General features: G+C 41.1%; 17 protein-coding genes and 2 long non-coding RNA genes across 28 annotated transcripts; 10 read left to right on the forward strand and 9 right to left on the reverse strand.

Annotated features, from left to right (window-relative positions):
- Positions 1–2,748: 2,748 nt before the first annotated feature.
- Positions 2,749–10,051, reverse strand: nAChRbeta2 (nicotinic acetylcholine receptor beta2). 2 transcript variants are annotated; one of them, XM_089475983.1, is made up of 11 exons: positions 9,833–10,051; positions 9,411–9,604; positions 9,221–9,349; positions 8,975–9,160; positions 8,611–8,743; positions 8,390–8,517; positions 6,157–6,332; positions 5,886–6,038; positions 5,682–5,755; positions 3,958–4,064; positions 2,749–3,306 (listed from the first exon to the last, which is right to left on the reverse strand). In XM_089475983.1, exons 1-11 carry the CDS (start codon positions 9,888–9,890, stop codon positions 3,091–3,093), a joined length of 1,554 nt encoding a protein of 517 aa, XP_089332109.1. In that variant the 5' UTR covers positions 9,891–10,051; the 3' UTR covers positions 2,749–3,090. The 2 variants fall into 2 exon arrangements, with proteins under 2 accessions (XP_089332109.1, XP_089332108.1); XM_089475982.1 differs by having other exon boundaries at positions 5,682–5,761; positions 9,833–10,050.
- Positions 10,052–10,233: 182 nt separating this feature from the next.
- DZIP1 (DAZ interacting zinc finger protein 1) lies at positions 10,234–14,214 on the forward strand. Of its 3 annotated transcripts, none has more exons than XM_089475959.1 (5): positions 10,234–10,391; positions 11,113–11,223; positions 11,284–12,790; positions 12,847–13,003; positions 13,096–14,214. In XM_089475959.1, the coding sequence occupies exons 2-5, from the start codon at positions 11,130–11,132 to the stop codon at positions 13,531–13,533; spliced, it is 2,196 nt and encodes a 731-aa protein (XP_089332085.1). In that variant the 5' UTR covers positions 10,234–10,391; positions 11,113–11,129; the 3' UTR covers positions 13,534–14,214. The 3 variants fall into 3 exon arrangements, with proteins under 3 accessions (XP_089332085.1, XP_089332089.1, XP_089332100.1); XM_089475963.1 differs by having other exon boundaries at positions 10,251–10,391; positions 10,856–11,223; XM_089475974.1 differs by having other exon boundaries at positions 10,308–10,336.
- On the forward strand, positions 13,705–18,876 carry Pp1alpha-96A (Protein phosphatase 1alpha at 96A). Its single transcript, XM_018019322.2, has 5 exons — positions 13,705–14,267; positions 14,330–14,678; positions 15,213–15,498; positions 15,559–15,706; positions 16,691–18,876. The coding sequence occupies exons 1-5, from the start codon at positions 14,216–14,218 to the stop codon at positions 16,840–16,842; spliced, it is 987 nt and encodes a 328-aa protein (XP_017874811.1). The 5' UTR covers positions 13,705–14,215; the 3' UTR covers positions 16,843–18,876.
- On the reverse strand, positions 17,171–20,089 carry LOC149270343 (uncharacterized). Its single transcript, XM_089476020.1, has one exon. It carries the CDS (start codon positions 19,953–19,955, stop codon positions 19,068–19,070), a length of 888 nt encoding a protein of 295 aa, XP_089332146.1. The 5' UTR covers positions 19,956–20,089; the 3' UTR covers positions 17,171–19,067.
- A 425-nt stretch (positions 20,090–20,514) lies between these two features.
- On the forward strand, positions 20,515–23,328 carry Jhbp12 (Juvenile hormone binding protein 12). Of its 2 annotated transcripts, none has more exons than XM_018019323.2 (4): positions 20,515–21,614; positions 22,396–22,485; positions 22,577–22,727; positions 22,810–23,328. In XM_018019323.2, exons 1-4 carry the CDS (start codon positions 21,524–21,526, stop codon positions 23,240–23,242), a joined length of 765 nt encoding a protein of 254 aa, XP_017874812.1. In that variant the 5' UTR covers positions 20,515–21,523; the 3' UTR covers positions 23,243–23,328. The 2 variants fall into 2 exon arrangements, with proteins under 2 accessions (XP_017874812.1, XP_017874813.1); XM_018019324.2 differs by lacking the exon at positions 20,515–21,614 and adding an exon at positions 21,663–22,093.
- Positions 23,329–23,516: 188 nt separating this feature from the next.
- LOC108621797 (uncharacterized) lies at positions 23,517–25,642 on the forward strand. The gene is made up of 5 exons (XM_018019321.2): positions 23,517–23,801; positions 23,876–24,229; positions 24,311–24,490; positions 24,549–25,124; positions 25,185–25,642. Exons 1-5 carry the CDS (start codon positions 23,724–23,726, stop codon positions 25,272–25,274), a joined length of 1,278 nt encoding a protein of 425 aa, XP_017874810.1. The 5' UTR covers positions 23,517–23,723; the 3' UTR covers positions 25,275–25,642.
- Positions 25,607–26,340, reverse strand: LOC108621800 (iron-sulfur cluster assembly 2 homolog, mitochondrial). The gene is made up of 2 exons (XM_018019325.2): positions 26,159–26,340; positions 25,607–26,100 (listed from the first exon to the last, which is right to left on the reverse strand). The coding sequence occupies exons 1-2, from the start codon at positions 26,200–26,202 to the stop codon at positions 25,689–25,691; spliced, it is 456 nt and encodes a 151-aa protein (XP_017874814.1). The 5' UTR covers positions 26,203–26,340; the 3' UTR covers positions 25,607–25,688.
- Positions 26,341–26,346: 6 nt separating this feature from the next.
- Positions 26,347–35,887, forward strand: ana1 (anastral spindle 1). Its single transcript, XM_089475919.1, has 4 exons — positions 26,347–26,612; positions 26,671–28,394; positions 28,455–28,578; positions 28,640–35,887. The coding sequence occupies exons 1-4, from the start codon at positions 26,487–26,489 to the stop codon at positions 32,042–32,044; spliced, it is 5,379 nt and encodes a 1,792-aa protein (XP_089332045.1). The 5' UTR covers positions 26,347–26,486; the 3' UTR covers positions 32,045–35,887.
- Positions 32,160–40,540, reverse strand: Cftr (CF transmembrane conductance regulator). The gene is made up of 8 exons (XM_089475927.1): positions 40,279–40,540; positions 37,295–37,505; positions 37,107–37,238; positions 36,877–37,040; positions 34,989–36,814; positions 34,043–34,928; positions 33,281–33,977; positions 32,160–33,219 (listed from the first exon to the last, which is right to left on the reverse strand). The coding sequence occupies exons 2-8, from the start codon at positions 37,477–37,479 to the stop codon at positions 32,919–32,921; spliced, it is 4,191 nt and encodes a 1,396-aa protein (XP_089332053.1). The 5' UTR covers positions 37,480–37,505; positions 40,279–40,540; the 3' UTR covers positions 32,160–32,918.
- A 726-nt stretch (positions 40,541–41,266) lies between these two features.
- On the forward strand, positions 41,267–43,735 carry sad (Cytochrome P450 family protein sad). Its single transcript, XM_089475993.1, has 6 exons — positions 41,267–41,944; positions 42,004–42,213; positions 42,283–42,488; positions 42,545–42,906; positions 42,969–43,175; positions 43,240–43,735. Exons 1-6 carry the CDS (start codon positions 41,721–41,723, stop codon positions 43,570–43,572), a joined length of 1,542 nt encoding a protein of 513 aa, XP_089332119.1. The 5' UTR covers positions 41,267–41,720; the 3' UTR covers positions 43,573–43,735.
- LOC108621359 (ATP-binding cassette sub-family C member 4-like) lies at positions 43,678–49,059 on the reverse strand. The gene is made up of 7 exons (XM_089475938.1): positions 48,065–49,059; positions 47,871–48,002; positions 47,661–47,815; positions 45,862–47,600; positions 44,918–45,803; positions 44,154–44,856; positions 43,678–44,097 (listed from the first exon to the last, which is right to left on the reverse strand). The coding sequence occupies exons 1-7, from the start codon at positions 48,247–48,249 to the stop codon at positions 43,746–43,748; spliced, it is 4,152 nt and encodes a 1,383-aa protein (XP_089332064.1). The 5' UTR covers positions 48,250–49,059; the 3' UTR covers positions 43,678–43,745.
- A 143-nt stretch (positions 49,060–49,202) lies between these two features.
- On the reverse strand, positions 49,203–52,053 carry LOC108620749 (sphingomyelin phosphodiesterase 4). The gene is made up of 7 exons (XM_089475945.1): positions 51,904–52,053; positions 51,544–51,843; positions 50,670–51,469; positions 50,328–50,597; positions 49,941–50,262; positions 49,624–49,881; positions 49,203–49,552 (listed from the first exon to the last, which is right to left on the reverse strand). The coding sequence occupies exons 1-7, from the start codon at positions 51,934–51,936 to the stop codon at positions 49,250–49,252; spliced, it is 2,286 nt and encodes a 761-aa protein (XP_089332071.1). The 5' UTR covers positions 51,937–52,053; the 3' UTR covers positions 49,203–49,249.
- Positions 52,054–52,122: 69 nt separating this feature from the next.
- LOC108621358 (RNA helicase aquarius) lies at positions 52,123–63,942 on the forward strand. Its single transcript, XM_018018625.2, has 8 exons — positions 52,123–52,460; positions 52,522–52,999; positions 53,061–53,407; positions 60,101–61,135; positions 61,187–61,638; positions 61,695–62,910; positions 62,970–63,338; positions 63,395–63,942. Exons 1-8 carry the CDS (start codon positions 52,347–52,349, stop codon positions 63,860–63,862), a joined length of 4,479 nt encoding a protein of 1,492 aa, XP_017874114.2. The 5' UTR covers positions 52,123–52,346; the 3' UTR covers positions 63,863–63,942.
- Positions 53,409–58,735, reverse strand: mthl5 (G-protein coupled receptor Mth-like 5). Of its 2 annotated transcripts, none has more exons than XM_018018627.2 (6): positions 58,050–58,735; positions 54,964–55,091; positions 54,732–54,902; positions 54,484–54,662; positions 53,910–54,413; positions 53,409–53,850 (listed from the first exon to the last, which is right to left on the reverse strand). In XM_018018627.2, exons 1-6 carry the CDS (start codon positions 58,288–58,290, stop codon positions 53,592–53,594), a joined length of 1,482 nt encoding a protein of 493 aa, XP_017874116.1. In that variant the 5' UTR covers positions 58,291–58,735; the 3' UTR covers positions 53,409–53,591. The 2 variants fall into 2 exon arrangements, with proteins under 2 accessions (XP_017874116.1, XP_017874117.1); XM_018018628.2 differs by having other exon boundaries at positions 53,910–54,410; positions 58,050–58,734.
- On the forward strand, positions 55,087–57,257 carry LOC149270345 (uncharacterized). Its single transcript, XR_016271393.1, has 3 exons — positions 55,087–56,108; positions 56,427–56,956; positions 57,081–57,257. It is a non-coding gene; the product is annotated as an uncharacterized LOC149270345 (long non-coding RNA).
- On the reverse strand, positions 63,856–64,901 carry Dnali1 (Putative inner dynein arm light chain, axonemal Dnali1). Its single transcript, XM_018018629.2, has 2 exons — positions 64,387–64,901; positions 63,856–64,327 (listed from the first exon to the last, which is right to left on the reverse strand). The coding sequence occupies exons 1-2, from the start codon at positions 64,754–64,756 to the stop codon at positions 63,948–63,950; spliced, it is 750 nt and encodes a 249-aa protein (XP_017874118.1). The 5' UTR covers positions 64,757–64,901; the 3' UTR covers positions 63,856–63,947.
- A 150-nt stretch (positions 64,902–65,051) lies between these two features.
- Cad87A (cadherin 87A) lies at positions 65,052–121,552 on the reverse strand. 5 transcript variants are annotated; one of them, XM_089475899.1, is made up of 17 exons: positions 121,394–121,552; positions 120,073–120,341; positions 110,486–110,621; positions 90,210–90,246; positions 73,983–74,045; positions 73,565–73,911; positions 73,350–73,495; positions 72,983–73,290; positions 71,822–72,897; positions 70,314–71,381; positions 68,699–69,298; positions 67,933–68,531; positions 67,083–67,866; positions 66,747–67,022; positions 66,423–66,685; positions 66,009–66,360; positions 65,052–65,938 (listed from the first exon to the last, which is right to left on the reverse strand). In XM_089475899.1, the coding sequence occupies exons 3-17, from the start codon at positions 110,489–110,491 to the stop codon at positions 65,864–65,866; spliced, it is 6,000 nt and encodes a 1,999-aa protein (XP_089332025.1). In that variant the 5' UTR covers positions 110,492–110,621; positions 120,073–120,341; positions 121,394–121,552; the 3' UTR covers positions 65,052–65,863. The 5 variants fall into 5 exon arrangements, with proteins under 5 accessions (XP_089332025.1, XP_089332031.1, XP_089332035.1 ...); XM_089475905.1 differs by having other exon boundaries at positions 120,073–120,366; XM_089475909.1 differs by lacking the exon at positions 110,486–110,621.
- On the forward strand, positions 69,338–70,308 carry LOC149270346 (uncharacterized). Its single transcript, XM_089476047.1, has 3 exons — positions 69,338–69,638; positions 69,827–70,027; positions 70,141–70,308. Exons 1-3 carry the CDS (start codon positions 69,394–69,396, stop codon positions 70,271–70,273), a joined length of 579 nt encoding a protein of 192 aa, XP_089332173.1. The 5' UTR covers positions 69,338–69,393; the 3' UTR covers positions 70,274–70,308.
- On the forward strand, positions 116,972–118,814 carry LOC149270347 (uncharacterized). The gene is made up of 2 exons (XR_016271394.1): positions 116,972–117,031; positions 117,107–118,814. It is a non-coding gene; the product is annotated as an uncharacterized LOC149270347 (long non-coding RNA).
- Positions 121,553–122,025: the final 473 nt, after the last annotated feature.

Consider the following 122,025-nt stretch of genomic DNA (forward strand, 5'->3'; position numbering starts at 1 on the left):
GCAACAAAATTTAACCAAGTTTATGTTATATTATTTCTGCACACTTCTATATTAATTAACAAAGTAATATTAAACGAAAAATATATGTTGGTTTATTTTAAAAATTTTTAAAGGGTCCTAATTGCTTTTCTTGTATATTTCCCTTATTGGCTTTTGCAAGGGCCTATACAAACCTCTGGGCACACATGTGGGTTAACTGACTGAACTGAATACAGCCGAAAATAACAACAACTTAAGTTTGGAAAAACAAAAATGTAACACAATCGCCTGCAGCGTAGTACAAAGCAGATACAAAGAGCCGCAACAAAAACACAAACAAAACATTGCTTTGAAATTAAATAAATAACTGGCTCAAATGGCCTGGCAGGAGGCCGTTGGCTGTTGGCAATTGGTAAATGGCAGTGGGTGAGTGGAGCGACACGTCAAAGTCAAGTCTTTCACACTCTCATGCCCACACTTCCTGTCAAGCCCTTAGTTTGTCCTCAGCTTTATAATGCATTGAAATGGAATCCCGTTCTAATTGACGTGTCTTTGGTCAAATGTAGCAATTTTCGGATTTCTTTCCTATCATGCCAGTGGGCCAGAGGACATGCGACAGCAGCGCACGACTGCACTGCGAATAGATGGATGTGTGTGTGTGCGATTATGTGCTGTATGTGTAAGTGTGTGTGCGCGTGTGCGTGTGTCTATTGGTGTGTGAGCTAACGGACCAAACTTTCCGTCGCACGTGCTTTGTTGCTCTCGAATGAGCACTTGAACCAACTTGGTCAAGTTGACCCGAATCGTTCTTGGCCAGCTTCACTCCATCCTCGTCCGATTTGCCTTTGCTGCATTTCCTGTCCAGCGGCCCAAGCATTTCCGTACTTTCTTACTTCTCTTTTCTATACTTTTTTAGCTTTCGTATTTTATGGCTTTGATTTCCGCTGCGCTGCCTGTCGTTGTCTAATTAGCTGTTCAAGACAATTGCTGTAGCTTATAATTGTCCGTGCTGGACAAGTTAAGTCTCTTAACAGATGCTTAACACAGCTCGGCCAGCTGTCCTCGAGTGGGGCTTATGAAAAAGCGCTTAGGCCGACCCGAAAATGGTCTTCATGCGGCGCATTAGCATATTGTTTTGTGCTGGCTGAACTTTAACTTGTGCCCAAAGTGAAATGTGTTGCATACTTTGCAATACTTATGCAACTTATGCAAATGCCATTATCGGCCAGCAGGAGGACACGTCCAGAGCGGTGAGCGGGATCAGAGCAGACGCCATGTTTAGCCACAAATAGAAATAAACATGACATCCCTCGCATTTTTTTCAACACAGCTCAGCTCAGCTCTCAGCTTGCAAATGTGGATGGAGTTGAGGATGGGACAGAGACTGGAAAGGGACAGGGGCAGGGACGCGAGCAGTGGCAAGGAGAGGGAGGTGGCATCATTTTGGGGCACGCATATGACGCGCTGACACCAAAAACGACAAGGACAACAAACATGCAGGGCATGTCCCGTAGAAAATATGAAAAATGTAAAACAAAAATCTGGCGAAAACTTTTCTAATTTAAAACTGCCAACAAAAAAAGAGGAGCTAAAGTGAAAATAAAATAAGGACAGGAAAACGCAGCAAAGGGCAAAGAATATGAACGAGGCAGTTGTGCAAGACTATACGCAAATCTTTATAACATTTACTATACCCTGTTCATAATGTGTATACAAAGAATGTCGTTGCTTAAATTAGCACTGGCAAAAAATAGGACTCCAAAAATACACTGCAATACTTAAACAATACTTAAAAAAACACCAGAAGATAATGAAGAACATGAAAAATATATATAAGAAAAGAAATATAAGAAATAAAATATATATAAGAAATATTAGCAGAGCAAGCGAGTAGGTGGAAATGTTCTTTCAAACTATGTTGAATTGCAATTCATAATTTATGTTTCAGATCTCTCGCCAAAAACTTTTTAATGATAAATGATATGTGTGTGCAGAGTGCAAAGGGTATTTAGGGCTTTAGGTACAGCAATATGCTTGGTTATCAGTGTAGCTGACATCTGGAAGAGTATTCAGTCAAGAAACTCGCAAATGATGTCTGTTGACAGTGGAGAAGTGAAAGTCTTTTGTTTTTTTGCTCAAGCTGGATGGCTGGATGGCTGGATAGGGTGGCTTACTTGCTGCACATGTTGATGAATGCGAGGCCAAAGAGATTTCAACTTTCTAATTTAATGCGGCAGCCAGACGGATAACTTCAATGACAGAGACAAAGGCGACTGGCGAATGGTAAACGAAGCGAGAGTTCAGCCAAGGAGCTCCCAACCAAAATAAATTATATTGCAAATTACTGAGAAAGGCAATGTGGCGTATGCGTAATAACTGCCTGGCATCAAACTCGCACAATTTGTACTGTATTGTGCCCGAACGCTTTATATGCATACTGAGTTTTTAATTGAAAATAAACAGAGAGAAACGCGTAGGAAAACATTGCAGACTGTAGATATATGAATGCTTGTGAGATGGGGCGTATGCGTGATAATTATTGATAAGCTGAATAAAACTAAAGTGAATGTGGTAGCACATACATATATTGTAGAGTCTGAAATAAATGGCAAGCTCTACGATTTCCATGTAAAGGCATTCAAACGAACATCAAAGGCAAATTCAATTAGAATAGCCAAAATATAATAATTCAAGTATTTCCAAAAAGTAATAATTTCCTATTAACAAAATATTTAAACACACGAACAACAATAAAAAGACCTTTAAGTGTTTAATTTTTAATAACAAATTGTTTTGTTTATTTAAAAATTGATTCGTTTATTAATATGAATACTTGTGCTATGCTTTCCACTTGACAGATAATTCATGAATTGATTAATTTATTATTAATAATTTATTGTAATTATTTTAGATTTATAATATTGCTGCAATACTTGAAAGCCGACATAATTGTTCGTTAGATTTCAAGGGTTCTGTGCTAATTTTTTTCAATTTTCAATTCAATTGGCTGTAAGTTCTTTTCTTTATTGTTGACTTTATCAGATTACTTAATTTTTTTTTCGAATAGGACCCATGACACGAGTTATGCTCCTTTTGAAGACCTTTCCCCACCTAATTAACCACCTGCCTGACAATGTCCGGCGGCAGCATGAAATTGCTTTTACGCAGTGGTATCTCGCTGTAGAGACGGTCCACGGGTGCGCGTGTGTCGTAGAGTGAGGGCGACTGGCAGATGATGGCGAAAGTGCCGAACACACAGGAGCACGTAAACAGCCAGAGAAAGAAGCGATCCAATACCATGGAAAAGAATTTCCAGTCCTCGACAATCTGTGAAATGAAATAAATCAATCATTTACGCAATGGCAAGCACTCAAAACTAGGTCAGAAGTAAAACTGAACTGTTATTCGATCAACCAGAAGAAATTCCTTTTTTAATAATTTTGGGATTACTTCAGTGCTCGTAAAGCATAGACGAGAGCGAGAAATGCTCGTATTGCGCTGATAAATAAATTGGTTTCAATTGAAGCCATAAAATCTCGTTTGCGTCTGTCTTTCAATAAACTTCAAGTGTAATAAAAATCTAAAGTTATGATTTAATATTTTACAATTCCATGTTGCACATTTCACAGCCTTGCCGCTCCACACTCCGCACTCGGTATGGGTCTGTGCGGTGCTCAAAGCAAAGTTTTTTGGCAATAAACCATAATGGGAACGAGGGAGAATCGCAGGCGGATAATGTGCACGGAGGAAAGCAAAGTTCTGCCAGACGCCAAAAAAATGACAGCCCAGCCTAAACAATAACAACAATAACAGCCATAATAATTCGAATTCGAATAGCAATACGAATAGGAATCCAAATACGTAAACGAATTCAACACTCGGCTTCAATCTGCGATGGTCCTTGGTGTTGCCCAATAAAAGTGGGCAAGGCAAAGTTGGGCTGGAGTAAGTAAGTGCTCTGTGCACCCGTCTACCCACCTCGTTATCCTTGTCGGCGTCCTTGATATGCTGCGCAATAAATCTGACCGCACGAAATGCCTGCAGCACTTCGGGTGTTAAGTTGCGTGGTATCACATTGTCGGAATCTGTCAAGACCCGTGGCGAGCGCATGGAATTGCAAAAAATTGAAATAAAATATTGGAATAATAAATAAATGGAGATGCCTCCTGCATGGCCCCCAGGCGGATGGCAACTCCAAATCTGCAATTGAATATGTGCACGCGCGTGTGTGTATAAGTGCGCCCGTGTGTCATATGTACATGCATAGAAAAATACAATATTATGGCCTAAGCGAAAAGCAAACCCCGCAGGCAACTGTAGCACGCTCAACTTTAAGACCAACATCAACAACAACAACAATCAACAACAGTCGAACTGAATTATGGCTGCCAGTTTATTTTCATTCTCAGCTTCCTTCTGGTCGAGCATTCCAGCACCTAAGTGAATTTTGCAACATTCACTGGCCACAGCAATCAATTGAATGTCTAATTTGCAATCGAATATTCTTTTCTGCGTTGACATAAGCTGTTGAAAAGCTTCATCTGAGTCCATAGCGAAAAGGAATGGAAAACGACTTTTTTTAATAAAAAATAAATAAATATAAATAATAAATTAAATTTAAACAGATTTTCGTTGATAATAGTTAAACAGCTAAAGTCCAAATAAAACTTTACTAATATTAAACATTTTTTAAACAAAAACAAAATAATAATAAGATAAAATAATAAAAGAATATAAATGTATTTATTGAAATTTGTATAGTATTAATGTAAATACAAATTTTTAATTTTTCAAAGACATTTATCAAATTTTGAACGGTTTAAAAATTCTAGAAAATGGAAATATTTTAATTTGATTACTTAAATAAATAAATGATATATTTTATTTATGGTTATTATTAATTTTATATTATACTATAAATACAATCAGTTTAGTCCAAATTAAGCTTCTTCAAATATATTTCTCATATATTTTAATTTCTAAAATAATAGTTTTCCCAACAAATATTGCCACGAAATATTTTAAATAATTAACAAAAATATTTTTTTAGTAAATTTATAATTAGAATTAATTAAAAAATGTACTCCTTTTGTGACTGTAATATATAAGTATGAAATACTAACTGATTTTTTTAAAGATATTTCAACTTGAAAATCGTTTGCTGCGTTTGCTAAGAGTTTATTTTTAAAGATAACGTGCCTGGGCCTCGATTAGTTTTTACTGTGCGCTTAGGTCATAAGAAATTCGTTCTTTTCACTTAAGCCGTTTTCACACATGGTTTGTTTTATTATCCCCCACACATACACTCACTCATTCCATCCACATTCGTTTTCTCTGTGGAACCACATAGGCGTTTTATATACATATACTTATTTTGTTTTTTGCCATCAAAACATCACATCATCATCGTCATCGTCGCAGCCATCAGGAGTGTCCGGCGACGGCAAAGCGACGCTATCAGCCTTGAGAATGCCCGGCAGCATATTCGCTTCCATTTTATTGCATTATTTGCTTATTTTTATTTGATTTCAATTTCGACTTTTGGGTCGCGGTTAGCCGCGAGTGTTGCAAAAATATTTGTGTTTTTTATGGCCAGACAATTTCCCTCCACACAGTCGGCCGGCTATGTTCTCTGCTAGCAATCATGCCCCGGCCCCCAGCTAACCCCTATCTCCGGCACTTCTACTCAAATTCAAACTCACCCACTGAGTGCTGCATGCCATTATCGTAAGCGCCATCCTGGCTGTCTTTAAACTCGCTGGGAAAATCGCTGATGCTGTCGCTGAAAAGAACACACACACACACACAAAGAAGCACAAAGAGAAACATAGACACGCAGACACAGTCAATGCGAAACAAAGGTTAATAAAAGCCGAACTGTGCATACAGGACTGGCGTTCACCTACCGCACATCGATCTCGTTGGTGTAGCCATTGCTGGGCGTGGAGTCGTCGTAGTCGGGCAGAGTGTACTGAGTGCGTCGCATCATCATCAGCTTAGGCATGAGGTGCAGGAACAATTTGCGACACAGCGGCGACATGTTGTGCGTCGAAGGGGATCTGTTGTCAGTTAATTTAGTTGATTTAGATTAATGCATTAATTTGTGAATGCAGCAGGAGGCATAGACATTAGTGGAGTGTGCAATTTAGCTGCAGATCTCTGAATCGCTGCACTCACCTGAAGTGTATGTTGAGCACACAGACCGTTGTCCAAACGGACAGCGAGACGAGTATCATGGTAAAGAGCAGATACTTGCCCAGCAGGGGCACCGCCAACGATGTGGGCGGAATGATTTCGGCCAACAGCAAGAAGAACACGGTCAACGACACGAGTATTGAAATGCATAACGTAACCTGTCAACGAAATGTTTACACAGTTTCTCTCTCTCTCGCTCTCCCACTATCTGGCTCTTTCTGACTCAGAATGCCTTTGGAAAGCCTTCTGCTTTTATAACAATAACGACCACAACAATGACAATAAAAAATAATAAAAAACCAAACTCAGACGCAAACGAACACATGGACAAACGCTTTACCAATCATTATCAATTATAGCCAATTACATATCAATTACGTATACGCCATGTGAAACAATAAAAGAATTTCAACATATATATTATTTTCATATGTTCTTCATTTTAAATTAAAATCATCAAGTGTAAATTAATTACAACAGTTTTTCTTCAATGACAAACGTGAAATCAGGCAAAGCACTCAGCCAATCTCTTTTTACTCACGCACTCAATGGCTTCACTTCCCAACAAATGAATCATACTGTAAACAATAACAATCAACACAACAAACAGCAAAGCGTTCTACTTATGTGTATGCCTGGGAGCTCCTCACAAATATTATATTATGTTTCCATAATAATGAAATGAAAATACTCATCAAGCTATTTTGTCCAACGTTTTGTTTGGTTTATAAAAATAAATTTATAAGTGGTAAAACTTATTGTAATTAATTTAGCTGCAGACCAATTATATTTGTTTTTATTTTTCCAAATTTTTAATATTTTCAACTGAAGCAATAAGCAGAACTGCTTTAAAATAATAGATTGGCAGCCTATACGTATATCCTGTTCTTTAAATTATGTAATATAAACAATATCAAAATGCTGAGCAACATGGATTACCTGCTGGCTTATATTAATAATTACCTAATCCATAATTTTAACAACTCGACAAAAGATAAAATTAGATAATTCTTATTATTTTCTGTCTAGATCATTTTAGATCATAATTTAGAGTTCGATTACTACCCAAGACGTCGTTAATCTGTTCATTTAATCTTCCGCAAAGCTTCATAAATTTATTCTCGGACTTTGCTTAAATTTAGAAAATACTATTGCTACTTTATTACTCCAAGCAAATGATTGATTCAAACGAGGCAAGTAACAAATATAACAACAACCAAAAAACATCACTCTTTACTCTGTGTGTATGTGTGTGCGTGTATGTGTATGTGTATCTGTGTTTACGTCGGTGCGTGTGCGTGTTATTGGGTGCGTTTTACATGTATGTATGCATGTAGGTGTTCGATGTTTTACGTGTCAGGTGAGTGAGGTGTGAGATATTTAATGCTGCGCTTAATTGCAGGCCACCCGAATGCAGGAAAGAAAACTTTGGAGTGGTGGAAACTTTCGCTTTTAAATTGAAATCAATTTAAAGTATATTGATTCAATTTAATCATCTTATGTATGCATTCGATGAAATTTACGTTATGAGATTTCACTACTCTGGAACAGCACAAATGATATTCAGCGCGAAATGAATGTGAGTTTATAGCGCGTGAATATATGTGTGCTGCATGACTGAAGGCTGGATAGGTCAGCTTGGAGTGCCTGAAACTCTGTGACTTGAATATGGATACAGTACTTAGTAAATGTAAGTATATATTGCAATTGCCATTAGTTAGTTTATTCTATAGTAAATTAGATTGAAATGTAGAGCGATAGCAAAGAAGTAGATAGTTCTTGGGGAAATTATGTAAGTTGAGCTCTTATGGTGTATTTTCAAACTTTTCGTTTAAGAATGTTTTTCTCTTAGAGCCAATTGGTATTAGCGAAATAACTAAAGAGCTCAGCTTTCAACAGTTAAATGTAGCCGAAGTGGAAGTTGAGTAAATGATAGATTCTTGAAAGTGCATAGAGAAACTTAAGGATATATATATTGAGAGATGTTTAAGTGTTCTTAGTAGATTGTTTGTAGATAGTTGTAGGTGAAATCAAATATGTATATGTTAACTAAATAAAACAGACAATAAACTACCATAATTTACCATAATTTATAGCTACTATAAATTTACTGAAAAATAACAACATGCCACATGCTGGGATCTCAATCAACGTCAAAGGTCAAGGTATATCTCTTGCAGTGGCCTATTTGCATACTTAATAGCTGTGCTCTTACCTTTTCGCCCGAATCGCTTGGTAGGTAAAAGACCAAAACGGTAAGAAAAGTTAATGCCACGCAGGGCACAATCAAATTCACCGTATAAAACAACGTTTTGCGCCGCATGGTCAACTTGAACGTAATATCTGCAGAAGACGTCAAATTTACATATTACAATGGCTCACCAGTAAAAAGAAAGAGAGAGAAAAAGAAATGCAACAAACTTTTGTGCAGCTCACCTGAAAATGGCTCCAATGTGTCCGGATAGTATTCCTCGTTTTTGGTGGCCGGCACCTCGAGTATGTCCCACTCCACAGACAAGTAGAATTCACTTAAATCGATGCCAACCTGCACGAGATTGCTGCCTGGCACCTGTACATGAAAAGCACACACAGACACACACACATACATATGACTCTTAGCCAGCCAGGTGCCCAAGCCAGACTCGGCAATTTGTTACGTAGCATGTATTTTCGCTACCCCAGCCCCCCTCCGACACAGCCCCCTCCGCTTATGTCCGCATAAATTGCATTTTGTGCATTGGAGCGCAAAGCAAATTTGCATCCTTCGGTTGTGGCCTAATCGAAATGCGGTTTGGCTTACCTGATCCAAATGTTTTAGATCCACTTGGGCGCCGTTGTAGGTCCATGAGCCGAATTTCATGAAGCAAATTTGCTCATCGTAAGGAAAATACTCAACGTTCATTTCACAGGATGATTTGTAAATAGCTGGCGGCTCCCAAAACACCTCCCCTGTGTATTTCAGCGTGGCCTTCGTCATGAGGGTGACCTAACGAGGAAGTCGGATTGAGTTAGGACTGGATTACGAGCTGCTTCAATGTTGTAATACTTCGTAGTTGCCATCCCAGTTATTGTAGAGCACAATGTCAGGCACCCATATGTGCTCGGAGGGCACATACAATTGCTCTACGCCGCCGTATTCCTCCGGATCCCAACGCAGCTTGTAATCGAACCAGCGCTGAGAGCCAATCATAATAATGAATCTCTTGAAATTTAGTTTAGGTTAAGTGTTCACCCACCTGCTTGACCCACAAATTGGTGGTCATCACCTGATTCTTCAGATTGACCTCGATTAGCTGCGACAGCTTGAGACCCAGCCAGACGGTAAGTGTCTCCGTATTATTTACCACAGGCCGAATCAGGCGATTGTAATTGCTCAATAAATCATCATAGAGACGTTTCGTGTCCGGGTTCGCCTCGAAGCTAACAGGTGCTGCTCAATAGAAAATGCCCAAACAAAAGAAAATATCCCAAACATAGTTAGAAATTTCCCAAAACAAGGGAATGCGCAGACGCCGAGCTTTCGCTCTCGCATGCTCTCTCGCTCTTTCGCTGGGCGCAGCCTCTTTGACAGCTGGCCAGCTCGGAGATACAGCATCCGATTCACACATAGTATCGGAATTTCCATGGATTTTTCCAAACCGAATTTGGAGCAACTTACGTGTTGTATTTGCCAATGGCAGCAGCAGGAAAAGGGCCAACCAAAGCCAACGACTCATTTTAACTCTCCCTTAATTGCAGAGCAATTCGGAGAGTATTGCACTTTATATATACTTTTCTTGTAGTGGTTAATTAAAACACTTGCATTTTGCTATGCGTGCTTTATTTGATGTAAACCTCACTCGGCCAGGGTCCAATCGTAACTGAGCAGATCTATCCGAATGCTGCTGCCCAGACGCAGCTCCTGTCAACCAAGTTGTGCGCGGCCAAAGGGCGCCAAATTTAATTTGCTTTAAATTTTTCGGATTTTTTATATATTTAAGAATATTGTATTCAAGTTATTTAGACATTACGCTAAGTATTTGCTGTTATTATTTTATTAGTGAATGGTATTTATATATTATTTTTCATATATCCCTCTTTAACTGCGAATACATCCGGCAGTAGGCGTTGTAGATTATAAATTCATTGTTTTAAATATACATATATGATAAATTTTATTTCGGTTAGTATTGCATTCTGTAAAACGTTTAACACGTGCGTGAAGTAATCACGTGTCGGTGAGTTCGAATAGAAACAAGTGCTATTAATAGAGTATGAATTAGCTATGAATAAAAAAAAATAGTGTTGCAGAGCTAAACCCTTCATGGGAAAGCTAATCATATTTTTGCATACAGTGAATAACAACCCCAAATTATAATTATCCATTATCTACAATATTTTAAAAATTATCATTGATTATATCCTAAATTGAATGATTCCTGACCCTATTAAAAAAACAAACAAAAAACAAAACCTATTCTAGAAAAACATAAATGATATAACTGATATCTATTATTTTATAAATAAAATAACAAATATTTTCTTTCTAAATTTCTAAAGAATACTAATTTACTTGAAAGGTACTTTATCACAGGTATTTATTTCACAAATAAATACAACAAATAGTAAATATTAATTGTTAAAGGGAAAACAATTTTAGAATACTTTTACTTACTTAACTTTTACTTTTACAATATATTAGTCAGCCAAGGGTAGTCAAGTTCTCTCAAATTGAGCTACGATCATAGTTAATTAATAGGGCTGGGCTATTGGGTAATCCAACCCTCAATATTCAAGCCAAGTTCCTAGCCAGCTGACAGCGTCAACAACAATAGTGGAGCAAACTGTCAGCGGTTACCAAGCAACCACTGACAAAAACAAATAAATAACGAAAAGCGAAAGCGATTGCAGCAAGCAATTGAATCAAGTCGAAAAATATATAAGAACTTTCATTTTCAGCTGTCGATGAGTCAGAAATGGGCCACAAAAACAATTTTCCACAGGTGATGCGAGAGGCGGGCTTCAAGCTGCGCCAGTATCGAGATGGACCACTGGACTGGCGTCAGATGGGTAAATATGGCTAGTTGTAGTGCCTAAGGAGTGTAAAATGTTAATTTTAATGCTCGCCAGGTTCCTATGAGACGGAACGAATTCTGCGTGAGCAAAACTTGGAGGTCGTGGACGATGCACTGAAACATTTATCGGAGGCGCCGCTGGGCACCATGCTGGAGACGCACATACTCGATGGCGGCATAGCCAAGTACTTTGTCATGTCGCAATATGCGATCCAGTACCTGCTCTGCTGCCGCACATACCTGGACGAGACCGTCGACGAGCTGCGCGAGGCGCACGAAATATCGCAGCAGGAGATTGCGAAGCTGCGCAAATCTCTGAGCGAATCGAACAACGAGGTGGTGCAGCTTCACAAGAAGATCACGCAAATCGAGACCATACGCGAGGTGGTCTTTCCCTGTCATATGTGCACCAAAAATTTCATCAGCAACGAGGCGCTGAACGTGCACATCGGGCGCAAGCATCGCGTGGGTACGCCCTCCTCCAATTTGGCAGCTGGCGGGACTGTCCGAGAAAAGGAGAACGATATGCAGCTCATCAACACCATCAAAATGGAGCTGGAAATCAAGCAGTTGAAGGAGCGTCTCAATGCCGCCGAGCGCAACATAAAGGAGCGCAGTGGGCAGCCACTTCAGGTGCAACTTCAGGATCAGACAACATCAACTATGAACATGCGTCATGTGGGCATACAAAGCAATTTGGGAGAATACAAGGAAAAGGATGAGGTTAGCATCGAGGCGGCCGAGAGTGAGGCGAGCGAACGTAAGGAGCAGCTCCACGGCCTGGCGGAACGCCTGAGCAGCTTTGAAGCTTGGCAAGCACAGCTCAAGCAGAGCAATGAAGATTTCATCCGGGGCATCAACCAAAAACTAGAAGACCTAACGTTGGCTCTGGAGCAGACCAAACGGAACGCGGAGACGAAGGCTACTGCACCAGCAACTCCCGAGGAGCGCGTGGCCACACCTTGCCTTGAGGACTTGGAGCGCATACTCACAGAAAAAGTGGCCGAAATCGGAAAGGTCAGCGCCAATAAGCTGGAGGAGGTAGTGCACCAATTGGAAACGGGCTACAAGGAAAAACTAGAAGCACTGGAACGGGATCTTAAGCGGCTCAGCCTGCGTAAGCAACCCGTAGCTGAGGTGCAACAAGCAGCATCCGCATCTAAGATACCCAAGCCTCTTCCCAAAAAGGAGGAAAGCATGGAGCGCATTAAGCGTCTGGTGGAGACGGAGTTCCTGAAAGCCAAACGTGATGATGACACCTATTCCATAGAAAAGCCGCCACCGCAGCCGGAACAAGAAGCACAAAAGCAAGAGCAGGCAAGTGGCAATAGCTCAAGCAGTCATCCGACTTATACGAAGCCAGGGCCGGCGTCGGCGCCCGCTAGGGATGAACCAAAGCCGAAAGCCGCCATAAATCAGCCAGAGCAGCCGGAAGCCACGGATATTAGCGAAAGCCTTAGCGGTGAAGAGAGCATCAGCGATGAAGGCAGTGAAGTCTTGACCTCTGAGCCGGAGCGACAGGTATTCATGTCGCCAAAAATCAAATCCGTCCTAAAGAATAGGTAAGTAGCAAATATACTTAACAGGAAGTGATGTAAGAACCTTCGAATGTTTTCAGACTCCCACCAAAGCCAATGACACGCAAAGATGCGCGCAAGTTGATCAACCAAAGACTGAATCCGCATGGCTTCAATATGAAGTCCAAGGCCATCTCCAACACATCCGCCAAACGTGTGAGCGCTGAACTGGCGCAGCAAAGAGCCAGACTGAAATTGGTAAGGAATATTGAATTAAATATATTTTACATATGTACATATATACATATCTACTTCTAATTCTATATGTATTTTAATTTGTATTCTTACAGGACTATCCAAATTTCTATACAACACGCAATCGCATACGTAAATTTGTGGAGAATCTTTGCTCGGTCAAGATGCCGGAACGTGCTCAGATTTTGTTGAAAAATAAGACACCTTTGCAGCCAATGGAGGTGCCGAAGCGTAGAAATCCCTTGCTAACAACCACGGACGACGATGACGATCTTAATGAAGGTAGTGATGTATCATCGGCTTCACAGGAGATGGACAATGAGAAGGTTGATAATGCGTCAACAAGTTCAAAGGCTCAACAGCCAAATTTCAAAGCCCAATTGGAGCAACTGCTGGCCAAACCGGCGACTCATGTAGTTTCCAAACCCAATATGGTGCAGTTACAACAAGCAAAGCCTGTGCCGTTGCCGCGCAAGCGTGTTATGTTTAATACGGGGAGCAGCAGAAGGAGCAGTGAAGATAACGTCGAATAAATTAAATAAAAAAAAAATAATAATAATAATAATAATAATATAAGATTAAATTTTTTTTAAATACAGCTGTCATCCACCCGCAATTTGCGGTGTGGCAACGCTATACAGGTGGCCATCAGCCCCCGATATATCGATATTTGTCCATGTCATCGATACGCGTTCACGGCGAATTTAGATTGCGATGCGGCGAAGTGTGGTTGCGCGAAAAAATTTCTTGACGTCGCAAAAATCTACAATAGCTTGCAATAAATGCACTAAAACGCAGTCGAACAATACGCAAACCAGTGACAAACGCTGAACGTACATGGCGTAACAGCTAAAACATTGAAAATCCGCACCCGCAGCTCAACGCAGCTCTGTTTAAAGTGTATTACCTGACGACAACTACACAAACACTCCTACACACAGATATATTATACACACACACATATACACATATATACAGAAGTGGCCCTCCGCCCCCTGTTGTCCGCGCACACATCGATGAAATAACATACATAACGTATACCGAAAATACATAAGCTTAAGCTAAAACAACGGAGCCAGCAGTAGCAATCAGAGCGGACGCAGGTAAACAGATAAGAAAACAGACGGAGACAGAGAAATAGGCGCAGGTGTTAGCGAAGCAGCAGCAACATCATCAACAACTACAACAATATCAGGAGCAGTTACAGTGTAAAACATGTCCGAAATCATCATGAACATTGACAGCATTATCTCGCGTCTGTTGGAAGGTAAATAAACTTAATACACTTTGCACCTCAGATCAGCTATATGCAAATTTTCTTTTCTCCAGTACGTGGTGCCCGTCCAGGCAAAAATGTGCAATTATCGGAGAGTGAAATACGGAACTTATGCTTAAAGTCGCGTGAAATATTCCTATCGCAACCGATACTATTGGAACTGGAGGCTCCGCTCAAGATATGCGGTGACATACACGGACAATATTACGATCTGTTGCGTCTGTTCGAGTACGGCGGTTTCCCGCCAGAATCGAACTATCTATTCCTTGGCGACTATGTGGACCGTGGCAAGCAATCCCTAGAGACGATTTGCCTTCTATTGGCATACAAAATAAAATATTCAGAGAATTTCTTTTTGCTGCGCGGGAACCACGAATGCGCAAGCATCAATCGCATCTACGGGTAAGTGAAGATAAATGAATAAATATAAAAAAGCTAATATCTAGATCATCTATAAAATGTATAGTCAGCCAAGTATTTGCATTAATATGTGATATTGAATATTGCAATTCTTGTGAATACTGCATATTGAATGTTATTATTCGAATGAAGAAGCTAAAACTGCTATCGATTAATGTTATTGGAATCCAAGTTAGAACGTTGTTGCTATACGTTCTTATTGGATTACACATTGCGCACACAAAGAATACGTGTCTCATATAAAGTTTGTCACTTAAGTTTCACATAACTTGAAATCAATTTTAATTGAAAATCGAAAATCTAGAATACTTACATTAACCACATTATTCTCGATACTTAATTGTCCAATTGCATACAGGCGACAGCTATTCTTATGTAGATACGTACTTTGTGATATAATCTAATTGGAAATGGCCTTTCGTGAGAAACGCTCGAGCGTTTATCACGCATTATTTGTTTAAATTTCATGTCTGTGCCTGATGTGACTTTTTACTGATGCATCTCTCCCGTTGACAGGTTCTACGATGAATGCAAGCGACGTTATACCATAAAGCTGTGGAAAACATTCACAGATTGCTTCAACTGTCTGCCCGTGGCTGCGATTGTTGATGAGAAAATCTTTTGCTGTCACGGCGGCCTGAGTCCCGATTTGTCCTCAATGGAGCAAATACGCCGCATTATGCGACCCACGGATGTGCCCGATCAGGGTCTGTTATGCGATCTCTTGTGGTCTGATCCCGACAAGGATACCATGGGTTGGGGCGAAAATGATCGTGGCGTAAGCTTCACATTTGGAGCAGAGGTACGTATAGAGCTACGTGTCCTAATTAAATTATACTAAGCTCTATTCCTATTTACTAAGGTTGTCGGCAAATTTCTACAGAAGCACGAATTCGATCTTATATGTCGTGCACATCAGGTTGTCGAGGATGGCTATGAGTTCTTTGCCAAGCGCCAGCTGGTTACGCTCTTTTCGGCGCCCAACTATTGCGGTGAATTCGACAATGCAGGTGAGTGATCACGAAATATGTATATATATACAAATATACATATTTATACAACTCATGCATATATGTATATGTATAGTGCATGTATATACTCATCGATCCCGGACTTTAAACAACAAACGACGTGGGTGTTATCTCATTGAAAGAGAATTGTTAATGCGAGCAAATACTGTTGTCATATACTGTATAATTTGTGTAGATAATTTTTAGATTAGCACAGATTTTGAAGATAACCTTGCGGGCGAAGCACAGCAATTACGAAGTTGCAAGTAAATAAATAGGCTCAGAGTTCAGTGTTATGATAGAGGCAGTTTAGCGGAAAACTCAGCGTATAGCGCTTTTATAGAAAATAGAAAATAAATGTAAACAGCGCGCGCTCAAATATGGAAATTTACGTGTAAAAATGTTGGCATGCGTCAGATGTCTAATGTTTTGATAAGGAATCATATTTTCTTAAGGCTTAAGGTATATGATCCTATGCTCTATATATATTTTATATATGTTTGCATATGATATCAAATCTTAAAGTTGGCGTATGTTAGTCTTATAATGCAATATTAGAAAGCTTCATAAAAGAAATTACATAATCGTTCTTGTATCGTTGAAAATTTCATTTACGGCACTAACAGCAGTATAGTTATTCAAAGTTGATGAGGTATTATCATATATTTGACGTAATCTCATTACATTAAGGGGGCGCTCGCAGAAATTTTCCACATATGACTCAGACTTGTAGCATTTGATCGCTGTCATCGAACATAAACAAAGTCTTTAGTGAGAATCGCAGGCTCAGATATCAGTAAACTATGATGTCGCGGTTTACGTTTGTTGAGACAATTAATGCAAACGAAAAACAGAAATTGTGATTGGCACAGGCAATACAAACAGAAAAACAGATTATACGCCTGCGACTCTAGTTACAGTATGTATATTTAAGAATAATATGATAACGTACTTATATATATTTTTGTTCTGTTTACTTCAAAGGTGCCATGATGTCCGTGGACGACACATTAATGTGCTCCTTTCAGATTTTGAAACCCGCCGACAAGCGACGATTTGTTTATCCAAACTTTGGCAGCTCAGGGCGTCCGTTAACACCGCCACGCGGCGCAAACAATAAGAATAAGAAAAAATAAGCGGCAAACAAAAAACAGCAACAATAATTTACAACAAAGCACACACAGAATCAATTCAATGCGCAGAAATGTTTGTTTTTAATCGAATATGTGTAATCGAATCGTGAGCAACGTTTTTAAGGTAATGAAACTTAGCCTATTATCATTTGAAAAGCGCAAAAGCGAAATACTAAAAAGCCAATTCATACATACACACGCAATTACATACACATACACATACACAAATTGAGACACTTTAGTTCAAACTACTTGCAGTGTTAAACACTGCATAAGCAAGAATATCTCTTAATGTATTAATTTTATTTTGTTATAGTTTTTCCTTTGCGCAATGCAAACACAAACACAAACACATACAGACATACACACAAACACGCACACACACATACATGCAGAAAGCTAAAGCTAAAGTAGGTACGAAAAGTGTACGCACACTCCAATTGTATTTTTTGCATTTTCAAATATTGCACAGCATTTGTTTTTTCTTTCGGTTCTTTGCATAGCACAACAGCCAGGGAAGGGATTATCCCCTTTGAGTATATATTAATGTGTTTTAATATAGCAAATGGTAAAATGTTATTTTTATAATTATTTGTGAATTTTAATCAATGCTTTTGATATGTGTGTGAGTTGAATGCATATGCCCTGTATAAGTATGTACGTATTCTTAGCGCGATTATATATATATATTTTTTTAACTATTATTCATCATTAAAACTCTACTACATGTTTACTTAGTTTTAAAGCAAATGCAAATTTAGCTCGAAGGTACATAAGTTTGAATTGTTTAAACCAAAAATATTGAAATAAACAAAAAGTTGTGTATATTTTTAAATTGTATGCGTTGACGATTAAATATAGAGTTTGTGTAACACAAACGCAGCATATGATCGAAAATTACAAGAAAAAAAAAAAAACAAAATATGAAATCTACAAAAAATAAAGAACAAAGTAAAACAAACAATAAATATAATTAAATCCATAATGAAAACAATTACAAACATATTTGTTTAACAAAATATACATATAAACCATGAAATGCTTAATAAGGCAAGAAACACATACAAAACACATAGAATTAAATAAAAAAGGTTAAACAGCGCTTAAAAAAGCAGCATACTTTTGAGTGGCACTGTGTGCCCTCTGCTGACGTCATCGACGCAGTAGATAAGGTTACAAACAACAACTACAAATTACAGCAAAATAAAAAATAAAAAACAATATATACGTATACAAATATATATATAAAGAAACATCAAATTGTAAAACATCTGAGACGTTCACACACACACACACATATATATTATATATATACATGCACACAAATGCATGCACTGTGTGGATACATTCGTGTGTGTGTGTGTGTGTGTGTGTGTGCTCTATTTGTATTTGCCACAAGAGTCGGTACATTCTAGTGCAAAAGGCCGCCACATTCAAGTATTATACCTATTATGCATGTACGTACGTCCCGACGTGAATAGTCCCCAAAAAGGTTTCGTTCGTATAATCCCCCCGCCCCACAAACAAACTAAAAAATAATGAATATAACAAATACAACCCGAGTTTTCAACTTGAATGTCCAGCTGCAGCCTAAACCCTTACCGAATTCACTCTAGTACTCTGTTTAATGTTGTATTGAATTCTACGTGCATAATTATATGTAAACAAAACAAAACAAACAAAAAAAAACTTATTTAATATTATAGTTGATATTGGCTGTTTTAAAAACAAACAAGAAATTATAATGTAATATCAAAAATTGCGTCAAACAGCTAAAAACAAAAAAGAAAACAAACAAAAAAAATATATATATATATATATAAAAGTCTCTCGGAATGAACGTAATAAAAACTTGTAATTTTTTGAAAATTTGAAAAGACAACTAAGAAAAACCAAACGCATTCAAAGCTAAAAAATGGCAAAAGCAAAAAAAAAAAAAAAAAGATACAAAAAAATAAAATCAACATGAAGCACTTGTAACAAAATAGCACTGTTTTATTAAAATGAAAAATGAAATACATATAGCAATAAAAATTATTGGCATCACGTAGTTTTAACTGAAAGTCGAATTAGGTGTGAGTTAAATAATATGGCATTTAATTAATTGATTAGACTCTTGATTATACAATGTCAATGCTTATATTTATTATTATTTGAGAACTGCTCTCTGGAATACTTTAAAAGGCTTTCTTATGGCAACTGCTATTTTCCGACTATATAATACTAATTTAATCTACGCGATTATATTTGAGAGCACAGCTTTTCTCCAAGGGCGCGCACATTGCTCCCGAGCCTCGGCCAGTGGCTTGCTCCTCGCGTAGGCGCAGCTGCAGCAGCTTCTGACGCAGCGCATAGGGCGTGGTACCCGTCGCAGTTGTTATTGTTGTTGCCATCATGTTCTGTTGCCTGCACTCATTTGCTTTGTTCTTCTCACGCTTGGCATTGTGGGCCACGCCCAACTTGTCATAGGCCTGCTGCAGACGCAACTCATCCTGCCGCTGGTCACTGAAGCACTCGCTGGCATTGAGCAGCCGGAACTGCTGCAGCTGTAGCAGGCGCTGCAGCTCAGTATTGCCGCTCGATGTGCTGTTGGGTGTTGGCGAGGGAGTCGTAGACATACTACTGTGAACCTGACCCTGACCTTCAGTTGCCAAGCGGCTAACGGCGCAGGCGCGTTGCTCATAGAGACGTCGATTGTAAGTGTACTCGCAGTGGGTATTGTTGCTGTTGTTGTTGTGACCGCTGCTGTTGTTGCCTTGGTGATCTCCGGTGTCCCAGCTCAGTACCTTGACACGATTCTCGCGCTGCTTTTGCTGTGGAGCACAGCCGCAACTGCTGCACCAGCTGGAGCAGTGACTCAACGTGGTTGCTGCCGAATTGCGTCTGCTGAAGTTGTGCGCGAGCTCGCTCTTGGAATGACCCAAGCCCAGCGGTACCACGCCTCTCTTCAGGCTGGGTCGCTTTACAAACTGCGTGGGATATGCGCTCTGCCTGGACGATGACGTCACCGATAAGAGATCGCTGCGCAGTGGCTGGCGCTGCTGCAGTTTGTTGGCGTGGCTTGTCGGCTTTAAGATGCTGCTTCCACCACTGTAGCCACAATAGCATCTCTTCATGACGATGCCGCGCTGTAACACGTATTCGGTAATGATGCCTTGATGGCCAAAAATTGTCTGTCTACTCAAAGAATGCTCAGCGACGACTGCTCAGCGTTTGGGGCAACCGGTTTGCACGCACAACTAACGCCCAGACACTAGCTGTAGCGGCGGCGGCAGCGACCTGCATTCCCGTTAGCTGGCTTAGCTGCCGGCTCGCAGCATTTGTTTATGTTTGAACAACAATTGCGCCAGTTTCCATAGACACATGCCGAACGGGAGGCCGGAGGTCCTCAGGCTGTATTTTTCTTTTTTGGCTTGAAACAAATGACTTAGGCAACAAACTTCAATTATGGTTTTTTAGTGGTCTCTTGCGACAGCGATTAGAACTAATTGGTTGAGCTCCATCGCCATGGGAACTGACTGGCATTTGAAGTGTCGAAATAAAACGGGAATCTAATGCTGTAGGATTGCAGCTAAATCCATACATTATTTTTAACTGGTTTCTACATAGCTAGGAGAAATATGCAAACTGCGCAATAAAGTACTATTAATTAAATAAAGTTAATGAGGGGATTATTTTTAAAAATAATTTATAGCTATGCTAATATTATTCTATTCATTTTATTATTCGTAATGGTTTCCAAATTAAAAACCCAAAATGTTTAACGAACTAAGTGTACTTTCAATTCGACTACAGAATTTTAAACTAAATATGAAAATAAGTCCTCTTCTGTATGATTGTACAAAAATGTGTTTGTAAAATATGCATATTATATATTTGATTTCTATGATACAATACAAAAGACCTTTGTTCTTTGAAAACTCCCCCTTGAGCTCATATATGAAAACCCTATGGCCTTTCGATGCTCGTAAGCGGCTTTAATCAAACATATAACTAACATTTGCTTACTACCGGCTACCCTGTAATAACACCCCAATTAAGACGTAACTCAACCTGTGCGTACCACATTGCGTATATATACATGAATATGTATGTACATGGCTAGTTCAATGAACCACCCCACGGCATTGGAAAGGGCATCTGAGGGTTGCTGCATCGCCTGACAACGTTCGACACTCGTTTCCACCGAATTTAACTGCAACGAGAGCGAAGTCGGCTCTGCAGCAACTTCACGATCACGAATGGACATGGATATTGGTTGCATTTTCCAAAGCGGTCAGGCGGAAAGCTAAAGTTGTTACACACAATATACACCCATACGCACATACATACACACTTATTAACATATATGCAGGTTTATGGGCTAAAGCTCGGCTTCGACATGAATGTTTTTTTTCTGATATATTTCGTATGAAGGAAGCTTTTGCCGAAGCTCGGTATATAAATCGGCCGCTTAAAGCATCCCGCCTCCATTGCGTAGTGATAAGTCGTCGTGAAGAGCAGAACCACTCAAAACAAAGCCCGCAGCAGACGCAACAGCAGTCGAAACATTTGTCGTGCGCTTGTGCGTGTGTGTTCGTGTTTGTGTATCGGCGACTGTGCGTGCTGGAATTAAAATCTGCAATTGGGCACAGTCCATATTGGCAATAGATTTCGCATATAGCATCCGATTTCGAGCGTCATCATGTCAAAGCAATCGTCACTTATATTGCTACTGCTAATCGCTCTGGTTGCGCAGGAGACCGCTAAATGTGTAACGGTCGCGCAAGATTTGCGTAAGTAATTTTATTGCAGCTCTCACAGCAGCAGCAAGTGCAAATTGCTCGCAGCTTTGTGATTTCGCTAGCTATATTTTTATTATTTACATATTGAGCATTTGCTTCGGTTGCTTTTGGCTGTGGCCTCTGGGCCACCAACGCTGTTTATGGCCAAAACGTGATCAATATTGTTTATAGGTGGTAAGTTTATTTGTGGCAACATTTTGGCTAACGGCCCGAAGGTCGCTGTAATATTTTCTAATGGCTCACTATGGGAGGACAAGCTGAGCTTCCAAGCTCAGAGAGCCATCGACTTACAGTGCACTGCAACTGCATCGATAAGCGCCAGTGGAAATGTTATGTAATCGAAACTGGTTAGCATATCGATATCAGCAAACGGGTTTGCACTCAGTCAGTGGACCACTTCCGCTTGCGATGACACATATTTTCCAAAATGATTATGCACAAGCAGTGGTGGTGGCTATGGCTATGTTGCCGTAGGTCATGAGTGGCTTTGTTATTTAGCCACATCTCGAAGATAAATACATTGCCTTGCGCTGCGACTTGACCTTGAGACCCACGAATATAAGTCTCATTTGTTATTTTGTTGCTTCGCTTAAGGCTTTGTGTGGAACTCGTTTTGTGGCCAACGAACTCTAGCTGAAGTACTTACTGATCTTCGATTTAATGTTGGCACAATTACACATTTTGACGCGGGACTTCCTCGAGTTGTTTTCAATGTCATGATCAAACCTATTAATTTTAATATGTATTTATGTATTTTATATTTTTATTGTAGCCGAAAACTTCCTGAAATGTAAGCGCGATGCAAACTTCGACAAGTGTCTTGTGGATGCTGTGAATCATGCGATTCAATTGCTTAAAAGTGGTAAGTATTAACTCCAAACAGAAAGTACATTACAATACAATGAAACTATTTTTATGCTACTTGGATACTTAATTAATTAAACTATCTACAGGCAACAAAGAATTCGGCATTCCGCCACTAGAGCCGCTGTCCGTGAAGAAACTTGTTATAGACGCCGGTAACGCACCCATAAATCTTCGTCAAACCTTGAAAAATGTGAAGGTGCATGATATGATTTCGACTAGTAAGATTCAACGATATAGGTAATTAACGGAATCGCGATAAAATTCCAAACAAATTATGAAATATGTTGTAAATCATATTCTTCTTCTTCTGTCTTAACAGAACCGATTTGGATAAGCATCTAATAATCTGTGATAGCAAAACAGACCGCATTGAAATGATAGGTGATTACGAAATGTCTGGTCGCATTTTGTTACTGCCTATTACAGGGCATGGTAACTCCAACATAACTCTTGTGAATACAAAGATTGAACATCGTCTGATTGGAGAACCCTTCGAAAAGGATGGTGTGAAATATATGCGACTTAAGGAGTACCGCGTTAACATGGAACCCAAACGTGTATACTTGCAATTTGAGAACCTTTTCAATGATAAAACTCTGTCTGAAGGCATGAATCGTTTCCTAAACGAGAACTGGGAGACGGTATTTACTGAACTGAAGGTTGGCTACTCCAAAAGTTTTGGTCTGGTTTTTAAAGAGCTGTCAAACAAAATTTTCGAAAAAGTTCCATTCGATCATATATTTTTAAGTTAATGCTAATGTTCGATGTTGAAGTATATAAGTTATGTATTTTATGAATTAGTTAATAAATTATAGAAAACGGTTTATTGATTTCGAAATATATTGTTTGAATTAATGGCGGTAAGCTTCGATAGGATTTTTCTTATAAGAATGCCAAGGGCTATCGATAACAAACAATACAAATATATATTTGTTTTTAAAATTAATAAAGGGAAAATATCCAGGTATTTTAAAATATTAATTGAACAATTTTAGTCTCCTACAGATCTACTTTTGATATAGACTCACTTTAAAAATTCGAAGTTACAAAATTTCTTGGCGCCTCTTTTTAATCGATATATTTAGGAAATCACTGCAATTCGATGAATAGGTCGCTTTGCCATAACTAAAATTGCAGTTTTGGCACTTTCTAAGCGCAAAAATAGTTCTATTTGTTTAAACAATTAAATCTTTATTTGTGCAGAGTGCACAAGTTGGCGTTTCACCTGCCTACATGGCAGAAAAAATGACCAGCATGGATGCCACAGTGCCGGAGGCCAAGTATCAAAAACTGGCGAGTGAATACTCAAAGGTAACTAGCAACAGTTTACGCCCCATTCGCAAGCGCTTTAATCTAATTTAATCCACATCCGCCCATGCTCAAAGCTGCGTGCACAAGCGCAAGTATTGAAGAAGGCGGTGCTAGATGAGCAGGCAAAGGAGGCAAGTCTTCGTGAGCAACTGCAACAGAGCGCCACAGCGCTGAGGCGGACAGAGCAAGAAGTCGACTCACTAGGGTTTCGCAACAAGCAGTTAGAGTCGCGTGTCTCCCAACTACAGCAGGAACTAACGGTGCATGAGCAGGCTCGGAAGAAAAAGGAGACAAACAAACGCGGGCTTTTAGGGGGCAGTAAACATGAGCCTCCCAGTGAGGCGCCAAATATAAATGCAGCTCAGGAAGCTCTTATCTTCGAGGAGCTTCAAAAGAAAATAATGGAAAACGCACAGCTGACGTCATTGGTAAATGGGAGCAGCATAATTCCAAATACAATACATACACCATACACGAATACTCATGATAGAACAAATTCTCACCCGTAGATAGATGACAAGCAACGCGACTTGTTGCTGCACACGGAACGCATATCGGAGCTGGAACAGAAGCTAGAAAAACGAATTGGCGACCAGAATGAACTGGAAAAGCGGTTGCGCAAAGAAATGGAAGCGCTGCAGCTGAGAAACTGTGAACTCGAAACAAAACTGGTCGATGCCGCGAGCATGGCAAGTGCTTAACAAAGAACTTCCTAATGAAATATTAACCTCCTACTTATGCCTACAGCTTGGCAGTGAGGATGCTTTGAGCGCCACTGGCAGCGACAGCACGCCGCTCCACAATCAACAGCAGCACCAGCTTAACACCAATATAGCCTTAACACTAACTGCCGAAGAACGCATCGCGCTACTCGAAAAGGAGTCGGCCCATTGGCGAGCCCAGTACGAGGTGTCAAAACTTAACCAGAGCTTAAACACGAGCTCGAACTCCAACTCGAACACAAATGTGGATCTCAGCAAAACGTTGATGGATGCCAGCAGTATTTGCAGCTGTAGTACGGCTGCAGCTGGCATCACCGTTAAGCCATGCTGCCTGGAGAACAAGAGCGGCCAGCGCGCGCGTGATTCGCTGCAGGAACCGCACGAGCCGCCCACCAAAGAGCAGCTTATATATAGCGCATTTAGCAAAAAATATGAAGAACTACTACGTCTCAAAGCGCTGGCCGAGTCGCGTGTACGGTCATTTGAGCAGGAAATATTGCATTTGCAGATCTGCCTAGAAAATGCCACGCAAGAACTGAAAGCCAAGGACGATCAACTGTCCAGCGTGGGAAGTGCCCTGCAAATGCTCGAGGAGGAGTTGGTAATCCAAATACAATTACATGTAATAAAGAAATTCTAATAACTGACTCTATTCTTACAGTCCACGACTCGATATAACTACGAGGAGCAGATCAGCGTACTGACAGAGCAAGTGATAAGCTTAAGCGAACAGTTGGCTGCGTGCAAATGAATTTCGGCCTGTCGCTTTGCTTTATATTACAAATTATAGAAAAGGGCCCGGCCACTGTCCAAATGCCTATACACGGGCTGCGTTCTAAGCTCTGCCCTGTTTGTAAGCTGATTGGTTATTGCATAAACGAACCTTTCATACAATCAGGAATTAACAGAGACGGAGTTGATAAGTTGATAAACTTGACATTAAGATAAAGCCTTTGAAAAGCAATTCATTTCGATAGGTCGACGACTTACCTAATAAGTAAGCCAAATACCCAAAAACCAACTAACTGCTCTGCGGCAACAATACCATATTTTTTTAAATTTACAATCGATGCAGTGTGTATATAGCTGATTAAATAAATTTATATCTGTGTGTTTAAATATTTCACTAAAGTTTAACAATCAATGTACATTATTTAACTATTAACTACAATTTAATCGAGAAGGATGAACCACATGAGCAGCCTTGTTCTGCGAGCGGATTGGCAATCATCCTAAATCCAGCTCGAATTAGCTCGCTATGATAATCAACGGTAGCGCCTGTACAATAGTCCAGGGACACTGTGTCAATTACCACTTTAGCTTTGTCCTCGCCAAACTGTAAATCATCTTCGTTTAGCTTGCTGTCCAAATCAAATTTGTACTGAAATCCAGAGCAGCCTCCGCCCTCAACTGTGATGCGCAAAAAGCTGCCATCGGTACAGATCTCGCGCAAACGTTTCAAGCAATTTTCGCTCACCAACAACTGTTGTTGTGGAGTTGTATTTGTTGCTGGAGCGCTTGCAGTTACATCTTTAGCGGCTAGGCGCATTGAAGTTGGACTCCCATTGAGTAGAGTTCTGGAAGTAAATCCATCAACTAATTATTGTCTTATAGTTTCCTGATCACTATTCCTACCTTAGCAGAACAGGTTTCGATACCTGACGCAACATGAAAGCCATTTTAGTAATGCGATTCCCAAATATCAAGCAACTTAAATGTCTACAATCTCGTAACCAAAACAAAAGTGACAACAGCTGGGTTTTCTTTAATTTATCGATGATACGTCGATATATTTATAGCTGCACTATCGATAGAGTTATAAATACATCACTGTATCTGCGCTTGCGCTTCTGTTTGTTCGCTTGTGGAATTTTGTACGTTGACTTTTGATTTTATAGTCAAAAAGTGTTTTTGTTAAGTGTTAGTAAATGTTTCAAGTATTTAGTAGAAATTTTATTTGACAATGACTATGCAGATGACAGTAAGCGGTAAACTTGATACAAATTGTAAGCAACGGTATAGATTTGCTGACCCCGAACGCGTTAAAAAAGATCTCGAAAACGAGCGTCGCATAACTCGTTTACAACAGGTAAGACGCAGTTACGTTTCTTCTTTGTATTTACACTATAATATTACGAAATTGAAAGGTACGCGAGAAATCCAACACTTTGGCTCGCCACATACGCCAAGAAGTGGCGACGGAACAATCGCGTCAATTAAGAGCCCTGGAACAAGTGAAACAGCAAGAGTTAGATACATGGCGAGAGCATGTTGTGGCCAAAAAATGTCAGGACTACCGTACTTCCATGTTTCAGGTAGGGGCCGCCCATCGAGCCGCCCAGGTTGAAACCGAAAACGCCGAAAGGCAAAAGCAGCTGCGAGCCGAGAAGATACAACAATGTCGCCAACTCGCAGCGAAACGTGCAACACAGCACAAACCAGCAAATGTCCTGCGCTCAACAGCAACACGGGGCCTTAATGTGGCGGGTCGCGCCACTGCAGGCACACAAACACCAGTACAAGTAGACAGGCAGAGAGAAACCGGCGGCAAAGAGAACAGATTGTGCAATAACCGTACCTGCAAAGGAGGGAAAAGACATCATTCCTGTAAATGCAGTCATGACAAAAGACGTTCGTCAAGTAACGATCGCAACGAAAGCAACGAGGAGGAAGAAATATTCGAAATAACATCCGATAGCAACAGCAGCGACGATGACGGCTCGCAACCAGCTGCCAATGATGCGAGCAGTGGCTCAACTCAGCTACAAAAGACGCCGCCAGTTATTCTAGATGTGGATGCCGAAAGTGAGGATTCACTGGAAATCTGCACACGCAATGGGATTGAAATTAACGATCGACACATGCAGAGCAATCGCAAATTTAGTCGCGTCGTTCGTCCCACTCCTGTCAAATCGTCAGGATTGCAGCCACCACCAGCATCGACCGCTGCTGCTGTGCCTGGTCGACCACGCTTCACTCAAATCAGCGACTTGGTGCGGCGTACAAGTACAAACTTGGAGGGCGCACAGAAACAAACAGCTGAAGAGGGAGAAGAACGCACAAAAAGTCCAACGAGATCGTCGTCACGGTCCCCTAGAAAGCCAACAAAAGAAGCTTCTCAAGCTGACTCATCCAATGTTTCGCCTACTCGAACAGCAAAGGAACCTAATCAAAAATCTAAGATGTTACCAACAGACAATCGTCAGCAAATTCCAAAACGTTCCTCGTTGCGAACCAATAAGCCGCCCGTTCCTCCGGTTAAGGTCATAGATGCAGGATTGAGACGCAGCGCAGCACCGATGAAACCAGCCAGTGTAGCGCCAGCCAATGCTGCTGGCACGGAAAATCCGGAGAAGGAAGCAGCGGCCGAACAGCAAGCCCGTACGAATCCCATGCAAGAACCACCCGTACAACTGTTTCACATGCAGCAGCCACCACTCGATCCGATGCAAGTGCAACAGATGAGTGTGCACCCACTGCCACCTTACATTCCTCCGCATCCAATGTACGTACCACAGATGATGCCACCTTATAATATGGTACCCTATCCTATGCCACCTTATCCCACGATGCCAACCATGGGCCAGTGTCCCGGAAAAACCCTGCCAGTTCCAACCTCGGCATCTAGTGTTCCTTCTAACACGATGACCAATCCATCGGCAGGTACCTCGAAAGGACAGATTGGTGCAGCCAGTAACCTTGGGCACGTCCAGTTCTATGATCACAATAACAAGTATCGTCGCAACTATAAGGCGCCCGAGAAAAGCGTGCAAGTGGATCAGCACGATTGCACAAATATGAATGCCATGGAGAATGCACGCATTGAGAATCAGCTGCGGCAGCTACGCGAACTGGAACTAAATAATCTACGGTATTGCTAAATTGCTATTAATAATTATCAGACAGTGGAATTTAATATGATTTCTTGTAGCCAAGTCACCGATGAACGTGGTCAGAAGGCACTGCAACGCGAGCAGGTGCGTCGCGATTGCGCCGAACTGGAGCAGAAATTGGAGGCATTAGCACAGCAGCAGCCACAACTGTTGCCGAGTGATGTTAGCTATATACTTTTCTTACCTTGTTCACTTAATCAATTTTAAATCCTTTTCCGAACAGGCAAATTTCGTGCCGAGTCACCGCTACGCGGATCTAGCATTGCGACGTGAGCAGAAAATGAACGCAGCTATGGAGGAGATGCTCTTGCGTCCGGCCATTGTTACCTGCCCGGAAGTGGGCGTAACCAAGCATGTTTCACCTCGCAAAGGAAGCGTCCGTGGCAAAGCGAGCGTACCGGAGGCAATCAATGTGGGTGACCCACCGAGCAAGATAGATGATGCTGTTAGCACGGCCAGCTGCTGTTCTATTTTGCTAGAATACGTTGATGATCAGAGTAAGCAGCTGCGTACAGAGCTCAAAGGAATGCAGAGCAGTTCGTCCAAGTCAATGAAGCTAAGGAGTTTGCTGCAGCGCATCGAAAAAATTCGCACACAACTGCTGGCCGAGTTGCAGGCGGGAGATATGACGGACGATAATGCCCAGAAAGTGATCGACTCGATACGCAAAGAGCGCGCCAATATATTCACGGGCAGTGCAAGCAATATAAGCCAGCGAGAGATGGAATTGCGGCAGAAGGAGGAGTTGTTGGAGCAACGCATACGCGTGCTATACAAGCGGCAGAAGCAAAGCGATGGTCAGAAGGAGCGCAAGAAAAAGGATGATGGCCCTGTCGAGATCATAATCAAGGTGACGAGCGACGGTAGTGTTAAGCAGTGTATTCCCAAACATAAATCTATGGACAAACTGCAGAGCAAGTCGAAACCAACCACATCTTCATCCTCCCAGCCCAGTGACAAATCACCCATAGTTACAACTGCTCAAGTCCATCGACAGAACTCAATAGATTCCAATTCAACGTCGTATCGCGAATTGCCGCCGGTCAGCTATAAAAACACAAATCCTGTAGAGGCAGTCAGCGCTACGCTGCCTGGTCAACCCGCTGCTGAGCCTCTGCATCCAATGCTCGTTCGTTATGTGGATCGCTTGCTAGGCATGTCGCGCGCCTCCATAGATCAGTTAGGTGCCCCCGGCTCTGAAGTGGCAACCCCAACGGAATCGATCATCAATAATCCTAGCAATCTGCCACTTGATTCCTTAGGAAATGACACTTTACTTGACAATCAGCGTATGGAGCGTGTGCAAGCCTTTATCCAAGAAAATCGTTGTTTTGTATCTGAGCTTGAGGACACGTTGCGCAGTCAACACAAAGATCAAGACAGAACGGGACAGGAGCAGGGAGAGCAAATAGATAGGGAACGCAACATGGATGACGATCATCTGAAATGGAATACACTCTTGTCCAGGCAACAGTACCAGCCGCAGCAACAGCGAAGGCAGCAGCAGCAGGGTCGGCAGCAACAGGATCAAAGGCAGCAGCAGCAGAGTCAGCTGCAGCAGAGTCAGCTGCAGCAGAGTCAGCTGCAGCAGGGTCAGCTGCAGCAGAGGCAGCAGCAGAGTCAGCAGCAGAGGCAGCAGCAGCAGCAACCGCGGCCGAACCAACCACAGCAGAGACAGCCGCAGCAATCACAACAGCCGCAGCAGTCGCAGCAATCACAACAGCAGCACCGGCAGCAGCGACAACAATTTGAGAGACCGACGACCACAAACCGTGCGGTAGTAGAGGCGGATATGGCATCTCGTCAGTCGACACAGAATCAAGTAGCTACGACTACGACTGCGCAGAGAAACCAAGCCGCGGAGGCAACCAAGAGCAAATCTCCGACCACGGAAAAATGTTCAGTACAGCAGATCGAACGATATGCTAAACTCACGGAGAACTGCACCCAGCGTATTGCAGAGCTAACGGAACTAATAACCAAGGTGCGAGAGGAAAAGCAGCGACTGGTCGAAGTCACACTAACTTCGGCCAGTGAAGGGGATCGCCACTCCACAGAGTATTACGATTTGCCGCCGTTGCCAGGGCAACAACGCTCTCGCTCCGCATCAGAGCGCAGTGACAGCCATAATACGACGACATCCCAGTCTGAAGCTCTGCCGTTGCAGAAGAACAAGCCAACGGGTGCCAGTTTGGACAGCGGTATATCTATTTCACGACCGCTAACAGCGCTGGGCCAGGTAGATCTCCAAGAGCCCGAGCCACAGTCGTTGCCCCCCTCCACACCGAGCAGTGGAGCGCGTCGCTGCAAGGGGCCACCAGCCACAATACGTCGTTATAGCCCACAGCTAACCGCAGAGGAGCTGGCTCACGAGCTGTCCACCATTACCGAGGTGGATACGCCAGCGCAGTCGCATATTGTGCCTGCAGCACCGACAGCTGTTTCGTTTCCCAGTTTCCTCCAGTATGCACGGGAGCTACAGCTTGACCTGGTGAACATGGATACGAATCAAACCAGTCGGCTGCAGCACGAATTTGAAGAGCTCATTCAAGCCATCAAGAAACGAAGCCATGATGTTGACTATCGCGAGTTTCCCAGTATCAGTGCTTACTTACATAACATTACCGCAACAGCAATCCATATGGACAGTACGAAGGATCAGCAATCCTTGCAAGCCGATGAGCTCCTGCACCGCCTGCACGTACAGAATATCAGTATACGTGAATTTCCTAACAGACGCGACTACATACAACAGCTGCTGGAGAGGGAGCCCCCCGAGCAACGGGAGCTAATTGACAGCGCCAGCCTGGACAGCAGCGATTCCTTGAATGTTGAAGCAGAGCTGCGCCAGAGGCGCATACTCAGGTCATCTTTTAAACGGGATGCACGACCGTGCGAGATGCCTGACCAGGAAATAGCCAGCAGCACACGTCGCGATAGCGCACCTCCGGATGTCACTTCATATTCGCCAAATGAGAGTGGCATAGCACCATTGTCCAGGTCGCCGTTGACTATCGAAGTGCAGGTGGATATAGAGCGCATGGCTGCCCTCACTCTCAATCAGAGGGAGCAGCCGCAAACTGCTGAGCCAATGAACACTAGCGCCGGCAGTGCTTCATCAGGGCTCCATCAACGATTTTGTGGCGGCACTGTAGAAAAACCTTCATTCAGAGAGTCAGCTACGGAGGCACCGCAAGATGTTAGTCAGATGGGGCGGTCACTTAATTTGCGTGAATTTCTTACCAAAGAGCTGCTGAAACACCGTGTGGTCGGTAGAGGCAGCAACTCCGAGAGTACCGACGAATCGATAAAAAGCAACTTTCTGCAATCTGTGATTGATTCTCTGTCTCCAAGTTCAGCAAACTCTCCAGCGCTCGGACATGCCACCAATGGCACCAACGATAGACAAAAGACTTCGACACCCGTTGGCTCGTTTCACACCACGCAAGACAAAACGGGCTCGGTGCACAGCGGAGACACCCAACTATTCTCAGTCGAAAGTCGCATCTCAGCGGTCAACTACGCCGATGGCACACCGCCAGTGGCTTACGAGCAGCAAACCACTTCTGCGGCGAAATCGTCAGCAGGACGTAGCTCGAAGACTGCAGATCGACTATCGAGAAAATGATGTATAGCTTTACCAAGTTTTCCATGTAATTCCATTTTACTTGTATGTGTTGTTGCTCATTGTTTATCATCCTTACTGTGACATTCAACCTGCTATAATCGTCAAAACGCAATCATTATGAGAATTATATATATATATATATATATTTTAATAAATTTATTAATTTCCACCGTTCTTAACTTATGTTTCAAGTACAAGATTTCACAATGCAACTGCTTGCTCTTTATTGGTCAGATTATATCCAACCTTGAGTTATAAGTAGATGGTTTATAATTAGTGCATATTATAACCATTCCTAATTTTCTTATTAACACCTAAATTAGGTTAAGTGAAAAATTCTTCATTTACAAAAAATATCTGGACTATCAAAAGGTAAACGTTGCCAAATATATATATCCAAAACAATAACCGATTCTTCCTTTCATCATTGTATAAGATTAGTATGAAATAGGAACTTTTCACTTAGCCCTTGAATGCATTTTATTCTTACATTTAGATATTGCTAAGTACAATGCATTCGTTCAACTAATCTATAAGGCAGTGTACTTAAACTTTGCTTAAGTAATAACCCGTACGTAGAAAATTTACTGATGATATAAAAACAAACACAAATAATATGAATCAAGTACAAATGGACGCTGGGAAAACATTAACTAATTTTAGATCATTTTGCATTTGAGTAGACCTTATACATCTAACTAAAGAATGGACATATTTAACAAGTTTAAGTAGAATGTTCAATTTAAAAAGATTATGATAATGATTATTATTCACATTACAGCGAACGTGTTAACTGGGACTGTGCTGATTGTCCAAGTCTTGATGGTGTTTAAGTAACTTAAGTTAAACGCCAAGTCTGGAGTTAAATGCGAGCTTAATTATCATGCTCCTCGCTTGATCTTCTCTCTTCACGCTCCTGCTGCATACGTTTGAACGAGTTGTAGGCCACACTCTTAAGCGTGTCGGCCTCTCCTCCGGTGGCCTCGACCATTTGTCTGAGTATTCCGTGCGGCTTCTTCAACAGCAGGTGTGGTACATCGAATTCCACTGCGCTGCCAGCATCCATCACAATAATACGATCCGAGTCCATGACTGTATGCAGTCTGTGTGCTACAGTCAATACTGTACAGTGCTGGAACTTGACACGAATTGTCCGCTGGATCAGTGAATCCGTTCTGTAGAGATAAATATTCCTGTTTGATAAGTCATTCAAGAGTAGCTTAATTATCAACTCACTGTGGATCTACATTGGCAGTTGCTTCGTCCAGCACTAGCACCTTGTTGTTGCGCAGAATCGCGCGAGCTAAACAAAGGAGCTGTCGTTGACCCACACTGAAATTGCTGCCACGTTCGGTGACCAGAAAGTCGAGACCGGGAATCGCAGCTCGCAGTTCGACATCTTCGAGAGCGCGCCACAGCTCTGCATCACTGTAACGCTCAAAGGGATCCAAGTTATAACGGATGGTGGCCGAGAAGAGCACAGGATCTTGCGGTATAATGGAAATGCGGGCACGCAGTGTCTCCAGCGAGATGCTACCCGTCTCGATGTCATCTATGTAGATGCCGCCCTCAATGTATGCCAGACGGAAGAGTGCGCCAATAAGCGAGGACTTTCCTGCTCCCGTGCGACCCACAATTCCCACCTTCCAGCCTGGTTCAATGATTAGGTTGAGATGCTTGAGCACAGCCGAGCCATTGGGATCGTAGCGGCAACTCATGTCACGGAATTCCACCTGCCCCAATGTGGGCCATTGCTGAGAGGGCTCCACACCCTTTGTCGTCTCCTCCTGTTCCAGCTCCGTGTACTGCAGCACACGCTCCACACTGGTCATCTGTTGCAGTGACTCCGCCACCTGACGGACACCATACTGCACCATGCCAGTTAGGATCATAGCCTGTGATATGGCCAAGCCCACATTGCCGCTATAAGTAGCTGTAAATGGTTATTAAGATTAGTTGTCAAATCGGTTGCGAATTCCTTAAAGTTACTAAACTCACATTCGTTGGCGATTATAAAGCTGAAAGTGACCGCCGTGAGGAACGCGCAACTGACGCAGTCCAACCACAGCCCCAATGCCGTATTGACCGCCATGGTCAGTTGCCAGACGCTGCTGTGCACATCTTGCAATAGATCGAATTCCTTGGCGACAACATCCTGTAGCTGACGTGAGCGTATGATCGAAAGACCCGTCAAAGTCGAGCTCAGGTGGGAGAACACTGGACTGCGGCAAATGCCTTCTAGGCGCTTTAGATCTTGGGAGGGGCGCAGGTAGAGCTTTAATATGAGCATATCTATAATAGCCACAACTATCATTGCAGCCAATAGTACAGGATTCACCACAGCGATCACAATTAATATGCCAAACATGACCAGAGCAATCTGTATACAATCCATCATGGCACGCGGCAAAAGCTCATCAATAGCACCCATATCTTTGGAGAACCGATTCAGTATACGACCAGAGGGATTAGTGTCGAAGAATCTCATGGTCGCGTGCAGTATCGAGGTGAACATGCGATCGTGTAGCACCTTGGACGCATGCATGCAGGTCTTGAAGAACAAAAATCCGCGAAACGTTGTCATAATCACGACGCCAATGATGAGAGCACCATAAATATAAATGCATTCAAAAGTGCTAACGCTGGTGGCTTCGCCTTGGGATCGCCGATGCTCCTCCTGCGTCCAGATATTGGCGAAGAAATCGGAGCAGCTGCACACCACCTGCGACATCAGCATGACGCACACCATGAAACTAAAGCCCAAGCACGTGCTGCCCGCATGGAAGTATTCATACCACACACGCGGGGAGATGCTGCCCGAGCCCTGAGTCTCAGCCAGTTCATCATCATCTAGATCGGCTTCCGTTTGGTCACTGCTGTTCAGCTGTGATTATTATTAATAATTGTTATTAAATAAATTAGTATTTTACTGATGCCCACTCACCGATTTGCTGCCATGTGTGGAGCTGCTTTGTTTCCGTAATGGATGGTAGCCATCCCGAACACCATCGATATAGGGTATATCATCGTCTTCCTCTATATTTTCCTGCCCATTTAAACTTGACGATGAGTCCAAGTTATTACCAGCATCATCCGCTTCTTTTGGACGCTCTAGTAACTTGGCAAAGTCTAGGTCACTATTGATCAGCTCCGTATAAGTTCCCTGTCTCAAAATGCGACCCTGATCCACAATGATAATCCAATCGGCTTCTGATAGAAAGTGCACCTGATGGGTGACGAGTACCCGAGTCGCCTTCTGCTGAGCCAGTCTGCCACGTGGTCCGATCACCTCGTCGAACAGATGTCGTCCAACGTGGGCATCAACCGCGCTCAAGGGATCATCCAGGAGATAAATTGATGCTGGTTTGTAGACGGCTCGCGCCAAGCTAATACGAGCCCGTTGACCTCCAGATAGTGAAGCTCCGCGCTCTCCAACGATGGTCTTGTCGCCATTGCTGAGTTGCTGAAAGTCTGTGGTTAGGGCGCAACATCTCGTTACATCCTGATATCGCTTGCGCTCGTATTGCTCGCCACATAGAATATTATTCCTGACGGTGCCAGTAAAAAGCCACGGCTCCTGTGAGGCATATGAGAGCTCACCTTGTATAATAACACCGCCATCGACTATGGGCAGCTCGCCAAGTAGCAGCTGTAGCAGCGAACTCTTTCCAGCTCCAACCGGACCAATGACCGCACAGAGCTGACCCTTTTCTATCTGCAGATTAAAGCCCTGAAGCGTGCGTTGGGGTCGCTCCTTGTCCCAGTTGGCACTGACGTCCTTTAGGACAATTGCACGTGTCTCGCCGATGTCCTGCTGTCGTTTGTGCGTCAATCCGTTGACAATCTCATCACGACCCTCCAACTGAAGAAAGTCCTGAATGCGACGCAAGGAGACCAATGCTTCGGCTCCAAAGGTTACAGCCAAAGGATACCAAATGGCCGCCACCAACTGTAGGATGTTATAATAGCTTGCGGCCGAAAATACGAAATCAGCTGTAATTGTATGTCCCATGAGAGCAGCTGCGACCAGGGTGATATACAAAGTGGAACGCTCTGTGAAGACCATAGTGCTGAGGTAAAATCCACGCAGGTACGAAGCGTAACGAATCTGTTTTATCTCGCGGCGTCTGGCCTCGGCGACCACCGCCTCAAAAGGCTTTTCCCAAGCGTACATCTTGATGACCTGAATGCCCTGCACTAGTTCGTTCATGATTCCAACGCGCGCATCCGTACGCTCAGCTATACGCATGCGAAGCACCGAGGTTAGCTTACTCAGTGCCGACTGTATGGGCACCGTCTTCAGCAGTAATCCAATGACGCCCACTAAGGCCGGGATACCAATACGCAGCCATATTAAATAGCAGGTAAGCACCGCCTGGAGTGGCATAATCCAGATCCAATGCATAAATATGAAGCCGTAATCCAGGCGGTTGACATCATTTGAGAGTAGATTGATTAGATAACCAGCTGGTGTCTGCCCCGCCGTCTTCATAGACAGCCGCAAAGTCTTTCGGTAGATCAAAGAGCAACAGGCTATGCGCATTCGAGCGCCCATCAGACGTTGGCGCAGGTCAACATGATGCACCATAAAACAACAAATCAAGGTTGAAATGACCAAACCCGCGCCAAGACTGTAAACATCGTTCCAGATATAATAAAAACCCTCCTCAAAAGCATTCATTTGGCTCGCATTGTATCCGGAATCTTCGAAGTCACTCTTCACGAGCTGCTTGACTGGATCATCGCTGTCCAATGCATTTGGCGAATGGACTGTAAACATAGATGAAATCAATTTAGGCAATAGAAATTATATATTTGTGGACTCTACATACTCGTTCCATCATCTGAGGTTAGCCCCGGTGTTGCCACAGACCGCACTGTGCGATTAAGCATACTGCGAATATTTTGTTCTTCGGCTGCCCTCATTGTCGACACGGGATTAGCATGATGCTGAAACTGCAGCAGCAGCTGTGCTAGTAAGGCTGGTATCAGCGTTCTACAAACATATTTTATTTTTATCATTGTTTTTATTACGTTCTATAATGCTAAAGCACTCTCTTACTTCATGATGATATAGAGAAGGCATATGAGTCCGTTGACTATCGTGGGTCCCAGGAAACAACGAAATAAGGCATTGCGCAGGCGAGGCTTCCTAGATTTACGATGGGCACGCCCCAGTTCCTTGTACCACTCACTGTCACAAATAGTTGGCGTAAGTTTGGGTTTGAGCTCGGAAGTCTATTTACTTACTCCTCCAGCCGATCACCCAGCTGCTCCGAATGATCCTCTTTTAGGCATTGCGTCAGATCATCTGTAGTCAGACCATTTCGTGATCCGCGATACAGCAAAGGCACCGCCCAGGCAAATATTAGTTGGGAGAAAAAATTTGCGCCTTGGCGTGGATTCTTGCGTTCCGGTTTGGCGCTACTGTCCATTCTGTCATGGAAGCGCTGTGTGTTACCTTTTGTCAAGCAAAATATAACAGTCTAATAAATTTTACTGTTGATAAGCTTGCAACACAATCTCTGGGCGCGACATACACTCAGTTGGTCACATACATTCAATCAAGCCCGGCTGTAAACTATAGGGAAATCGTGACTATACGCAATGACTCCTTATCTCTTCGCACTATCACATCCATAGTCACAGACACAGCGGACGACCTTGCACCGAAATAGCTCTAGCTCTCTGTATATGTACACATATCTGTTGGCGGCTCTGCACATTAGTGGCTAATAAGAGTATCAGACTATACTCTCACTGGGCAAAAATAATATATGAGGAACTAGAGCATTTTGAATAATCATCGTGATTAAATTTATGCGTAGGCCACATCCATATATAAATCAGATGTTGCACTATTTTTTATTGAAGGCAAATGATCTAACAGAGTATAATTAGAGAACTAAAATATTTAGTTGACTTATGAAACGCATACTATATACACATAGAATAAAAACTTAATTATATATACCTTATAATAAATCAATAGGGAAGATACAAAATAACACAGTTGCCGTTAGTACTATATGTACAATTACTATAATAAGGTAAAAGATAGAATTCCGAGGTTTACTCACATTGTGGAGTGTACAAATGTATGTTTTTTACTTATAGGTCATATTACCGATTCATTTGTGTAAGTGTAAAGCTGTTCTGTGTTACGGTTGTATGGCAAATATATATAATTACATAGACACAACTAGATAAATACAAATAATAATCAAGACTGAAGTTTCTGAAGTGGATAATGTTTGTATTTATTTAATGCATTGGCATCCGCTCGTATCGGTCGTTCACTTAATTGTTTATTTATTTGACCTGTGTATGCATTTGATAACACGAGACATTTGTGCGTAAATCAAATTGCATCTGGAGCGACGTTCTTATGACAATAATAATAATTTTTATTAATTGCTGCACATATCAGTCAGACAGAAGGCAAATGTGTGTGAGATCTAAGCCAACGCGATAAGCAGCACCCATTTTTATTCATTTTTGCGGAACATAAATGTTTAAGACTCAATTCTTGAGGAGTTCAAGATCATTTCTATTATGTAGACAAACATCTTTATAACAGACTGTAAAGATCTTTAGCTTTAGTTAATAACTAAATTACGTGACTCTAGACTGGTCTTTATGTGCATGTCTGCAGCAAGTGATTGCTCTCTCTCTCTCTCTCTCTCTGTGTCATAAATGGATTGTATGTATTATATACATACATATATACAGAGGATAAAGGGTTGACAGTGCTTCAAGTTTCAGTAGAATTCCAACGTTTTACCCACAACAATCAATTAATAAAAATGTTGTCACGACAAAACTGTAAAAATCAGCATATACATTTATGGATATATACATCTATAAGATTGTTTGTATGTATACATAATCGTATTGTACATAAGTCGGACCGAATACAAAGGAAATCAGGCATATACATATATTTACGTATATTGAATAACACTTATAATCAGACAGCTGTTAGATGTTTTCATATAGCAATCGGGTAACCAATATGAATAAAATATAACAAAAATAAAATATAATAAAAAATAGACGTACATACATAAATAATTAATGAAAAATTGTTAGACTGCTTTAATCGAATGCCATTAAAATAATTTATATATACAAATTATATACAGACGTAAAATTTAGATATTACAACCATTTTTAATCATAGGGAGTGGTCTATAAAAACAGGTAAGGTTATGAGGACTGGCCGAATAGGAGTTACCCTGAACCCAGCGCAGAGCTGTTATAGCAATCATTCTACTTTTATTTTCTACACACATATAATTATGTAATACTTCTCCGGCTATATACATATGTGTGTATTTGTATTTTGTTCTCTGGATTGTTAATGCTTATAAGATTCCTGTGTCCATACAAGCGAACAAATGACATGGATCGTTCGACTCACCCCGTTTCCTGATCTACCGCACCACCTTCAGCCTGTTACATACAGTTCACAAAAGCAACATGCACTGCATTTGTGAAGGGTATAAAAATATAATTTTACGAAATTCGGCTCTTAGATATGCCAAATGCAAATATTCCACTATACCACTCTCTTTCTCTCTCTCTCTCTTTCTCTTTGGCTGCTCTCTTTGTAGCCCATTCGCTCTGCGTCTCTATCTCTCAATTTCGTTCTTGATATCAACAGTTGTTCGAACAAATCTATTTAACTGTTGCTAGAATCATAAATAATTGCAATGAAATAACAAAAAAAAAGGCCTCAAATTGCAGAGTGTGATTAATTTTCCTTATAGAAAGTAAATTATTATACACAAGTACAAACATGCGAATGGAACCGGCTGAAGTCTAGCAGCGGGAAATATACATGCAATTATGTATGTATATACACACATATATATTTAAACACACACATGGTAGAAAATTTAATTGCACAAATCAAAATATCGTCATTGTTTAGACTTATTGCAACGAGCCGGCAAGTGGCTGTCTGGCTGCTGGCCCAGACCTGAGCAGCTACATACTATGGGCGATTCAATGCCACGCCTCTAAGGCAAGGGTTGTTGGCCATTAACCGAAAGCAAAATGCTTAAAAATATCACAGTGGGCATAGTATAAGGCAATGAGTAACTGGGTGAATATATTAACGCATCGAATTGGGTAAATTTTATGACGTAAAGCAACGAAATAATTACGCGAAACAAACATACAGAACATTCGTACATACATATGGAATATTAGGTGAATCGTTCACATACCCTGCTTTAGTTACGTAAATATATGCAATATATTGTTCTTTATCACATATATATTATATTTGATTAATTGTGAATATGTTTACACTTGTTTTGCTCTGCTTGAAAACTACTTGATGCTTTCGATGTTGGCACACGTGCATAAATTTCACCAAGCATTGGGCTCCGACAAGTGAACTGGCGAACTAATAAACCCGCAGATCCGACCAACCGCCAATTCGAGCACCGACGCGCCGCACAGCTCGATTGTGACTGAGAACTAATAACTGCAGCTGAATGGAACAAACCATTCACCTAATGCCCGCCAGTCTTTCGTTTTCATTCCCCCAGCGCGAAAGAGAGCAAGCGGCTTGGTTTGGCAAACAAACCGCTCGCTGAGCGAGAAAAAATGTGGAGAGTACACATGACTACAAAAGTGTGATATTAAAATTCAAATAATTTATATTAGGAATATATATTCTTATTTAAATTAAATTAAAAATATAAAATCGAGTGCATATATAAATATATCATATATATTTTTAGATATGTATGTCATCTTTTGCATTAATTAAATTTTAATAAAATTTAATTATATAAAATATACTTAATTACATAAAACAGATTTATGTGTGATTATTAAACAAATAAATAAATATTAATTAATTGGTGGATCTAATCTAACTAATTGACTGAATTTCTCAAATTTTCTGTCATGAATATGATTTTAAGCGATTCACATTGATTCTTGGCTATATATAGCTATATATGTACATAAGTATATTTATTTTAGTGTGCACATATTTATGTATGTATATTTATGCAAAACCAAAACAATTCTGAAAGAGAACCGAGGAACGCTTGAGCTTGGAGGAACGTGATAATCAAAAGAAGTACGAGGAAAAACAGAGCCGTATGTTTATAATGTTTGGAACTCTTCAACGCTCGCTCGCCGAAAGCCGAATCTTCGGCCGCCCTGCGCAATTTGCATGGCCAGCAATATCGGAGGCGAACGCATTTTCAGTCCACTCAGCATCTACTTTCGTTGGAGTTTCGTTTATTGGATTTGCGCATACTATTAAGGCACACTGGCCTGAGGGACGGCCAAATAGGCGGCAAGTATCTGTCTGATAATATAGGCAGGTAGTCGAGCAATTTTGCCAAGCATTACAACCAAGGTGCCGCTGATCTTATCGCGGCTTTGAATGCTCAAAAACTCGGCCTCTTCGTCTTCGTCTTTACTCTTCGCATTTTCTTTTTATTTTCGACCGTTATCGGTTATAAGGCACAAGCCGGACAGCATGTCGAGTCAGTTCTGTGACTGGCCTTGCCCTTGTCGTGCCGTGGTGAGTTGGACTCAACGTCGAGTCGTGGGAGAGAATCGTGTAGGCACTACGAGTATTTCACTGCCTGTCTGCCAGCTGGGCGTGTCGGAGTGTTCCCTGGCCTGATCTGGTTCCCAGGAGATGACCAAGCAAATGCTGTGCCGCGGCGGTCTGCTGCGTTGGGCTGTGCAACTGCTCCGGACGCTGCTGTTGCGCATTATGTCTCACTTTAAAGCTGAACTGCAAACCAGCTATTCAAGCCCCAGCCTGCAGATTGTTCCCAAATATGTGCCCATACCACGCGTCAAAGGACTGCCCATTGTGGGTACACTGTTCGACTTGATAGCAGCCGGCGGAGCACCGCAGTAAGTGTGAAGATTTCCTTGAGCTGAAAGACAGTTATCTGAAAACATTCTCGATAAAGCCTTCATAAATATGTGGATGCCCGACATCGGCAATACGGAGCTATTTTCCGCGAAAAATTGGGCGGCACCCAGGATGCAGTGTTCGTATCGTCCGCGAATCTAATGCGAAGTCTCTTTCTGCAAGAGGGTCAGTATCCACAGCATCCGCTGCCGGATGCCTGGACGTTCTATAACAAGCGACATGACTGCCAACGTGGACTCTTCTTTATGTAAGTGGCGCATAAAATGAATTGCAAATCGCACTTAAAATTCGATTCGTGAATTGTAAATTTGAGCAGGGAGGGCGCTGAGTGGCTGCACAACAGGCGTATACTTAATCGGCTGCTGCTCAACGGTAATTTGAATTGGATGGACGTGCATATTGAGAGCTGTACGCGCCAATTGGTTGACAGATGGCAAACGAATATCGAGCAGGCAGCCGCAAATGGAGAACATTACGAGCTGCCAGACCTGGAGAGGCAATTGTATCGTTGGTCCATCGAAGGTGAGGCCATAAATCAATTCAATTGAAGAACCATCAGTAACTGTTGAATCCATCAGTGCTCTGCAGCATCATGTTCGGCTCGAGAGTTTTGATGTGCCCTGAAATGCAATGCGCCCTGGATGAATTCTCACAAATCGTCCACAAGGTGTTCGAGCACAGCTCGCGGCTGATGAACTTTCCTCCCAGGTTAGCTCAACTGTTGCACCTGCGCATCTGGCGGGACTTTGAGAGCAATGTGGGAGAGGTGCTGCAGCAGGGTGCATCCATAATAGAGCTCTGCATTAGCTTGCAGCGAGCGCAGCCGCAGTCGGAGCAGGAGCAGGAGGAGGCCTTATATCACAAGCTGCAGGCAGCGGCGGTGCCCAGCGAGATGATCAAACGAATTTTCGTGGATCTGGTCATAGCAGCAGGTGACACGGTCTGCAGCTGAGCAGTTTAACCTATCTCTAGTTACAATAATTTCCTATCAATTCCCCACAGACCGCGTTCAGCAGTCAGTGGGCCCTGTATGTGCTCTCCTGCGATCAGCCGCTGCAACGTCGCATCGCTCAAGAACGAGCTGCAGCTGAATCGCAGCTGCTGCATGGCCTGATCAAGGAAGCACTACGACTGTACCCAGTTGCCCCATTCATTGGCCGCTACATGCCGCAGGACACACAAATAGGTGGCCATTACGTGGAGAAAGGCGTGAGTTGTCCGCAGTCACTTTATACCCTTCGAACCGGACTGATTATCAGCATTTCTATTGCAGACGCTTGTGCTCATCTCTCTCTACACATCCGGCAGGGATCCGGCACACTTTGAGCAACCGCTCAAAGTTCTGCCCGAGCGCTGGATTCTCGGGCAGACGGAGCAGGTGCATCAGTCGCATGGCACCCTGCCTTTTGCCATTGGCCAGCGCTCCTGCATCGGGCGACGCGTTGCCCTAAAGCAACTGCACATGCTGCTTGGCAAGTGCGCCTCGCAGTTCAGCATGCAGTGCCTCAATGAACAGCCGGTGGACTGCATCCTGCGCATGGTGACTGTGCCCAATCAGACCTTACGCCTGGCTCTGACCCTCAAACCGAAAGTGGCAGCACTCTAATATCGACTGGGGCTCATTATAACCATTCTTCATACCTAATACACTAATGCACGTGAGGGGAATTAACTAAGCTGTAGCCCATACATACGTAGTTAACACACATCATTGTAATCTTATTCTAATTTATGTTGGCTTAGTAGTAAAGTAAAGTTTCATATGCAGACTCGAGGTCTCTACGATGGCACTTGGTTGTCAATGAGAATTTCTGCAGTTCGCTCCAGCAGCATGAGCAAGTGTCTCTCGTCCGTTATTTTCTTGCCGCCTGGCTGCAGCATTTCCTCGAATGATTTGCTGGCCAGCTGCCGCAGTGCATCGGCCTCGCCGCCAGTTGCCTCCACCATCTGTGTAAGTACTCCGTGTGGTTTCTGTAGCAGCACATGTGGTACATCAAACTCCACTGCATTGCCGGCGTCCATTACTACAATGCGATCCGAGTCCATGACAGTGTGCAATCTGTGTGCGACAGTCAAAACTGTACAGGTCTGAAACTTGTCACGAATCGTACGCTGGATCAGTGAATCGGTGCTAGAAGGAAAACGGGCCTAGTAACTACGAACTGAGCATGATTGAAATATAGTTACAGTAGATCCACATTTGCAGTTGCTTCGTCCAGCACTAGGATTTTATTGTTGCGCAGGATCGCACGTGCCAAGCAAAGGAGCTGTCGTTGACCCACACTGAAATTGCTACCACGTTCGGTGACCTCGAAGTCCAGACTAGGAATCACTCCTCGCAGTTCAACAGCTTCGAGAGCAGACCACAGTTTCAAGTCGCTGTACCGTCCAAAGGGATCCAGATTATACCGAATGGTGGCCGAGAAGAGCACAGGATCTTGTGGTATAATGGAAATGCGTGTACGTAGTGTCTCCAGTGAGATGCTGCCCGTCTCGATGTCGTCTATGTAGATGCCACCATCAATGTATGCCAGACGAAAGAGTGCCCCAATAAGCGAGGACTTTCCTGCTCCCGTGCGACCCACGACTCCCACCTTCCAGCCGGGCTCGATAACTAGATTGAGGTGATTGAGCACAGCTAATCCATTTGGATCATAGCGTAAGCTCATGTCCCGAAATTCAATCTTTCCATGCTGTGGCCAATGTGGGGAAAGCTCATTGTTATCACTGTGTGGCGACTGCTCCTGCTCCAATTCCGTGTACTCCAGTACCCGTTCAACACTTGTCATTTGCTGGAGTGACTCGGCGAACTCTCGAACGCAATACTGAACCATGCCAGAGAGAAGAATGGCTTGAGAGATGGCCAAGCCAACATTGCCGCTGAAAGTGGCTGAGAATGGAAGAGTTATTTCAGGTTATTTCTTAGGTTACTCTCAGACTGACTGACAAACCTCCGCTGAGCCCAATAAAGCTAAATGTAACAACTGCGAGAAATACCGAATTGATTGTATCCACCCACAGTCCGAGCGCCGTGTTTGTGGCCTCTGCCAAGTGCCAAACGCCGCTGTGCACATCCTGCAGCAGATCGAATTCCCTGATAGCTGTGCTCTGCATCTGGCGAGAGCGAATAATCGAAATGCCAGATAAAGTTGATGTCAAATGTGAAATCACGGGACTTCGACAAATCCCCTCCATGCGCTTCAGGTCCTGCGAGGGTCGCAGATACACCTTCAGTATGAGCATATCCAGGAGAGTTACAACCACTACAGCGGGACACAGCATCGGATTTACAACGACAATCAAGGCCAATATACCGAATATAACCAAACTATGTTGTATAAACTCGAGCATATGTCGAGGCAGCCATTCGTCCATGGTGCCAATGTCCTTCGAGAAGCGATTGAGTATTCGGCCGGAGGTGTTATTGTGGAAGAACCGCATGCTCGCATGCAAAATGCAACGGAACATTCGATTGTGCAAGACTTTCGATGCATGCATGCATGCCTTGAGAAACAGGTAACCGCGAAATGTAGTCATGAAGACCACACCCAAAATGAGACCTCCATAGATGTACATGCATTCATAGGTGCTCAGACTGGTGGGCTCGCTTTGGGAGCGTAGATGCTCCTGCTGCGTCCAGAAGTTGGAAAAGTAATCGGAGCCGCTGAAAACGATTTGCGATAGCAACATGATGCACACCATGAAGCCAATGCCCAGCAATGAGCTGCCCGCCTTGAAGTATTCGAGGATGACGCGTGCGGATACCCCTCCCGTTGCCTGAGTCTCAGCTAGGCTATTGTCCTTTTCAGGCACCTTCACATCCTTACCACCTTCTGACTACAATGCTCAGTCAGTTAATAATAAGCAAGTTTAAAGAGATCGACGTAAAACTCACCAAATGGTTACTCTGACTGATATCCCTCCTAGTGCGTTTTCTCAACGGCATAGAATCATCAGGAACAGCATCAATGTCCTCTTGCTCATCGTGATCTTCAGGTTCATTGGGTGGCAGAGCGTGTGCCTGCTTTTCAGCGTTCATATCTTCAGTTCTTACAGGAGTTTCTAGCAATCTTGCTAAATCCACATCGCTATTGATGATGTCCTGATACGTGCCCTGGACAACGATTTGGCCTTGCTCCACTACGACAATCCAATCGGCTTCTGGGAGGAAGTACACCTGATGAGTGACCAGAATCCGAGTCGCCTTCTGCTGAGCCAGTCTGCCACGGGGTCCGATCACCTCGTCGAACAGATGTCGTCCAACATGCGCATCGACCGCGCTCAGCGGATCATCCATAAGGTAAATGGATGCATGCTTGTAGATGGCACGAGCCAGACTAATACGAGCTCGCTGGCCACCCGATAACGACGCTCCACGATCTGCTAAGACGGTCTCATCCCCATTGCGTAGTTGCTGGAAATCCGTAATCAGAGCACAAGCGCTGGTGACATCCACGTATCGCTTTTGATCATATTTCTCCCCAAAGAGAATATTGTTTCGCACCGTTTCACTGAACAGCCAAGGCTCCTGAGATGCATACGAGATCTCGTCGTGCACAATGAGACTGCCATCAATGATTGGCAGTTCTCTAAGCAGCAACTGGAGTAGCGAGCTCTTTCCTGATCCAACGGAACCTATGATGGCACAGAGCTGTCCCTTTTTGATGCGTAGATTAACATTGCGAAGCGTGTGCTGTGGTTTTTCCTTGTCCCAGCTGGCATTAATGTTAGTTAGAGCAAGAGAATCCGTTCCTGTGTCACCTTTCCGTGGACCTACCAAACTTTTTTCCCGCTCCTCCTGCAGAAGAAATGTCTGGACACGAGCTATAGATACCACGGCCTCGGCTCGCAAGTTAATGGCTAGGGGAAAGTAAACGGCGGCAACGAGTTGCAGTGTGTTGTAGTAAATGACCACGGAGAACACAAAATCCGCCGTAATGCTCTGACCCATGAGGACGGCTGCAGCCAGGGTCAGAAATAAAGTTGTGCGCTGTATGAAAAATCTGGTCGTGCGCTGAAATCCATATAGATAGTTTGCATAGCGCAGCTGCTTCACCTCACTGCGCCTGGCATTTGAAACCACAGTCTCAAAGGAGTTCTCCCAGGCATACATTTTGATCACTTGAATGCCCTGCATAAGTTCGTTCATTTTGGCCACCCGCACATCTGTCCGCCGTGCAATGCGCTTCCTTAGAGTGGCGGTCAACTTGCTCAGGGCCACCTGCACTGGCACCGTCTTCAGCAGCAGTCCCAAAACTCCGATCAGTGCTGGAGCCCCAACTTGCAGCCAAACAATGTAACAGGTGACCAGTGAGTGGATAGGCAAGATCCAGATGTAATGCGCAAACACTAAGGCATAGTCCAGTCGACTTACATCGTTCGAAATGAGATTAATTAGATGACCAGCTGGCGTACCGCCCACTGCGCGCATGGAGAGTCGAAGGGTCTTGCGATAGACCAGCGAGCAGCAGCCAATTCTCATGCGAGCACCCATCAAACGTTGGCGCAAATACAGATGATGCCACAGAATGCAGGAGACGAAATTGACGGCCACCAGCCATACGCCAAGACTGTAAACATTGTACCAAATGCCATCCGACGTGCCCAATGACCGAGTCTGGTTGGAGCTGTTGGCTAATACGATGTGGAAACAATCAAATGATGTAATTTGTGAATACTTTGACTTCTACTTACTGTCGACGACATTTTCGGGCGAGGATATATTGAAGGTACCCGACGAATTATTATTGAGCCATTGAGGCAGTTCATCAATTTTATATAAGACAGTTTCTGCCACTTTCTGTTGCAACTGCAGCAGGAGCTCAGCTAGAATTGCAGCGATCAGCATTCTATAAGATGCACGTATTCATAAACGATTCAGCTTTTAAAAAACGTATTACTCACTTGAGTGCAATGTATATGACGCACAGAATGCCATTGACTACAAATGGGATCCAGAAGCATCGCAGCAAAGCATTGCTAAGTTCGGGTTTTCTTGACTTTCGTTGGGCGGTCGCTAGTTCCTTAAGCCATTCACTGGAAACGAGCATATTTCAATCAATTGAAATAATTCTATCCTGATCATAATAAATACTCACTGCTCCAGTCGATTACCCAGCTGTTCGGAGTGATCTTTCTTCAGGCACTCGGTCAGATCGTCCGCATTGAGACCCTGCCGGCATCCCCGTAATAACAATGGCACAGCCCAAGCGAATGTTAGACGGGATAGAATACTGGCTTGCGCACATGGATTTTTACGCGTCGGTTTGGCACTACAATCCATTTTTAATTCGAATTATTCGAATTTTTAATTTGTGCGCGGAGTGCACAACACGTCCGATCGCTTTAATCTCGCTGAAAAAGTGTGCCGCCGTCTCACACAGCTATGCGCCCAGCCTAAAATAATCTTATCGTGCGCGCTGAATGTGTAAAATCCACAATCTCTTAACCATAAATGCAATTTAATATAATCTTATAGCATAATCTAAATGCTGAGCACTTCACGAATTATATACACTTCACTTCATATACATTTCACTTCCTTCACTTTGCATAAGTAACCTGTCAATTGACTGATGAATTCCTACGTATCAATCCACTTGCGATAAGCTCATTAGGGTTGAAACTTCTCATATGTAAACATGTTTAATTATATACATATATACTTATATATAAACGATATGAAACAAATACTTGCTTTCTGTTTTGTATTAATACTTAGATACGCGTATAAATTTATATAGCATATATATATACATCAACATTTATTCCATGAAATTTGTGTAAACATTTTATACGGTTTTTGGAATTTCGCGAGTGCAACAATTCTATTTATAGGTCTATCAACAAAATCAAATTTGCATCATGCAATACGCACCATTCAAAATAAAAAGATTGCTGTATTCAATATTTGAGAAAACCATTGTCCATCAACTAATTCAATTATTTATAATAATTGTGTGGCAGCTTTTCACTGCTAATGGAATAGTGACGATGCGTGCTTGACATAGCAAAAATACAAGATTAATCTTTATTTATTAAAAGCGATAAGACATAGTGAATACTATGAACATTTAAAAAGCCGTCGAGCAATCGGTGATGATGAGATAGTTTATTCATAAGCTTTTCACTGTGGGAAACATTCAAAATTTTTGTCATTTGTATAGTTCACTGCCTTCAAAGTCAAAATATTGGCCAAATTTAAATTAAATTAGCACATAACACAAAAAGCTCAGGTTTTATAAATATATAAATTTTTTAATCAGAAAACATATATAAATCACTTATGACAATAATGCCAATATCATGCAGTAAATAAGGAGCACTGTACAGAGAAGCAGTAGGCCAATTATTGCTTCACCGCACCACAAGTGGCCAAAACACAATGCAAATATCATCAGACATATCGAGGGTATGGAGCCGAGCGGTCGTAGGCTAACGCGCGGTGGTAGCCGCTTCTCGTAAATATCCACGTTGCCATTGCTTTTTTCAAACCACTTTTCTGTCATGGGTGCGTACAGCAATTGCCGTGAGAGCTTTCCGTAAAAGTCGTCTCGCTCATAAAAAGCTTCTATTCGGCTGCCATACTAAACGGAATTTTACGCAAATTAGCACCAATTGGATCCCAAAAAAAAAAAACAGGGTGTTGGGCACTTACTTTGTTGTTGATAGCCTCCGATATACGGTGCAGCAGTCTCACCAGCGGTTTAATCTCATTTGACTTAATTGGCAGCAGCGCAGGATCGACTGTGGGCTGCATGTTGGAGGTATTAAGTGACATTTGATGGGGAGTCAACATTGATGTATCCAGCACGTCATTCGAGTCAAAAAAGCTGAAATCCTGCAAAGAAGGGGAAGCCGGCGGACTCGGCTCTGCTGGTAGGGTTTCGTGCATAGACAATGTGCTCGGATCCACCTGATCAGATATGGAGTTTTACTTTAGAAACACTGACAACTGGGACAAGAGGGACTTACATTGAAGGTGCGACAAAATGCGTCTATACACTGACGGAGCACCTCGGGTATGCGACTCAGATCACGTAGCATTATTTCATCCTGCGTTGTCTCGCCAAGAATCTTTTTCAATAGATTTTTAATATAGCCCTCCGAACGTTGTCGGTCCATAATCTCCTTACGAAGCGTACTAATTATATTCGTCAGCACAGAATTTCGTGCCATGCTTATGCCAAACAGAAAGTTTTGAATTCTCGAATGCATATGCTCACTAAACAGCAGTGGTATATTGGAGCTGACCAAGGGATTCCATTGTGCATTGTAGGAACTGTTGTGTGATTTGCTGAAATTGAAATGAATGAAACCTGATTGCAGTTGCAGCAGACACGATTTGCATATCAAACCTACTTCAACATATTGACCTGTCGCTGAGGCGAGTCAAAGCCATAAGAATTGCCCGAGTGCAGTCGCTCGAAGCGCTGTAATCGTTCAACCAAATCCTGCTGTGCGAACGTTTTGGCCAGGCGATGCAGCATGTAAGCATTACGATATACCGAGTAATCCAGTCGCTCAAATCGAGGCAACAGCTGCATAAAGATATGTGTATAAACAATCAGATTGTCTATTATGAAGCCGTCGTAGACAGACGTAATAGGTGGCTCATAATTTATTCCCATGCTGCAAGAGAAGAAAAGAGAATATGAATATGAATATGAAGGCAATTGAGACTTCTCAAATGCTAAGACTTACGTTCGATTGGTGGCGCCCATAGTGTAGCGCCACGGTTGAATGTAGCTCAGCCAGAGCTCCAAAACGACACTCAACGAACTGTCCAGTGGCCAGCGATCGATCAGACTGCAGAGGAAGGCATAGATGCGCCCCTTAACCATGTTTAGTGAGAGTTTTCTCAGCTGACAGAGCGGACTGTGATCCATACGCGAGCCATTGGCAAAGAAATGTATCTGCTTGACAAGCGTACGAACGCCTCGCACAAACTCGCTGCTGGGCAGATGGTGCTCCGATTCGACGTCATAACGCAACCAAATATCAACGAAGAAATGCACCACAGACTCGGAGCGCCAGGTGTAGATCCGGCTAGCAGTCGCATGGCCATCCGCCGAAGACTGCGACGACGTGTTTGCCACCCCTACACTTTCAGCCTCTCCATTTTCGTTGCGATAAGAGCTGGGCAGCTTAAGATAACGCAGCTGCCGCTGCGGCTGCAGCGACGGAGCGGGCAGCTGTTGCGGCGCCTTGACACTGCTGGCATAGTTTGATGGTTCAATGTTGGCATTTGGATACTGGGGCAAGAAGTTATCCAAATACTCGGCAACCAGCAGCTGATAGACTGTCTTCGTCCTCTCGCTGTGAATCTGCATAGCAATGGGATTGATGGTGTGCAGAGGCTGCAGCGCGTGCAGCACAAAGTGGAGCATATAGAAGTCGAAGGCGTTGAGGGAGAGCGTGGTCAGCTGATGCTTTATAGGGTCGATGTTGATTAGATCGGAGTAGAACATTGGACCCCCTTGCAGCATGCTTATGAATTTACGCTGTGAATAGAGAATATAAGTTATGTTTACTACAATATTCAATGTTCAATATTCGATTTAATTTATTAACCAACCGGCAATAAATTAATATCTATATCGAATTTTGTAGTCTCGTTTAGCAGTCGATGGCAGATGTGCATCCAAATACCGTTCACAGCAAAGAATTGATGCAGCCTGTTGTAAGAATGCACCGCATTCTCCAGTGTTGTCGTCCGTAATCCCCATCCCAGCGGATTGCTATTAACTCCAAATATCGAGTGGACAATGAGCGGGTAAATGTCCTGAATTTGACGAATGGTGCAGCGATCGAATAATAACTCCAGTTGTGCCAGTTTGTCAAGCAGCGGAAGGCTGAGCACAGCCAGTATGTGGCTCTGCAAATTTACAGGTAATTTTAATTAATCCACCAGCGTTAAATGGCAAATTATACTTACATTTATATTTTCTGGCGGCATCGGCTGAGACATGCTGTCGGCGTTTGACCAATGACTCTCAAACTATGTTTGTATCAAACAAATTTAGCAAGCAGAATAGCGTTGCCATTTGAGTCTGTGTCTGTTATCGATAGTGTAATTGAGTGATAGAAAGGTGAAGGTGACATATAAAATAAAATCGTTGAACATAAAGTTACAGTCACATATTTCAAAGAAATTGCAATTTATATTTATGTGCCTCTTTACTTTAAGCGTTACTGTTAATGCTTATGAGCTTACTAGCTTGGCCAATTTTATTTAGGCAGGGCTGCAACAAAATATTTATTTTCTTTTGTGATATTTTACCGGTTGCTTCGTACGGTCATATTGTTCGCGGCCGGCATTTGTTTTGACATTTCGCTAAACTTTTTATTTGTAGTTTTGTATAATTTTCAAACGTCAAAATGAAACGCCGGAGTCAAACAAACACGCAAGCGACCAAGGAAGCCGACAAGAAGTCTAAGGAAAAGATTGGTACACTTACCCTGGATCAGTTCAGCTCTGATGTTATTTGGCAGGTGGGTGCTGCGCAAGACCTAAACGTTTACACATTATAATCCAACTTTGATGCTGTTTTAGCTGGCATCACAGTACTGGTCGCCTGAGACTAAGGACAAACATTTGCCATATAATGCTGACATCATAGAGCGCATATATGCGGACGAGATTTCGAGTGGAAAGGGCAGCGCACGTCGCATTAATATGCTAGAATTTAGCCAGTACCTGGAGCAGTATTTGTGGCCCAACTACAAGCGCAAGTCGGCTACACACGCACACTTAATGTCTATCGTGATTATGTCAAACGAAAAGTTTCGGGAGCGCGTCGAGGTTTGGAATGTGTTTGAGCAGTTGCCGGAAGAATTCCCAGGATTCTTTCGTCACGTGCTGGAGAGCTGCTTACCCGACCAAGCGACAAAGCAAAATAAGAGCACAATGCGCGAGCGGACGGCATTGCTCATGTTTCTAAATCACTGTTTCAATAGCATGGAAATCGAGCTTTGTCGCGAGCAGGCAAAACGCCTCGTCTCCCTCTCTATGTGGCACTGCCTACAGCCGCGTATGTAGAATAAATCCTCTGCATGTAAATATTTTTTAAAATTAATGTATACAATTTGTAGGTCGCCGCGAACAAGAGCTGCGGGAGGTGCCCGAATGGCGCAAATACTGGAAGCGTTTGCAGAAAAAGGAAAAGGAGAATGTAAAGCCCGATGTTATGTGGGAACGTCACTTTATGCAGAATCTAATTATAGACTTTTTGCGCATACTGGAGCGCATTCCATTGGAAGGTGAACTAAATAGTAACGTGGTTCATTACTGCGAGCGTTTCTTAGAATTTATCATTGACTTGGAGGCTCTATTGCCCACGCGTCGCTTCTTTAATACCGTGCTGGATGATTGCCACCTGATTGTGCGCGCAGTCATGAGTCCATTGGTGCAGCGGGAAGAGGGCAAACTATTTGGTCAGGTATGTATCAGACTTTTTTAATTATATCTTCTATAAATTAGCTTTAAGTACAAATCCCAATGTTTAACATTGTTAAACTACAAAAACACTTAGCATAGCTACAAGTAGATCTTACAATTAGTTGATGAAAAACTAAGGCCCAGACTCAACTATAACTTGGCTTTGGAGCAGGGGTGGAGGGCACTCAATATTCGTTGCCGTTCATGTAGTGCATTTCGTCACCCCAATCGTTCGCTGATGGCGGCTCATTGTAGCAGCAGGACTTCTTCAGCAGATAAGTCACATGACGCTGCCTCAGCACGCATATGTAGAGCAGCAGCGGCGCCTGGAACGCATTCACTATGATATGTGCATAGAGCAGACCGTCCAAGGCAAGCCATGACATGGTGAGAAACAGCCAGGAAAACGACATCACTAGCAGCATTAGTGAGAACATGATAAAGCTGCAAGACAATTAAATTTATTCAAGATCGATATGGAGAATAGATGGCATTCAACTCACTTGGCCTTCAGCTTGTGTGCGATTCGTCCGTAGACGGTGCGCCGATTGATCAGTTTCCGCGTGGTCACATAGAAGAAGATGTTCACTATAATCGTGCATGCAATGGGTGCAAAGAATATGCAAATGCCGAGCCAGCCAATCGTCTGCTGCTCGCCTCTCATGTTCTCCTTTTTGTACGAGTCCGCGTCCAGGAAGAAGTGTGCAAAGACAGCGAGCACAGCCATGGTGGCCGTGCAGCCCCAGGCATAGAACGAGTAGTAGCAATACTTACGTCCATCGGTGACACGCAGGAATACATTCCTCGACCGAAATGTTTTCCATATGTAGTAGCCGAAGCTATTCAGCCAGAAGAATGCGGCCAGAAGGCTGAAGCAGAGTATTATATCAGCCACGATAAAGCTGACGTGATTTGTGAAATCTGTGAAGATACAGACCAGGTCTGCCGCCTGACTTACCATCAGGCACATGGCTATCGTAGTCACTATATTCCCAACCAGATCTCTGCTAAACGAAACAAATGTGTCAATGAATAACATTATACATATAGTACTCCATATTCAACAACTGATCTCACCTTAGTGTGGGTAGTATGAAATAGATAATGGCGATGATCAGCAAGATAATCAGCGATATGCCGTGGAATAGGGGATTGAGTATTTTACGCAGCAAGAAGTTCGAATCATTCCAATTATTCTCCTTCCTGGCCAAACAGATGTGCGCAAAAAGGCTGTGTTTATGCTCTGGCGAAATGGCCTGAAATATACAAATTGTTGACGTGAAAGAACAAAAGGAACCACAATATCACGTATTTAAAGTGCAAACCTTATCGAGGCAGTATTGACCCTGCTCATAGTCGTAGAAACGTGGCTTTTGCGCCTCAGCCAAATCCTCGTCATAGTCCGTCTGCACGCCGCGCTGCTCGTCAGCCTCGTCCTCTGTATTCGTATAGTGCCGCAGTTTGCCATCATCCAAGAGGACCAACTTGTCGTAGCTCTGCAAGGGAAAATCATAAGTCAGAGCAGCTCCAATTGTCACTTCATTTAGATGTGCTTACCCCCACATAGTCCAGAACAGGCCACATCTGTTTGTTGCCACAGTTGGGCAGGCCTATAACGAACTTAAAATGGGCCACTGGTCTGCTCTGATCGCCACTGTAGCTGGTGAACATCGGCTCGAAATAGTCTATAAAAGGCAAATATAGATATACGCATAAGGCATTAGTGCCGGATCGCATTAATTGAATAAGAAGAAGAAGAAGAAGAAGAAGGAGAACGGAGCGCATCAATAGAGCAACGGGGCAAGCACAGGCGAACAAAGCCAATCATAAAGCACTCCATGTCTATAAATATTTACGTGCTCAGAGGCAGCACAAATCCAGATTCTCTTGGACATACACACGCACACACACACATACAGAGACACATATATATAGCTGCATTAACAGCATCAATTGACGCCAGACAATATTTCAGTTTGCAATATTTTCTGCAAGTTGCGTTAATTGCTTTAGCTTTCATTTATGTAGTTGATCATGTTGCATGATATAGCAGTCGAGTCGAATGTAAATGGAGATCTTCGTATTTCTTTGAGTAGTCTTAATTGATATGTGGGAATTTGGTGCACTCCGACTTAAAGCTAGCTCGGGGGCTATCTAGTATGAATGATACTAATAGATAAATAAATAAATATCCAACAAATGAATTCTGATTTCTGGCTATCAACAAAATTAGGCCTCAACTGTTAAATCTATATATATAAAAGAAAGTTGTGTAAAAGTGAAGACTGCTTATAACTTGATTTGGGCTGAACCAATTTTCATGGTTTTTGATTTGTTGGATTTGTCTCCGCAACGAGTTTAGTATAGGGTCTTAAAAATACTGAAAAAATTTGCCGAATACTTGAAAAACGCGGTTTTTTCCCCAAATGTTCAAATTTTTTTTATACCCAGTAGGCTTGGTAACAGTGACAGTTTTGACAATAGTGTAGAAGTAAATAAACAAATGTAGTCAGTCAGTCTACGGTCTCCTGACCTCGAGCAGACCTGACTATTCAAAAAAAAAAAAAAAAAAAAAAAAAATTTTTCAAATCAAAAGGAAAAATATTTCAAATCAAAAATCTGCAAAAAATCAAAAGATTAAAACCTGACTGTTCAAAAAATAAATAAAAAATTAAAAATTCGAAATTAAAAAAAAAAAAAAGGTAATTATTAAAAAGTGTATTTTTGGCTTTTTATATTTTCGGACTTTTAAACTTTATAAATATTTCAAATCAAAAATCTGCAAAAATTAAAAAAAAAAATCAAAAGATTAAAACCTAACAATCAAAAATAAATAAAAAATTCAAAATTCAAAATTCGAAATTAAAAAAAAAAAAGTTTATTAAAAATTGTATTTTTGGACTTTTACAAAAGCTAAATATCTCGAAAGTTCAGGTATTTGTTTGTCTCAAACATAAATTTGTGTAAATTATTTATATTTATATTTCTCGATTGTTTTATATGGTTTTGTGCGAGGGCAGTATTACTATTAATAAAAATGCCGCGTCCTAGAAGATCTAATCTTTCCCGGCGGACCCATAATGCAATTAGGCAACGGAATAGCGCGAGTCAATTATCTGACGAAGAGCGAGAAATCGCCCGAGAAAGGCTCCGCGTTAGTACCCAGGGAAGAAGGGCCTTAATTCGTGCTTCTCAAAGAGAGGCAGCCCGTGAAATGGCAATAAGAAATGGTTCAAGGATTGATTTGAATCGAGCAGCGTTTCGATATGATTGCACCATTGATTACAGCTTGAATCGTTTAGTTTGCATTGGTCCAATGGACGTTGTTTGCTAGCATTGTGGCGCATTGAAGTTTGCTGGTGAAACGCCCGGTTTGTGCTGCCTTAGTGGTAAAGTGACATTGCCATTAGCGGTCACCATAGCCATTGCGTTCCCTGCTTTATGGCGAAACACTAGAATCACGACATTTTCTAGCGAACACTCAAAAATACAATGCCTGTTTCCAAATGACATAATTTGGGGCGGAAAATATTGGAGACGGATATTTAAGGTAATTTACGTTAAAAATTTTATTTTCTATGACTGCCAAAAAAAAATTTTGAATAATGTAGTTTGTTAGATTTCTGTAAATAGTGTTTGTAAATATAACTATAACTATGGCTTTGAATTTAAAGATTCAAGGCCAGATTTGCCATCGCATTGGATCATTGCAACCTATTGAAGATGCACAGCAAAAATTCTTGCAAATATACTTCATGGGCAATATGGAAGAACAACTTGACCGGCGTCAAGAAATGAACACAGCTATGAAAAGAGCAATTCTCCATGATTTGCATGCTTAGAAATTTAAACCAACCAAAACTGTGCAATGGAACGCGTTTGGTGATAAGAAAACTGATGAGCAATGTGATTCACGCGTTGATACTCAAAGGAAAATTTAAAGATGAGGAAGTTCTTATTCCTAGGATTCCGATGAGCTCAACAGATATGCCCTTTGAATTTAAACGAATTCAATTCCCGCTTCGTCTTGCCTTCGCCATGACGATCAACAAGTCACAGGGCCAATCTTTGACTATTTGTGGCCTCAATCTAGAAAATGCGTGTTTTTCTCATGGTCAATTGTACGTGGCATGCTCACGTGTTGGCAAACGATCCGCATTATTTGTTCTTGCACCCGACCAAAAAACGAAGAATGTCGTTTACAACAAGGTGCTTGAATGAAAATCAAATCAAATCAGTGTATCCCAGCCTGAACAACATAGCTTTCAACAATTTTTTACCTAGAAATAATATAGAGGGCAATGCAACGTTTGCCGGGCCAGCTAGTAAGTTATACAAATAATAGCGGACTTCTTAAATGCTTTGCTCGAATCGAAATGCGCCCAGTAATTCATAAATCAACTGTTTATGAAAGAATAAAAAAGACTTTTGGCTAGCTGCGCCCATTCGGTCGCCCTATTGATTGCCAGCTAATGTGGTATTTATGTTTGGCCATATGTTGCATGCCAAGAGCCAAAATCCAATAGAGTTGAATGACCAAGCGGAGTTGAACTAATTGTGATTGGCGTCGCCCTTGACAACGGTCGAATGTTATGGAGTATTCCCAGCCATCCCAGATATCTGTTGAGGCTTTGGCAACTTACCCGTCTGGTTGACCTGCTGACACGTATTGTTCACGTGGATCTCGAACTTCTCACAGCATTTGTTCACCAGCACCAGATTGGGATCGTGGGCGACTGGCACTGCCGCCTGTATTGAGCTGTTATTGGCCACATGAGCGGAGACGGCAACGGCTAGTAGGGCGGAGAGCAGGGCCAGCAGAAGGCAGCTGCACTTCGCCAGGTAGGGCAGAATTTGCGCGCCAAGCGTAAATACGAGCATCATGCTCAAATACACACAGCTAACTCAGATACACCTACGGACACAGACACTGACACAGATACACGTATTCGTACTCAGAGTCGTAATCGAATGCGTCATCAAAGCTGTGGCTGATGCCGGTTTATAGCCAAGATCATGACATGCATGCCAAAAACTCAAGCCACAGCAGACGACGAGCGAGAGTTTCTTTTCCTCACTCTTATTTCTTTGTAGAGTTCAACACAAATGCAAACAAACACACATTTAGGGTTTCCGGGTGAATATGCAACTAAAGCTAAAGTCAAGCCAATCTGATCGTTTCACATAGTCTACCGAATATACACGAGATAGTATTGCTTATTTGCTAAACAACTTTTGTTTGCCCTTTACACAGCAAGCGCACAAATTCCCAAAGACAACCAACCGCTGCGAACGACAACTGACTGAGACTGCGGCTGAGAATGGGAATATGACTCTAGTGCGGCTCTCCCTCTCTCTCTCTCTCTATCTCTTGGTCTGCCTGTGGAGCGCGTCGTCTCGCGCTCTTAACTTCTAGTGACTAGCTCAAGCAGACTGAGAGAGCAGCAGCAGTTGGCACTCGCTGAGTGTAGAGTTTGCCTCCCCTCTGAGTCGTCTCTTCTGCTCACAACATTCCACAACAGTAACCACCAAGCACGACAAATCGTTGAAGCAGGGCTTTGAGTCCATCTCGTTCTCTCCCTCTCCCTCTCCACATACACAAACTCAAGCGTTTTTCGTTTGCTTTGTTTAAATTGAACAACGGAAATTATCAATTGGAGCAAAAGAGGCGATTCAAAGAACCGGCAATTCCAAATGTGTGTTTGACTGCGTGTGTGTGGGTGTGTGCATGTTTGTTGTTTGTTTGCCTGTCCGTGTGATGATGTGATAAGACGCCAAGGCACTCCATCCACAGAGTTCGTATATGGTTGGCGTCTTTGTGCATCCCAGCTCAATGCAACTGCAACAACCCCTCATAGCAATTGAAAACGCGTGCCTTGTCTTTCATTGCGTCCCACTTGTCAACACTTGGGAGCAGAGGCAGGAGCGGAGCCCCAATATGTTTGTACGCGCGTCTCCCTAAAAGAAGCCCTCCTCATATCACACCTACCACAAACATACAATCTACACCCATATATTTTCAGTTTTCACAAAAATCTCTGTGAAGAGAAGATTTTACAAAAAATGTCATTAGTGTGGGAGTTTTTGTCTTTATAATATCTTAACATAAATATATTAAAACTCCTTCACATATCTTGTTTCTCTGCCAGGCTAATAAGGACTTCCGTCAACTGGACAAACTGCTTTCTATTAACTTGTTCGTATAATTAGCGCTCTCCACTCTCCCAATGCCAAGTTAAGGTTGACATTTTGTAGACTTTACGACTCGCACAGCTCTTAGTGTATTGTCCAAAATGATGACGTAGTGGAATTAAGCGGCTGTTACAGACCGACTCCAGGTCTCTCTCTCTCTCTCTCTCTATAGCGTCATGTTACCTGTGTTAGCGACTCGAAGAGAGTTCTTTCTAGATGCTTGTGTGCGACTCTATATATGTGCTTGTAGAGTTCTGAGCACAGGTAGTGGTAATAAAAAGTACGTTCCATTCAATGCACGCGTTTGCAAAGCAACACAGGAGCGGTTCAGTTAGGGGCGCCCTAATAATGGTGACTGCATCAGATGCATGTATATGTATATATAATATTATGTTTCTGTTTTATTGCTAGTATATAATCGTTAATATTAATAATTATTGTTAATATCGATATTATATTATAATGATCCAATTGCTAACACTATCCAAAACATTCTATATAGCTCTTAGATATGCTCAAGTTTTACACCCGTTTCGAAATCAACGATGTGACGGGCAACTCGTTGACTGATCATGATATGACCCAGCTGCATTATAAAAAGATTACGTCTCTGCAGCGCGCTGTGTTTGCCAAGTTCTCTACGTTGCGCATCTTTGCATTATCCAATGTGGCGTCAGTTGACACTCGTGAATCGCTAGAGAAACATTTTGGCGCATTGGATGCAGATGGGCTAAAGCAAATAGCCACCTTTCTTAATCTTGTGCCCGAGGAAGCCGTGGAGCCATTCGAATGGCATCGCTTGGATGAACAGTTCCTGCGTGAACTTCTCATCATGCGACATGAGAAACGATGCTCGCAGCTGGAAGCGCTGAACGAGATGCCGCTCTATCCCACAGAGCAGATCATTTGGGATGAAAATGTTGTGCCATCCGAATATTATACGGGCGACACTTGCCTGGCTCTGCCCAAGCTAAATCTACAGTTCCTCACGCTCCACGATTATCTGCTTCGCAATTTTAATCTATTTCGTCTGGAGTCCACCTATGAGATCCGACAAGATGTTGAGGATGCTGTCAGTCGGATGTTGCCGTGGCAGTCGGAAGACGGTGATGTTGTCTTTGGTGGTTGGGCACGCATGGCACTGCCTATCACCAGCTTCGCTGTGGTCGAGGTAGCCAAGCCGCATCTGGGCGAGAAGAAGCCATCGCGAGTGCGTGCCGATGTGGGGGTAACGCTCTCAGTACGCCGCGAGATCAAGGAGGAATGGGAGAATCTGCGGAAGCACGACGTCTGCTTCCTTATCACGGTCAAGCCCACGATGCCGTACGGCACAAAGTATAATCCACGGGAGCCGTTCATACCTCAAGTAGGTTTGGTTAGCGTGCGGGGCTGCGAGGTGGAAGGCATGCTTGATGCTAATGGGCGTGTCATTGAGGACGGGCCAGAACCGCGGCCCATGTTGCCGGGAGAGCAGCGGAGCTATCGAGTGTGGCTGGACTCCAATCAGTATCGCATGGACATGGACGACTTGCAAGAGGTGAGCTTACAATATCATCAGTTGGTCGGTAATGCTTACTTGATTTTTTAGGGTGCCGACGACGTCTATGAGAGTTTCAACATTTTGATGCGTCGCAAGCCAAAGGAGAACAATTTCAAAGCCGTGCTGGAGACCATTCGGCATCTTATGAACACGGAGTGCGTGGTGCCTCCCTGGCTACATGACATACTGCTAGGCTATGGCGATCCGGCAGCGGCTCACTACAGTAACATGCCTAATCAGGAACGCACTCTTGAGTTCAATGACACCTTTCTTGACTACGAGCATCTAAAAGCCAGTTTCCCCGACTACGAACTCAAGTGCGAAGCGCCTGAGGAAAACAGGTCCCCGCCCTATCGTCTCACATTTGAAGATGTGGCTAAGCAGCGTGACAGTGATACGGAGGAAATGGAAACGGATCAGCCTCCCATTTCTAAATCAATTGTTGTACAGCCTTATAAATTCGAGGCGAGAGGTCCCTATCCTAGCGACAAACCCAAACAGTAAGTGTGTATGCCAAATGTATAGAAACAAAATCTTATTAAATTTGCCTCCCTAGGAATTGCATACGCTTTACGCCCACACAAATCGAGGCGATACGCGCTGGCATGCAGCCGGGTCTTACCCTGGTGGTTGGTCCTCCTGGCACGGGAAAAACAGATGTCGCCGTTCAGATTATCTCAAACATTTACCACAATCAGCCCAATCAACGCACGCTGATTGTGACACACTCAAATCAAGCTCTAAATCAGCTGTTCGAGAAGATTATGGCTCTAGATATTGATGAGCGGCATTTGCTGCGTCTGGGTCATGGTGAAGAGGCGCTAGAAACCGAAAAGGACTTCAGTCGCTATGGACGTGTTAACTATGTGCTGGCCAAGCGTATGGATTTACTTACTCAGGTTCAGCGATTGCAGGAGGCGTTGAATGTTAGCGGCGATAATGCCTACACCTGCGAGACGGCAGGATACTTTTATCTGTACAATGTGATGGCACGTTGGGAGAAGTTTCAAAGTCAAATGCTAGCTTATAGTAAGGAAACGGATATGAGTAAGCTTTGTGCGCTGTTTGAAGCTGAATTTCCGTTTTCCAAGTTCTTTGCCGATGCGCCACAGCCACTCTTTAAAGGAGACAGCTTTGATGATCTTATGAGCATAGCGCAGTCTAACTTTCGATATATCTCCGACATATTCACGGAGCTGGAGGAATTCCGCGCCTTTGAGCTGTTGCGCACAGGTTTAGATCGCTCCAAATATTTGCTTGTCAAGGAGGCCAAAATCATTGCCATGACCTGTACACATGCAGCGCTCAAACGCAAGGAGCTCGTGAATCTAGGCTTTCGTTATGACAACATATTAATGGAGGAGTCGGCGCAAATCTTGGAAATAGAGACATTTATACCGCTACTGCTGCAGAATCCGCTGGACGGTCTCAATCGCCTGAAACGCTGGATTATGATTGGTGATCATCACCAGCTGCCACCCGTCATTAAGAACATGGCGTTCCAGAAGTACTCGAACATGGAGCAGAGTTTGTTCACTCGTTTGGTTCGCCTGGGCGTACCAACTGTTGATTTAGATGGTCAGGGACGTGCTCGTTCCAGCATTTGCTCGCTGTATAAATGGCGCTACAAGAAACTGTCAGACCTGCAGCACATCTTCGAGCATGATGAATATAATCACGCAAATACTGGCTTAGCCTACGATTACCAGCTGATTAATGTGGAAGATTTCAAGGGCGTGGGCGAAAGTGAACCGAATCCTTATTTCTATCAGGTAAGTGTAAATATTATTGAATATTCATGAAAAATTTATTACCAAGCTTTCTCAATCAGAATCTTGCTGAGGCAGAGTACATCGTTGCTCTTTACATGTACATGCGTTTGGTTGGCTATCCAGCTGCGAAGATATCAATTCTAACCACCTACAATGGACAGAAGCATCTCATTCGCGATGTTATCAATGCTCGATGTGGTAACAATCCGCTTATTGGTTGGCCGCACAAGATCACCACCGTGGACAAGTACCAGGGCCAGCAGAATGACTTCATCTTAATTTCATTGGTGCGTACAAAGGCTGTTGGCCATTTGCGAGATGTGCGTCGCTTAGTTGTAGCTATGAGTCGAGCACGTCTCGGATTGTACATCTTTGGACGCGTATCGTTATTCAAGAATTGCCTGGAATTACAGCAGACCTTCAAGTTGGTAAGTGGAGCAAGTGAGAAATGCTAGACACCGAAACTAATCTAAGTATATTCCAGCTCATGCAGCGACCATTAAAGTTACGTCTGGTGCCAGCTGAAGAATATCCAACCAAGCGACTTACGAGCGAAACGCCATCTGACGATGTTTGTAAAACCATAGAAAACATGTCTGAGATGGCGCAGTTTGTCTATGAGCTTTACATGACTAAAATGGAGGAGCTCAAGAAGACGCTGCCCACTGAGGAAGAGATGCAAGCCATGCGTAGCCAGCTACCAAAGGACGATGCAGATGATTCTGATAACGATGCATCAGCGATTGCAACTGAAGCCAATGAACAGCCGCCACAGAAAAAGGTAGCAAAGGATAATACTAAAAAGACGCAAGAAGCATTTAAGCCCACGCCAATAATTAACGAGATCAACGTAGACGAGCCTGAAATGGAACAGCAGGAAACGCAAGGCCAAGAGGCTGACGCTCCCACTACAGAGCAGGAAACTGTTGAATCAAAACAGGAAGCTTCTTAGCGGATGCTCATAACATTTAATTCCAATCATTTTTAACAATTTATTAAATGCGGCAAAATGACCGCACACACATAATATAACCCTTTTACTTCTTCGGTGCTGTGATGCCCTCCAGTTGGGCCTTGAGCTGCGCATTAGTCTTCTTAAGGAATGTGATCTCCTCAGTGAACTTTTTCTCCTCGGAGGCGCGCAATTCGGCATTACGACGTTCCGCTTGCTCCTGTTTCATTTTCATGTCGGAAATGATTTCCTCCAGAGCTTCCTTATCTGACTCCAATGTCTTTACACGATCGCGCAGCATTTCCTTCTCTTCGTGTGCCTGCAGAGCTTTTCGCATGCCAAACGCCACAGAGCTACAGTAGAGAGTTTCGTAGGCTTCCATAGACATTGCAATCTCGTCACGAATGCGCAACAAGAGTAATCCGCGCTCCGAGCAATTGATTGTTACCTGACGTATAATCTCATCTGTATTGGGAAACTTATTAGAGTGTGTATGAAAGTAAATTCAGCAAGTAATAGTTCACCAAAGCACTGAGAGTAGAGCTCGCGACGAACGGGGCAGATGCCCGTCTCGCGGGCCTGTGTTTGCTGTAGGCGAGTATCTAGCATTTCCTGTAAATTGATAACATCCTGGCGAGTGGCCGGTGTGCTGGACACAGACTGCTGCCATAGTTGACCATCCTCTTCCCAGCAGCGTGGAGGTAATATAGAGTTCAATATCTCCTCTGTCTCTTTCTTGGTATCTAGAAGGGCGCCTGCTGTTTGAGGGCGCTTCATTTCCATCTCCGTCAGCGGAGCGCCCTTCTTGTCCGGATGCTTGACAACCAGCACCGGATTATTGTAGCGGACCAGGGTCTGGAAGTGGCCCACATTTGCAATTTCCATTTCATCCATCTTGCTGATTTTGGTGCTCTTCGATCAATTTCAAATCAAAACAGAAAAACAATAAGGTAATCTATGGAAAATATAATTGTGTGTATTCGATCCGACGTGTTCAACAATTTTTGTTGATTTGAAAAGCTGAAATGCCTGTATTGGGGAAACATCGAAAAGAGGCTTGACTTTGTTTATTGTTCCTAGCAACTGTTACAGTCGAGCAACGGAGAAAACTTTTGTTTACCGGCCAAATATCAACAGGTGGAATGGGTTTGTTAACCAAAAAGGATGTGGCTTACAAAAACATATGCTATTTGTTTATTTGATTGTTTATTATATCGTATTCATACTGTAAATGCAAACAAATGAGTTATGACTCTGTTCTCATGGACTCCATAGAACAGTTGATGTTGCACAAACGTCTTCTATGTATTTTTATAATAATATCTTGAACTAAATATATTTAACTTATGTGTATGAGCAAGCGCGGCTAATTAAACTATGAACTTAAGGACTAATAGTTAAAGACCGAAACTAACGTAATACGAATTGGAAGAGCAAATAATTTAGTCTTTTTCTAAATGGTATAACTTAGTAATACATAAAAGTGAGTTCGCGTTTAAACTAATATCGCGGCGTTATTCAAGTCGAGTAAATCAATTATATTAACCATAACTAACGCTTACATATTACGCTAGACATCCATATTTTCAGTAGATATATATAGGTATATATTTATATGCATGTATATATATATGTGCGGTTTGTTCATATATATTATTGTCATTATTTATGCGGGAGAAATTCCACTATGGGGTTTAGTTTGTAGCCGTTTACACACTTTAATACGTTAGTATTATAAAGTTTCATTTTGTTTCTTGATTAGTTGAGCTTGAAATATTCGTTAGCATATTACATACCACTACGCTATATATATATGTATATGAATATAATTGTGTATATGATAGTGTCTGTATATGCACTTATATAAAGTTATATTTACGCAACGGCTAACTCGGAAAATGCAAAAATTATATGAATTGAACTAAATCGTATCTACGGGTTCTCTATATAGTTAGCTACTACAACATTTACAATTCAGATTTTAGCTGCAGATTGAACTGCTTAAATAAGCTCGGCTACGGCGTCGTCACCATCCCGTATTGGTGCCTGGAATGTGGAGCCCGTGAACTCGTACATCTGCAAAATGAAGAGTTCCCAAATTATTTTCTAACTATATGCATTCTATATGCATTGGTCAATATCTTACAGAAGGAGCTCGATTATTGCGAAGCGTTGCATAGTCCGCAAAATCATTGCCATGCGGATCAATACGTGTTAGAAGCAGGCCAGCACCGCCAATCCCACCGCCACTGGCTGCACCACCGCTTCGCATGGAAATGGAGCCACCACCACCGTTGCCACCAGAGCCGGCAGTCAGGCGATTCTGATTGTTGCGTGGCTGGATGGTGGCATACGTGTTGTCCACCGACTGGCCATGATGCACCTGTTCCAGGGAACTGCGATGATCTAAATGACCTGGAGCATCTGAGTTAGATATGTGATCAGGCTCCGAAAATACTTGCATGGTCAACTCTTGCTCCTCATACAGCTTGAGTTTTCTACGAATAAATAGTAGTCAAATAAATGAATGAAATTTAAGTTAAGATTAAGGAGTACATACTGTTCAATCCAGAGCGGATTCTCCGTCGTATTCAAGTCCTCGATAATTTGCTTTTTGATCAAGGCCTCCTTGCGACGTGTCTCTACGGGCACTGAGAGATTCCAATGCTTCAGACAGCAGCAGAGTACAATGAAGCTAATTACGCCCACAAATAGCACTATGACCAGTGCGACAAGACCAGCCACGGCCAAATCAAACTCATCCTGCACAATCGCTATATAAGCAGGCACAACATTCTCTATGGCAAAGCCTGCATAGTAATCCTATAACGGGAGATGCGCGTGGATTATATCATTGATTATTGAAATTTAAAAAAATATATACCTTGAGATAATCATAGTTTCTGTCAATATCCTTCAGAATTTCATCGACGGGCGCTATTTGCTGTGACTGCGGATCCACGGCATGGAAATACAAATCGCACCAATCCATGCGAATACGCCCAATAGAGTCCAAATGGAAACGAATTTCGTCCACAATGATGCGATGCTGCGTAGCATTGCGTAACTCGGCTATGATCTCTTCCTGCTCCTGATAGACTTCCTCTGGTGGCCGGGATAGAATCACCCTGACCAATTGAGTACCATCAAATACCCAAATCTGAAAACCATAAATTATTAAATATAATCTCTCAATGTCTCTCGCAGCCTGTTAACTTACATTAACTTTGGTGTTCGCCGAGCGTTGCGGCTGCTCCAGTTCTCTAGCCACAATCTCCAACTCAAACCGATCTTGGTTGTACTCCGCCATTATTGTATTCGCTGTGATACGGCCATCTTGCGATATGGCAAACGGACTGGGCACAATGGAGCCCGTTGATTTTGTGGCACCGAATTTGTACAGATTTGAGGCAACGATCATGTACTCAATCTTGGCATTTTTACCCTGATCCGCATCCGTAGCATTTACCATCGTGATGGCCGCATTCATTTTGGCATTGGCATTGACTCCCGCATAATAAACGGGTTTCTCAAATACCGGCGCATTATCATTTACATCGAGCACGGTGATAGCTACCTTAGCGACTGTATTGTCTCGATTCAATGTCTTGATCGAAAACGAGGCGCGCTCCTCTTCAGATATATGTAAATCCGCCTTGATGCTGGCCAATATGTACAGAGTATACGCGTCAGTCTCCTCACGATCAAGACTCTTATTGGTATAAATATCTCCAGACAGCTTGTCCACATAGAAAGCGCCATCTTCATTACCTAGTAACATGTAGTAAAATATGTCCCGATTGTGTTTGCTACGCGAGGCGGCTTGAATGTGCCCAATCTTGACGTCACGACCGCTGTTCTCATTTATTGAAACCTTGTACGGATTAGAGGCGTCCGGGAACTCTGGACGATTCTCATTCGCATCTACAATGCTGACGGTCAGCAGGCGAAGGGATTCGAATGGGGGATTGCCAGCATCCCGTGCCACCAATATGATATCATAGCTGCGGAGATATTAATGAAATCTAGATAAGAATTATCCGTTTTAAATAATCTATTCTCCAACTTACTTGGCACGATTTTTGCGATTGAGCTGCTGCCTGACGCGTAGCTCCCCGCTGGCCTCATCGATCTTGAACTCAGCCGTCTGCTGCACATTTTGATTATTCACCTGCAAATGATAGCTGACCTTTCCGATACCGTCAGTGTCATTGTCCAACGCCTTGACGGTCAGCAGCAAATAGTCAGGTTGCACGATGTCGCCGGGTATTTCGATTGTGGCATTTGACAGAGCCGGAATCACAAACTCTGGACGATGGCGATTCACGCGCAGAACTGTGATGACGGCCTTTGCAGTTGTCTCCATGGTGCCTGAGCCCTGAGTGTCGCGAGCTGAGATCGTTAGCTCGTAAACACCATGCTTGCCAGCCAGACTTTGTGCTGGATAGATTATGCCGGACTGTGCATCAAGCTTGAACAATGCCAGCTCATTGCCCGCTGTTATTATATACCGCACATCTCCATATAGTCCCTCATCCAAGTCAATGGCCTGCACCTGCAGTAGTGCAGCTGGCGGCTGATATGCTGCATTTTCCGAAACCGTAGAGTTGTACACGGATCGGGTGAAGACCGGAGCATTGTCATTCACGTCCAAAATATTGATGTGTATCTGGAGAAAGAAGAAATTATTAATGATGTGAAATGCTGCATTAATATATATGAATATTTATGGGGATATTATAAATTTGTATCTGTATTTAAAATTTATACATACATATACATCTATATCTATATCCATTTCGTTATCTGAGTATATACCTATCTATTGTCACTCACCGTTGCTGTTGCCGATTTCTGTACCGTGGCTGGTGCCTTATCCTGTGCCACAACCGAAAGCGTGAGCTCTTTCAGTTGCTCGCGATCCAATATGGATGCATTGGCCACCATCACATTGCCCGTGTAGGCATCGATGCTAAAGTATTTATTATTCTCGCCTATCAGGGTGTACGTCAGCTCGCCGAAGGCCCCCACATCGCTGTCGTGGGCCTCCACTTTGCCAGCAACTGTGCCACGTGGTGAGTTCTCAGTGATGTTGAAATAGTATTCATCCTGGGTGAAGTGCGGCTCGTTGTCATTCAAATTGATAATATCGATGACAATGTCCGCCGTAGCTGTCAGTGGCGGCACACCGGTATCGCTGACCGTTGCCGTGAGTTTCACCTCCTTGACGGCCTCGTAGTCCAGGCGGGCAGTTGTATAGATGGTGCCTGTGGTATGATTGATGGCAAAGTAATCATTGGCCGTTATGTTGAATTCGCCAATGCTGGAGTCCTCGTCACTGGCCTGCAATGTGGTCAGCACGGTGCCAACTGGCTGCTCCTCGACCATTTGCAGCTTTATCACCGGCTGTTCGGGGCTCCAGGGTGCATTGAATCTCTGTGTGGATAGAAAGAATGTGGAAACGAGCATGTTGTTTATGAAAATTCAGTCACATTATTATTTGGAAATTTAGCTGTTCTCAGGCGTTTGAAATGGTGCAAGATATGTCTTATGGAAAACTAAAGCTGCTCTTTATAAATATCGTTTCTGTATTGTATAAGGCAACCTCTTTGAATGTCCACCGATTACATCTGGATTTGCGGGAAGTCAAATTGTTGGTCAATGCGGCCAAGCAGGAGATCTGGATCCAAGAGATTTTTATATTCCTCATATCCGGCTTGATCCTACTGCGCTTTCTTATGTGCTTTGTTGGACTAGCATCAAATATCGTTGCAATGTAAGTTCCTAAGATAATCTCTTGACTACGTCAACATGCCTTTTAATATGCCTTTTTGTTAATAACTTGTTTGAAAAAAATATATATAATTTATCTACAGCTATTTCCATCTTTAATACAATATTATCGTTTGCTATGGATTCATATATTGATTGCTTCATTATTTTTTTGCCCTGCATAAATCCCAGCTATCCAATCCTGACAAATTCCCAGCCCGAACTGCTGATGCCCACAATCATTGTGCAGATCCTTGACAGTGTGGCATTGAACATCTACGAGATAATTTTGGGCTATGCATGTATAAAGTATTTATACCCGCAATCCATCTCGGTTTTTGTGGTATTCTTCGCAAAAATGATTATTAAAACCATCTGCTACATATCGGTGCTGTAAGTGGCCTTTGACTAAATAATGCTGATTGTGATCATTTCTGGCAAACTATAATCAGCAACAGATCAGTAATAAATGAATCTCACACTCCTCACATTTTACCTTCCCACAGAAATATTTTCTCAGAAAAGCAGCACGAAATTATGTCACACATGACCTACGCCGAGAACGGAGCAAATCTTGAGCGCGAAAGCAGCGAAGAGTTCGAAATAGCCCATGTACAGTTTCGGCCAATCAATTCGTAATAAAGAGTGGGTATAAATTTGATAGTGAAAAGGAACTGACCGGTGGTATTTTATTCACATCGATGATCTGTATGATGAGCAGGCCGCGCCCTTGCTGCACATTGGGCGCAGTGCTGTCCGTGACGAGGACATTGATGCGCATTACCGCAAAAAGGTTGCGGTCCAATTGCCGGTTGACCAGAACCTTGCCATTGCGAGCGATGGCAAAGTATTCCTTGAACTGTTCGCTGTGAGGCAGCTCCTTGCCCTCCTTGTCGATGGCCGTGATGTCGTCGGTGGCAGCAAACTCGAGGGCATTGTGCGTGGCCACATCGGGATCTAGAGCGATTAGTGTGTAGACCAGGTGGCCAACGGGCGCGTCTGCACGCACCTCAGCATGCTGCGTGGCTGGCACGAAGTAGGGATCCTTATCGTTGCTGTTCTGCACATTGATTGTCAATGTGGCGGTGCCCGTGAGACTGGGCGTGCCCAGATCGGCCGCCTGCACCTGTAGGTGATATGTGTTGCGCCTGTCGTAGTCGAGTTTGCGGGAGACAAACACCTCGCCAGTGCGCTCATCAATGTCGAAGTCATTGAAGCTGCCCTGTTGTATGCGATAGCGTAGCTCCGCATTCTTGCCCGTATCCAGATCGGTGGCCTGCAGTTTCTCAACGCTGGTGCCGATCTCCGAGTTCTCTTCGACGACGGCACTATAGTTTTGCTGCTGGAAGTTGGGCACATGGTTGTTGACATCGCGCACTGTAATGTTGACGCCGCAGTTGGCCGTGAAGAGTCCATCGTTGGCTTCGACCACAAATATGAGCTGCTCGCTCTTCAGATTCGTTACATCCAGGCTGGCATTGGGGCGTATGCTGATCTGGCCGCTTCGCTTGTCAATGTCAAAGATGCTCTCGATCTGCGGTGAGCCAATAATCCGGTAGCTAATGCTGGACATTGTGTCCGCATCGCGCGCCTTAACAACCAGGGGCGAATCAAAGACCAGGGAGCCCTCATCCACACTTGCCCTGTAGAGGGGGCTCTCACATACGGGCGGTGAGTCATTGGCATCGCTCACTGATATCCGCAGGGAGACCACAGAGGTCTGACCTTGTCCATTGTCGTCGGTGGCCTGCATAGTAATCAAAATAAAAATCAGATTGTGTGAGAAATATATCGATAAGAGATTTTCACAAATGGGGTCACTTGAATACCCTGAAGTTGTTAATTCATCTGCTAAAAATAATTAGTTCGACGTTTTATGCGATCCCAATTAGTATATAAGTAGGTTAGGTACTAGACCTTGAGCATTATATGTTTTCACTTCTTAGAGAAACACCTAACGTTTCATATCGAGCATACATTTTACATTTTTAGCTAATAATATTTCCTTTAATACAAATTTAATTTAAATTAATAGATTTTGTTGACTTTTTGTTTTGAGTTGAAAGTAAACCAAGTGTGATACATTAGTATATACATCACATTCTGCTCTCCAATTGCATCACATAGTTAAGTGCCCCAATAAAAGCCCACGAAATTCATTGTTTGTCAACCTCTTCCCACACCCACCTTGTATGACAAGAAGTACGTGGTCTCCGTTTCATAGTCCAGACACGTCGCCGGCGCCTTGCTGCTGGCGGCTTTGTCATCATTAGCAGCTGCCGCCGCTACCGCTGATGTTGCCGCTGTTCCCGCTTCTGCTGCTTCTGCTGCTGTTGCTGCTGTCTCCGACTGCAACGGCGCCTGCGTGATTAACGTGTATTGCACGGTGGGCTCTGTGTTAATCTGTCGCTGGTCGAGGCTGTGTTCCGCCTCCATGGAAAGCATTTCGAGTGCGTGACCATCGCTGTCATTCTCATGGAGGTCACGTCGCTGGCGCCTGTTGCTTTCGCTCTGGCAATCGCCCAGGGTAATGACGCCCGTTTGCTCATTGACATGGAACAGCTCGGCGCCAGTGCCGGAGAGGCTGTAGCGTATCCCTGCATCACCGAAACTGCTCGAGTCCACATCCTTGGCGGTAATCGTAGTTATGTACTGTCCGGGTAGGGCTGCCTCGGAGACTGTGGCCGAGTAGCTCTCCTGCTCGAAGCTCGGCTTGTTGTCATTAGCATCCAGCACACTTACAGTTATGGTTGCTGTGGAGGATAGCTTGGGATTCGTTTCCGTCTCCTCCGCAATTACCAACACTATGAACTTCCGCTGATTGGGATTCTCGTAGTCCAGAGTCCCATTGGCAACACGTATGTTTACCTGCGAGTAGCCAGTGACTAGCTTAGGCTCCACGTCGAACACCCCGGACACATCCTCTAAGCGCAGCGCAAACTTCGAGTTGATGCCCACATCGGCATCACTGACACTCATGTCCAGGGCCAGTGGAGTACCCTCCGGGGTGTTTTCGAGCAGCGACACATCGTATTCCTTCTTATTAAATTTGGGTGGAGAGTCATTCACATCACGTATGGTCACTGTAGCTCTGGCTGTGGCACTGGTCAAGGGGTCATCACTAGGCACATCATTCACCACCTCGCGGGCCCGTACCACCAGTGAAATCAAACCAGTAGAATCTGTCAGTGCCTCACGATCTAAGGGCTTCGCGGTGCGAAGTTCGCCACTGTTTGCGTCCAGCAGAAAGTAATCATTGGGATCTGAATGGATTTAGAGAGACGAAATGCAATCATGAAACGATAGATTGAGTTAAGATCTCATAAAGAATGTCTTCGGTCTACTCACTGCTCAGCAAATCGTAGACAATTTTCCGTGGTTCGCCCTTGTCACCATCACGAGCCTGAACGGTGAGCACCAAAGTGTTGATGGGACTGTCCTCGTCGATGACTGTTGAAAGGGATCGCTGAAACACTGGCGGCTTATCCTGCACATCCTTGACGCGTGCCTCAAAAGTGGTTTGGGTTTTGTGCACTCCATCGCTTGCCTCGATTTGGAAATGATAGATCATGCGCTGGTTGTAGTTCAAGGTATCGTTGAGCACCACAGCAGCCGTTAGGATAGTCGGCTCCCGGGTTAGCAATTGCAAATGGAATCTGCAAGGATTAGTTAGATTTAGCTCGATAGTTATCGTTAGTGTATGTCTGTGACTTACTTGCTGCACGCTTCAGGACTTTGCTGCTGTGGAACACATTTGAGATCAAGGCTGTCACCGATTGTGTCGCGATCCTTGACCAATATTTTGTCAAATATTGTGGTGCCAACAGCCGCATCTTCATTAACGTCCGCTTCATAGGGGGTCTATCGGGTAGTAAAACAAAAATAATGTTAAGTCTCACTATAAATCTCTGTGCTCCCATTCCAACTCACATTTTGAAACTCTGGCGGATTATCATTCTCATCCAGTATGATGAATGTAATAGGTTGTTCCACCACATTGTCCTGTTCGGATTCGCCGTTTGGGTCCACACGATCTCTGATCGATACCAAAAATGTCAAGCTATCCGTTTCCTCGCGATCCAATGGCTTAATCAGTGTTATATTTCCAGAAATTGGATCCACGCTGAAATGATCGGAGCCAATGGAGCCAAATGTGACATTGCTCTCCTCAGGATCGTAGCCCTTTAATCGAAAGACCACTGAGCCCACTGGCTTATTCTCGTACAGCACAATATTGTTGAGTGTTTGTGTAAAGACAGGTGGCAAATTTGTCTCAGCTGCAGGAATATTAAAGGCTTTGTTATAGCTTAGTCCATTTGGTAAAATTTTTTGTACAAAAAATACATACAGCTGACTAGGTCCGATGCCAGACAGATTATTAACAGCGTCAGCGTCCACTTCATTTTGTCGACTGAAAATGAAAACAAATGTGTGTGTTTTTTTTATTTAGGGGAGGTAGCATATAAACAAACTAAGCCAACAGATTTGCCAAATTACAAAATAAGAGAAAGAGAGAAAAGGAATGCTGTTTGCTTGTTTCCACTTTTGGATTTGCATTTTTTCGGCCATTTGTTGCGCAAACAAACAACAAAGATAAATTAAATTTCATGCTGAAAATTCAATTAGCTGACAACACACAACAGGAAGGCGCGTGCTATGCTATAGTAGGGCGAGCAGGGCGGGGCGTCGAAGGGGATAAGCGAGTGGCGTCAACAACAATGGCCATAACAATATAACGATGCTGATGACAAGCAACAAGACAACAACAACAACAATAACAACAACAAAGGCCAGCAAACAGCAAGCAGCAACCAGCAACATTGTTCCAAATTGTGCACTTTAACTGGAGCTGAAGTCCGGGAGTTCGGGACTCGGGCATTGGGCATTGGGCATCTGCCGGTAGTTGGCCGCTTAAAGGCGCCAACGTTTTTAATGTCCCCGGCACGCACGACCGGAGCTTTGTGCATGAGGACCCAGCCTTAAAGCGTATCTTCCAACAGCAGCAGCAGCAGCCATGGCTGTGCTGCTGCCTGTAATCTGCCGGTCAGAAGCAGAGCTTGCCCACAGGGAGGCTATGGCATGGTCCAGATGCAGGGCCCGCTCCTGAACAGACAGACAGCCAATTAGTTTTGCATAAAAACTCCACTGGAAATGTTACAGTAAAGCCTCGCATTTTCTGTGTGTTTTATTAGCACAGACTACACTACACGGCCGGGCCACGCCGGGCCGGACCTCAGGCCAAATGTCCGCAGGCTTATGTGGTCCATAAATAACCTATTTACCTTTCCGTTACCATTGACCATAAACCGAACATTTTAAGGTTTTGCGAAAGCTGCGGATTGTTTGGCATTTCAAGCTCCGCATTAGCACCACTCCAATGTGATAAATGCTGCACTTTAAATTCTATTTTTTGACTCGAAATTAAAGTAAGTATAATGCATCTAAAGTAATATTTTCACTCGTTTATATATCTATTAATATAAATAAGTTTTAAGTATTTTCGTATTTTCTTTTTTTTTTTCAATACTAATCGAAAGTGTAATTTTTGCATTAACAGAGCATTTTACACTTTGAAATTCACATTCTATGATTACCATAAATATTTCGTTGGAATCCTATATATTTCTGCACAGAGGAAAATGGAAGCTTTAATGCAACTGGTTGTTGCTGCTGTGAATGCAATATTTAGTCTCATGACTTGGCTTATTGCTGTGGCAGTTGCAGTTGCAGCAGCAGTTGCAGTTGCCGTTTTGCCGACTTTACATTTATGTCCTGCTAAATGGTATTTAGTGCTGACATGCATAGTTTCATGTTTTGAGAGAGGACAGTTGATTACGTGTGTAATTTAGGGTTATTTGAATTATGTAGCCAAATACTGAGCAGACACATGTCTATTGATTGCAATCTGACCACAGATATCCTTGCAGCTCCCATGACTCTTAATGCCCACAGTCCAGTTTGTCAAGTAACATACACTAATTACTAGATTGCAATGGTTTTTCAATGTAATTGCCATACTTTGCATACGAGCTCTCCTAATTGTACTAAATTCTCTCATAAACAACTAAGATACGAATTAATTGAGAATATAATATGAAACGACTTTCCTAAACGGAATTCTAATTAATAGACACACTCCACTTCTAAAACATACTTGTGGAATTTTCATCAAAAAAGTTAAGAATTTAATACGCTTTCGATAATACGTTACAGCTCATTCTGATGCACTTACAAATCATGTGCTCAATCTAAATATTCGATCCCATCCATCAAAATCATCAAATTTCAATCATATAGTAAAATTTATGTGGTTTATATGTGTGAGTGAATTTTTCGTTTCATGTTTGTCAATACTCAAACCTGTTGATGGATATTTGCCGTTGCCCCAGCCCTTACCTCTGCCTCAGCCTTTTCCTTTTCCTATGCCTTTACGCATTCCCTGAGATTTAAGCCTTCGATGGCAATGTTATACCTTTTATATATATATATATATATATATATATATATATATTTTTTTTTTTTTTTTTTTCTGACTTTTCTTCATCCTTCTGAGTCATCATCATAAAACGCAAAATCTACCTTAAGTCAAATTTGCTTTATGCAAGGGTAAGGTTGCCATAAAAGGTGAGAGCCGGGGCAGCAGCTCGGGCAATCTCATATTCCTATTGCGTATCGTCGTCGTCGTCGTCGTCGTCGTTGAGTGCTATGTAAACTTGGCGTTCATGTTCCGTAATCCTTCATGCAGATTGCCTTTCATATGGCGGCAAGGAGCAAGGCATGCCAAACGTAATAAATCATATTTATTTAAAATAAATTGTATTTCTTCTGTTCTGCTCCAAACGCAGACAGCCAAACAGCCCGGCAACCTCAGCCAGCCACCGGGCTAGCCAAATCGCTTTTCTTGGGGCTAAGGGCAATAATAATTGAATTATGTGCGCATCAAAAACTTCTTAGCCTCAGCATTGCCGCCAGTTGCGACTAGTTGCAAATCCATTTTGCGCTTTTCTTGCCCACTTTTTGAAGGCAAGCAGTAGCTAATCCCAAAGCTGATGCAGCAAGCAGATTGCAACTGAAATCTGGATGCACTAATAACTTTTTGCTTCTCCTTCTCCTTCTCCATCCCATACACTCTCACACTTTCGTGTTCAGTGCCTCCCTCTCCCTCTCTTTCTCTCTCTCTCCCAGCGTGCCGCTGGCGGCAACATAATAAAAATGTCAAACTCCTTATGCTGTCGTTTGTAATACATCTTAGTCAAAATATGTTCTTTATGTCTACAACGTCCTTGCCGAGCTTATTTCCTTACTCTGCTTTTGAGTTGCTCTGCTGTCTGGCAGTTTTTTTTTTTTTTTTTTTTTTTTTTGTCTTCGGTTTTTTATTTTGTGCAACATTTGTTATGCAGCACGATGATGATGATGATGATGATGATCATGATCATGATAATGTTGATGGCGACAGCGATGGCGATGACGACGACCATGATGACGATGATGATATCGTGTCGCGTCGTATGCGAGTTCACAAAGTGCTCCACTTAAATATGCTATGTAAATCACCTGTGCGAGCTACAGCTCTACGCCGATTGCTCATCCAAACAACCCCAACTCTGCTTTACCCTCAGTCCCCATCTCCCACTCCGGCACCATTCATATAGCTTGAGCAGCTTGCCAGTGCTGACATTTTCTTTATGTCCTGCACTTTGTTTGGCCCGAGGCTGCATCCAGCCGTCACCAGATTCTATTTAAACGGCATTATCTTCAGTTGCCTTCTTATCTCGCTCTGCTGTTGCCTCCATGCAACGTCCCATGGCTATATCTAATACATGCAATCAATTCTCACTAAGGGGTATATTGCCACCGTATATCAAACACAATTATTTCAATTTCTAAATGAATATATGACGATTTTAACAATTATTTCAATTACTCTTCTAGTATTTAGAGTCTGCACACGAGATCCACAAGCTTAAATAAAATGTCACCCACACTCATTTTATATCTGTTGTCATTATGGGCAGCACTTACAGGATATATGGCAGGGCAGTCATTCTCATGCCACTCTTGAATCGCATTTAAATTGCCTTTTTTTATATACGTCGCCTGTTTTATTTTCGAGACGCTTTCGCACTGCTGCCATATCTACGCGCTGCGCCTCTCGTTGGCCCGGTTTGCAAAGCGGCCTTTTCTTAATTTATTCATAAGCCTGGTGGCACCGGCACACATCTTGAGTGGAGGCAACAACATTACTATTACTCATGTGGGTGGCAGCAGCACACTCCACTTAGACACACACACACAAGCACACACACTGACACTGACAGCCCACCTGCATCAACAACATCAACAACAACAACAACAAGAGCAGCAGCAAGCTGTGGCAACCACGTGCGTGCGGCATCGTAATTCAACGCCGCTTGTTTGTTTAGCTCCGGCAAAGGCAGTTTGAAGCAATTTCCTTGGCTTGCGCCACCTGCAGCCAACTCCAGCCAGTCAGCCCGTCAGCCACCCAGTTAGAGCGGTGTTCTCTACCTATTTTTAGCGTCCTCATATAATTATGCTTCGCATGTTGTGAGCCTTGTGCTCATTTCGCATTCACAGCGTTTGTGACAGTTTAACAAATTTGGAATTCAAATTGCACCGTGCACCGCGCATCGCGCATTGGGCCTAGAGCCTAGGGACAGGCTAAGAAGGAGACGGGTCGGGACCTGAGAACCCCTTGCCCACACCTGTTGTTACTCAAGCTGTGCATAAATCTGTGCGAGCGTTAATCGCTATCGCAGTGGCTTCATACTCAAACTTGTCTGCCAGTGGCTCACTTAATTTCCAAAATCCACATAATTATGAGTGCTACGTGCCGCATCGGTAAAGTTGCTTTCCCGAGGCTTAAGGAAAAGCCAAAAAGCAGCGCCAGCGTAGGTCTTATCAAGTTTTCTCTCGCGGCACCATTGTTGCTTTTCCCACGCGTATTAAGTCGGAGCCACCCCGACGCGGAAACAGGGCAACCCACAAATCTTCACCCGAGACCCACTCAGGTGAGTTGAGAACGAACTTTAAAATACTGCACAAAAATGAAATTAAAATTGTTGATTTTCGCTTCTTTTTTTTTGCTTTTTGCTTTTTTTTTTTTTTTGCTATCACTTTCCGTAGGGTAGTTTGTTGAGTGTCTGCATATCGGGAGAACGTTCAGCGGCGAAGCCGCGTGTCGATTGTTCACCAGAAGCGTCTCCCTCAAGCAGCAGAAGTTTAAATTGGTTTTATGTTAAAGCCAAATAAGTGACTCGAGTTGTGCCTGGTATGAGTTTTTTCAGCTGGCTTGGACTGGGCTGGGTTGGGCTGGGTTGGGTTGGGCCAGGGTGTCCTGTTGCCAGTTGAGTGCCAGGAAATGAAATTTCTTGCGCATTCCTTTTTTATTTCATGTTTCTTTGCTTCACATTGCACAGCTTAATGGAATGGTAACTGCCATTGGGGCTCCGAGACTGAATCTTGTAACTGTGGAGCCGCTGGGGCACTGTTTGCTCCCGGGACCCCTGTCAGTTGACGAGTGGCCGCTTAAGTTTGACTGCTTGTCAAATACAGAAAATGTTTTGAAATATTTCATGTACTTGACAATATGGTAGCCATCTCCCTGAATAGTGACCCGCTGTGCAGCTGCTTTACCCGCACCACCCCAACACGGCGCCAGCAGCTCCTATAATGCGCTCAAAATAAATCACAGTAATGTATTGGCTGAGTTTGCTTTGACAAAGACATTTCAAGGCTTTAACCTTTACAAGAGCCGGTCATTACGGAATTTAGCTACAAGCATTTTGGTTTGAATACGATATTTCAATATATTTATTGACTATTGTCAATCCTTGAGGAGAGGCTATATTTTAAACAATATTTATTATAAGAAGCTGCGGATAATTTACCCAAGTATATTTAAACAGCAAGGACAAGCCTTAAACTGAGGGACAAATCTGCCAGATTTTAAGATCGAGTCCCTAGTAAAGCTAACAAGAATATTCTTGTATTTTATTGCCTCATTTCAAAATTTTATTTAATATTTTTCGCCGCTTTACAACAACCCAGGCACCACATTGGTGTTAAATGTTTTTTTATGGCTGACTCTAATGCGACGCAATATATAAAGTTAAACGTTTAATTTTTTTTCTCATTTCTTTACGCCTATGAAGAAGAAGAACAGAAGTTTTTATGCGCTTATTGCGCTAACGTTGGAGTAACTTTTCCTTTCAGCTGGCGCAAGGACTTTCGCAGCTTTGTTCAAGTTTGGGCACGCAGACAAATACCGACTGCACTTATCATCACATTGTCACAGCCGCAGTCGTTGTTGCAGCCGCTGTTACCGTCACTGCTGCTGCCACTGTCATATCAGCAACAACAGAGTACAAAGCAGCGGTAGCAATAACAATAATCATCAGTTTAGCTCTAGCCGCTTCACCACTCTCGCTTGGGTGTTGCCACTGGGTTGGATGCCTCCTAGGCCTAATGCACTGGCACGGGCCGGGGGGTGCATGCAGCACAATATATGTATTTTGCATGTGTGTACATGCACAAATGTTTCTAGTTGCATATATACATATTTGTATTGAACAAAGCTTGTGGGTTGCAGGGCCATTATCAGTAGTTTGCAAGCTGCAGAAGCAACACGATATTCAGCTAAATACATGTTGCCAATACTAATTAACACGGCATTAGTTTGTATATGAGTTAGGCAAATTTGAATTGAAATAATTTAGATGTGTAACGAAATACAGAAAGAGATACAAATACATAGATGAAATTGACATTTGAATGCCATTATTGAATCAATTGTCTAATTGACGTTCGAAATGGAATTGCTTTTTAATGAAAAGTTTATTATACTCGTTTTAAATATTTCAGATTCGAAGTTCGCACACAATATGTGCAATTATAATAACTCAGTTTGTTATTGAAATAATCCACCTTATTTACAAAGTGCTCCTAGCTATTTGTATTTACTTATTCGCAGCAGAAAAGCACAAGTGATTGGCAGTTGCAAATGCAATTGCAAAGCCGTATTGATAATATAATATGGCAAATGCAGGCAATGAAGAAAGAGCAAAAGCAAGAGCAAGCATCGAGTAGTCAAGTATCGAGTATCTATGCCGTCAATTTGGCCCTACGGCACGCACCTGACGTCGAATATCGAATTGCATTCCGATATCCTTTCGAATTGCTCTCAGTGTATATTGCTGTATCTGTATCTCAGTAGCAGTATCTGGCAGACATATCAGCAGCGAAGCAAACAGGCAAGCAGCCAGCTAGGCAGGCAGGCGGCACGTTTCAGGAAGCACTTAAAATATTTGCGTACGCATGACTGATGATGGCTGCGGCCATGCCCACGCAACCAAGTTTCCACATAGAAACACCAACGAGCTTCAACTGCACCTGTATCAAGAGTATTAACAGCAATATTTCAGGCACTTGTTTGCCAGAGCCGTACGCAGTCTAAGTACTCCCCACAATATTATCGAGCCTACGTTGTCTTCAGTGCGTTCGTCTGTCGATTTATTGAACATTGAGTGCCAAAGATGATTGCACAAATGACTGAAATAACATGGCAAAAGCTCAAGATTAACTGGGTCTATTATACGACTTAAATGGCGGTGCAAATGAGTTCAGCAATGTGTTTACAAGCCGGAGCATTAGATACAGTTTCTAATATGTATATGTAACGGGGAGAACTGTAGATAATCGACACTAGAAAACACATGTTTGTGCTCTTGAAAAGATAATTTATTTAATCAAACAAATGACAATCAAAGCAATATTTGGCTTTAATTTATTCTAAGCACGCCATCCTATATACTGCTCTGAGTTTTTGTTATATTCTTATGAAATATAAAAAAAATGAATATAAGTTAAGAAAAAGTATATCAATCATTCAGATAAAATTTTCCGCTCTTTAATCAATCAAAATTTTTAAATTAATTTTTAAGATTAATCTGCAATAAGGTATATTATCTGAAATAAAACATAGCTAATATCCTCAAGGTACTCAAAAAATATGACTAACAAAGTTAAGAATTTGTATCTGTGCTAAAAGTACATCTTCACTTCACTTATAGTGGCAATAAATAAAGTTCGGGGTTAATGGTGATGCATATAGTACAACATAAATAGTGGTTAAGTCAGGTCATATTCATAAGGTTCGTGTTGTCTTCATTTAAACCAAAAGAACACGTAAATCGCTTCGTAATTTTTTGGCTTGAATAAGCAAATATACATTATAAAAAAAATAAATAAAAGAAGACCATGATATCGCACACGTTTAAATCTGATGCCATGATACAAATAAGCGATGATAATGATATTAAAATGCAGACTAATATTCCACTTTGTCGAAAATTATGACTTGTGATTTATGGGCTTTGCTTATCAGAAAATCAGTTAAGCGCATTTGATGTCACAGAGAAAAATTAACGATAAAGAATAATAGAAAATAACAACAATATTATGACAGTAAGGGAATTATATCATGACAGCCACAAAAACAAGTTGAGAAGACCAAACTGTGCCTCGTCTAGTAACCAAGTACTCTGTTATGTGTATCTCAGAGTTTCGGAGAGTTGAGGCGGGCCAAGACAGAGAAGTGCGGAACTGGTTTAGATATAAATACATATATATATATATATATATATATATATATATATATATATATATATATATATATATATAAAGAAATGAAAGAAATAAGGGCTATTATCGTTATTACGTGAGCGAAATAGCCAACAAAATCAGCAACAACAAGCTTAAGAACAAGAAGAAGAACAACAACATGAAGAGCAAGTGGAACTATAGCACATATTAACAAACAATAACAACAGCAACAACTACCGGAAAACTGAAAAGAATGAGAGAGAGAGAGAGAGAGAGAAGGAGACAGAGTCGAAGACGATGACGATGACGACAAAGTCACCAAGTACGCAGTGAATGATGTAGGGTAGGGCACCAGGCGCCGTAGCGGAAGTTAAAGGATGTGGCAGGAGCAGCAGGAGAAGCAGCCTGGAAGTGATTTCAGTAAGCACTTATGACACAAGTACTTTGCTGCTTATAGCTTTATATACGAATATATATATGCATATACATACATACACACACACATAATATACACATATATACACAGGCGGAAACGTATTCACGTATTTTGCAACCGGACTGGATGTCCACTTATCGAATAACGAAATTACATATGTTGAATGTTATGCAGATGTTTAATAAATAAAAAAAAATATGTATATATATATGAATATTTGCCATACAACGGATATTTCAAACAGCATAAAACAGCAAATGAATAGCTTCATTATACATATTTGTTGCAACAATATCCTAGAGGAAGCGTATAAACAATAACAGAGAAACAAACAAACTAATTGAAACTTTCGATTAGTGCCGACAAAATACACTTGATTAATGGATATAAATTTCTATAAATTTAATTGTTGACGTAAGTGAAAAATAAATTTAATTAAATGTATACATTTTTTATATAAAAATAAATTAAAAATTTTTTAAAATAAATAAAATAAAAAATATAAGAAACAATTTCCAATCAGCTCAAAGCATAATGTTTACAATTTTCCTGAAATGTAAAGACTCCTTAGTTTTAAAGGGCATATAATGCTTCCATTAAGAGGATTTGAACAAATCGCGAGTCTGGCACATGTGAAACACGCTTTAATTTTATTTGCCTTGCAGATTCTATTCAAATTACGAGGGATTTGGTGGCATTCAACATATGGTCGTATGCCATTGGAATGGGCGGCGGGGCAAATGCCAGCGAATTTAAACTGCTTATTCTGGGATTTAGATATAAATATGCTCAATGGCGCAGGCCATTCCAAACAAGCACAACAAAAGTAATCATGTAAAAAAAAAACATATTCGAATTGAAATTTAATGCAAATGGAAGTGTGTGTGGGTGAAATGTATTGCATACTTGTGGGCGCACATAAGAGGTGGCATATTGCGAATAGGCGTGGCATTAGCATTAAATATCACTTTTTTTTTTGCCTCTTGCAGCTGTTTGTAATTTTGTTTTATTTTTTCGGTATGATTCAATTTACACATTCAATTGTAGGCGGCACCCCATAATATTGTTGCAAAGTTACCGATGGGTTCTGGCAAACCTTAAAACATTTCTGTTGTTGATTTTTACACGTTAACACCAAACAAACAAACAAAAAATACATAAATAATGACACATGCCGTCACTGCCGTCTCAATACAAAAAAAATATATATATATAAAATAAAAAAAATGGTTACAATATTGAAATATTTTATAAAGGGCGAAATATCATTGAAATGTCCCCACTAACAATCTTCTCTCTCCACTCTATTTTCGCAGAACATGCCACTCCCGTTCCATATAGTGGGATTGTCGACTGATGCGTGAGTTTCGGCCTTTTCCTGATTTTTTTGCCAGCCCACTGATTGTTTTCCTTCTTTTTTTTCGAGAGGCGTTCCGGCACTGTCGTTCTACTCCCTACTGCTGTTGTCAATTGCGCTGCAAAAAGTCAAAATCTATGCGTGGCTTTTCGATTCTTTTTTTTTTTTTTTTTTTTTGACTGGCATGTTATGCTATAAAATGATTTTACCATCGACTATAAATTGATAAATATGATAAATAAAATTAAATTAAAGAAAACAATGTAACAGCATCGTTAAAAATATCGATTTAATTGGAAAGCAAAAATAAACAAGATCCTAACTGCCAAGCTGTGCATTAAGTCACGTGAGTTTAAAATTTGTTGATATTAAAAGTGTGGCTGATGTTCGATTCATTAAACTGAATACTCTTCATAATCCTTGTTCTATATTTTTACAAAAATGATGTACGGTTAATAATACTAATATTTTAATGTTTATCTGATTTCAATGATTATGCATATATTTTAATAATCAGCCATAAGTAGTCAATATTAAAATATTATTCTTATTATTACCAAATAACTCTAGGTCTATATGTGTGTTAATACATTCGAAGTCCATAATGCCAGGGTATTGAGAGAGAGAACCCTCGGCACCTAAAGCATGATTTAAAACAAATTTATCTGTCATTTTCTTAAACGCCTGTCCAACAAAGGCATCCGCCTAAGGCTGAAGCTGTCATCTTGACTGCCAGAGCTCCGTTTTATAGACAATTGCATTCGGGGCCTTAACCCGCCAGGCACTCAAATATTGATTTATTGAGTTGCTCATATGAGCGAGCATGTGGTTCTGTGTCCTTGCAGTTGTCGCTGCTGATGCATTTTTTATATTTGGCCACAAAGTGCAGAGCAAATAGTGCATCGAGTCGCAGGGATGCGACTGTTGCCAGGAGACACAGAAGCGGCTGCAGTGGTATGTTTTAAATTACTTTAGGTTAACCTCAAGCTCTCCCTGGCACTTTAACACAGTAAACTTAAAGTTTAATGTCTTTTATGGATGCTTCAGAAATTCTGTGTGTGTGTGTGTGTGTGTGTGTGTGGGCGTGGAGTGGGGCGTGTAGCTGGATGGAAGCTGTAGAGCTGCTTAGGAGCTTGGAGCATTGAACTTGACAGCGGCGAGACTGGGGTAAAGAATGTCAGAGCTAAAGCAGAAAAGTAGCTGTATGTCTCGTACTATAATAGAGTGTAATCCAGGAGCACAAAAGCCAAAAGCTTATGATGTAAGGACGCATAGAGCAATTTAGTAAAAGATAATATTTAAATGCTTCGTAAATGCCATATGGTTCAGTGCATCCTTTTGCCATAGAAACTTGTATTAAAGCTCATATTTGGTTATTTGGAGCTCAAATTAGCTACTTTAGTTTGCATAAAATATACTCTCTAGCAACACTCTATTCACCATCGTCAGCTATCGCTGTTCACTCCCGAACACAATCCTATTCAGAGGTGCCCCAAGGCAGACGATGCAGCCAAGCCACAAAACGGCCATTCCCCGATTTTCAGGCAGTGCCATAACAAACTAAGCCGAGGCGAACGCACTGATCACCCTTGAAGCATATATCATCTGTGCTTTATACCACACTCTATGGCTGCCTGGATTTTCACACAATAGGTGCCAGCCAGCTCGGAGTTGCTTGCGGGACGAGCGATAAAATTGCCGCAAGGCGTGCGATTACAAATTGTCAAAAGAAGCGAAAGAGGAGAGAAAAACAACTGGATGAGTTTTATAGTCGCATAAGTGCAGTGCAGAAGTTTAATTTAAAACCAGTAAGATGGGAATTTTCTTTTTACGGCCCAGCGCTCTTAAAGGACTTCAGGCGGGCGCCATATATGAGATAGGGGAACCATAAGAATATGCACTCTTAATGTAGTTAAGCAGGTTGTAAATGCCAAAGAGAAACAATTGACAGCTTTTAATGAGCGGCAAACACAAATAACGAGCACAGCAGCACCAAGCAGCAAGCAGCAGGCAGTCGACAGTCGGCAGGAAACAGCCAACAGCCAGCCAACAGGCAGCAGCCAGCAGAAAGCAAATTGAAATTGCAAAGTGCGCGTATTCGACTTTTATTGCATTGCACAGGACAGCCAGGATAATGCCTGGCAAAAAGCTGCTAGCTTACTTGCAGAAATTGATGGGCTACAGACATCGACGCTTAATGGCAAAATGTAAGCGAATGCGAAATTCGCCGCCATCGCCGGCTAACACTTTTAATGGCAATCGTAAGCCCAACACAGTTAGACAGCCGTTTGCCATTGCAAACAGAATTTTTAATTAACATTAGCATCCGGATCTGGCCACATGAAACGAGAAGCAAAGTTGAACTTCTTGAATGAAAAATGTAAACTAAGCTAATTGATTATTTTCGTGACATTGCTTAAAGCTAGAAATGCTAAAAAATAGTCACACTAGAATAAAGTAGAATATAAAGTTCATAAAATTATATACAGTAGATATTTAATAGTTAGTTAATTAACATGAATAACATAAATGATTTTAGCGTTTAACAATTCTTTTAAAACTAAATGTTGCATTTAAAGCAAATGTTTGGATCTTATGAACTGTTTGAACTAAGGATTATAAAATCGAAAATCATTTGTATGCTATTTATGGTAAGCCACAGTATAACTTTATGATTTCAATACATTTAAAATACCTTACTTCCCGACTCAATTCACTTGATTAAAATGACCCGCATGTTTCACGGCATGTCTTCTTCTTCTTCAACCCAACCCAAAATTATTATCCAAAATATTTATTTTTGTATAACCATTTTTTAGTGACGTCTTTTATCCAAAAAGCAATGTTCTCAGCTAACTTTAGTCATCTAATCTTTAATCATCTACCTTTCACTGATTCAACTGTGTATTATTCAGTAATCAAACCAAATTAAATCTTCAACCTATAATACTGCAGCATATATATTGTAGTCCAAATAATAATAGACTAACCTTTTTATACATTATTAGCCTACTTCTAATACCAAGTCGTTTCGATTAACACTCTCGATTTTGTTCATGACAAATTGTTTGCATTTGTTTACTTAAAGGCTAATCTTTGTTAAACTTTGCTTAACTTGTACTCGCTGTTTATGTATAGTTCAATACCGTTGCATTAAAAGTTAATGTTACAACTTTCTACAAGCTGCACTGATAGGAGATGCAAACAAATGTTGGCAACCTTTTTTATTGTGTTTGTCCCTCAAGTTAAACTCAATTGCATTCCGTTTTTTTCCGAAAGTTATGCAGCGAATTGTGCGAAAACTGCAGCAAGCTGACAAAAGTGCATAATTCCATAAAAGGCATACAAATTGAAACACAAACAGAAAAGCTCCCTTCCCCCTGATGGCATCCGCTGCGCTTCCTTCTATAATGTCGCCCAGAATGGGGACTGAGATTGGGTCTGAGCCTGGGTCTGTGTCTGGGAGTGGCACTATGGCTGGGACAATGCAGCAGTGGCTGCAAATTTGCGAAAAGCAAAGTTTTTCGGGCGTGGAGAGATTCTATTAAAAATATTGTCAACTCAATACAAGGCTACAGGGCCAACAGGCAGGCAGCAGGGGGGCAGCTTGAGGCAGGCATGAGTTGATTGTCGTAAACAAAGTTTTCATAAAGAATTTTTGCAATGCCACCAAAAAGTGCCAGCTGACAAATTGGCATCCTCGAAACCAGCAGCACAAACTGCAGCCTCTGCCTGCTTATGTTGTTGTTCTTTTATTTCTATTTTTATTTTCTGGAAAACGAAAATCGCAGTAAATTTCAAGAAGGCATAAAAAATAAATTGACAATTTTGCTGCACGTTTTTGCGAGGCCACAAAGCTCAGGCACAGATACACACATACGCTTATTTGTGTGAAACCACAGCCAGAGACACTCATTTTTCGTATTCAGCCCTCAAAGTTCCCGCTCTCAGTTCGCGTTCTGCAATTTGAGGAATGCAACGCGGCGGTTTCTCCTCGGTTTGCCTTCTGGGTTACCAGCAACGATGAATTTTGTGGTTAGTCCCATGCCAGAGCCTAGGTGTTAAGGCTGGCTGATGGTGGCTTCTCGTTCTGGGTGCGCTCCTGCTGCTGCTTCGGGTTTCTCCGCTGAACCACAAATTAAAATGTGGCCAAATTTTCACAAAATTTATTGTTTGTCCCAGCTTGGCAAAAGGACAACGACAAGGCTCAACAGCAGCAAATAAGTTAAATGACTTTTATGGCCAAATATTTAAATGCCAAAATAGATGTGAAATAAGCAAAAGGCGGACACTCTACACGCTTTCTGTATGTGCACAAAACGAAATGAAAAATATGCTTCTATACATCTTCACACCAAAATCTTTGGAAATGAATAAACAAATATATAATATATATTTAAATGGATTTCAATTCCATTTCAAGTTATATGTATACAAAATGTTATATGCATGTAGTTCTCAATCAATAACTACTTTAGGTCAACCAAGATATTTTTGTTCTATTAAAGATCATTTTTCTTGAAGTCTAAAAAGACTCGTATAACCGATATTGCAAAACCACGAGTCCAGTCAATATTTTTTGTTTAACTGCAAACTCATAACCAAAAATATACTTTGTTTCTTTTTGTCATATTCTAAGCTAACTCATTTTATTTATTTATATTTATTTACTCTATAAACTATGAAAAACATGCGCCATGAGTAAAATGTTTATGAATCGCAAACAAACTAAAAAATTTTGCGGGTTTACAAGTTATATGAGTAAGCAACTGAGTGGGATTGTGGATAACCAAAATCAATTTACAGGAATAACTTTTCTGTGGTTCAAGTCCAAGCACCATCAATACATTTTCGTTAAAGCAAATCTGAAATCGTCTTAGCTTTGTTGGCCACTTAATAATGTAAATGTAATTCAACTGCTGGAGTTTGTATTCATTAAATTTGCTTAAGCATTGTAAATAGAATATTTAATATCATTTATAAAAGTAGTGTTTCAACTTTTCATTAATTTGGCCTTGTTTTGCCTTTCTCTAGCGTAAACATTGCGAACTTTATTGGAAGTTACGAAAAAACTTGGCGAAAGGAATTGAAAGGAGAAACAAATGTCCGTGGATAATGTGCTGCAACGCCGGCAACAATAAAAAGGATAATGCGACAAGTTGAAAACAAGCCAAGGCGACCGAATGACCGCCATTTTTGGGCGAGCCCGCAAAAGTTCGTGCGGCACAAAAATATATGGCAAAAACTTGGGCGCATTTAATGAGTTTATTGAACCAATTGCAGAACTTGCAAACTGGCGTCATTTGCCAGCTTTCGGTGGAGTTGGCAACCGTTTGCTTTGGCATTGTCCAGTGCCCGCTGGCATGTCCTGTTTATACACCGGACACAATGCTCGCAACGGCTACCGTTGCACTCGCAGCTTGCAAGTGGCAACAGAAAGTAAGTCGGTGTTGCAAGCGGCTGTGACTTTTGGCAACGGGACAACGGGAAATATTCTTATCTTCCGGCAAGAAGAAAAATGAAATTTTATTTACGACAAAGGATTTGGTGATTTTCCCTAATAGTTAATTCAGCCTCTGCTTCAGCTGCAGCGCCGGCTTCACTTACAGCTCTAGATTCAGCTTTGCCGTAATTCTTTGCCTTTTCTTGGACTTTCTTAGACGTGGCAACAAAATTGCGGCAGACAGAAGTCATTTAAGGAGAATTTATGGGATTTTAACTGACATTTAAACAGTCAGAGCCAGAGACCGTGCCAGACACAGCCAGAGCCAGAGCTAGAGCCACGGAGCAGGAGACGCAAATGCCAACGGGGACGAGAAGGCCAACTTGTCGGCCAAGATTAGCAACGACTGTGCAACAAAATGTTATGGACAGCCCGAGATAATGGATGCTACTTGGAGAAAAATGAATTGTAATTACATTTGCAAGCTGCAGAAATGTTTGCACTAACGGCTGAGCTAATGGCCAGCTTAGTTAGCTGAACTCACAACTGCAATGTAATTGACTGAAAAAACCTATTGAGACTTGAACATGAATGCAAAAACCAACCTTGTACTTGTTACTGAAGTGCATCTTTAAGATCTTAATTTAATGGGCAAGACATACTTGAAACTAGAATTTCACAGAACTCTGGCAATTACTTGTCTATTTGAGTTACATACCTTCAAAGCGCATTGTGCTGATAATTTTATATAGTTTCTGAAAGAAACAGAAATAATATAGATTAGAGCAATGTTCATAAAACAAATTAATACAGTCTAACACCCTTAAAAGAAATTGAATCTTGTAAGTAATAATCCAAACAAGCTCTTAATCTGAAAATGAAACACAATTTTATGGATTTTTATATTTTTAACTGAACTACAATAGTGTATTCCTTTTATAATATCAGCTTTCCATACGAAATCCGCACAAGCCTTTTTTTATTTTTATGTTATTTTTTATTTTTATAAGCCTCATAGTTAAATAATTAACTTAAAAACAATTCTGTAAGCTGTCCAGCTCTATGCTCAATACACATAAATGCAATACAACTACGACAACAGGGAAATCCCTTTCAACCGAGTTTTTATATGTTTGTGAGAATTGTGAAGAAAAATTCAACAAAAATTAATGTTTACCGCTATATGTACATTGCATATTAATATATACTTGCCAATGCCATAATGCGGAAGATTATATGGTTATTTAAATTACTTTACCATTCCATTCAATTCACCCGTTTAAAATTTCTATTTAAAGCATTTTTATTTTTCAATTTTAAATTAATTTAAACAGCTTGAGGCATTGTGCAAATATGACTTACTAACTAGCAAGGACCACATGCCAAACATGACCAACAAGCCTAGAAGTATGCAAAATGTGAAAATGTTTATCCTTTGAAATTTTAAGAAAATGCAAATTAATCACAGCACTTTACACAATGTCAACACGAGAGAAAGAGCTGGCACACTTTTCTTTAAAAGCCGGAGAAAACTCTACTGTGCAGCCAATTACAGCACCTTCGATAAGTCAGCCACAACTAAAGCAGGTCATGCTAGAGGCCCTTTTCTGATAGCCAATTTTTGCAACTTTTTTTTTTCAGCTGGCTGAAACTTTTTCCACTTTGCTCGCCCGGGTCTGGGAGCAAACCTAGTGTAATGCAATGCGCCTGATTTGTCGCTTTTAGTATATTTTCATAATTTTCTAAGGCTTGTTGAAAGTTCATTTAAGCAAAGCCAGCAAAAGGCAACACACAATTTGGTACTGAAGTGTATTCGTTTTGATTTTCTGCTACTTTTTTTTTCTTTCTTGACTGCTATTTCACGTCGATAGTTCCAAACTTTTCCAAACTGCACTTGTGAGTTGTTGTGAGTGCTCGGCATGTATTTAGATGTTGCTGTTCGCTGTTCTTGTTGCTGCAACAGTAATCGAAAAGTTAATTCTCCGAAAAACAAGGTAATTAGTGTAGCAGTGCCCATAAAAAGCAAACGAATGTGCAAAAATAACGAGAAAAGTTTGAAAAGTGCACAGTGTGACTAGAGTGAGAAAAGGCAAGAGCAACAGCAACAACAGTAGCAGCATCAGCAGCAGCAACGACGGCAACAACGGCAACGGGAAAGGCAAATGCAAAGGCAAAGAGCAACAAGAAAACTGTGTGGCATTGTTGTGTTGCTTGCAGCACGCTGTAATAAATGGCCATGCCGAGAGAGCTTCATAACAATAACAACGACAGCAACATCGTCGACAATGGCCGTGCGACTATGCCACAGGTAAAAGGTACTTGCTGCAGAAAAAGAACAAGCCAAAAAACAGTTTCCACTCGTAGCAATGTGCCGCATGCAGGGTTGCCAGGTGCAGCACCGAAGCCAATGTGTTAATATTGCTAACCGAGTTAGTCAAATAGGTATTACATTTAATTAATTATTTCATTACACACCAAGTTGGCAAATTAATTATTATGAGTGTAGTGCATAGCATATGAAAGAACTAAATACACTTAATAGTTTAAACAGCCTTAAATTGTTTTTAGCAATCGAGATGAAATGTAAGAAGAGAATGATCAATAAGATATTAGCAGCGCATGTATTCATATTTTTATTTTGATGTTCACAGCACTCAAGTATATAGTACATAAAAGTAAACGCCCTCAGCTCCTTCAATTAATTAATAAACAAAACTTTCAGTCGCTCGAGTGGCGTAAACAACTTTGCCGACTGTCATTTGTTACGCCAGCAACTTGAGACCTTTGCCACCATGTGGCTGGCGGTAAACAAGCCGACCTACATATTTATGTGTGCATGTGCCAAACAAACCCTTTGCAGGGCCCCGCTGACCTTCTCGTCCCTCTTTCCCTTCCTTCTTTTCGCTCTGTTTTGCCTGTGCCTAATGACAGCATAAAGTTTTTGTCACCACATCAATCAAAAGTTTTTCATCAACGTCATCAGAGTTATCAACGTGGCCCGTAGGCGGCTACAAACTACACCAACAACTAGAAATATATCAGCGCCTCGATTTCATTTCTCTGGTCATGTTGGCAGACAATATCAACAACACAGTAGCCGAAGCAGAAAAATCATATGTGTAGCCAGGAGTGTGCACGCCTCGTATACATAATGTGCCGTTGTCTAGCACCAAGCGACACATAATCAGCATCTGAAACGCTCTGACCCAGCTAAATGTCCACATAATTTATGCTTAACAACAACAGCAGCCGTAGAGTTGTTGACCGCATGCCAGTAAGACAAACAAATACGTTTGCATCTACCTTACGAATGAAAAATGACTGCACAAAGCCTTCAAATAATAACAATATCAACAACAACAACAACAACCACAGTGGCTGGCATTTGAAAATACCATCAACTAAATTGAGGCTTAGCTAAATAACTGAAATAAAATGTCAGAAATGCCTGAAGTGCCGCAAAAATCTTTTTAAGCTGCAGGCCCTGCGTATACGTAATATTGATAAGCCAACCACAGTTCATCTTCATCATTGGTCTACATAATCAGCATCAGCATCTGCGAATGGCCGACGTAGGCGCACATCGTAAGCAACGTTACCACACCTTAATCACACTTATACATATATAAATAGATATATATGCGACTATATATATAAGTAAGCATGTCTATAGAGCCATCGTGACACAGCAGGGATCAACCACCTCCTTACTCAGCCCGGCCCCGCCAACAACATCTTCATCTTTGAAATGCGTTTAATTATGTCAAAGCTGCATAGTGGAACCTTTTTTGCTAGGTCCTGGTCCCTTCGCTGGCCTCAGGACAGGAACACACAGACAGATGTCATCTCCCAACGAGATGCGAAATGCGATTGGGAAAGAGAAGGCAAGAACATTGGGGAAAGTGGAGGTGAGCAGTCAACCTAGCGCTCTTATATACCGTATATACCTTGAGCCATCACATTTTACATTTGTTTTATTTGCGCGATGTTTCACATTTAGCTTTGCAGAGTGGGCTTTTGTGCATAATCGTGATACCGTTAGCTGGGCTTTGGCTACCGTCTGCATTACAAATCCGAGAACGTGCTTCCACCCACCACAGCTCAGACTTTGACTGCGATGTCTGAATGGACGCTCTGACTAAGAATATAAGCTAGCAATTACCAAAGTGTTTTACTCTAAAGCTGCAGCAGCAGTAGTTCTGCTTCGGCTGGAAAAAAAAAAACTTCAACGTGAGCTATATAGTGAAGTGATAATAAATTACTATTAAATGAACCTTAAATACACAAGTGAACTTTTTCTGAATCAGAATGAAAACAAAATGTTTAAGTAGGTCTATTTTAATTAGTTTTGCATATCTTTGACTGTAGTCAATCATATATGTTGTTCAAAGGTACACAATTTACTTACTGTTGTATAACAATTGAGTTTACCTTATACATTTACCTTACTTACTTACTTATACATTTACCTATTGAAGCATATTTAGGTTAGCACTCTTATTTCAAAATGCGGGCTTAATGATGCACATCGCATCAACCTTCTGATCATCTACTGCCCTACTTAAATCAAGCAGAAAAAAAAGAGAAACTACTTCCGTATTACAAACTCAATTTCTACATCGGAATCGTACTATGTATGTATATCTGTTGATATGAATGTAAGCTCAGGTAGCTGTCGATATCAAAACCCAAAAACCGTAATTACTCAATGGCGCTGTCTACTAAGTAGAGAAGAAAAATTAATTTAAATATGTACAACGAATAGATGATCTGTAATATGCTTACACTGATCCACAAAAACAAACAAAAAGTAAGACTTGTTGATTCATTACAACATTTTTCTTAAATTAAGAGGGTATGTCGCTGACTTCTCACACATTTTATAAGACAGAGGCTAAAATGTGAAGAACTCGCAGTTTGACAGTAGACCTTCATAAATAAACTTAAGCTTGACACACAAACTTGCAAAGTCAAGGTGAGATTTATTAAAAGGCCACACACAATTATAATGCATCTTTTATACAAATTGCCATTTAAAGCAGTCGTATCTAAAACCATACAGAGGAGATGTACATTTCGACAGGAATTGGATCCGCAACAGATAACCAAAATCTGATATGCTCACTTTATAAATGTGCAGGGTATTCAGAAAAAGAAAAAAACACAGACAGCACAGCAAATTCAATTGGACTATTCAAGCTCAAAGCACAAGCCGTGCTCATCTTATTAGCATTTCAGATTTAATTTCGTCAAAGTGGAGAAGTCAACAGCCGAGGTCGTCCAACGACAGCGTTCATATGGGCGGACAGCTCCAACAACTCCGTCCCGTTGGTCCGCCAATAGAGAGCGCGTCTGCACCCACATGTGACCCACGTATGTCAAAGCCATGAGTATTCGACACATATACAACGGAATGCTAATGGCATTTGCTATCTTTACATCCACCTGTCCTTTATTCGGCTTTGGCTGCGTCAAAGGGTTCGAAGCACGACTGGCTGGTAGGTTCATTGCTATTTCAGTTAGTTAACCGTACTCGACACGTTCCGCTTGGCTGGGTCAATATGCGAGTTGTTGCCGTCTGTCTACTCAGCGCTTTAGTCTGTAATTAAACATTTTTTGTACGCCTCTGGAATCTGTGGAGGCAAAGGTGAAGGCGAAGATTTCTATCTGTGTAACCAGCTGTCGCTCCACCTGGCTCGGTCCCTCTGTGGTGCCTAACTGTTGCCCTGTTAGCTGGCAAATTAATGACTGTCGTTCGTTGCCTGGAGCCAGTTCATTCACCATTCACCATCCAGCAGCCAAGCTTGGCTTTGCTATTACTGTATAAGCCCCAATTAGTCCTAACGCTAGTTTACAGACCCAATTCTCTGGCCCATCGCCTAATCGCAAATTCGATTTTAATTGGCAACTCTTAGCAGCGTAGAAATTGATGAGTAAACCCCGCTCAAGCACTTTTCTTTGTTCTCGCTCTTCTCGTAGCTTAAGCAAATAAATAAAGATAACAAGTATTCTTAATTGAATTAATCAAATTACAAGCAGAAATAGGTAGGCAAGCATTTCGAGGTAAATATAAGCCGAAAATAATATCCTGGCAAACACTAGAACATCCATAACCCAATTGCCAGAATTTCAGTTTATTTTTGCCTTACCGAGAATTTTACAGTTTATCAAATGGGGCATTCTTTTTTATTGGGCCTGACTCAATTTTTCGCAATTTGTTGGTCCAATAAACCATAAAGTGAAAATTGCATTTCCAAGTTCGAGCACTCGAGTCTCGTGTGTGTAATACATAAAATTCATAAATACAATTTGAAGAGGACATCACTCAGGCATAGTCCAGTCCAGCACAGAGGCTGATGGACCCACACGTTACGTTGCTGTTGGCACTCTGAAAAATCGTTGCTGGATTTATGCAACACAATGAATTTATATAACACACTCATACTGTATCAGGCTTTTTGTGCAACGGCACCGAAAGAGACAAGACATCAACATCAACGTCATTCACTTTTTCGTGTCTGGCCAAACACAATTCTGTGTGTGATATTGTGCATTTTGAATATTTATTATAAGCCCTCAGCAATCATACTAATACCATGATCCTGACCAACACGTTATATATATGTCTATACAAATAATTCCGTACTCTCTAGTAGCTTTCATTGTGGGGCTAAATAGCCACCCACTATTACACTCAAAAACAGTTGAATCGAATGCAAATAATTATTCGACATTATACAAACCGGTTGTTGGTTTAGGAATATCATGATATCATTGGCCTACCCCACTGAACTAATTGCATGAATGCGAAATTAACAAATTACACATACGCCCCATACACACGTACACACACACGCACACGACGTACACACACTCCCATCTGCCCGTGCACACTGAGCCGGTTTGAACAAACATGTTTCTGTCAGTGCGTTGTTCTTTGTGCAGAAGAAGAGATGTTTTAAATAATTACTGCCTGGCTGCAGCGCATTGAAATTTCATTTTACGGCCATTCTAGCCTTTGTAGTCAGCGGTATCACTGCATCTGCCGAAATTAATTTTTGATTTCTGTTCAATTAATTAGGAAATTATTTGCTATGGTAATAGCAGGTTCGTCTGGACATGGCTGGATGGTGATTATTGCCTCATGGCCGACTTTAAACAAAGAGCATTAAACTACGGCTGATTTCGCAGGCAAACAGAACAAGCTATTGTTATTAAATACTCTCTCTTACACTAGATTTAACTGTGCTGATACTGACTTGTCAATGAAATGTTATAATCGACTTAATTGTTGCTTAATTAACTTTGAATACATTTATGCTTTTAATCATACAGAAAAGATAAAAATTTAAATTGTCATTTAATAGAAGAAAATAAATACATACGCGCAATCAGATGTAATCACAATGTGATCGAAGGGTTTTAGTAGACCGTCAGTGGCTTGGAAAACGTAGGTATTGTGCCAATAAAAACCCATATGAAATTGGCGTTCATTTTTATTATTGAACAAAAGATTTATGCCCAGCACCAATATGCATTTGACAGCGCTCAACTGAACCGACTGAAGTATGATACTTTTGTACAGCCCATAACGACTATATATACATACATATATCTATATATACATATGCACGTATGTATGTATATATAAATCCAAGCACTTCACTTCATATGCCACACAGAAACGACAAACTAATTCAATCTCTGGCGTTTGTGCACTCTTTTATCACTCGACGGCCAGCCAATTCCCAACCAATTCCCCCCACTCGACTCCGCTCTTTACAGGCCTAAACAAAAAGTCCATTCGTGTGAACTGCATTTTCATTTGTATAGAATTTTCATTGCCAGTCCGAGTGTTACTCTTCGCTTTTGGCTTTCACACATGTCCCCATAGTCGCCAAGCTAACTTCAACATGGGGTCCGCATGGGCATGGGCAATGGCATGGGCATGGGGAACAGGTCCATGTCTCGTGTTGCTTTGACAGTTTTTTGGCAAAATGCCAGACGGCCAGGGGCAACAATGCCACTGCCACTGCCACTGCCACTGGCAATGCCAGTCTCGCACTGGCTATAGAGTGCAGACTCCCTCACCAGACCATCGAGGAATGCGTGCGGAAAATTTAGCACGTTCTACGTGCCATGGCGGCAAATAAAAAATTGAAGTAAATTTGGCAACTGCCTGACTGCAGTCGTTAGTATACCAAATCCATGGCATCAGCATTTGGTGTCGTCAAGGTTTTTCAAATAAAATTAAAAAGCGAAAGACGACGCAAATGCAGCAATGCGACATTGCAGTCAAACAGACAAACAGACTAACATATACGAGCGCACATACAGAGAGCGAAGAGAGAGGCAGTCAAAGTAACAAAAGGAGTCCATCAGACAGACAGACAGCTAGACAAGACGTCGCCTGGCAGCAGACAGGACCATAAAATAGGTGTTAAGTTACTCAACTCGATCTTGATCACTCTTAAAGTATTTTTGCGAATACAGATTGAGTCTAATATTAATTCAAACTGACTGCTGGCAGCCAGGTTTACAGCCATTTAAACGCTTTAATTCTTTATGTTGAATTATGTGGTATATATTCTAAAGACTGCTAGCAAAATAAATAAGACCGGAAATCTAATAAAAGTATATTACTTTAATAGAGGTGTACATTAAAATAAATTGAATTTGTACTAATTTATCATTTACTTAATGAAACCATTTCCAATGAAACCATTTCCAATTCACATTATCGTTGCAAAAGTTCATTTCCCTCATATTATTGGCTGTCTTACTAATATTAAAGTTAGTTGACTAAGCCCGAAACCTCGACACTTCAATTACTTAAAATTGAATGAGTTTTGCATGATTTTAAAGGCATTCACAAGTACGTGACGTATACGCAATGTGCCCAATAGCCTAAGCGAAATTTGAAAAAAGTCTTGCTTCCTCGCGGCCTGCTTCGAGCCTGGGCTTGGTTGATCCGCTCGGTGTGGGCGAACACTGAGTAATATTTATTATGGCAGCCGTGTCGACCGCCCCACTTATTAATATGCAGAGCAGCCAGGCAGGTGTCTTTGCTGCCGTTTTATGCCACAATTTGAGCCACGTGGCGTTTTTACCACCATCGCTGTTGCTGTCCTGCTACTGCTGCTGACAAGGCTTTAATAATGTGGCCATAATCGTTGGCAGAGATTTTACCAGCTGTAGCTGAAAATTAACAATATCTAGGCAACATTTCGGCAGGCCCGCAACTCAATTTTGGCTGAGTTGAGCTGAGTTATTGGCAGCAAGTTGAACGGACGAGCATCAGAGTGCATACATGTCGGTGCTGTAGCACTTTTGTATGCTGACAAACAACCAACGGTATCCTGCACGGCAAGCAATTTTATTAGCGTGCGACAAACACCCACACACACACACCGACACACAGCCACACACACAGATACTCATGCACTCAGGTACCCGTTACCCACATGAACTGCTCATCAGCAGCTTGTTAACTGCTCGTTGTCAAGCTTTCCAGGTGGCTCCCGTCATCGCACTGTTGCCAACTGTGGACAAGGCAACTAGTGAGTAAGAACAACAGAAACAGTGGAGCTATTCCCCTAGCCCAGCACCTAGTTGACCGCAGCCCGCATCATCGGACGGATAAGGGCTCAGTAAAATTGTATACAAGCAGACAACATGATTCAGTTCCATTTGAAGCGTTCAACATGGCACTCAGGATTCCCTGCGGCTTCCCAGAGTCCAGCACATAGACGATACTTAAATTAAGAACTAAGCATGTTGTCTGACTGATTGAAGCTCCCTGTTTGATGGCAAATCCATTCGTTCGCTTAAGCCAGGTCCTTGTCATGTTCTCATTCGGCTAACGCACTGCAATGGCAGCTGCAGTTTTATTCAATTACTACTCTAATTCATCACTTCAACTGTTTGCCGAGTTTGTCAATCTGAAACGGTTGCGAGAACGACTTTCTCTTGTAACTTGATGATGTTCTTTTCAACTGATTTGCCTATACAAAACAAATACTGAAGCATCAAGAGAAAGAAGTCTGCTGTATATCAGCAGGCAGCTAACTTTAACTTTGACATCAAACTACTCCACTTGTAACTGAAATGGCATTGGCATTGACAGTAGTTATCAATTTGGACTTGTTATTTAATTTCTTGTGCAGTCAACTGCCAACTAAATCTGATTTTGACACAAATTGAAATGAGTGAAAATGTATAAGCGCTAATTAGTTCAGTATTTCGTTTTCAATGAATCAATGAATCATGTGCACAAATCGTAAAAGTATTTTTATTAAACATTTGTTTGAAATTTATCTTTTTTAAATTACTAAATAAAAACTATATGTAAAGCTGAAGAATAATTTGGGTGCCAATCAAAGTACAGCGAATCAATAAAATACAACATGTGAATTACAGAAATTGAAAAGCAAATGATTTTTTAACTGGCAAATATTAAATATCAAATTAGTTGTATTTATTACTAGTATAATTGTTATTTGTTTCTTTATTACGAAACAGTTGGGCAACTGTTTTTATTAACATCAGCATATGTCGAGAACAGTTGCCTGCCAGCATATCAAATGTCAAGCGGGAGAGCGCGACCGAAACTACGAATGCTTCACGGGTGAGTATTCTTTCTCATATTCATACCCTGCACTGAAAATATGAATACCAGGAGCAGTATCAAATTAAGCATGATTCTTTAACATACAAACAGAGTATGCATAAGAGTAGAACTATTCATTCGCCTGTTTCTCTGCGTACAGCGTATCATCTACTTCGGCACGATGGCTTCACACTTTTGCCGTTGCTTTTCTTAATTTTCCGCATAGAAATCGGTTGCTTCCCCCACGTTATGCTGCATCCAATGTAAAACATATGCATAAATTAATGTCATTACGAACATTGCAAGCATTACAATATTGCATTTGCTGAAAAAATGTCTGTTTCTCTGTCGCTCTCTTTCAGTGTGCAGGTGTGTCTTCCGTTACACGAATCCGAGGAGTCCTGCGTCCTGCGCCCTGCTTGGCGTTGCCTTCTTGCCACATACCTTCGTTAGCTTTGAAAGCTGCGGGTTTCGTTTTTGGCGAATTTGAGCATCAGTTTGGTCTTTGGCTACGGTTTGACATCGTTTACACTGCTGTCTGTATACCAGTGTGGTAGCGTCCTCCACGTTCACCTCCACCTCCACCTCCGCCTGCACCTGACAGCCGCTGCTGTTGCTTCTGCTGTTGCTGTTGCTTGGCTCTCACATAAAAGCTGCTCCAATTACTGTTTGCATAGTTGAGTGTCGTCGGCGGAAATTTGTTTATTTTACGCGCGTTGCGTTTTGTCTTGCTTTTGGCTCGTTGCCTTTTTTATTGGCAACCCTGCAACGCCAACCCGCCACGGAGAGCTAAGGAAGCAACGTCAGAGGTAGGGCACAATAAGGATAGACTTGCATATCCCTTGCTGCTGCTCCTAAAACAAGCTGACAGCTAAATGCGTCACAGTCATCGCAGATTTCATTTGTGCAAATGTTTCGATGTGTTTTGCATTTCATAGCGTTGACATTTCACCCCTCGAAAATGCCTCGTACACCTGACACCAAAGCCCCGAACACAACACACCTCTGAACCTGCCATCTACGTTCAGTGAAACTATTCGTAAATTTAGCTGGCTTTCAGTTGACTTTTGCTGGCAGTAAAACAAGCATGACACTTGACGATACTACAATCTTAGAACGGATATTTCATAGAAACAATGTTCAAACTTTATGAAATTTTCTGAGTAACCAAAAATCCTTTTTCTCAATATAATGTCGAAATTAATGTTTTTTTCTATATTAGAATATAAATGGAGAGCTTTGAATATGGTTCGCCTATTGAAACATTGCCAAATCTGAAAATCTTGAATTCTGGATTTTTGGATTGGTGTATGAGTATTCTACGTTCTTGTCTTTTCAGTTATTTAAGGTAATTTTAAAAACGTATACAGTATACATCAAATAAGCTTCATATAGTTGTAAATTATCATATTATAATTAAGCTACGCATTTAAATTCGACATGAATTAGTTCAAAATACGAGCCGTTAAGCATGCAAAGGTCTAATTTATTTATTTTCCGATATTAAAAAAAAAATAATAATACTAATATTGAAAACACAAAATATTCAATTATTTTACTATACTTTATATTAATTATTGATATTGTTTTATTATTAAAAATATCAATATTTTGCAAAAATTAGCATAAAAATAATCTCTTTAGAAAACATACAACACACTTTGAGCAATTTGAGAACAATGATTATGGCCGTAGAATTAAAATAACGCGTATGATGAGGTAGTCTTAGAGTGCATGCCACATATTTAATTAAAATTGCATGTTAGTTAAATATGTGCTGTTGTTGTCATGTACTAGTTGCTTCTAACAGTTCCATTAACCAAAAGCAAAGTGAAGCCAGTCAAAGCAAGTAATTTATGCACGCTGTTGTGTTGTCTTGTAACTCGGCTACTCACACGCCCATTTTGCCTAGATAGTTGGCCTGATTGGCCACACCCAAACAAACATACGAAATGCCCGCCCCAAAGCTAAACATGGGCGAATATAATTTAATTAAATGAAATCTCGCACGGGCGCTGAACTGTTAACTGTGAATGCAAATTATTATTAATTACAGCAGCCCGACGACAGCGGACCAGCAAACGACGACAAATGTTTATATGAGGCATATGTACATATGTGCATATGTATGCGTGTGTGTAAGTCTGAGTGTGCGATTGTGTGCATATGTACGGCTTTATTGTGTGGCAGCCCGGAGTGATAATGTTGCCGCAATTGTCGCCAGTTCATTGCAACCGAGTAGATTTCCAGGTGATATGACTGTTTCTAGTTGTTACCCGTTGTCTGTTTTGTGCTATCTGTTGTCCTTGCTGTCGGCCTTGTTTGGTTCTCTGGTTGCCTGTTGGTCCCTGTGTAGCTGGTAAATTAAATTAATAGAACTTCAACTACATATTCTGTCCCCCATTTCAGTCCGTTAAGCATTTGCTGTTTGTTATTTGTCTATTAGCCTTGTTGTCAGAATCCAGATAAGCTTCTCACTCTGCCTGTCTCTCATCTGCTTAGCATGAAGATGTGTTACTAACAAAACTGAAACCGAAACTAAATAATTACAATTCATGCAAAGAATTATTTAGCATCAGAGTTCATGTTTGAACTTTAATTGTCGTAAATTCAATGGATGCATCTTATTTATATCATTTTGAATTAACTGTTATACATATACATTTTATACATGAATAAATGAATGGTCAGATGTCCCAATCAACTGTTGATACTATTACAGAAATATATATCTCTCTCTCTTTTCCACTCCCTCACTTTTTCTTTCTCTCTCTCCCTCTCTCTCCATTATAATCTTCCACCCTCTCTATCTGCCACACTCTATCTATCTCTCTACCTCTCGCTATCTATTTCTTTCTTCCTATATATATATCTCTCTCTCTATCTCTCTCTCTCTTTCTCTCTCTCTGCCCCTATCTCTCTCTCTATCTCTTTCTCTCTCGCTATATCTCTCTCTATCTCCCGCTCTCAGTAAAAATAAATGAAAAGTCAAATTAAATTATGCACAACGTAAGGTAAAAAAAATATTTGCTTTCTAAGTAAATGTAGTCTGCAGTTTAAAATTAGATTAAAATAATCACACGAGCTAATTGCTAGAAGCTAAACTATCTAGCCAAAGTGGGTGCTAATGAAAATATACATATACTATACTAAATGTAGTTTGCCAGCTTCAAAGAACATTGCATTTTTGCGTAAATTAAAGGAACGAGACGCAAACTATAATCAAAGCCATTTTGGGCTGCTAAGCAGCCAAATAAACTGAACCCAGCAAATGTTGTTAAATGCTTTGACCGGAACTTGCCGTAAATCACGTCACTTTAATTCAATAACAAGTTGCCTCGGCAGACCCCAACAAAGTTTGTCCAGCAGCAATGCCCAGATGTTGTCACTTCGGCCAAGTTGACTTCTAGTTGGGTCCCATGGCAGCGAGACGAATGCCGCTCAGCAGAGGCATTGATTATGTTTATCTCTGATGCCAAATTATTCATTTGCTGGGCCGCAGTCCGGCAACAACATCAATGTTTACAGGCCGATGTTCAATGTGGCCGTAATTTGGCCATTTCATTCCGGGCGAGCACCAACGTCGATTACACTAACTACACAGTGCAGCAAGTCTGGAGCTTACTCGATTGACTTGAGTTGAACCATGAGGCCATGGCTACGACTCCTCCACTGCTGTTTAAATGTTTTTTACGCCATTACCATTTGCCATCTACTATTTTATTTTCATTTAAAGTGCACAGACAAACACAATAAATACAAAACGTATTCAACCTTGAACGATTTTACACAATACTCATATATAAATATAAATATAAATATAAATATATATATACAATATATATATACTGTTTAAAAACCAAAGTTGGTCTGTCAAAGTTGGGAGTTTGGCAAATGTCACGGCAATTGAAAAATTTATGTTTGAATTGTAATTTTATTGTTGTTGTCGTTGTTGTTGTTTTTCTTCTTCTTCTTCTTCTTTTTTCCAACTTCATCTTGTTCTCTTATTATGCAAATCGACAAACACAATTAATGACAATTACGGTCCATTGATGATGTAGAAAATTGTCATTTGAAATTTGCTTTTACAAATTCTTATTAGCATTGCCGAAAGATTTATATTTATGTATTTATTTCGCCCTTACTTGGGCTATCACTTATTGAAATTTATGCGGGAAGTTATCTGTCAGGTCAAAAGATGCATAAATTAAATAAATCAAAAGTTTACAAATGCATAAATTATAGGCGCAAACAGCAAATGGACGATGAAAACTTGCTCCTTAAGTTTTCTGTCCCTCTCAGAGCAATTATTCATAATTACTCAAATCCAATTTAACGTTACACAACAGCAACAGCAAACTCGTGTTCATCGAACTACTAAGTAAAGTTAGTTGTTAACTTGATGTCAATAACTACATCCGTTTAAGTTGTTGAAGCCATAGCTTTTTATTTTTAGAGAAATGAAATATTTCTACATAAGCCAGAAAATTGTATGTCAACAATATTTTGCATATTTTCAAAGGAATCAAATTCAATTTGTTCAATTTATGTTTGCTACTGGCTGAGTCGATTTGAAGAATCTGCTGCGAATAATTTTAGTCTATAGTCACGTTTCATAAAAAGTCTTTGATCCACCTAGTATACTCAACAGTTCTACGTCTTTAAATCAATAAAACTGTCAGCTTGCAATTCTTTTCTATATAAAATGCAGAATTTAATCAGCAGGCATGCATAGGCACAAAAACGGTCACCACATTGAACGCTGTCAGTAGCAACAAAAGAGCTAAATGCAATTGGTTTCTCAATTTTGCCAAACTGCTAAATATCAATATGTTGCCAACATGCACACAGCACCAAATATCAACCATGCACACACAAGCACACACGCACGCACACACAGGAACACGCAATCAATTCTAATATATTTATATGCAAATTGATAAAGCAGATGTTGGAAGCCAGCATGTTCGTCTAGAAGCTACCCAGGAGTTGAAGCAAAACACACATTTGACGATTTCATATTCTCTGTGATGGTTGCATAAATTCATATCCTAACCTATCCAACCTAACCTATATAACTTATGCCATCTCGATCATCTATAGCTTAATAATAATTTAAATTAAATAACTAACTAAAATAATTATGCTTTTAATAGAGAACACGGCACTTACACAGAATTAAATAAGGTACAACTCAAGCTATCTATCATCAAACTGTGTCTACGGGGTACAACAATCAAATGAAAATGAATTCGAGCAGCAGGTCATCAGGTTATACTATGTCCACACTGCGTATTGCTATACCCCATCCATTATGTTATGTTGCCATATAATAATGCTGTGGGGCGAATAGGCAAAATGTGGTTAATGCTCAGTCGATTCCATATTTGTTTGAAGCCAATTTGAAGACCATAATTGATTTTAAATAACTTAAAATATGGTTAAACAAAGACTATCAAAAGAGGAAAATTAATGATAAGGACAGGCGAAACATTAATACTCCAGAAAGTCATAAATACCTAGCAAAAATAAGTAATTTTAAAGTAAATTTAAAGTCTTAAATGTATTGCTGGAATTCAACTCCAGGCAAATGTATTAATTTAATATACTTTACAACTGCTGCTATTAATAAAAATTTGGAATGACATTTTCTGACTAAAATTATTTAAATATTTATTTTTTTTAGTTTTTTATAAACGTATGTCAGATATTTCTGAGTTTTATATACATAAAAATCATTTTAATACAGTTGGAATTATCATTAAAGGTTCAGTCCATGTTTTATGGTTTTTATTCCCAAATATTCAATCCACTCTTCTTCGGGTTTATCAATAATCTATTCGAATTGGAAATGCGCAAAAGCCCAATGAAATTTTTGCAATGTAAATTAACAGTGAAAAAGCCAAACTATGCAATAGCAATAGCAATAACAACAACAACCAGCCAACAACAAACAACCATAACCCACAAAAAAAAAAACATGGCACACATAATACATACAATACAATACAAACATTCACACACAGACAGAGACTTGCAAACACACATTTATTTTTTCTAGAGGCAAAGCGTAAAATTCTTCTATGAAATAATCCGCAACGACAAATATGCGCGATTTTTCCGTCTCTCTGACTCTTGTTCGCTCTCCCTCTCTCTAGCTCTCTCTCTCTCTGTGTCTCTCTCCATGTGTCCATGTTTATTTGTGTGGCTTGGCCAGTTGGTTAGCCAAGCTTCGCACAAAGCACTTTTAAGCACACCAAAATACACACACATACACAGATTGCGTGCACGTATGGGTGTACGAATATTTTGGTGGAGCCAGTTACCAGACGCCAGTGAGCAGCAACAATAGCAACAACTCGAAAACCACTACATACATAAACCGGTTCAACGAAATTCCTATCAAACCAGCAAAAGCCAACAACCAACAGCCGAGCCAAGTCAGACTCGAAGCCTTCTATGTCGAAGATTCGGCCTGAAGTGGCTAAAGCGGGAACAACAATGGCAACAGCAACAGCAACAACAACAACAACCACAACAGGAACAACAGCAACAGCTGGCACTAAATGTCAAGCGAGTGAACGGTTTCTGACGACGAAGGTGGGTTCGTTGGCTCAGTGGGTTGGTAATGGTAGATGACCACACACCAAGTACAGCGGTGCAAAAAGCAAAGAAATCTGCAAGCTTAGAGACTAGAAGAAATAAGAAATGTAAAACTAGAGCTGATTTGACCGACTCTGATTGGAGATGACAGCGTGATGGCAAGCGCAAGCAAAAGAAGACAGAAAAATAGATAACAAGAATGGTGTGTAGAAGTAAGTTGATTAGAACAAAGACACGTTCCAGTCTGCAATAAAAAGAACCGCGCTGAAAAAAATTGGCTTAGATGTGCATGGCAAATTTTAAGGCATCTGAGTCACTATTGCTTCAAATTCGACCTTCTTTAAATCATAATACTATTGTCTACTGATTCATCTAGGATTAAAAAGAAATTGTAAATACCAGTTCACTAGCTTATAGATTTCTGATTCTGTATATCAAATTGTATATTTGTTATTCATTCCAACGAGTTTCATGTTTTGTATAAATATAATTACTTTTTAGTGAGAAGATATAAGAACGGTAAAGACTTCATACCAAGTTAGTTTAAGTCTATATCCGAGGTTAAAAATACATACATCTTGTTGCACCTTAAACGGTATGTCGTTTCCCATCAAATATGACGCAATCTCTGCATCCAAAAAGTAAATAAATAAAATATCGGTTACGTGTTGCATGAGTTCCCACTTAAGCTTCATCTCTAACTCCTGCACTACGACTACGACGCAGACGACGACTTGAACGACAAAACGGCGACGGAAAATTTGTTGTAATCAATATGAACTGGCGACTGGCGGCTGCCGCAGATATCTGCAAACACAGGCTATATATCTTCACTGTCTGCCTGTGCAAGTGTGCGCGTGTGCGTGTGTAAGTGTGTGCGAAACAGATTTGTGAAAAATGCGGAAAATGGCAAAAATGAATTCGATGAATTCACGGCAGACATTGCGTATACGCCGAGTGAGAGTATTGCGAAACACATTGCAAATGTACATTGGGATGCTGGCAATTGCTGCGAATCGGATGATTATGGGAATGACAGACTCCTATCTGTGCGGTCCTCTGGGAAGGGGGCCCTAAGTCTCTTTCCATCCCAGCATCCCACTCTGCCATTATGATAAATCGCACCTTTTATTGCAGCATCAGCGCATGGGTAACTGATTTATAAACGTCCCACCCTGCACCACCTCCCATTGACAGCTGGGTTAAAGAAATAGACAAAAAAGATGGGAGCATAGAGCAGGGAGCTTAAGAGACAGAAAAAGCATTAAGCAAACATGACATCATTCGACAGCTACGACAACGATGCCAACATTGTCGCTTTTCCTCAGATTGCGTTTGACTACGACGAGAAAAAAAAAACCGAAAGCAAAAAAATCCTCACTTTTTCCAACCGCCCAATTTGACATCTCCCAACCATTAACACGCGCTCAATGAAGCTCGCACTTGCATTGCGTGTCTGCAGAAGAGAGCGGGACATGTGAGGCGAGTGGGGCATGTGGGCATCCCACAATTATGAGCGCATATTTTCAGTGGACTTGCTGAATATTTCGTATATATGGGTCTGTCGTATATATGGATGTGAATTCGTAAAAGCAGTAATCACCATACGAGAATATGCATTTTAAGTACCGCAAATTTTTTACGTTTTTAAATATGCTGGATGGAAAATGTGAGAACTAATGATCACATTGTTCGAAATTCTGATATATTTAACTCAAAGGCTTTCAGCTTTGTAATACTTCAAGTACACAACAAAAATAAACAACAAATATGAAGTGCGCTCTTGATATCTATTAAACAAATGAACACTTTTAAGATATCTTGCATTGTTATTGGGAAATTTTCTCAAGAGACACTTGAAGCACAATAGACACTTAAAAGACTATTGAATAATAATTCAAATGATTTTAGAGATTTCAAATTAAATGAAAAATAAAAAATTGCTATAAAATAAATGCTTTGGTAAGTAAATCTTTAATTGTTAAATATATAGTAAATAATTAAAAAGGCTTAATTATTATAATAAAGTTTAGTTTCATTTTTTTATTTTTTATTGTTTTGTGTGCTAAACAAAATTAGTCAAACATAAATCACATTTTACTATTCTGATATAGGTTGACCTAAAACTGTGTCAGCTTCTCGCACATACAGTATCAACCCTTTTTTATATGTGACAATCGCTCTACAGCCACCACCCGGAAACATTTATACGGGTGCATATATTCATGTCCCCATTGGCCCATTAAACATTCATCATTTTTCGTGGCCATTCGTCATCAATGCGTGCAAAAGTTAACGCTACCAACAAAAGACGATTACATACAGCAGCTTTGACAATATATACCCTGTAATTTATTTCACGACTAGTTGTATGTATTAGAAATTGCCTTTTAGATATTCTTTTTTTTTTTATTTATTTCAAAATATTATCAGGACATTTTGTAAAGATGTAGTTAAATAAACAAAACATTATATACTGTAAATATTTGTGTATATATATTTGTTATAATTACAAATCTATATGAAGGTTCTACTAATGAGTTTGTCTTATTAAAAATTGCTATAAGTTTAGAAAAACAATTATAGGGTATCAAATCAGAATCAGGCAAGGAACTCGCTCGATCCCTTTCCCTCTTTCTCCCACTCTTGACTTCTCTATTTGTCGACACTAGTATTTATGATGTATATGTAACTATATATTTTTGATATGGCATGTAACACGTTTGGCTGTCAAGCACACGAGTCGAAATACTTTTGCTGCATTGCAGCTGAAGGCAATGTTGAACGAAAAGGAAAAACTTAACTGCAAATGGCAACTATAGGAACAGCAATGAATGTGTTAAAGGTAAGAATATCAAATGAAATATGAAAATGCGTATGCTGTATAGACTCTTCATTTGACCAACATTGAAAACGAAATGGTAAAGAATATTGAGACACCTGCAAATAAGGTCAATTGAGACGAACGAAGCACAAAAGAGACACCAAAAGACAACAAAGTGATGGCCCAATGTCAGTCAACAGTTTATTTGCCTTTGTGGTTAGCAGCAGAGGCAGCAGCAGTAGCAATAATCAAACGGCTCTTCTGCTTCGTTCACTGCCCCTTAACTCATTATCATGCTATGAGCAAGAGTGTGGGCAAGAGCAAGATGAGCGAATAAAAAGCTGAGCCAGAGATTTCGATTGAGTGTGATCTGCTGACTGGCCACCAGAGTCACAAAACCGGTTGCTCAAGCGATGCTAATGCAGAACAAGAACAGCTAAACAGTATTCATTGGGACATGCAGCGAAAGTGGTGCCATAGAAAGTTTACGCAAATGAGCCTGGCATGGGGTCCGACTCAGTGTCTGACTCTCAGGTGTTTGCAACTTTGATGTCCACTTGAGTATGCTGATAAAACTTTTAATTAGACCCCAAACTGCAACAGTCAACTGTAGTCTGAAAGCGCTTTGACCATGATGTCATTAAAGTATTAGCCTCTTTACTTTTCATGGGACAAAGAAAAAAAGTATAAATAGAAGAAAATTTCATTAATAAGTTTTGACATTTTTTAAAAATGTATAAATAGTTTTTCTCTTTAAAAATAAATAATTAGTTACACATTAAAAACATTTTAAATTTAATAAAACTAGTAATAAATATGAATCGATTTTAATTCAGTCAAAAATGTTTACATTAATTGTTTAGTTTATTGAAAATTCTTTAAAGCCATACTCTAATTTCCTTTTAGGTTTCTCATTTGGCTCGCCTTGATTTTTCTTAAAATGTATATACATACGTACGTTCATTGAGAAAATTCTCCCGAGTTCGTTTTGAAAGTCGACATGCTAAGAATATCCGGGATTTGAGAGTTTTTCTGTTATCAGGTTACTGGTAACTAGAGCATCTCCTCGACTGAGAAACGCCTGTCAAGCAAATCTGGTCAAGATGAAGAAAAAAAAAACGGAAAGTACAAAGTCCAAAAGTGCTGAGCACAAAAAAAAAGTTTAGTAATATTATGCTGAGTAAGCGGCAGGAACATAAAAAGAAGGACACGGCAAATTTTGAAGTGAAATAGTGATGGGCACGCCAAAGGAGAGAAGCTGTTATCCTTCACTCTAGCTGAGCAAATGGTTAGCTGAGTGAATAGGATCAAACAATTTGCTAGTTTACACCTTGGACGCTTTTAATTATACGCATTGTGCCAGGACGCCGACGCGCCGGCCTCATTAGTGGCCTCCACTTGAGACTGGAGTGCGCACCCTAGCCCTGCTGTCAGGCAGGAAGATTCAAAAGCAAAAACTAAAACAACAGACATAAGTTGATGTCTGTTGCGAAAACTTGGGAAATTTCTTGAGCAAGTGACCTATAAGTTAGTTACAAGCATAACAGCAATAGCAACACTAACAGCAGCAAAAGCAGCAACAACAAGAAGTTAACAAATGCCCACGAAGGATAAGCCCCGTGCATTTATGTTCGCTTGTTTATATATCTGTCTATGTGTGAGTGCTGCTTGTGTGTGTGCCGCTTGCCTAATGAATATGCTGCCCCGGGGGAACGTCCCGAGCGCAACGGCGTTTACTTAACAAACTTGGTGTTGCTGTTGTGAGTGTTGTTGGTGTTGGTGTTGGTATATCCACGGTTCTAATTGCTTTGTTAGGCACCGGCGCCACGGTCTAAATTACGATGCCGTCATGATGGCGGTAGCGTAAACGTTTTTGAGGTATAGTTATACTACAATCTAAGAGTTGGTCTACAATTTCTGAGCTTAAAGCTTCGAATTAAAAACACTCGCGGTGACGATTTGAAAATCAGTCGATAAACTATTTGAAAATACCCAAAAATTTAGCACCTCTATATACATTTAAAGGACCGTTGTATAGAGGATATTAAAATGAGATTGGCGTACAATGCATCGAGTACGTGTGCCAGCTGTTCATGAAGTGTTGTAGATATTACGTAATTTCTGACTTGCCGCTGTCGACCCAATTACTTGGCGTGATCCGTAGCAGCTTAGCCACTGATATCTTACAAACGTTGCAGCAGAAAGTGGGTTAGTGGCACAGACTGTGATTATATTTCTTCATCTGCAAGCTTCAGCTGCATGATCTACTCTGACGAGCTTTAAGCGATTATAAAATGGTTTAAAATAATTGGCAAAACGCTAAAGCTTTTACATTGTTGCCAAAAGTGAACAGTTTTAACTGTCGACCAACTTTGATGCCAATTTATTTATTTATTTTAATAAAAGCTTGTTTTATAAACCAACTCATTTTACCATTCATAATTTAACGGACAAAAACTTTTTCTGTTGTTTGTATATAGCTCGTTCAATATTCACAAACTTCTAAAACTTTTCACACTGACTAAAAGTTTCAGAATTAGTGTTTTCATTTATTTATAGCCTAAAACAATCAATATTCATTAGCACATCATTTAGCTAACATTTTCCTGTTCTTTGCCTCCAACTTTTCAAACCCTCTGAAATTACTTTCTAAACATTAACTAGCCCCCACACCTGGTCGGGTTTAGGTGTGCCACCGGCGTGCAATTATGTATAAACACAATTTTTTTAGTATTTACCAAGGAAACTTCACAGAGTGTTTGCCTTATCTGCAGATGCTCGGCCATGAAGGGAAAGAGAGAGAAACAGAGGTACGCCCTAGGCGTATTGTTCGTACCCTGGCCATGTCACAGCCTTGTTGCAAGCAATCTAACTTCAAAAGCAACTTCATTTGACAAGTTTAATGCAGTTAAACAACAATTTGAAAATGTGAAAAAAGTTGTTTATTGCATTACTGCTGCTCGCCGACTAAACTTTTCAACTTTTCAACAGAAGCCAGCGGTCAGTTACCAGTGGCTAGCGGCCAGGGGTCATTTAGCCAAGCCCAATCCAACTTCGGTTTACCCGCGCACCCGCTGTCACTCATAAATGTAAAACAAATCGCCAAGCCAAGCGGCTATGCGTAGTATCCCATAAGCTAATACACTTGCAGAAAACGAGCTATTCAAACTTTGTAATAATGTTAGCAGACTTGAATCCAAGCTCAGCATAATACTGTTATTATATTCCATTCTCACTTACAGACAATGCACTAGTTGCCACAGCATTCAATTTATGACTGGAATCATTAGAAAGCTAGGATTATAGCACGTTGCACAGGTAATAGTATTTGCATTTTGTTAGGGCATATTTACTTGAATATGTTTGTAGCTTTGTGGCTTTTGAAATTGTCAACAGAAAATTAAGTTAAAAACTTGTTGTTCCCATATGGATGGGACGTGTGGCTCCCTACTGATGCGACATGTTGGCATACCACTAAGTGAAATTAGCGGTTGTTACTAATGAAAAGTGGTTTTAGGACGCCAACGAACTTTTGCAATTTTCGGTCATAAGCACGATGATAATGGAGCGTTTTGCACTTGCCCTTTACTCTAGTGAAAAATTTTATTGTGAGTAGCCAACGAAAAACAAATTCGACATTTTTATATACAAAAAAAATTTACGAAAGCGCACAAGCTAAAAGAGGATTAGTTAAAGCTGAAACATTTTCGAAGCAAAACTTTCAATTCATTATAGATAGTTTCATTAGCTAAGCTTCAATATGCAAATAGTATGTAGTTGCAAATATGTACTCAAAATACTATCTAAGCTTCACTTTGAAAACTTTAGAGAATTACAAAATATTATGCATTTTTATACTTCAATATTAGTTTTATGCGAAGCATAACTAAAATTATAGTTACTTAACGCATTTAACTAAAATATATATTATAACAGATTTAGCTTGTAGTAGCTAAACTTTAAATTCCACAATTGTGTACTGGGTATGTTATATTCGATTTTAAATAGCCCTCCCTCCAACTACTGGTACTTGCCATTGCACTACAATGTTACTATTTATTTTATTTTATTTTTTATTTATTTATTTTTTTTTTTTTATTTATTTATTTTTTTTTTTATTTTTTTTTTTTTTTTTTTTTACTTTATACAACTTGAATGCAGCGTCCTTTGGAAAACTTGCATAATGATAATTGGCATTGCCTTTTCGAGAAGAGTGTGATGCCAATAATCACATTATTATTGTTGGCACCAAGCTTTCCGCACGTTATGCGCATAATTAAAAATTACTTGGGCACCCGCTCTCCCTTGTGCTGACCGTGTGCCCTGGCTGGGTCCTTTCAAGAAGACAACGCGCTGCTCCTGCAGCTGTGCGCCCACGTTGCGTCTTTCTTCATGCATCTTCTTCGACGAGAAGTGAAATTAATGGCTTTTCTATTATTTTGCGCAAAGTTTCGAAGCGCATTTGACGTTGATTGCATTTTTTTGCGCTCGCAGCAGCAGCAGCAGCGGCAGCGGCAACAAAGACTCCATGGACGGATTCACAGCTGCTGGGAGCTGCTTGCTGGATACGGATACAGATACGGGCTGCTAGACGCTTGATTAAAAATTTAGTGCAGCAGAGCAGCTGATGCACTGGCGGCCATTTGCGCCGCACACCTCTCGTCCACCTACTCCCACACCACTCGGACTCACATTTGGCCATTAAACAGTGGATCCAGGCGGATTGCACTGCATGGTAAATATCTTTTAAAACAATTGCAAAATTGTGGACACCCACAAAAAATAGCCACACACAAAAGTGAATATCTCTGTAGCTTGTGTCGAGAGTTTAGATGTGCTGTGTGTGCCGTGAGTGCTTTTAATTGATAGATGAGGCAAACAGAAAATAGTGCACCTGTTCAATGCAAATCGCATTTACATATATATTCACAGACACTTATTTAAAGGATATTAATTACTATAATTGTATATGCGCATTTTAAATTCATCTACAATGCAAATTGACAATGAATAATCCAGAAATGATTGTAAAAGCATACTCCTTGGCATGCGAGCCCCTTGATTTATCGAGTAATTCATAAAGTCATATATTAATTTCAATACAGTTTTCAGCAAAGTAATTTGTGGCCGGAACTTAATAGGCTTGCAATTCGGTACACAAGTCTATTTTATTAAAGCCTTTGAGTTTACTTTAAGCTCTGAATGCAATTCAGGTCTACAATAATCCTATTAAAAGGCTGCTAATTATATAAACAAAAACACAACCTCGCCTTTTTGTGTACTTCCAAGGGAAAACCTATTTATAATATTATGGATATTTCAGCAACTATCCAAAGACAAAATCGCTTTTCAATTCAAGCAGTTAGCCTCGCTCTAAATCTATTTTTCTTGTACCCGTTTGCTGGCGCATTTTCATTTTGGGGCAAGGGGCCAGACACACGCCTGGCGCAAAGAAAAGCGTTAAGTTGTACAAAATCAACTTCCTTCCTCGCTTTCTTCCTGCCGTGGCTAAGTGGTAGACATGCTCCCTGGCTGGTTGGCTGGCTGACTGGCTGTCTGGCTGCCTCGGTGGCAGACTGACTGGGTGGCTTCTGGCGGCCAAATGTAATCCAGCGTAGCCGCCCGGCTTGGGCCAGAACTTTGAGGCAATCCCAGACGGGGCAGCCGAAAACTTTTGAGCGCATTTTCGGCCTGTAACATAAAGTTGTCTGCGCGGCGCCATCGAACAACACAAAATGAATGGCGGCTAAGGTGGACGAGGTGCTGGGATGGAGCAGTTCAGACAGCAAAGACTCCACATGCACAAGCCCCAGCCGCAGCAGCAGCAGCAGCAGCTGACAAGCAAAACAACCAGTTAATTTCCAAACTGTGCAAAAGTAGCCCCGAAAAGTGCGACAAGCTGTGCAGAGGGGGTGGGGCGATTGTCTGCTAGGGTCGTTTCGTGGTCAGACTTGATTTGATACACCGCAACTAGTTCAAAACTACAGTAGGGGCCAGGGCATTAAATGTACTGGAGTATTGGCTGGGTGTGTGGGACTGGATCTTAAACTGGACTGGTTTTTAGCTGGGCGCAGCTTAGGCCCGTCCCGGCAAAGAACTACAACAACAGCTGTGCGGAACTCGATGTACTGACTGGCTGGTCAGCGTCAGCGTCAGCGTAAAAACTATAAAACTTGTTTCTGTCCAAACACGGAGGCACGTTCGGAACCACTGTCCAGTTCTCTCGACCCCTGCTAACCTCGCCATGATTGTGTATATACAAAAGCCAGCGTCGCTGCAAGCCAGTCTAAAATATCTTCCGGCAAGCACCAACACAACGACGCAAACAACAACAACACCAACTGTGCAGCACGCCATTTGGACGCAGTTCCGTCGACGACTTTCAGAGATTTTCTATTGTTAAGAAGGCGTTTCCCAAAAAGCCGCCGCCGCCGCCGTCTGTTTTGGTCTTTTCTTGTCTTTTTTGCTTTTTTTCCTCTGTTTCACGCCGTTCGCATTTTTCCCATTGTTTGTTGTGATTTGGAAAATTACGAAATTCTCCAGTGAACGAGGCTGAACCTAGTGAGGTGGCTGTAGGGTAAGAGTACGAGATATGCATCTATTGTAGTTTCGCAATAAATTTTACAAAAATAGAGGATTTAGTGCTTTTATAACTGAATGTTTCGATCTAATGGCTACATAAACTATAGATAAGGGCAGCAGAGGAGATAATTGCGAGGGGACAATAAGTGTTTAGTGTTAAAAATATAGTTAAACAATAAATATTTATTAATGAAACAGCTCGTGCCTTGGCGTCTTGCGCTAAGTGAAATTAATTAGGAATTAAGTTTGCGTTGAAGCAAAATATACTAAATAAACTAAATTTTCAACCAATAATCTCATCTACATATATATATATGTAGATTACATGAAGGCATTTAATCCTATTGTTCATTCTAATTCTAATTTTGAGCTCTAAGCAATAATCTTCGGTCCGTCGATCAATTTTTGTACGTTTCAGTTTTATTACATTACATTGTGTCCATACAATTTGAAAATAATATTATTATATGTGTTTGTCTCTCATCATTATGGCAGCAATAAACTTACGAAATGATTGAAAGGTCAACAGAGTAACGAAGTTCAATGCCATAGATCATACTCTCTCTTTTCCTATCACTCTCTTCATCTTGCTCTCTCTCTCTCTCTCTCTCTCTCTCAAATTTTTTTCGTTGATTATTAAAAGATCATCAGAAATAAAAATAAAAATTAATTAACTGAGCGCTTAAATTGAAAAATAAAAAAAAGGCCTTGGTTCAATTACGAAGTGATTTCAGAATTAACAATCACAGCAATAAAAAATATCTTTTACACACTTACATGTACATATACATACATATACATATACATATACATATACATATATGTATATACATTTATACACATATATATGGAAGGATCTCTCAATATATATATATACTAGCTGGCCCGGCAAACGTTGCATTGCCCTCTATATTATTTCTAGGTAAAAAATTGTTGAAAGCTATGTTGTTCAGGCTGGGATACACTGATAAATTTATTAAGCGGATTTTCATTCAAGCACCTTGTTGTAAACGACATTCTTCGTTTTTTGGTCGGGTGCAAGAACAAATAATGCGGATCGTTTGCCAACACGTGAGCATGCCACGTACAATTGACCATGAGAAAAACACGCATTTTCTAGATTGAGGCCACAAATAGTCAAAGATTGGCCCTGTGACTTGTTGATCGTCATGGCGAAGGCAAGACGAAGCGGGAATTGAATTCGTTTAAATTCAAAGGGCATATCTGTTGAGCTCATCGGAATCCTAGGAATAAGAACTTCCTCATCTTTAAATTTTCCTTTGAGTATCAACGCGTGAATCACATTGCTCATCAGTTTTCTTATCACCAAACGCGTTCCATTGCACAGTTTTGGTTGGTTTAAATTTCTAAGCATGCAAATCATGGAGAATTGCTCTTTTCATAGCTGTGTTCATTTCTTGACGCCGGTCAAGTTGTTCTTCCATATTGCCCATGAAGTATATTTGCAAGAATTTTTGCTGTGCATCTTCAATAGGTTGCAATGATCCAATGCGATGGCAAATCTGGCCTTGAATCTTTAAATTCAAAGCCATAGTTATAGTTATATTTACAAACACTATTTACAGAAATCTAACAAACTACATTATTCAAAATTTTTTTTTGGCAGTCATAGAAAATAAAATTTTTAACGTAAATTACCTTAAATATCCGTCTCCAATATTTTCCGCCCCAAATTATGTCATTTGGAAACAGGCATTGTATTTTTGAGTGTTCGCTAGAAAATGTCGTGATTCTAGTGTTTCGCCATAAAGCAGGGAACGCAATGGCTATGGTGACCGCTAATGGCAATGTCACTTTACCACTAAGGCAGCACAAACCGGGCGTTTCACCAGCAAACTTCAATGCGCCACAATGCTAGCAAACAACGTCCATTGGACCAATGCAAACTAAACGATTCAAGCTGTAATCAATGGTGCAATCATATCGAAACGCTGCTCGATTCAAATCAATCCTTGAACCATTTCTTATTGCCATTTCACGGGCTGCCTCTCTTTGAGAAGCACGAATTAAGGCCCTTCTTCCCTGGGTACTAACGCGGAGCCTTTCTCGGGCGATTTCTCGCTCTTCGTCAGATAATTGACTCGCGCTATTCCGTTGCCTAATTGCATTATGGGTCCGCCGGGAAAGATTAGATCTTCTAGGACGCGGCATTTTTATTAATAGTAATACTGCCCTCGCACAAAACCATATAAAACAATCGAGAAATATAAATATAAATAATTTACACAAATTTATGTTTGAGACAAACAAATACCTGAACTTTCGAGATATTTAGCTTTTGTAAAAGTCCAAAAATACAATTTTTAATAATTAACTTTTTTTTTTTTAATTTCGAATTTTGAATTTTGAATTTTTTATTTATTTTTGATTGTTAGGTTTTAATCTTTTGATTTTTTTTTTAATTTTTGCAGATTTTTGATTTGAAATATTTATAAAGTTTAAAAGTCCGAAAATATAAAAAGCCAAAAATACACTTTTTAATAATTACCTTTTTTTTTTTTAATTTCGAACTTTTAATTTTTTTATTTATTTTTTGAACAGTCAGGTTTTAATCTTTTGATTTTTTGCAGATTTTTGATTTGAAATATTTTTCCTTTTGATTTGAAAATTTTTTTTTTTTTTTTTTTTTTTTTTTTTTTTTTTGAATAGTCAGGTCTGCTCGAGGTCAGGAGACCGTAGACTGACTGACTACATTTGTTTATTTACTTCTACACTATTGTCAAAACTGTCACTGTTACCAAGCCTACTGGGTATAAAAAAAATTTGAACATTTGGGGAAAAAACCGCGTTTTTCAAGTATTCGGCAAATTTTTTCAGTATTTTTAAGACCCTATACTAAACTCGTTGCGGAGACAAATCCAACAAATCAAAAACCATGAAAATTGGTTCAGCCCAAATCAAGTTATAAGCAGTCTTCACTTTTACACAACTTTCTTTTATATATATAGATATATATATATATATATATATATATATATATATATATATTTTTTTTAATTATTATATTTTGGCTTCTTCCAGAAATAAATAAATGCAAACAACTTTGTTGCATTTAATTGTGTCTATTTTTAATTTTAATCCAGACATAAATTGCAGAAGTTCGATTTGTGTCATATGACACAAGCGTGAAATCAATTTATTTTAGTCTTGAAATTCACCCAGTTTTTTTTTTTTTTTATTCATTCACTTCATATTCCATTCGCACCTGATGTGCAAATTACCTTAACAACAACAAGAATTTGCTGCCAATTCACGTACCCCCAAAAGTCCCATAACCCCAAAGCCTATTTACCTCACAAAACACTCTCTGCACATTACATTAGAGGCAATAGCGATTCTTAATTAACATAATTAAGTCAGTTGGGTGGAATATGTTTTTTTTTTGTTGCTGTTTCTTTGATGATCTGAAACTGGCATCCTATTGGTAGATTCGCTACTTTAGCGGCAAATAGGAGAAGAAGACCCATAAACAACGAACGGGAAAAAGCTACAATGGGTTAGCGGAAGATTTACGACTAACAGATACCCTATTTTTAGCGCTAAATTGATGTTAATATTTTAAAATTTTAGTTTTTGCATAGATTCGAATAAAGCATATTTAGAGAAAAAATTTTTATTCTTATTTGAATTCATATATTCATTATAGTACATATATTAATGCAGTTTACCTTCACATATAATTAATTCATTCTAGGTACACGCAATGCGAACAGGGTATAACATGAAGAGTAAGAAATCAATTACATGGGAACGATGTGGATATGAAACAATATGTAATTTCTACGCAAAAATCTCTTTACATCGGCCGACGCGTCGGCAGGCGTAACAGCAAAACAGAAATAATAACATGAAAGACTGAAACCAAAGGGCGGCAGGAGCGAACAACTCAAGAGAAGAAGACGTGGCAGCAGCAGAAAATTGACGTTGATGTAGTTGACTTACCCACTGAGGCTGAGGCTGATGCTGATGCTGGTGCAGCGGCTGTGCGAGTGAGAGAGCCGCTGGGCGGCTGACCTGAGCTTTGGGGGCCACTCGCTGTCGCTTGGAATGTGGCCGCTGTTGCGTTTTTTTTTTTTTTTTTACGTGTTTTCTTTTTTTTTCAAGCCAATGCCGGCGTCAATTGTTGTTTCTGTTTTGCTGAGCAAAAAATGTGACGGCACTCGTTCGCTGTCTTTGCGCCTCACCCTACGTTCGTTTAGCTCTTTCTTTCGCTGCAATAAACAACCGTTACTTTGACTGAAGGGCAAAAACACACACACACTTAAATATATATACACAGCCATGCAAACACAGAAACCACACCGCAAATATCTTAAACAATTATACTTTGTGATTTTTTCACTTATTCACATATAAAACAGGTTTTATTCCGAAACATTTTTTTTGTTTTTTTTTGTTTTTTTTTTTTTTTGCTTTTTCCAAATTAATAAAAATGAATAAATATTCAGCAAGAATAAATACATTTTTTATGTGACGTTTCGCGGCAAAGCGCAAAGCAAGAACAAAACAAAAGGCACGCGACGCACGTATTGCTGCAAGCAGCAACCAGCAACCAGAAAGCAACGGGCAGCGACGCGTTGGCCTCTGCTACCTCAATGTCAACGTCGACGTCGCGACGCGTCGACAACCGCACATTGGCTAAATTGAATTTCTGGCCTGCAATTTGCGCTTTTAATTGAATCATTAGAAAGAGGGCAAAAAGATTATGATTACGCCATTTATGCTCCCAAGCTGAGCCCCCCACTCAAATGTTCCCCTTCCCCAAATATATTTTGTAATTGTTGCGATTGCCTTTTGTGTGTTGTATGTGTTTATATTTGTATTTGCCTATCTTTTGACTATTTGTTTATTTAATGCCAATTGCGTTGGCAACTGAAATATTTAATTACCGCCCCAGGCGCAAATGCAATTCAAAGTAAATTACATATTTGTAATTGCTTGTAATTGAACTGTTTTAGTTCACAATTAAATTGTTGCTGCACACTCACACTCACACACACACACGCATGCAAACGGATACGCAGCCTCATGCACAAACAAAGACAAAAACCAGACAGACAACTATTTTTACAGCCTACGCCACCGCCTGCTGTGCTGCTGCTGCTGTTGCTGTTTGCCGCGTTCGTCGCCACAGAACTCTTCGACTTGCTAACTTCTTTTACTTAACAAAAAAAATTTGTATTTTCTGTTTTCTTATATTTTTGCTCTTTTCCGTTGTTCTCAATATGCATTAGCTATTACTTAGCGGCATTTCAAAACTTACATATAAACAACGCGCAGAAGAACTTTAACACAAACACAATCGCGCGAACGCTGTTCGGTGAACTGATTTTATAAACAATGCCGCCGACGCAATTTAAATCGACGGCCGCGACACACCCGTACGCGACCAAAGAAGAAGACAAACTAATAACAGGTGTTCAACAGGTGACCAAGCTGCTAACTGCACAGAAATGTGAATGGCGATGCCAACTTGTTTTTTCAACAGTTCATTTTGAGTTTATCATTATAAAAATCAGCTGTTTTGTAAATGTTAATTGACATTCAATTACTATGTTACAATAAATTTATTTGGAATTCAAATTTTCTGTATGAAAGGCCGTTTCCATATTGCTGTAAATACTATATATATTAATTCTACGTGTCAATCTGTATTGAATATCCACTGAAATATTAACATTACAACAATTATTTAAATGTTTTGAAATTACTACCTGTTGCTTTGCTGCTGTTAAATAACACGCATTATTTTCCTTGACTATCTTATATAAAAGTACAGTATACGAAATTGCTGAATAGCCGAGGGCAGAACCATGGCTTTGCTAAGCTAAATTCCATACCAAAAGCTTTCACTGCTAAAGCGAAACTTAACTATTTTTCGAAGATTTGTGAAAT

This window comes from Drosophila arizonae, chromosome 2 (assembly GCF_054131065.1).
Source record: "Drosophila arizonae isolate 15081-1271.41 chromosome 2, UAZ_ARI_1.0, whole genome shotgun sequence".
Taxonomy (NCBI): domain Eukaryota; kingdom Metazoa; phylum Arthropoda; class Insecta; order Diptera; family Drosophilidae; genus Drosophila; species Drosophila arizonae.

Coding starts and splice junctions, on each gene's coding strand:
- LOC149270343 (XM_089476020.1), bottom strand. CDS start 19,955: ATGAAGAGATGCTATTGTGGCTACAGTGGTGGAAGCAGCATCTTAAAG.
- mthl5 (XM_018018627.2), bottom strand. CDS start 58,290: ATGATGCTCGTATTTACGCTTGGCGCGCAAATTCTGCCCTACCTGGCG. Junction 55,092..58,049: donor TCAGCAGGTCAACCAGACGG/GTAAGTTGCCAA, acceptor TGCCTTTTATAG/ACTATTTCGAGCCGATGTTC. Junction 54,663..54,731: donor GTCAATACTGCCTCGATAAG/GTTTGCACTTTA, acceptor TGTATATTTCAG/GCCATTTCGCCAGAGCATAA.
- LOC108621800 (XM_018019325.2), bottom strand. CDS start 26,202: ATGGCTTTCATGTTGCGTCAGGTATCGAAACCTGTTCTGCTAAG. Junction 26,101..26,158: donor TCGAAACCTGTTCTGCTAAG/GTAGGAATAGTG, acceptor ATTTACTTCCAG/AACTCTACTCAATGGGAGTC.
- Cad87A (XM_089475899.1), bottom strand. Junction 74,046..90,209: donor CAGCACAATGCGCTTTGAAG/GTATGTAACTCA, acceptor TTTCATTTTCAG/TCGACAAAATGAAGTGGACG. Junction 73,912..73,982: donor GGCATCGGACCTAGTCAGCT/GTATGTATTTTT, acceptor ATATTCCTGCAG/CTGAGACAAATTTGCCACCT.
- Pp1alpha-96A (XM_018019322.2), top strand. CDS start 14,216: ATGTCCGAAATCATCATGAACATTGACAGCATTATCTCGCGTCTGTTG. Junction 15,499..15,558: donor GCTTCACATTTGGAGCAGAG/GTACGTATAGAG, acceptor CTATTTACTAAG/GTTGTCGGCAAATTTCTACA. Junction 15,707..16,690: donor CGGTGAATTCGACAATGCAG/GTGAGTGATCAC, acceptor TTTACTTCAAAG/GTGCCATGATGTCCGTGGAC.
- LOC108621797 (XM_018019321.2), top strand. CDS start 23,724: ATGGCAGAAAAAATGACCAGCATGGATGCCACAGTGCCGGAGGCCAAG. Junction 24,230..24,310: donor ACGCACAGCTGACGTCATTG/GTAAATGGGAGC, acceptor TCTCACCCGTAG/ATAGATGACAAGCAACGCGA. Junction 24,491..24,548: donor TGGTCGATGCCGCGAGCATG/GCAAGTGCTTAA, acceptor TTATGCCTACAG/CTTGGCAGTGAGGATGCTTT.
- Jhbp12 (XM_018019323.2), top strand. CDS start 21,524: ATGTCAAAGCAATCGTCACTTATATTGCTACTGCTAATCGCTCTGGTT. Junction 21,615..22,395: donor AACGGTCGCGCAAGATTTGC/GTAAGTAATTTT, acceptor TTTTTATTGTAG/CCGAAAACTTCCTGAAATGT. Junction 22,728..22,809: donor AGTAAGATTCAACGATATAG/GTAATTAACGGA, acceptor CTGTCTTAACAG/AACCGATTTGGATAAGCATC.
- DZIP1 (XM_089475959.1), top strand. CDS start 11,130: ATGGGCCACAAAAACAATTTTCCACAGGTGATGCGAGAGGCGGGCTTC. Junction 12,791..12,846: donor AAATCCGTCCTAAAGAATAG/GTAAGTAGCAAA, acceptor GAATGTTTTCAG/ACTCCCACCAAAGCCAATGA. Junction 13,004..13,095: donor AAAGAGCCAGACTGAAATTG/GTAAGGAATATT, acceptor GTATTCTTACAG/GACTATCCAAATTTCTATAC.
- Cftr (XM_089475927.1), bottom strand. CDS start 37,479: ATGGACAGTAGCGCCAAACCGGAACGCAAGAATCCACGCCAAGGCGCA. Junction 37,041..37,106: donor CTTCTCTATATCATCATGAA/GTAAGAGAGTGC, acceptor ATATGTTTGTAG/AACGCTGATACCAGCCTTAC. Junction 36,815..36,876: donor AACCTCAGATGATGGAACGA/GTATGTAGAGTC, acceptor CTATGTTTACAG/TCCATTCGCCAAATGCATTG.
- Dnali1 (XM_018018629.2), bottom strand. CDS start 64,756: ATGGATGAAATGGAAATTGCAAATGTGGGCCACTTCCAGACCCTGGTC. Junction 64,328..64,386: donor GCTCTACTCTCAGTGCTTTG/GTGAACTATTAC, acceptor TTCCCAATACAG/ATGAGATTATACGTCAGGTA.
- LOC149270346 (XM_089476047.1), top strand. CDS start 69,394: ATGGTGCAAGATATGTCTTATGGAAAACTAAAGCTGCTCTTTATAAAT. Junction 69,639..69,826: donor GCATCAAATATCGTTGCAAT/GTAAGTTCCTAA, acceptor CATAAATCCCAG/CTATCCAATCCTGACAAATT. Junction 70,028..70,140: donor ATCTGCTACATATCGGTGCT/GTAAGTGGCCTT, acceptor ACCTTCCCACAG/AAATATTTTCTCAGAAAAGC.
- ana1 (XM_089475919.1), top strand. CDS start 26,487: ATGACTATGCAGATGACAGTAAGCGGTAAACTTGATACAAATTGTAAG. Junction 26,613..26,670: donor GCATAACTCGTTTACAACAG/GTAAGACGCAGT, acceptor CGAAATTGAAAG/GTACGCGAGAAATCCAACAC. Junction 28,579..28,639: donor CACAACTGTTGCCGAGTGAT/GTTAGCTATATA, acceptor TTTTCCGAACAG/GCAAATTTCGTGCCGAGTCA.
- sad (XM_089475993.1), top strand. CDS start 41,721: ATGACCAAGCAAATGCTGTGCCGCGGCGGTCTGCTGCGTTGGGCTGTG. Junction 41,945..42,003: donor GCAGCCGGCGGAGCACCGCA/GTAAGTGTGAAG, acceptor TTCTCGATAAAG/CCTTCATAAATATGTGGATG. Junction 42,489..42,544: donor GTATCGTTGGTCCATCGAAG/GTGAGGCCATAA, acceptor TGAATCCATCAG/TGCTCTGCAGCATCATGTTC.
- LOC108620749 (XM_089475945.1), bottom strand. CDS start 51,936: ATGTCTCAGCCGATGCCGCCAGAAAATATAAAT. Junction 51,844..51,903: donor TGCCGCCAGAAAATATAAAT/GTAAGTATAATT, acceptor GTAAATTTGCAG/AGCCACATACTGGCTGTGCT. Junction 51,470..51,543: donor TAGATATTAATTTATTGCCG/GTTGGTTAATAA, acceptor CTCTATTCACAG/CGTAAATTCATAAGCATGCT.
- nAChRbeta2 (XM_089475982.1), bottom strand. CDS start 9,890: ATGAGTCGTTGGCTTTGGTTGGCCCTTTTCCTGCTGCTGCCATTGGCA. Junction 8,744..8,974: donor ATCTAAAACATTTGGATCAG/GTAAGCCAAACC, acceptor TTTCATGTACAG/GTGCCAGGCAGCAATCTCGT. Junction 5,762..5,885: donor ACCAACGAGATCGATGTGCG/GTAGGTGAACGC, acceptor TGTTCTTTTCAG/CGACAGCATCAGCGATTTTC.
- LOC108621359 (XM_089475938.1), bottom strand. CDS start 48,249: ATGGATTGTAGTGCCAAACCGACGCGTAAAAATCCATGTGCGCAAGCC. Junction 48,003..48,064: donor CTGGGTAATCGACTGGAGCA/GTGAGTATTTAT, acceptor GCTCGTTTCCAG/TGAATGGCTTAAGGAACTAG. Junction 45,804..45,861: donor TCAGTCAGAGTAACCATTTG/GTGAGTTTTACG, acceptor TGAGCATTGTAG/TCAGAAGGTGGTAAGGATGT.
- LOC108621358 (XM_018018625.2), top strand. CDS start 52,347: ATGAAACGCCGGAGTCAAACAAACACGCAAGCGACCAAGGAAGCCGAC. Junction 52,461..52,521: donor GCTCTGATGTTATTTGGCAG/GTGGGTGCTGCG, acceptor ATGCTGTTTTAG/CTGGCATCACAGTACTGGTC. Junction 61,639..61,694: donor CCTAGCGACAAACCCAAACA/GTAAGTGTGTAT, acceptor TTGCCTCCCTAG/GAATTGCATACGCTTTACGC.